This window comes from Labrus bergylta, chromosome 16 (assembly GCF_963930695.1).
Source record: "Labrus bergylta chromosome 16, fLabBer1.1, whole genome shotgun sequence".
In the NCBI taxonomy this organism is placed as follows: domain Eukaryota; kingdom Metazoa; phylum Chordata; class Actinopteri; order Labriformes; family Labridae; genus Labrus; species Labrus bergylta.
Window position 1 is genome coordinate 21,398,406 of NC_089210.1, and position 115,825 is coordinate 21,514,230.

At 40.0% G+C, this 115,825-nt stretch overlaps 8 protein-coding genes and 1 non-coding gene across 10 annotated transcripts; 4 read left to right on the top strand and 5 right to left on the bottom strand.

Annotated features, from left to right (window-relative positions):
• The first annotated feature begins 8,309 nt into the window (after positions 1-8,309).
• Positions 8,310-30,308, top strand: sdr42e2 (short chain dehydrogenase/reductase family 42E, member 2). Its single transcript, XM_065964243.1, has 13 exons — positions 8,310-8,572; positions 17,711-17,767; positions 19,818-20,262; positions 21,795-21,890; positions 22,531-22,588; positions 22,967-23,085; positions 23,319-23,394; positions 23,755-23,837; positions 26,716-26,853; positions 27,015-27,080; positions 27,725-27,788; positions 27,896-27,969; positions 29,641-30,308. The coding sequence occupies exons 3-13, from the start codon at positions 19,825-19,827 to the stop codon at positions 29,878-29,880; spliced, it is 1,452 nt and encodes a 483-aa protein (XP_065820315.1). The 5' UTR covers positions 8,310-8,572; positions 17,711-17,767; positions 19,818-19,824; the 3' UTR covers positions 29,881-30,308.
• A 305-nt stretch (positions 30,309-30,613) lies between these two features.
• On the bottom strand, positions 30,614-30,695 carry trnal-uag (transfer RNA leucine (anticodon UAG)). Its single transcript has one exon. It is a non-coding gene; the product is annotated as a tRNA-Leu (tRNA).
• A 1,640-nt stretch (positions 30,696-32,335) lies between these two features.
• Positions 32,336-40,027, bottom strand: cdr2a (cerebellar degeneration-related protein 2a). Its single transcript, XM_020636304.3, has 7 exons — positions 39,815-40,027; positions 38,128-38,240; positions 36,092-36,240; positions 35,488-35,664; positions 34,341-34,640; positions 33,796-34,072; positions 32,336-33,698 (listed from the first exon to the last, which is right to left on the bottom strand). Exons 1-7 carry the CDS (start codon positions 39,891-39,893, stop codon positions 33,417-33,419), a joined length of 1,377 nt encoding a protein of 458 aa, XP_020491960.2. The 5' UTR covers positions 39,894-40,027; the 3' UTR covers positions 32,336-33,416.
• Positions 40,028-43,298: 3,271 nt separating this feature from the next.
• Positions 43,299-48,303, top strand: mfsd13al (major facilitator superfamily domain containing 13a-like). Its single transcript, XM_020636230.3, has 7 exons — positions 43,299-43,762; positions 44,109-44,423; positions 44,531-44,959; positions 45,049-45,203; positions 45,304-45,387; positions 45,648-45,791; positions 46,369-48,303. Exons 1-7 carry the CDS (start codon positions 43,550-43,552, stop codon positions 46,508-46,510), a joined length of 1,482 nt encoding a protein of 493 aa, XP_020491886.1. The 5' UTR covers positions 43,299-43,549; the 3' UTR covers positions 46,511-48,303.
• LOC109985879 (uncharacterized) lies at positions 47,592-50,798 on the bottom strand. Its single transcript, XM_020636306.3, has 6 exons — positions 50,665-50,798; positions 50,187-50,501; positions 50,016-50,113; positions 49,851-49,898; positions 49,231-49,314; positions 47,592-49,044 (listed from the first exon to the last, which is right to left on the bottom strand). The coding sequence occupies exons 1-6, from the start codon at positions 50,783-50,785 to the stop codon at positions 49,000-49,002; spliced, it is 711 nt and encodes a 236-aa protein (XP_020491962.2). The 5' UTR covers positions 50,786-50,798; the 3' UTR covers positions 47,592-48,999.
• Positions 50,799-52,263: 1,465 nt separating this feature from the next.
• Positions 52,264-59,201, top strand: LOC109985896 (ER lumen protein-retaining receptor 2). Its single transcript, XM_020636320.3, has 5 exons — positions 52,264-52,523; positions 54,670-54,770; positions 54,884-55,042; positions 55,200-55,452; positions 57,755-59,201. The coding sequence occupies exons 1-5, from the start codon at positions 52,433-52,435 to the stop codon at positions 57,787-57,789; spliced, it is 639 nt and encodes a 212-aa protein (XP_020491976.1). The 5' UTR covers positions 52,264-52,432; the 3' UTR covers positions 57,790-59,201.
• A 1,229-nt stretch (positions 59,202-60,430) lies between these two features.
• On the bottom strand, positions 60,431-63,683 carry LOC109985871 (lipid droplet assembly factor 1-A). Of its 2 annotated transcripts, none has more exons than XM_020636298.3 (5): positions 63,529-63,683; positions 63,170-63,302; positions 62,860-63,028; positions 62,618-62,763; positions 60,431-61,953 (listed from the first exon to the last, which is right to left on the bottom strand). In XM_020636298.3, the coding sequence occupies exons 2-5, from the start codon at positions 63,281-63,283 to the stop codon at positions 61,897-61,899; spliced, it is 486 nt and encodes a 161-aa protein (XP_020491954.1). In that variant the 5' UTR covers positions 63,284-63,302; positions 63,529-63,683; the 3' UTR covers positions 60,431-61,896. The 2 variants fall into 2 exon arrangements, with proteins under 2 accessions (XP_020491954.1, XP_020491953.1); XM_020636297.3 differs by having other exon boundaries at positions 63,170-63,283; positions 63,529-63,681.
• Positions 63,684-76,193: 12,510 nt separating this feature from the next.
• Positions 76,194-92,625, bottom strand: gpr139 (G protein-coupled receptor 139). Its single transcript, XM_020636231.2, has 2 exons — positions 92,086-92,625; positions 76,194-80,288 (listed from the first exon to the last, which is right to left on the bottom strand). Exons 1-2 carry the CDS (start codon positions 92,231-92,233, stop codon positions 79,309-79,311), a joined length of 1,128 nt encoding a protein of 375 aa, XP_020491887.1. The 5' UTR covers positions 92,234-92,625; the 3' UTR covers positions 76,194-79,308.
• Positions 92,626-99,501: 6,876 nt separating this feature from the next.
• On the top strand, positions 99,502-107,875 carry proza (protein Z, vitamin K-dependent plasma glycoprotein a). Its single transcript, XM_020636311.3, has 9 exons — positions 99,502-99,660; positions 100,915-101,044; positions 102,326-102,486; positions 102,637-102,661; positions 102,750-102,863; positions 103,141-103,275; positions 105,168-105,283; positions 105,408-105,525; positions 106,887-107,875. Exons 2-9 carry the CDS (start codon positions 100,975-100,977, stop codon positions 107,420-107,422), a joined length of 1,275 nt encoding a protein of 424 aa, XP_020491967.1. The 5' UTR covers positions 99,502-99,660; positions 100,915-100,974; the 3' UTR covers positions 107,423-107,875.
• The last annotated feature ends 7,950 nt before the right edge of the window (positions 107,876-115,825 follow it).

Consider the following 115,825-nt stretch of genomic DNA (forward strand, 5'->3'; position numbering starts at 1 on the left):
TAAATAACACTTCAGCATGTGATCTTTTGTGGGATAGAGACTACATGTTATCTGTGTTTAAAGCATGGGATTTCAATGGCTTTGTAACATAAACAAATGATAAGACAGATAAATGGGACCAGTAGATGAACTAACAGATAAACTAATTCTACAGTTTTGTCATAATGCATAACATGTCAGTAAACTAAGACATGTTAAACCCAAACATAGCTGTTAATGCATGACAAGCTGATATTATGACATACTGTATATGACGAGCTGTTTGTATACTCTGCAATGACTCACACAGAGTCAAAGGCAGATACCTTTAATCATAATTTTTCTCCTACAATGGTTTATCTTTTTACTCAGACAGTATTAGAAATCAAAGCCTAGAGGATGGAATGTGTTATTGCATGGTTAGCAATGACAGAATTGTAAATCTTTAGAAAGATTAGGACTTGTTTTAATTGATCAAATATGCTAAGTATTTACTCTGTTTTGTTTCTGAGTGCTCTAAGCAGGTGGTAGATTCCGTTCCACCAGCTGAGACCACTGTTCATTCCTTCCAACCGGGTGACCACTTCCAAGTTTGCAACTCGAAACCAATAGGAAGCAAACTACACTATGAAACACCTACATAAATGCTTCAAGTAATCAGGACTAGTCAAGGTTAAAGGACAACTGCGATACTGTACAGTACATGCATCCAGAGTCTATGTGGCACCACAAACATTAGACACAACAACATCACATAACCACATTCTGAACGTGTTACAGACTGATCTTCATGAACAAACATGTTAGAAAGCTTCTCATTCTTAATCTTACAAAGATATGTAGAGCTATACAACTGTATTTGATTTGATTTTTCTTTTCTTTTCTGATCCAACAGAAACAATCTGATGGTGAAGGGACACAGCAATACTCAAAAGCCATACTTGAAATGGGCACGTAAGATTATCCCGGTCTACTCAGTATTCGTATTTTTACATTGATAGAATAATTATTTTAGAATAAGTTGATACAACAAATTTTCGTACAGTGGATCGATTGGTAAAAGGTGGAGACGTCCACTTCCTATCATATCGTCCAATAGGAGATCTAAGTACGAGCAACCTTAGACTAAAACATTTTAGGCAAAAAACCCCCCCCCAAAAAAACCCTCCAAATTTCTTTTTTTAATATGATGAACAAGCATACTCAGATTTTCAACCAGTGGTGATATAAGCTACACAAACACAAACAAAATAAAGAAGCTTCTATTAGTTTGTGTGACTTATGGTATCACTCAGTGAAAAGCTGAGACATCATTCTATGCATGTTCTACTTTTTATAGTCAATTCTTCTTACTAAAGTCTAGCTTCTTATCGAAAACATGAAATGTTGCTAATGTTCAAGAGTGAAATTGAATTAAAAACCAAATAATTCAAATTAATTTAACCAGATTTAAAAGGAGGAGTTGGTCTTGTTTCAATCTGCTTACTTCTATTCTAAGGTGATTATTTTTAATCAATTTCAAACAGCAGTAAAGTTTTTTCTAGGACACATATTTGCTATTTGAGATCCATCTGAGCCCTTAACCTACCGGACAACAGCAGGCACGGGTACAAACTCCCGGCAAATACCAAATGCCATAACAAATCTGACGTCGTACTTTCTACTGCACTCATTGCGATGAGTACTTGGGACACCCAGAGACCAAGGCTACGTCTTGCACGACGTGATACAGTATGCTGTTTACATAAACATCAGCAGGGATGTACCCCGCGGAGAAAGTTTCCGAGTCAGAGTCGAACTACATGTTGCCTGTGAGACCACAGCAAATACAGCTGTAACAAATGGTTAATGAGCTCTGTGATCCACATCAATCCAAATTCCATTTTTTTTTAGTTAACAAATGTTTTCAAATTTCTTAGCAGCAAATCATACCACTCTTGATCAGTAACTTCATTCATGATCATAATTAATCCCAGTTACCTTTTTAACGATTTAAATTGTTCATTTATTCATAATTAATCTTTATTTTTGAAACATCTATTAGTAGTTACGGTTAAGCTCCATAACTAATCAAATGTTAATGCATTAAAGTTTATTTTGCGATGCGAGAAATACTGCAGATTATAATACTTTAAAAAATCTTTGGACCATTTTTGGGATTTTCCTGAATTTTGACTAGTGCTGTACCCCTCTTTACTATCTTGATAATAGTTTCCATTATTATGAGTTGTTGTTTTATTTTTGTTTATGCATTGATTCTAAGATCTATCAACTCAGTAACAAATTTTACTGTTCAAAACCTGAGCCTAGATGGTATAAGTACTATCACATTTTTCTATGGAATCTTAAAGCTTTCTCAATTTTTTTGTTTAAATTAAACATTTTTTCTCCTGTTTTTTTGGGTAGACAGGAAGGTCAGATTTCTGTTTATTTTAAACATCATGTGAGATTTCTTTCATTTCTAGTTAGCAGAGATTTTGTTTGTTATTTTGGAGCACCCTGAAGTCATCCTTTCTATTGATTATCTTTCTAAAATACATATCTACTTAAACATTTTATCTATTGTTGTAAAAAAGAAAAAAATCATAAAAATAAGATGAATTAAAAAGTGCAGGATGTGATATAAAGTATTTGATTTTGGTTTGATTTTAATGAATGTTTTAGGTATCATTAAATACATTAAGTTTTGATTATTTAAACATCTTTACATGTTCTGTAAATTCACCACTGACGTTATCTTTAGATTTCATTCTTTGACACTGAACATGATCTGAGTTTCCAAATAGAACATTAAAGGTTTTCTACCTTTTCTGTTAAGTTTTGGTATCTTGTATGTGACCTGTGATCTTTACATATGTTTTCTAACCACTCCTAAAACATTTTGATGTTATGTGGACAGTGTTAAAACAATGTTATTGTCTATCATGGGTGAAACTCAGAGGCCATGTACTTAAAGAAGGTAATTGGTAAACACCTCAAAGAGAAATTAAAATCATGTTCAAACTTTTCTCCCTTTAAAGAAAAATAAAGCTAAATATTAAAAACGGGGGAACTGTTAGTACGTATTTTCATGGATTCATTCATCTTGATAATTTTGTGGACATATCTTTAAATTGTGTCAACTATCTCACAGTAATTCTTCTTTTGGGTCTGTGAAGCTGTAACCTTATATGGGTGAAGCACCTAAGTAGTAGCAGATCTATAAATGGATAGGAGCCAACTATATGTTGTCAGCAACTGTTTGCTAGACAGAGAGTCTACATCTGTTACGTATACAAATCAGTGTCATGTCATCTTTATTGTTTTATAGTGATGTACCCAAATGGAATTTGTGGGCTGTACCTTCTAGCAGAATATAAGCCACACTGTGTGATGAAGACTTGGCCACTTGGCCATGATGGTCACTTTGCCAATGATTGTCAATGATTGTCAATGATTGTCAATGATTGTGAGATCTTGGTCAGCATGGGTCAGCGATGGTCCGCACTTTGTCAGCCATGTGTGTTGCGTTTCTGTGTTGTCTGACCATGGCTGAATAAATGTAAGATGATCCACAGTTTGTTTCACGATCTCATAATTGTCCATCTCATACAGAAATAACCCCCACCTAACAGAGAGAAGCTTAAAAACCCAGCCTCTTTATAGAAGAATTTTCTCCATGCTACAGTAACAGAATCACAGCTGTAAGTAATCCAATTAATGACTGTTTGGTTCCATCTAGCTGCGTCTGTAATGTGATCATTAACAGCTGTGTGTTTCTGCAAAGCGGACTAAAGATGTCTGCTGTGATAAAGGTCTGAGTAAGCAGGAAAAGTGCAGCACACGCACTGTGTTCACTCTGAGATGTGACACACTCTGAGGCCTGCTAACTTTAGCTGCCTTCAGAATCGATCGGTCAGTGGGAAAGAGATAGAGGCCAAGCAGAGGATGCTGAGATGTCTCTCCTCAGACGGATGTCTGTCTGCTGCTCGTCAGCACACATCACAAGGCAGACCTTCTGCTGAGGAAGAAATGGAACAAGCAATGTGGAAGATGTTTGTGTAGGAATAGCTTTTTCTCTGAAAATTAAATGATCACCAGGAAAAGAAATGCAGCCTCATCTCTTCCAATCAGAGCAGAAATATCGGCCATCTTATTACACGAGTCCATTTCCTGTGAACCCAATTTTCAAGCAAAGCCCCAGCAAATAATAATGATGAACATTGGGTACATTTGTGTTTCAGTTGTGTTAAATTGACAACTGTATGCCAATATGTACAGCATCATCTGAGCTTTATAAAATATGACAGATGATGCATTTATTGTTACCTACACTGCCCCTAGTGTGAATATTTAGGGAGACACGGGCAGAAGACTTCCTCCTCAGCAAGCTGTAACTCTAACCGTAACTCCCATCCCCTAACAACTTCCCCGCTGCAGCAGTTTCCAGCATTTCAAATAAATGTATTGTAATAATCAGTCTCCATGATGAGGGTCTAGTTTCATTTTGTACCTCACAAAGAGGCATCAATATTAATTTCAGTCTGTTTCATAACCCATAAAAAAACTTCTCACAGGAGCTTTAAACCCTTACCACAATTATTGCTGATATATTTCTGGCCAATCAGCCAAGTTATCGTTCAGCTGTACTTGTCTGTTGTCTAGTTTTTTTTAATGCAATAATCTCATTTTGTAGCACAAAAAGGAACCAAAGCTGTTAAGTAATGTTGTTGAAAAAAATGAACATGGTTGACAATAGTTAAGAACATGAATCTGAAGGAAATGCTCAAAGTACCTGACATTTGTGCTGTATTAAAGTGAATGTACTTATGTTCACTCCACAATTGATTATCAGATGCCAAAGAGTAATCTTGTCCACACTAACTGAGAGCTCTTGGTTGATTAATGGATTTTTCCCTCTCAATCATGAGCATATTAAATCTACCAAGCTGTTGTGTAGTTTTCTTGGTCAATGTGGGTGCCAGAAAAAAACACACAGAAATGAATCACGATGTTACATCATATTTGGAGTCATGAGCGCTTCAACAGAGTACGAATACCCGAACACTGGACATGAGTCATATTTTTACATTTCAGTTGAGTTTAATACTGCATGTTGTTACAAAAACATGAGCACGTTTTTGGCACTGACATCAGTTGCCATTCATTCCAGCAAACTTTAAAGCTGAACTTTAAGTTTTATCAGGGCATCAACCCAAACCAAGGTTAATGTGTGTAATCAGACTGATAACAACCAAGAAACTTCAAACAGGATCAAATTGCAGGCTGAAAAAAGGGATAGTACTTTAGTTTTCCTTTATTTTGGTGCTCCCTGTGCACAAGCGGTAAGTCTTGTCCTGCAATATGTTCTGTACATGCGTAGCTAGGGCAGTGGTCAAACACAGGATAAGAGACAAGAGGCTTCATCCCATGCACTTTCCAAAAGCATGGTCTTGGGTTCATTCTGACCTTAATGAACTGTACTTGTGAGTAAACACTAACCCTATGTCCCATTTAAGAGGGTGCATCCTTTGGAGTGTGCATTTAAAGTCTGATTAAGTCACAGCCGTTCGTCAAAGGCTTTCCCATTTCGACTGCTCCTTCAAATACAGCTGACAAATTCATCCTCCACTACCCAGACAATGACTGGTGCACGATCCTTCATGGCCCAACATATCTCGAGATTCATTGCACCCTAATTCAAACAAGCTGAACTATCAAGTGTCCGAGTAATGCACTTTTACAAAGGATGCTTGAGATGGCAGGGTCAAAGAGGACCCATTTGTCGATTTGAAGGAGTCTTCAAAATGGGACAGTCTTCAACACGCTGCTATGATATCAATGTCCTTCAAATGTGCTCTCCTAAGGATACAGTTCCTGAAATGGAACAGACGCCATATGTCAGCCCTGTGATTGACTGGTTACTTGCCCAGGGTACCCCACCTTTCATTCCATGAAAACTGGGTCTGACTCAAACTCCCTGCAACCCCGAGTGGCAGTAGACTATGTATAATGAATGGATGGAGCAACCCTCAAGTGGCAAATTGAGGAACTGCAGATTTTGGGTCTTATCTGATTGCTTCATTTTGCACACTTTGTGGCTGCCACTTAGAGGCTCAAACTTGAATCCAACAATTATCTTTCTTAATATTGTTTTGTGGAAGATAATCCAGATAGACTAAACACTTTGAGAAATCCTACTCTCATTCTCTTTATTTTTACACTTTGTAAAGTAGTTAATCTTTAACCCCAAATGAATCCTATCAGACAAATCTGCACATTAGACCACAGTCAGTCGTCATGCCCTGGATATTACTGCTTACACATATCTGATCAAGTGTTAAAAAACACATTATTCATCAACCCATGAAGCATGCTGAAGAGCTGTTAAGCCTTTTCATACTGAGCTCCCCATGGTCGCCCATGTGTGTGGTTTGTTGTTGTAACAGTAGGAGCTAGAGGAGAGGCTGCAGGCGCTAGTCTCACGGCCCACAGACCGAGCCCTCCGACCGGTGTTTATTTCTGCCGGGCCCAAACGTTTATTTTCACGAGGGTATTAGTGTCTATTTTGATGTGCCTCTTGTGTTATTTTAGATGAGTCATTGGGGAGTGTGTGGGTTCATGTGAGAACAGTCTGTGCCTGTGCAAGGGTAAAGAGATGCGTGCACGACGGAGAGGATAGTTTGTGTGTATTTATGTGTATTTGCCAGAATACACACTCTCAGTTGATAATAGGCTTCTGTGTCCAGTTGAGCAAAGAAGCTGGTTTGTTTATCTGTGGTCATCAAGGCTACCAAAAATTGAGAATCGATGAAGAAGGAAAGATTCTTGTGTTAATCATTAGATTTGTCTTGATGTTGGATGGGGTGAATTACAGGGGAGATGAGCAATCTTGTTTTCTGTCCTGAAATGCCCTTTGTGTGCATAAAGCTGAGTACCACCTATAGTTGTGGCTAGGTATGGGGGTTTTCAGTAACTTCAATATTCAAGTTCAAGTACAATACCTATGGAAGAGTGATCGTACTTGCAAAATATACTTATTATTACACGGATCTCTCAATGTTTTCTGCGGGTTGCCACTCATCAGCACTACTGGGTTTCAGGACAGCCATCTTCGAATCCCAGTTATGAATGAAATGACAAGTAATGGCAGATATTTCCAATGTTCTTCTTCTTCAGCTATAAGTTCCTTAAGCTTGTTTATTTGATCCCCCTCCCTTCTTGTGTTTCTCAAGGTCTGAATTAAGGTTAAATTACAAAACTGTTTCACGGACTCAGTTGTTGAAAAGTCCAAACTCGTACGAAAACTTCAAATTGTTTTTGTTTTTTTTACCAAATTTAAGTGATCTTCAGAGAGTCCGGTTGTTGTAATTATGAACTTTAGCCTGAGCAAGGCAACTCGCTTCTAAGCTAGGCTAATAATTTCATTTTTCAACCCAACTCAAATGAATTTCTACTTTATTTATCCCTGAAGGGCGATTGGTTTAAATGCATTAACAGGACAGAAAAAGTAAAAAGAGGTAGTGAGGTCAAATGTAAGCTGTAACTCCTAATTTAACACACAGGTATACATTTGGTATTGATATTCTCATCTGATGCTAATGCTAAACTCAGCAGGTATAACTGAGGATGATGGGTGTATGATTAGCTTCTCAGACTATACTATTGCTACCTTCATTTTATCATGTGTAGATTTGTCCACTGAGTACATCCTCTTTCTCGTTTTACTTCCTTCTTAGGCCCTCAGCATCCACACTCTGTGGCTGATTATAGACTGGTGCCTGCTGAGATTGCAGTAGCATCCCTCCAACCAATGTCCACACTCTTTTTTTCTGGTGGAAATGAATGAATAATGTGTCCATGGATTGAATAGAGAACACTGTCAGCTTTAGCTTTTCTTCGTCCTACAAGAAAAAAACTCAGACACTTGAGATGTTTGAGCTTCTTTTTGTTACATTGTGAGAGGTAGCTTACAATAGAGTTGCCAGTGTTTTATGGAGGCGGTCTAGACTGATGGTTCTTGTTGAGGACGCCTGGAGGACGTTGCAGTCATTGTGATAATAAAAGAGGTGACTGTAATCCTTTTTGTCCTCTCCTTGTCTTTCTGTCTTGCCATCATAAAACATGTGCACATGCATCATATTTCACTCTTAATTATTTCTGATAGTTCAGATTCTATTTCTTCATACTTTTAGCCCCCCCCCCCCCCCCCCCCCCCCCCCCAGACATCAGGTGCAGGAGGACAGCTGCTCGGCTGATTGTGCACTGGAGAGGTGGATTGAGAGGTAACTGCCAAATATTGATTTTCTGCAATCCTCTAACCTTTACTAAAGCGGGCAAAAGCTGTTCATTCATGTAACAATATAATCTGTGCTGCTGTTCAGCCATATCCTGTTTTTTTGTATCAGGCTGATACAAACAGGAGAGTATCCTGACTAAATATTATGCTGCATGCTAGAAGGAAGCTGGAATAATACATTGTGGATAAATTAGGTTATCCTTGTTGCTTTTGGAGACAAAGCAACATTAGTTCTGTCATTATCTTTTCATACAGCTATCCGAGAACAGGTTTGTTCACCTTTTGGACCAGTCTGAACCTCTTCCTGACAAAACAGTAAGTCGATGGAGCTTTACCATCCCTCTGCTCTTTTTTTTTTTTTTTTATCTGTCCTTGAAGCAGCAGCAGCGCCATCATCTTTGTCCCAAGCTTCCAATTTCGTCCTCTAAGGAGTTACGGGCTTGTCTGTCACTTTCTCAGTCGATTTATCCTTTATCTCTCCGAGCGAGACAGGAAGCAAGCGAGCTTTACGCTCTGGCCACATCAGCTGATAGCTTCCAAAAAGTCATCAGCTTTAAGCATTATTTCTTTTTACTTCATTTGTCACAAGAGCTAAACTTAAACTAAGATCTGTTGTATTGTGTTTTCCATGGAGCTGTGGTTGCTTTTTGCAATAAAAAAAAACAACATCAGGGTGTAAATCTTTGACCTACAGCAGTGGTTCTCAAACTATGGTACGCGTACACCGGTGGTGGTAAACAAAGAAATCTCCACAATATATATAAAAAACCTGTTCAGCATAAAACGATTGTTTTTTTGTCATACTCTTATCTTATCTGTTTTGTATCTATTGAGTTGTATTTATATCAAATGTGTTTCCCCCTCTAAATTAATCTAGTTTTTGCAACAAATAACTTTAATCTGCCCAAGATTGTTTGTGCTCAGAAGCACACAAATAATGCACTTTTTTTGATGAAGTTAAATACAACTTACTTTTATCTACAAACCAAATAGACTATCAGCATAAGGCAGGATTGGTAACCTTTTAAATGTCGCATGTCAATTTACAATATCTGTTGGCTTTTTTAGTGCGCCGTTTTTTTCTGCTGCTCCACGTCTCCCGTTTTTAAAACACATTCTACAATAATGAAACATACATAACTTTTAGTCTATTATATTGTTGGATATATTAGGCTATGCATTTTAATAAAAACACTGCAAAAAAAAGAGATAAACACCGATGCTCCTCCGCCTCTCCGCAACTGGGTTTGTTTCCCCGATATAGAGGAAATCATTGACCAACACACGCACGCCAAAAACAACAACAACAACAACAAACACACGGCTATCTATGGGCATGACAAACTAAATAGCATACAGAAATAACTGCAGAAATCCATAACGCAGCGGCGAACAAACAAACAGATGAACAAATGAACGATCTGCACCTTCTGACCTTGGACAGCGCCGTGGCACGTGTTGCACAAACCTGCTGCAAAAGTGTTCAACCTTTACGGTGCACTTCCCACTCACAGGGCGCTTGCACCCCTTGCAGGAGACAACGGTCATATTTTTCTTGCACTGCCTCCTTCTCAGCTCTTGTGGATGCTGTGGGCTCAGTGGGCACCGACGTCAGACTGGCCTTGACACGCAGGTGTTCCTCTCTCTGTTCCTTTGCCGGCTCAAGAATGAGCATGTATCTATCTGTCTATGGTCTCTATCTATCTATTTGTATATCCTATCTATCTGTCGCTCTTTGTTAAATTCCTGCACATATATATGAAGTCTATAAATAGAAACAATAACTAATAAAAAATAAAACGACGCGCGAAAACAATCCAGAGAAATGTATCATTTTCAACTGCCGTCAATATGCAGGCGGCGGTGGTTACAGGTATAAATGCTCAGAAAGCTTGTGTTTTATTTTAGTTACACATGGGCTTCAAAAAGACATACAAGACACATATTTAAGAAAAGTCATGATGAGAGGCTCGTACGTTTTTATTTATAAAGAGTTATTTGTATTATAAAAACCCAAACCGTCCATCACACGGTCTGGGTGGTTCTAGTGTTAACACTCAGGACTGCAGGAGTCGAGAGGGATTTTTTTTTAAAAGACAGTTTTTCTATGTTGAACGCAGAGACTTATAATACAGCGGCTCTGGTTGCACGGAGCCTGCAGAGCGCGCGCCCGCACGCTCTCACGAGCTCTCTCTCTCTCTCTCTCTCTCTCTCCCCCGCTCCCTCTCGCTCTCTCTCTCTCTGTCTCTCGCTCTCTCTCTCCCCCGCTCCCTCTCGCTCTCTCTCTCTCTCTCTCTCTCTCTCTCTCTCCCCCGCTCCCTCTCGCTCTCTCAGGCACACAGCAATTTTATGAATAAATGAAAAAATAAATAAGAACAGGTGGGAAACATACTTGGGCCCAGGTATCGTGTTTGTGTGGGAAACACTGGAGATTAAATATTCTTAAACAGGTTGTTGGTATAAAGTTGTCATTTGTATTGTGCTGCACTTTTTTTTTGATTTGGGTCAATGTCAGTGTTGTGTTAGTTTAAGTGCCAGTTCTAGCGCTAGCCCTTAGTAGTCCTATAGTGTGGCTGCCAACAGTCAGTAATAAATAACCTCCTGCGTAAAATGTGTGTAGAAATAGGCCTACAGTGTATTTTAACATCTACCATAATGGTGGTACTTGGAGAGCCAAATATTTTCGGAGGTGGTACGCAGTCTAAAAAGTTTGAGAACCACTGACCTACAGGATTCATTTTCATCACTTTCAACCACGTTTTTTCTGTAATCTTCTACAGGTGTGGACATTTTATTCAGACTGCAAAACTAAACAAATGAGAAATAATTCAAATCATTTTGATACTTGTTATACCTTCAAACTAGCATTGCACTCCAATAAAATGATAGATAGTTAAAAAAAAAAAAAAGACTCTAAACCAGAGACGTTCCTTTTTTATTCTGTGCATTCTTCTTTCTTAAAATGTATGCCTACATTAACCAGAGTGCAACACTGCCACTCACACATTGGTAAAAATGTAGGTGTTAAGTTAATAGAGGATAATGTTGCCTCATCTCACACAGAAGATCAATTCTTGCACATGAAGATGTTTTTTTCCAAACTTGCATTCTTCAGACCCAGCCGACACTGACTCGAGTGACATCACTTGAGTCAATTCAAATAACTGAAGCCTTAACTATTTTTATACACTCTTCTCTCCCATGACCCCAAAAAAGACGTAGCTTTGTATAATTGATTGAGTTCACATTTAGTATCACTTTTTAATTCTGTGAGGAACTGAATTGAGTCACTGTCATGTAAAATCTAGAGCTCTGGCTGTAAAGATGATGCTGTTATTGAGAATGGTTTCAGTGTGTTTCAGAATATCTGTAAAGATTGGCTTTATGCCAACGGTCGAGCGTTTGTCTGGTGGCTGATTATAATTTCTTTCCCTGTTTAAGGCCGACTGAAGGTCATCAGGGGAGCACTTCCTTTTCTGTTCGTCCTCTTTCCTCTTTCCTCTGCTGTCTCATTTCTGCAGCGTGAACAGCTCGCTGCACTTTTTATGTTCTCAATTCATTAAATGTGCAGGCCTAGGTCAGGTAAAGGAGAAAATCACCAACCTCTTTTTAAAGAGTTGAATTAACTTAACATCAATGAATTGATTGATCAAGTCACAGTACCTCCCATTCACTTTCTCTTTTGGGAGATTCATTGTAAAACCTGACATTTTTATCTTCTGCAAGTTATAACCCCCTTTTTGTCTGATTGAACTGGCCTCTGTTCACACATTTCTCCTCTGTGTTTTTAGCTGTGTGTGTGTGTGTGTGTGTGTGTGTGTGTGTTTGAGCAGGATGTAGCAGAGCACAGGGAACAGTTAATGAGCTGAGTAAAAGTAGATAAACTTCATGACTCCCACAGTTTTTACCACATCGGCCTCTAGTATCCGGATGCTAATTGTAGCGACTTTAAAAAGCTAACGCTGGCTAACTTGGTGTTGTATTTTTAGCCTTGCTTTTGGCATTGCCATTAGCCTATTAGTCCATCGTATTGGCTCAGACTGAAATGTCTCAACAGTTATTTGATGTATTGCCTTGAAAACTGGAGACAGTCATGGTCCCCAGAGGACGAAGATGAAGTAAATTTTCTTTGAGCCTTATCGACTTAAGTGTCTTAGTGACGTCAACCACTGCTTTCTGAGGCCCACCGATGGCAGTCTCCTTATTGGAAATGCTGTCTCAAGCTTATTTTCTGAACCTAACAGATAAAGAGGTGGAGCTGAGGCGGGCTCTAAGTCTTCTGGCAAACTGCTACAATGTGCCGAATGGACTTTTGGAGCCAGCCTCAAGTGGACACTTTGGGAACTGCATTGTTTTGCACTTCTGCATTGGCTTAATTTTTCAAAACCAGAGGTTGTTGCTTGAGCTGAGCATATCTCAAGTGTCCATCAAGCAGCCGAAACTCCATCTTGCTCTCTGATGAGTTAAAAGGAATCCTCTGTCCCGCCTGTCATCTCCTCTCACATAACTTTCTTTCTCTAAGTTTCCCACTTTATCACACAAGCAATTTTGTGGAAGTTTCACATAAAGACAGGCTAATTGATTTAATTCAAAATCCCCCTCAGTGCATTAACTACTCAGGCTGAATCTTTTTCAGGAGTGTGACCTCAGAGCTCCCGCTTCTTAAAATGAACATGAAATGAGATGACTAATCCACTTCGATTACTCATTTCCACAAAAAACTGTGATTTTTTTTTTTAGAATAGAATTTAACTGAAGGATGTGAAAAGCAGGAATATTAGATAATTGCTCTATTTTGTTACAGGACACTTTCACAAGTATGTTATTCCGTGTTGATTGACTTATACGGCATGAATCATGGGATGTTAAATCATGGTGTAATGTAAGTCCCTTTTTCTGCAGTTTTTGGTGTTTATTAATCTTCCACATATACATTTTTTAGTTTCACTTGGTTTCTCTTTGTCAGTAACTTTTTCTGTGTATTTTATGGTGAATCTCTCTTTCTGACATGTTGTGTTTCAGCATTGTGTAAAAAAGGACAGAAAACTTGCAGACACCAAGCCCTGTCATCAAGACTGTGTGCAGGTTTGCATGCAAAGTGTTTTGTGCGTGTGTGTGTGTGTGTGTGTGTGTGTGTGTGTGTGTGTGTGTGTGTGTGTGTGTGTGTGTGTGTGTGTGTGTGTGTGTGTGTGGGTGTTTTAATGCTTTTCACAGCTCTTCATTGCACTCTTGTCTCTCGCTGTATTTCCTCAAGAGCTCCTTCAATTGCTCTCAGCTGTCAGAGTCCTCCTTTACACTCTTAATTCATCACTTTGACTGTTTTCAACTCATCCTTCATGAACCCTCACTGCAAGTTTCATGAGAGTAATTCATATCAATGTAATCCTGTGTCTGTGTTTTTAAAGGATTTTACATTGTCATATTGATTTTTTCTAATATAATGGCTATAGAATAGATATACCTTATTGTCATTGCAGTGCACATGTACTGAACATCAAAATGTAATGACTATCCTTACAGTAGGGTTGTCATGATACATCTTTTTACAGTCTCATAATTGCACATAATTTTTTTAATGCAATTTAGAATTTTGATGAACTCTTTCCTCTCCTAAGTACCTGTGATTTGAAATAAATGGAGTCTTTGGTCCTTTTTGATACTAAGGATCATTGAAATAACAGCGAATGGGGCGCTAAATAGCCCAGCGGTTATGTCACCTGCCCCATGTACAGAGACTGCAGTCCTTATCAAAGTGTGTACATATTGAACATTTCAACAGCCTTTGACTTCTGGTGCAGATGGTATAAAAATAAATAAATATTAATTAATTAATGATATTAATAACTATATTAAAATGAAAACACAATATTGCTCATATTCCACTTTGTTACTTGCACAAACATAATGTGAGTATAATATATTTATATAGGTAGAATTCAATAAGTCAACATTGGCCTTGTAATCTTTGATTCATGCAGAAAATGTTTGTCTGTTGAAGCAATAATTTGTGTATCCAAATGGTTCAGAAACATGTTCAACCTGAGCATGAGAAGCCTCTCCTCCCTCCTCAGATCAACTGATCCGTGTTAAACTGATTGAAATCATGATGACAGTCCGACCTGGAAATAAAGACAATATTACCGTCTTTGACCTTTAAGGTAATCTGCAGAGTTTAAAGGCTTGTGGTGTGTTCAAATGCTGCTATCTGGCTCCCCCTGATGCCTGTTACTAAATCTTTTTTTTTATTCCTCTTTTTGTTTCTCTTACTCTGGAGTCATCTTTTACACTGGTTGGTGTCAATTCAGACTTTTACAGTAATTCAGTATGTTTGGGGATGGATTTGAAAGTCACAAGTGTGGTGTGTTTTATGCTTTTATTTCTGCAGTATTCATCTTTTTCTCTCAAGAGGCAGATTTGTAGCATTGATGCAAATTCTCAGGATGTTTTCTAAAGTGGGAAAAATGTGTATTTGAGATATATCAATATCCTTTAAAGTATGATACAGATACACAACAGATAAGTGGCTTTAAATATGGTAAATGTGTAAAATATTATTATTTTTTCATCACATACTTTTAAGTGCACTCTGATCACACTTAATATAATGTAATATATCAAATATGTTTATTTTATCATTTACTTTAATGTGTTGTTAAAAAACATCAGTAAATTATTTATTTTACTGTATTATTTTTTATAAAACATTTACTGTATAACTTTTCTAACACCTTTATAAAACATTTACTGTACATAACTTTAACACCTTTATAAAACATTAAGATGATTCTGCTCAGTTGACAACTCAAACTACCTCACTCCTCATCTTCCAGTATCATGTCACCTCACAGGTTACATGTGGCAGCACAAATTCTTAGAACTTTGTTAATTTTTGGTGCAAGATTGATTGGCACGACCTGTGAAATGATTCTAAAGTACTTGAGCCTACATATAATGTGCTCCACATGAACTCTTACATAAGCAAGTGTGTGTGAGTGTGTAGGGGTGTGTAGGATTTGCTTGCAACTTTTGATAATTTAAAAACAATACATTTGCCACTATTGTTTAATGTTTTAACAGAATCCTGTTAAAGTTCCAGGTTTAAAAAAAGGTTGATTCAGTGGGTGGAGTAACAACAGTGTTATCTGGTGAATTGTTTAATCTCTAAAATCATTCTTTAAATACAATTTAAAGAAGAGCGTCTGCTTGCAGTAAGAACCCTCCAGCCCCTAATTATGCATTACTCATGTCGTTCATCAAATCAAAATGGGTGTGCAGGTTTGGATGAGCCATTCAGACCAAAATGTTTTTGTTGGGTACTAGGCTGTAATTGTTTATTTCTGCTGTCAAAACAGTGATTTAAATATGTGATGTGTATGGGACTTCCGCGTCTTTTGGAGTCAGCCTAAAGTGGAACTGCAGTTTTTTTTTCACCTGTGCATTGGCTTCATCTTTCAACATTGGAGGTTGCCCCTTGGGTGTAGCCTACTATAGAAACAATCAAAAAGCCTTTGGAAGCTTTGAAGAGAGCTGTGAAATGAAGTAAACTAAATGCAACAGTTGCTGTGAATTGCATTAACTGCTTTAATGTTGTCACAATACCAGATTTTTAATCTTCACTCCTATTCTATTAAAAATCAGATGATATTACCAGTTTCGTTACCATGGTAACAAAAAGAGAATACATAGGCACCCAATACTTGGCAATGCTGTCTTTTATTACAGAAAAAGTAAATAAACATTTAAGAGAGATACTTCTTCCAACGTGTTGTGACCACAAAAGTGATAAACAAGGCTACATAATGACACTCATGTACATTCAAACTCAATTGAATGCTGCTTCAATATAGGAACATTTGTTCACATCTAGTTTACCAAATCATGCAGCTTGTAACATACTGTGGGTGAGTCCCACAGGAAAGACTGCATGTATGCAGACTCAAGGAAAAGTGCTTAATTTGCTGTTGAAATGTCCACATCAGAGCCCTCACGCACTTGATGATGTCACCGTGAGACAGCACTGTGCGCTCACTCAACCTGCCTGAGTCTGTGAGTGTGGAGAATAAGTTTCAGCCTTTCTGAAGCTGCTCTCACCTCCTTAACGAACTGGAGTATATACTTAGTTCCACATAAAACACAGACCTTTGACTTGAAGGGATTTAGATTCAAATATCTATGATTTGGATGTTGGAGCTACCCTCATATAGCCTGGCAGCCTGCTGTCACATGACATGTTTCAATGCTCTGATTGGTTGAAGTTCCTCATGCATTTTGGTACAAGCATGATGATTAAACCAAAATGGGTCTTTAAAAGTTGCAGAATAATATAAAATAGTCCTTCAGGCAAGGAATTACTGTGGCCTTAAGTATACATATACCTTACATTTGATATGACTCTGTTTTCCTATGATAACAACTTTTCGGTTGTTTTCTCAAGATTTTGACTGATTTACGTCTTTAACTCAAGATAGTAAATGCAATTTTGTTGTGATAGCTTGTAGATTTCCAGATATTCCAAGAAAACAACTGACATTAAATTGTTATCATCAGGTGTGCAGATCACCTCGTGGTTAGGTGGCGCCCCATGTACTGAGACTATAGTCCTCTAAGCGAGCAGCCCAGGTTCAAATCTGATGCTGTGGCCCCTTTTCCACAGGTCCCCCCCACCCCCCACCCCCCACCCCCCCTCTCTCTCTCTCTCTGATTTCCTACTCTACTGACTGAAGGGCTTCAGTCATTACTGAAGGGCTTCAGTCATTTGGCAGCTGCTTCAAACTTATTTCACCCTCTTTAATTACGCGCGGTGCATTTAACTGTCAGATCAGGTTTGGCAGTATATCTGCTGTCTGCTGAATAAAAGATGAAGCGTCTATTTCAGTCCACTCCAAACACGCGGTGCAGGAAGTCACTTCAGCTGCTTTCTACCTGCTACCTGATGTAAAAGAAATAAAGAAATCAGCTCTAGCATTGCATGCCTGAGCTTTGATAATGACTGAGTGATTTAGTTCATATGTGAAGTGGGAGCATCATTTTGATGTGTCAATTTGTAAAAGGAAATTCTTACTTAATATTCTGATTAATTATCTTAAATATGGTATAGTCATTGAGGGACGTTTTATAGATTGTATTGACTTATTGATGGACTTTTTTTTATTTTTTATCTCAAAATCCCTCCAGAAGGCTTCTGTTTGGATTTTGAGGTACTGGTATCTCGTTTATCCGGAAAAACAGGCCATGACTTTATTGTTTTGTCAAAACACAACTGTTACAGATGATCATTAATTCAGAAATACAGAGCAGATTTGTATTTTCTTATGTGAATAAAGTACGCTTCTGTTAAGCAGAGATGTACTTCCAAAGAAGATTAATAAAAACCAACATGTTGAAAATTAACTAGAACAAGGATGAGTCATTATGCCATGCCTATATAATTAACGATTCAGTGTGATATTGCAGATTCTCTGGTTGAAGAAACGAGAGACTAACTCTACAATGATGACCATCAAGTTCCAGGTAGGCTTCCTCTCATATATCATCATATCAATCCAAGGTTTATGCACTTCGGCCTCTGTTTGAACACTTTGCACGGACAGGATTTTCAGTTGACGTAAAAAAAAAAAAAAAAAAAAAAAAAAAAGCGCATAATGTAAAAGTTCAAATGATGGTGAGAATATCAATACGCCCTTTAACTTCAGTTCCTGCTGCAGCATGTTTCAGGCCGCAGGAAAAGCAGTTGCTTCCTTGAAACGTTACCCTTTACTGCTGCGCGCTTCTTCTAGACATTACGGTAGGAGAGTCTCCAGGTAGAAGGATGCAGGGGACCGACAGGTGAGAGCTGTGAGGCGATGTGAGTGAAGGACCGCGAGAGCAAAGGGAAAGTACTAACGGGATTATTTCACGAGCGTACCGGCACGGGTCTGGATGTTAGGGGTCGAAGGGAATTTTAAGGTAAAACAATGAGCTGATATATGATTATTAATTTGATCAAAAGGTATGGCAGCATTTAAAATGAGCGCAGTAATGGTAATTCAATCCGTGAATCGTTTATTAGACACTTAATGTTAAATGTTATCAGAGCTGATTCGTTGTGGATAAAAATACAGCAGATTCTTTAACTACGGAAACGCAATGTATTCACCAATTAAAAAAAAACTATATTATCTCATTTCGTTTCTCTATAATGATATTCATTATATTATATTATAATGAATATCATTATAATATAATATATAATATAATATAATGATATTCATTATATTATATTATAATGTGTCTATTTTCTTTTTCTTTGGTGAATGCAATGCCCTTCCGTATTTAATATTATAAAGCTGTGACGTTTATTAATGGAAACATGACTAATGAATGACTGATGTCAACCTGAGAAACTTGCTGGGTAGTTTGGGTAATGTTTCTTGGATTATTTTGTTCCGAGTCCCGACTACATATTAGTCTCCTTATGAGGAAGTGATCAACTTTGAGCTTACTTTTTTAATACTTTGACTTCTTTACGTTTTGATTTCTCCACAATAATGTCGTGAACTGTAACTCAAAGTGGTTTCTAAGACCACCAGGTGGTCATAAGGACTTACTAGAAAGCCTAAGAATCAATACTGCCCCTTCATTGAGGTGTTTCACTTCCACATGACCAAAATCCCTTTAAATTGTTGTAGCAGACAATGAATACCGCGGCATTACAATCATTCATTTTTTTGGGGTGTATAATGTTAGTTATGTGTCAGTTCAAACTCGTGCCATGCATCCAAGCAATGCATTAAGTCACAAAAGTTAATTTGAATTGGACAACCTAAAGTTTCCAAATGTATGGAAGCCCTAAGCGGACATGCATCGTTACATTTCTATTTAACTCGGGATTAAAACCTTGGTTTCAGTGGTAATTAATTAAATCTCGAGAAATGTATAGATAGTCACGGTAAAACTAGAGTTGTTACCCCGAAATAACGACATATATAAGTCAAGGTCTTAAGAAAACAGCCAACATTTACTATTAACACTGGAAAACCAGCATGCTCACGACTAAGAGATTAATAAATCGAGATCTCAAGAAAACAGACTAAATGTACCAATTATTATGCAGAGCTAAATAAAATGTATGGATGTATGTATGCTCAGGGCCTCCATAAAATGCACCAAACTTAATGTTTGTGAAATGTTCATTAAATTACATTTTTTAAATCGGTTTGTTTAAAGGAACCAAACCTGGCAAAATTAAATTGCGCCTTAGCTCTGGCAGGTTTTCAGGTCAATTCTCTCAAATACTCAACTGTTTATTTGAACACACTTTACACAATACTTTCATTCAGCAGTTTAAGTCTGCACATTTTTTAAAGCATGTTACAATTTCAGCAACAAGCCAAACTCATGCTTTGCAGCCAACATGCTTCAGGTCCACAGAAGTTGATTTAAAAAAAGTTTCTCCCAAAGTTTTTCAAAAAGGAAAAATATAATTCATAAAAATATGTAGAGTTAAAAGTCATCAGAAAGTGTGAGATTATTGTTTAAAAATCAAATGTCAACATTCAATGAAAAACTTTTATTCCTCCAGGCCGTATATGAAGCTGTGCAGTCCCAACATGAGTGAGGTTGGAGGCTCTCTGTGCCAGGTGAAGCAGATTTCCTGCCACACCGCTCCTCTCTGTAGGCTGCAGGCCGTGGGGCACCACCTGCACAGCTCCTCTCACCTCACCCAACAGTCCTGGGTCAACCAGTCGGCCCCATCCATCGCCTCCAGCCCCCCCGTATCCACCCGTCACCGGGTGAACGGTGTCATGCTGTCCAGCTGCAGCAGCCTGGATTGTGCTGTCTCCAGACTGGCAGAGGAGGCCGCTCTGGCCCGAGGCGTATCTTCGGGGAAGGTGGTGGTGACGGGAGGAGGGGGGTACTTTGGTTTCAGGCTGGGGAAGGAACTGGCCAGTCAGGGGATGACAGTGATCCTTCTGGACATGAGGAGGCCTCCTTGTGAAATCCCTGATGGAGTCATCTTCTTTGAGGTATGGAGACGAGCGATGGAGGGAAAATACTTGTTCTAAATCCAATCTAAAAAATATTTTCCTCTGAATGTAACCCCCAGACTTTGCTTTGAATAGCTCACTTTGGTAATGCACAATAACACTGTACCTTAGAAGATCATGACATGAAAGGCATTGTGCTTTCATCAGAATCAGAATGAACTTTACTGTCACTATACCATGATTGGTGCAGCACCTGTCTGTGTAGTAAATAAATAATGATAAAATACACAAGTACAATAAATTAAAAGATTAAAAATAGAGCTTAAAGTGACATTCAAAGTTATAATAAAAGTGACATCTGTGCAGATATGTAACATAAAAGAATCAAGCTGCTTGAAAAGGCAGTTTAAGGTAGACAGGAAATGTGGAGAGAGTTGGGGATGACATGCACCATATAGCATCAGGATCAGGGGAGTTGAATCTGCGACCAGTGCGACTAAGACTGAAGCCTCTATATATTTAAAAAAAGTTTCTATAGTGTATTAATCCCTGAGGGGAAATTCAAACTCTGTTATTGTCACACAGAGGCCCAAAATACACACATGCAGCAACAGGACTTATGGATATGTTTTAATGGAGAGATGTCAGAGAGGGGCTGTTCCACAGGGAGTCCTCATGAGCCGTTGGAGGGTTTGGTGCCTTGCTCAAGGGCACCTCGACGGTTCTCAGGAAGTGACCTTACCCCTCTCTGCCAATCACACCAAATTCCATACTTCCATGACTTTTGTCCCTACAGACTGAGCTGTCGCCCCAAAGTCATGGGGCGCCTGCTCTACCATCTGAGCTAAACCAGCAGCAAAGGACACTGAATATTGAAAATGAAAGGACTTGCAAAATGCTTTAAACCCTTTTTAGTATTTTGAGAAAGCTTTGAGCCAGCAACCAGGTTATAATACCACTGCAGTTCATCATTTTGTTTAGTTTTTATTTTATTGATGTCACCAACAGGGCTCCGTAGTTATATTTTAGCCTCTGTTAGTCAGCTATGTTACATTTTCAGTGGTGTCTTGATGGATTTGTTCCCTTGCAGGGACAAAAAGGACATAATATTAATTATCTGAATACTATGTCCTCTGCTATACAATATTTCTAAGTGTTTAGTCTGCCCTTTGGCAGTGAAAAGGTGGGGAAATCCTGGTTGCAGCAGCCGTCCTTTTCAATCTAAAAATCTAAGTTATAACTGACTAAAAACACACGGTCAGCGTTCTTCCTACACTGCTGCCTTGAAAGTGGACTCTAGTATTTCCGTGCCTCAGGGTTACAGACACAGCTGAGTGATCCATGTCTGAGTACCAGCTGCTGACTGGGTCACTGAGGGTGGACACATGATTCAGGTTTCACCTGCAGGCCTCATGTCACACTTACCTTAATTATAAGTGTCTTTTAATGGAATCATTATGGACTCACTCTGCAGCGTGTACCCTGCTCAGGACTTGTCCAATCTGTTTAGTGGAGAAGACACTCAAGACACTTCCTGCTCTCGCTTTCATTTTCTTTTTGCTTTCTTACAGAGTGACATCCGGGACTATGCTTCCCTCCATAAGGTGTGTGAAGGGGTCGACTGTATATTCCACACAGCGTCTTACGGCATGTCCGGACCAGAACAGGTGACCCCTCTACATTTTCAACCAAACCAAGAAAGTGAGGAAGAGCTGCCATGGTCATTTTAGAAACTATACTTTAATCTCTTAAAGTCTATAATTGGCTGCTGTTTGGTAGCTTTCAAACAAACTGAGGTTCAAACTGCTGCAGAAACAGACTGTTTAGACATCTTTCACAGTAAGTGAGGGATATGATTGGTTGTTAAAAGTCTAGAGGAGATTTTTGTACTTATACATACAGGATAAGGTCAGCAAAGACATAAGAGGTGCCGTCTTGTCCATAGGGGGTGCCAAAATCAACATAAGGCAAAAGTTCCTCACACTAGCTTTAAATGCTTTAAGTTTAAATTAAACATTTGATATAACAGTTAAGAGGGCTCTGACGTTCCTAAATCATCAAATCACTGAATTAAATTTTAAAAAAAAAGATTCCTAAATCAAGTTCTCCGTCATGAGTTAATGGGCTGATCTGAAAGAGCAACAAGTCTTGATTTAAGATGAAGTGAATGCTGACATACGTCTTGAGAATTCTGCCAGGAGCTGCACAATGACATAATGTCAGACAATGTTGTCGTCCAAAAGATTAAAAATATTGTGGTGAAAAAGTGATGTATTTTCTTCTTCTCTTTTTTTTTCTGTGTGACAGCTGAATAAAGACCAGGTGGAGTCCGTCAATGTCGGGGGGACCAACAACGTCATCAACGGTAAGGGTCAAACTAAACAAGCAGCATCCCTGTGGTAATCATTTCAATGTAGAATATATAGAGTTTTATTAGAACGTTTACCTTAAAATATCTAAATTAAATAAAGTTGCCTTTAACATTTTTCAATACTTTAAAATGATGGTTAGAAGGCAGATTCAAATTGTGTATTTTAAAATTATTTTTTTACATATCCCCTCATGATAAGATAATTATAGAAGCCCTGAGTTTTCATTAACCCTAATGATATATTTTATAAAATTTTAGCTTAATTGTATTTTAAGCGAGATGAAAAAATGAACAATCCCAGAAATGAACCTTGTTGTGATTGATGTGAATTTTCCAGACATGACTCCACTGTGTGGTCTTCTTCTTCTTCAGTGTGTAAGGAGAGGAACATCCCCAGACTGGTCTACACCAGCACCGTAAACGTGGTGTTTTCTGGGAATCCAATCGACGAGGGTGACGAGGCCTCTGTGCCGTACGTCCCCTTTGATGCAGTGAGTAAAAAAACAGTTGAAATAAACCTTTGGCCAACCTAAACTAACAAACTTAATCGACTGAAAAACTACCCATCCATTTCAACTAATGTCCCATCCACCTGTCCAAAAAGTTGGAATGAAGAACTCAACCAAAGCTCAAAAATTGTAATTATTTCATTAATTTGCCAACAATAACACATTTCAGTTCTGCGCAGAGTAATTCAATTCAACCGTGTTCCTCTCTGTCGCAGCACATCGACCACTACTCCAGAACCAAATCGCTTGCGGAGCAGATGGTCCTCTCTGCAAACAGCTTCATCCTTAAAAGTGAGAAACTCTGGGTGTTGTTATAGCGACAAAATCACAGGATGACATAAAAAATGTTTGTATGTAAAAAAACAACAACAACATCTACACTGGAGCAGTAGTTTCCATGGAAACTACAGCGGTAGAAATGATGGCTTGAATTAAGAGCTAAACAGTTTGTAGTGCAGCACTTGTGCACTTTGGTACATACATAGAAGCATACCTGTCATTTTGTATGATTAAGCTTTTTTATGCCATGTCATTTTCACAACTTCCTTTAAACAACAAAAATCAATGTCAATGACACTGAAAAACATTCTGCTCCAATTTGTGTCTTCTTCTTTTTCTGTGTAAATATGAATTGAATCTGTTCTTACGAAGGTGGAGGTCAGCTTCGAACCTGCGTCCTCCGGCCGTGTGGGATCTACGGACCAGAGGAGAGGAGACACCTTCAAAGAGTGATGGTGAGACATAAACACACACACACACATTAATAAATATACAAAGAGAGATAGAGAGAGCAACAGATGGTTCTATTTACAGATGAATGTCTTTTGTGTCGGCACTGGAAAAAGAAAAAGTATACATCTTGCAGTGTGTGACGCGCACAATAGTTTACATTATTGATAAAGCTCTTCAGGTATCCAGTTTCAGGCACCAGTTCACCCAGTCTGCCCTTTACAGGCAGCAGCGCAGACTGCTGAACGGCTGCATGTTACAGTATGTTCTGGGTTTAATGTCGGCCGAGTGGCAACATGATTCTCTTTTTTCTATACCTGATAATGTAGTCTGCTCTTAATCTAAACCACCAGCCTGGAGATTATCGTAGAAATTTATTTTTTTGTCTAAAAACACATAGACAAGACTTTTCTTAAGATCTTAAGTTTGTTACAGTGCAGTATAAAACAATAGCCTTCGATCAGACCAAGACCAAGGCCTTCCCTTTCGCACCATGAGACCGTGCATCAGAGAGCTCTAATGAAAATATATCTAACAGCAGGCGCCTCCAGTGATTTAATGACAGCGTTTGTGGAGGTTTCCACCTCACAACCAGGATTTTCTTTGCAGAAGTTCGGCCAGAGAGCCAAATTCTGTTCTCATGTGCAGACGTAGGGACCTGGGAATGATCATTTAGTAGGCTCAGTAAAGTAAAGAGCAACATGGAATCTCCTCACTGAGTATTGCTGACAGTGATTACCTCACCTAAGTTCAGATACTTTTAGGTGGGGGTTATTTCTGTAGTAGATGGACAATTTAGAAAATGTGAAACAGACTGTGGATCATCTTACATTTATTCAGCCATGGTCAGACAACACAGAAACACAACACACATGGCTGACAAAGTGCAGACCATCGCTGACCCATGCTGACCAAGATCTCACAATCATTGGCAATCATTGACAATCATTGACAATCATTGGCAAAATGGCAAAATGGCAAAGTTTTCATCACACAGTGTGGCTTATATTCAGCTAGAAGGTACAGCCCACAAATTCCATTTGGGTACATCACTATAAAACAATAAAGATGACATGACACTGATTTGTATACGTAACAGATATAGACTCTCTGTCTAGCAAACAGTTGTTGACAACATATAGTTGGCTCCTATCCAAACGTAGATGTGCTACAATTTACATGTTTCACCATATAAGGTTACAGCTTCACAGACCCAAAAGAAGAATTACCCTAAGATGGTTGACACAATTTAAAGAGATGTCCACAAAATTATCAAGATGAATGAATCCATGAAAATACGTACTAACAGTTCCCCCGTTTTTAATATTTAGCTTTATTTTTCTTTAAAGGGAGAAAAGTTTGAACATGATTTTAATTTCTCTTTGAGGTATTTACCAATTACCTTCTTTAAGTACATGGCCTCTGAGTTTCACCCATGATAGACAATAACATCGTTTTAACACTGTCCACATAACATCAAAATGTTTTAGGAGTGGTTAGAAAGCATATGTAAAGATCACAGGTCACATACAAGATACCAAAACTTAACAGAAAAGGTAGAAAACCTTTAATGTTCTATTTGGAAACTCAGATCATGTTCAGTGTCAAAGAATGAAATCTAAAGATAACGTCAGTGGTGAATTTACAGAACATGTAAAGATGTTTAAATAATCAAAACTTAATGTATTTAATGATATCTAAAACATTCTTTAAAATCAAACCAAAATCAAATACTTTATATCACATCCTGCACTTTTTAATTCATCTTATTTTTATGTTATTTATTTCTTTCTTTCTTTTTTGCAATTTTTTTTTACAACAATAGATAAAATGTTTAAGTAGATATGCATTTTAGAAAGATAATCAATAGAAAGGAAGACTTCAGGGTGCTCCAAAATAACAAACAAAATCTCTGCTAACTAGAAATGAAAGAAATCTCACATGATGTTTCAAATAAACACAAATCTGACCTTCCTGTCTACCCAAAAAAACAGGAGGAAACATTTTTAAGTCAAACAAAAGAATTGAGAAAGCTTTAAGATTCCATGGAAAAATGTGATAGTACTTATACCGTCTAGGATCAAGTCTTGAACAGTAAAATTAGTTACTGAGTTGATAGATCTTAGAATCAATGCATAAACAAAAATAAAACAACAACTCATAATAATAGAAACTATTATCAAGATAGTAAAGAGGGGTACAGCACTAGTCAAAATTCAGGAAAATCCCAAAAATGGTCCAAAGATTTAGTATTATAATCTGCAGTATTTCTCGCATCACGAAATAAACTTTAATGCATTAACATTTGATTAGTTATGGAGCTTAACCGTAACTACTAATAGATGTTTCAAAAATAAAGATTAATTATGAATAAATGAAAAATTGAAATCGTATAAAAGGTAACTGGGATTAATTATGATCATGAATGAAGTTACTGATCAAGAGTGGTATGATTTGCTGCGATAAAATCAATATAATCAACTCTAAGAAATTTGAAAACTTTTGTTAACTAGAAAAAAATGGAATTTGGATTTATTAACTTTTTCTTTTACGAGGAACATAATGGTGACACAGGTTACAAGCTGTTCTCAGTTTATAGTGCACATGTTTCTGTGTTGCCACCAACTGACACCCGTCATTCCCATCCTGCCTTGAAGTAGCCCTTAGTTTTGCATTTGCCAGGCTGTTTAATATCTGTCTTATCAGTTCTGTGACCTCGTGACTGATTACCTGTTGCCAGACTGCCTACTACTACTCAGACTTGGCATATGCCTCTGAGTGCTGTATCTAAATCTCTGTTTGTATAATTATTACGGTCCGTTCTTGCTTATCAGGAGTCTAAAAGCAGATAAAATATCTGTCTATTCATTGACCCTCATGTAGGTGAACGTGGAGCGGCGGTTTTTCATGTTCAGGTTTGGTGACCCCCGGGCCATGATGAACTGGGTGCATGTTGATAACCTGGTGATGGCTCACATGCAGGCGGCCGAGGCTCTCACACTGAAGAGGAGCTGTATCGCTGTGAGTCAGGACAAAACAAAACACAGTTTGATCAACTACTATACATCTAGTTTAACCTTTTTGTTCTGCACATTCAGAATATGTATAGGTCTAGCTCCTATGATCACTTTTCTTGTTTCAACAAAATAAAAATACGGTGTCCCCTTTGTTTCCTCTTGCAGAGCGGACAGGCTTATTTCATTAATGATGGTGTGTCGGTCAATCTCTTTGACTGGTTGACACCATTGGTGAGTGAAACGATGATGCCTGTTATATTCTAAACTATAGTCTTACTGTCAACTATTTATGAAGGGATGTTTTTTGAAAGCCAAATTCTGGTATGTCTTATTCCTGTGTGCCTTAAAGCAATGTTGAAAACTAAGAAAATAAGTCACATTGTTGCATTCAGTGACATGTTAGTTTGACATATACGATGTAATTTTAATTCCATTTTAAAGACTTCATCTTGCTGATACAAATACTCAGAGGTGCCAAATTATAATGTATTAATCCGCAGATGGAAATAGTTCCCCATAAATGCACTATTTCATCTCTTTTAGTTACGTTTTCCAAAAAGGCCCGGCTTTTACATATGCCTACTAAACAACAGTAAAAATGTACATTTGTTGCCTTTTCTTTAATATAAATACCTTCAGGAGGAGAGCTTAGACTTGACTTTGAGCACTACAGACAATTTAAGGAAACAAAAATGAACAAATATATTGTTAGTTTTGTCTTTGGGATTTATTGAGAGCAAAAAAAATACATAATAACGTTTGCTTTATCCATTAAAATGTAGTAAGTATTTAAAGTTAGATTCATTACCTTACTGTTTAAAAATAAATTTATTATAAGGAAATTTACTATTTTCTGTTTCATGTGACCTCTGCAGTTTGAGAAGTTGGGCTACAGCAGACCGTTGATAAACCTGCCCGTATCACTTGTCTTTTATGCAGGTACATTATCTCTCTCTCTTTAGTCAATTTATAGCACATTTGATTTTCCTATGTGTTAGAAAATAGCAAATTGAAACTAAGTTTGCATGTTTTCCTTCTATGTTCAGCTATCCTGGTGGAACACTTGCACACATTTCTGAGTCCTGTAATAGAAGTCCCTCTCCTCTTTACCAGAAATGAGGTAATTCTTCTTCTTCTTTAATTTACTCTGACAAGTCGAATTCATTCTGAAAAACCCAAAGTGTCTGCTCTTGAGTATGTTCTTTATTCACCTTTTAAATATCAGAGCCTCGGCTCGTGTTTGACCAGACTGTACTAAGTGTGAGATGCATTATGGATTACTCATCTATAGTGAGGAGCTGTGTGTGAACGACTGCATGCACATGTACCCGCCTAATTGAAAGAACGTGTGTTGTGTGTTGGGGATAAATTACCTCTCGCTCTGAGATGAGCGGATTCTTGTTTAAGTCTCGTCACTGGAGACAGACTTCATTAGGGCGGGTATTTTCCTATCAGCCCCCCTCTGCTCTCCCCCTCCCTCGTATGATGTTATATCTCATGCATTAATTATGGAAAACAAAAGTGAGACTTTAAAAAACGAGGTAGCCACAAAGTCAGTGGATGCATTTTTAAGATTGTCCGTAGAAATGTAAGACACAGAACATGTCTGGTGTACCAGGATGAGAGGGCGGTTGACTGTAAGCCTGCCCCAGGGGAGGCCTTCATGATGCATCTTAAGGAGCCCCCGTAGCGGCTGCTGAGGTCCTCATGAATGTGTGATGAGGCAGAAACCAAAGCTGAGCCTGTGGGCCTGCATGTGCAGCTCATTCTGTCAGACAGCTGCTGGTCGAGGGATCGATGAATGTCCCGTGAATAAAACATAAAAAGACTGTGGGTCAGAGAAGGAGATTCAGAATGATGTTTTGCAGGAAGTGACCTTAGTACAATGGCTGTAGTTGCCATGGTGATTGTGGTCGGTCAGCATCTCTTAACCTGGAGTCAAATGACCCTTCCAACTCTCAGGTAAAGGCATTGCGTGATGTACCAGAGAGATGTTGTCTTCTTGTTTGTAAATGTCAGTGACACTTCAGATGTAAAATCAGCTGCATTGAAAACATCGCACATATGACACATTCATTAAACGCTAAGAGTAGACATATTTGTAGATATATAAAGCTCCAGGGGCGTGACCAAAGGGGTTGCCTTTGCTCCCATTGGAATCTCATGTTCAACCCCTAGTGCCCCATAGTTTTTGGTGTCACATGTTAGAAAAAAATTAGATCTGTATTATAAGAAAGGTGCCATCAAAATTTGCAGGAAAGTTCCTGCACGATGTGTAAATTGCACAGAAAATTAAAAATTAAACTGTGCCAATGTTTTGGTGCATTTTGGACAGTGTGCAGGAGATTTCCTGCAGTTTATGATGATTGAAAACAAGAAATTACCCAATATTTGGTGCTTAGGAATCCTGTTTTTTTGTCATATTGTTTGATTTTTACTCTTATCATATTGAAGATTAGTGCTATTAAAGATTAGGTTTAGCGCTGTTGCCTTACACCGAGAAGGTTCCTGGTTCAAATCCCCGTCGCACAGGGGCCTTCTGTGTGGAGTTTTCCCTGCATGTGTGGGTTCCCTCCGGGTACTCCGGCTTCCTCCCACAGTCCAAAGACATGCTCGTTGGGTTAATTGGTGACTCTAAATTGTTTGTAGGTGTGAATGTGAGTGTGGCCGTCTCTTTATATCGGCCCTGTGATTGACTGGCAAATCCTCTAGGGTGTAAAGATGAATTTACACTGTGCATTTTGGTTTAACCTGAACTTTACTGAATACTAATGCCCAGCTTCCATTGCAGGTGAGGAACATTGCAGTGAATCACACCTTCAAGATCGACAAGGCCCGTCGAGACCTGGGTTACTCTCCGAAGCCCTACAGCCTGGCGGACTCTGTGGAGGAGTACCTGAAGTCCAGACAGCTTGGCACTAGATCGACCCGATCTAAAGTCTCCTGGATCTCCCAGCTTCCCCGGGACATGGCCCTGCTGCTGCTAATGTTTCTCATCCTGGGTCTACTGATTCTTTCCTACATACTATAATAAGAGTAGAGCCCCACTCTTTTTCTTCTATTTCAATTTTTTTCAGGAAATTATATGTTTGGCATAGATGTAACCACTCAAGTTATTGTGGATCATCAACAAATGTGTCTTGTTTAAAATGCAATACATTGTTGAGAATGTAATTACTGTTAAGTCTTTGATGTTTTTCATGGTACGTGTGTGCATGATTTTAGAGTTATGGATGTACAAGGCTGCTGAAAAGTATTACTTTCTAGTTGTGTAAATGTTGTGGAATTATTAGAGTTTGACTAAGGTTTTATTAAGTAAAATAAAGCTAAGTTTGTATTTCAGACATTAAAAATGTGATTTATTGTATGTAAAGTGTGCTTCCAGGTTTTATTTAAAAAAAATGTACAACTGATAAAAGTATCAGTATTTTGTACACTTTTAGAAATAAAAGTAATAGAATGGCATCATCTCTCTAACATCTCATCGTAACTCTTCCTTTACTTATTTTTAATTAAAAGTTTATATGTAAAAATAAATAAATAAATTGTTATCCATCAAAACTTGAGGACAAAACTGGCAATTCTGAAGGTCGCCACAAGAAGGCGCACTTGCACTGTAAACTGTATCCCATGATTATGTTGTATTGTATTCTGTAGCAGAAAAGAAGACAAAGCGCCACAGTGGCATATGAGCTTAGTCTGTCTCTCTGTTCAGTTTATGTGTTTATCAGAAAATAGCAAACGATTGGGAAAACAAAAGGTTTTGGCAGCGGTGGGATTCGAACCCACGCCATCGAAATGACTGGAGCCTAAATCCAGCGCCTTAGACCACTCGGCCACGCTACCTTAGCCTCCACGGGAAATTTACACGAATATAACACTACATTTAGACATACGCTCAAAAAATTATTTAGTTTTGTTGTTGTTTTTTGTAATCGAGTTAAAAAGACATAGTAACTATATTACCAGACCAACGTCACTTCCTGTTGTCTGAATTACAGACGACATGGGATTCACGTTAATACGGAAACACCTCAATGATTAGTCTACAAATTAGTCTAAAACTGGGAGTACTAAGGTGCAGGCCTAAGCATCGGTCGTTTCCTTAAGGTCTGAGTGCAGGTTAACAGGAGAAGTGATGGTTACATCATGCAGTAATATACTGACAACTTACTTTTGCTGGTTATTTGGGTTTTATATGTAGGCCTCTACATATATTGATTGAATGCTAGCCAGTGTAGGTCTCCTTTCTCTCATATAATTCACACTGACAGTGTACCTTTCTGTGTCGGTGTGATCTCGTGGTTGTCTGGCAGACATCCAGGAGCAGATAGATGGAGGAATGTGTGGAGGGTTTGCACTGAAGTTGGAGTGAAATGTTGTGAAGCTGTGACATTACTCCACCACCTCCCCTGTGCACACACCATAAGCAAGTAGCTTACAATTAAAGTTCTTGAGCTACTGGCAAAGCCGCACCTGCTAAACTGGGAGCACTTACTGTAAAGACACAGTGCAGGTCATGAGCACACCCATATTGACACTGTGTCTTTTGTTCAGATTACTCCTCTTGTTGGAGTTTAATATGCTCTATCAACCATGACAGCCAGTGTGGCCTACCAGCTGTTCGAGGCTGCCAGGAGTCAAATACAACATAAAACCTGCAATGTTAATATTTGCAGACTCCCTTTTTTTATGACACTAGCTTTATTGTAGGCTACATGAGGTATCTCCCGGATGGTCAGATCTCAGGTTTTTAATGATTTTCATTCTTTGATTTGTAACATTTGATTACATTCATTGCTGTAACTTTTTTTTAATCTTTTAAATTGAACCAGTAGCTCAGATTTGTGTTCTTGTTTTTTTTCTGCCTGTTCCTATGTGAAGCATGTTGGTGCTGCATGATTGTGTGAAAGGTGCTATCTACATTTAGATAAGTTACATTTGTGAGACCAGTATTAATTTAACTTGTTTAAAAATACATTTTAAGGGTGTGTTAGGGCAAAACATTAAAGCAGACTTCTGATTGCTCCGCTGATGCTTTTGTCAGATTTCTTATTCTGCTCTTGCCAAAACCTGTCCTATTAGGTAAGTGTGGTATGCAATCCCCTTGTTTGGAGATTTAATGGATTTGGAGCAAGTTGAAAGCTGAATGAGGAAATCGGAGTTATGTAAAACCTAATTATGAAAGGAGACAAAGTCCCATTAATTGTTCGCTGGGCCACCGAGTCCACTGGGGGACGGAGGTGCGGCGGAACAAGGTGTCCTGTAGGAGAGATACGGCATATTTACCCTGCTGCAAACATGTCGTTCACATTTTTTCCGTCTGATTAATTTGATGATAATGCCCACAAAGGGAGGAAACAAGTTGAAACATCTCAGCAAACACAAACTATGCAGTGTTGATCTCTCTGTGCCGCGTCTACAATTCATCTTGGAGAACAAGCCCTAACATTAGCACACACAGAAAACACGACAAGATTCTGCAATAACAATTTACATGTTAAACTTTATTCAGACGTCTTTAGGCAAAGAAGGGAACATTTCTTTTGTGCTTTGTGTTTACCTGTTTTCTTTCTTTTTAATCTGTGTCTGACCACGCCCCATCTAGGAGCGATGTTGCTCAATGTGATGTCACAAAGAGAAAATCTAATTTCTCAAAACTGGGGGGGTTTGTAGACGGAATAGGGACACGTATTAGTGTTAGAAAAACATGGTAAAGTGTATTTTGCGAACTATGTGTCCTTTAAACAACAAATACATAAATATAATTTAATCTTCTATTAAATTAATTCCAAAAAATAAATAGGACAGAACATTTGATTCATCCATAAAAAGTGCTGAGATGTTTTGTGTCCCACTGGCATAGACGCACTCGTCTGAAGCTGACCAGGAACATGAAAGACGTAGTAATCAGTTTCCACTATTATTCCTCTGTTGACATGCCAACAACTCCCAACTGTTTCCAACTTACACAAACCAACTCTCAGTAGCTGCTAAGCTAATTATGACAAACTCAGTAAGTTTCTGCATTTCTCATCCTATTACAACATTCCAACACAAGTCGTACATAACAGCTACAACTTTTACCGACACACAGAATTCGACATGTGCATTTCTTTCTAAAGCACCTTACAATCAAGTGATTACAGGATTAACATTACATAAACACTGAATACTGTCGGAGTAACACTTTAGATTTAGACACCGAGCTACACACAGAAATGTTCTTTTCATTATCTGAGGAACTGCTGAGGATAATATAAATACATTAAGTATTTCGTCATACAATTAACCATATACTTTAAATAATTTACCTGCTGATCGAGCATTATAGAACACTTCTGATGAGGAGGACGTAATAAAAGGAACAGTGTTGACTAACAAAAGGTTTGTCAAAAATGACAGGTGGAAGACTGCAGCGTGTCTAAGCAGTACAAGGGCTGAGTGTGCTTATTACATTTGCACCCTGTTGATGTTTTTACAAAAAAAAAAAAAAAAAAAGCAACCTCACGGTTCCTCCTTTGTCAAGACAGACACAAATAAGTCCCAGGGCGTTTAATGACAGGATTATTTGGCAGAGCCCTGGGTTTCAGCGTTCTCTATGGGACGTCTGTTCTCGCTGAGGTCCTCTTTGGTCTTGTTGATGCAGGTGAAGATCTCGTTGAAGAGAGCTTTGTACTCGGGCTGCTGGCCGTCCTCCAGAACCACGCTCACCTCACACATGGCTGAAGAGCTGGACAGGCGGGCGCGACTTCGGCTGCTCACTAAAGGGCTGGTGGACGTCTGGACGGCTTTATGGCTGAGGCCGTCTGTATTATGGCACCGCCGCAGCAGCTCCTCATATTTCACCTCGATATCAAACATAAGCATGTTTTTATTTAACTTCTGAATTGCTTCTTTGAGCACAAGAATACATCCGATACTAAACTAACTTCTTATTTCTTACCTGCAGAGCGCTGTACTGTGCGTCCACCTCATTGAGCAGAGAGATTCCCCTCTGTTTCACCGCCTCCGCTCGTCTTATACACAACTGGTCGTGACCGTTCTCCTCGGGGTTGGGCGCTCTCAAAACGCCATCACTGTTACATCTTTGTCTGTTGTGACTCCTCTGCTCCTCGCTCTCTTCTTCGCTCTCCTCCAGCTCCTCCTGCCACGACCTGGGCCTGTCTTCTGAGGCGAAGAACACCGTATCGGGTAACAGCAGCTGCTCGGGTCCTCTGACACTAGTGAGAGTAGAGGGGAAACCACAACATTTCATTATACCAGCAAGAGCAGGTCATAAAAATGGAGTTAATATAGTACTGTATTGATGATTTTGAATGATTGTTTGACCTCGTTTATGTCTTTTGGGTGTGAGTTTCATACAAACAATTCACAGATTTCTACCAAAGTAAAACAAGATTGGTGTTTTGTATTTATGATTTTTATGTGAAACGTATTATTAATACTAAACTGGAATTTAAAGACTCGTCCATTGGGCATCAGATCTACCTGTTGGCACAGTCAGCCCGCCACAGAAGCCGCAGCTGCTCCACCTCAACCTCCAGCTCCTTCTGTCTGACCCGACAGCCGGCCAGCACGGTCAGCCGCTCCTCCAGGCCCCTGTTCTCCCTGACCGTCAGCTCGCTCTCCCGCTCTGCTTCCTCCCTGCGGTCCCGCTCTGCAGCTATCTGGCCCTGAAGGGTCTGGATGGAGCGCTGGAGAGCCGCGTTCTCCTCCTCTGGGTCTTCGCGTCGGTCTCGGTCGTAGAGAGAGCCCTGAGGTGACCAGAGTCTGTCGCGGGAGAGATGCCTGAGCCAGGAGAGGGTGCAAGATGAGTACATTTATGATCACAAAGATGACTCTGAGATTGACGTATAAGCTGCATTTAGATGTTCATTTAAACAATTGGAGATGACAGAGGAGTCGTTTTGACCCTCCAGTGATGCATATAAATCCACTATAATGTCTACAGAGTCCAGATTAAAGGTGCTCTGAAACTCAGGTCCATTAAGCTTATCAAGCCGTATCAAATAAGAGTTTCTGCCCTAAGTTTCACCTCTTAGGCAACACATTACTTTGTCTTATATAATGGCTTGGAGTTGTTGGGGTCATGCCCCGCCTGAGAGCGAGACTTCTCATCAGTCCATGAATGATCATGAAGATAAGGAGTGCAAAAATAAGATTATTTATCATGAAGTATCAGGGTTGTGTAATGGAAACGACACATGATTAAAGAGGTAATGGATTTATGATGCATTAACTTAATAAGAGCGTTTATACGAGTACACAGCGGACAATGAGAGAGGATTAACTTCCTCCTCTTTGGATTATGTTTAAAGGATCAGGTCTGGTCAGGCTCCGGGTGACCTGTATGTGTCCAGTCAGCATACAACCACGGGCGACCGAGAGTGAGAGAAGCTGGAGGACGTCTTACAGTTCAGAAGATTTAACCAGGCTTCACATGTATGGGCTCATATTACTGTGCAGGAGAGATAAACATCTGAGGAAGCTTCCATAGCAGAGATACTCCAATATGTGTTCTGTAAATCTGTATTCTAATACACAAAGTTAACTCGCAGGGCTGCCACACTTAAAGAAGCTATGTCAAATGGTGTAGTTGTGCTTCCAGCGCCGTGCAGCAGGAGAAGAGCAGTACCTGTCGTGGTGTAAGTCGTACAGCTCTTTGAGGCAGGACATGCTCTGTGCTCCGAGGCTGCGGCGCTGCTCTGCTGCCTCTCTTTTCTTTCTCTCTAACTCGGCCGTCTTTAACTCCTCCACCTGAGTCTGCAGGTCCTCCATGTAGGTCTGCAGCCCTTCAACAGCCTCCGTCAGGCTGAAGGGGAAAGGAGAGAGAGAGAAAATGAATAATGAGAAAGTAAGGTTCTGATCTTAATGAGCTACAAAGTGTCCTGTGGGTCAACGGTAGAGTAGGTCGTTTCTCAACCGGAAGGACAGGGGTTCGATCCCCAGCTCCTGCAGCTACATGTCCGATGTGTCCTTGGACAAGACACTTAACCCTGGATTGCCCTTACTGCTTTGTCGGCGCCTTATGAATGGGATTAGTTAATACTGATGGACACTTTACATAGCAGCCTCCGTCGTGTGAATGTGTAGTCAAAGCGTTGTCAAAGCGCTCTGAGTAGTCAGAAGACTAGAAAAGCGCTACACAAGCACAAGTCCATTCTCCATTTGAATATTATCTTCTTACTCTAAGTCCACGGGCTTTAGAGAGTCTTCATGTAAATGATATTCAAACAGACCTGTGGATCTTCTGCTGGGCCAGTCGGCCGTCCTGCATGAGTCTCTTGTTGTCTTGTTCCAGATCCCTGGCGGCTGTGTCCAGCTGCTCGTACACTTTGGCATGCTGGTCGTTCATCTGTCTCAGCAGGTCCACCTGCTTGGTCAGATACTGGTCGACAGAAAGGGGACATGTCGCACATTTAGCTTCCTCTGTGTTTGTGAGGATACTTAACAATATCTTGATGAGTCTGCAAACGGTTTGGTAAAAATATTGTAGATTATCCATCTTCTCCTACATATGCTTTTCCCTTATAAACATGATTGTACAGTAAGAGGGCTCTTATGACACCTTGACAGACCAAATATGACATCAGAACACATCTGATAAATTCTTTTTTAAATTCCCCTTTACATGACGGTGAAGGTTATTGTGTTTATTTGATTCATTGCCTTCCAGAGCTGAAGTAAGAGATAAATCAGTCGAGTCCTCCAAGTACATGTTTATCAGCCTAATTTGAAGTCTTTTTTTGAACCAACCACCGAGAGGAAACAAAGACGGCAGTCAGTAATTGGTTTATGTCATTAGAGTAGTTTATTTACAGGCAGACACAATTTATTATCGAGGAGACAAAGCAAAGCCAATTAAGGGCCTGAAAAAGGAAATAGAAGTGGTTCTGTGAGTAATATTATATAATGAAGAAGACTGTCCTCGCAGCTATGTCCCTGTTTATTTTTAACTAACCACCTTTACTTTATGTAAGTCATTTCACTTTGGTAAAGATTGTAGTTTTACATTCAGAGTCCACAGTAGTGACTTGGCTTTTAGTAGTGATTCTAAAAATGTACAGTAACAGCTTTGAGACTCTCATGAAGAATGGAAATAGCATCATAGAGATGTATGGGGATTAGCATTTCAACCTTGATAAATCCTCCACAGGCCCTCTCACTACCGTAAACAAATTAAGACTCTTATGTTTGTTGACCTGCTGAATTTCCTCAAGCTCATATGGATCAGCGTTGTCTGTGCATTGAATTGAATTGATTTATTTAATAGGGACAATGCAATTTAACATAATTTCAATACAAAGCATGAAACTGATGTGCTGCATAAAGAGTATATAGCTATTGCTAATTTCCAACTCGTGTCCCCAGTTGGGCCTTTAAATGCTTTAATGCTTTAAATGCATGCTGAAGATAAATGTCAGAGTAATAAAAATAAAAGAGCTAATAACAGTGTTTATAAACAGGTTGGTTTACATCTTAACTTATCAACCACAATCCACACCCTGACATACAAGTCTAAATGTTTCAGAGAGTTTAAAGCTCCTGTGGAAAAACTTTAAGTTTAGGGCGATTTTGGCGCCCCCTGTGGACAAGGCGACACGTCTTTTTTCTTCGCTGATCTTTTCCTGTACTTGCACAGGGTCATTTATTCTGATGAAATATCTCATCACGCTGTTTTTCAACGGCCAAATGAATCGCTCGTTTTTGAATACTTGCAGAGGAAAATGTAAAAGACGTTACAGGCAGTAAAAATCACAATATAAGATTTTTTTTTTTTATCCGGTGGTCTTGTCGTTCATAAAAAGGCATCACTTTTAGTTTGAATCTGTTTCATAACCATTTAATGAACTCCTCACTGGGGCTTTAACAATGTAGTATCAGTTAAGAGGAATATATGAAAGAAAATAAAGTATAGAAGGGATCCACTGAAACACCCTCTCGGTTACTCAAAGTCAAAGTGTAAGAGGGAGAGTGGCCATTAAACTATAGGAGTTTTCCTTTGATTAACTTGATGCACATCTCACCAAGAGGATGCACCGAGCCAAAGTCTCAAAGGACAGACCAGTCAGGATGAGCTCCACATATCCCTTCTAGTGAGAGAAGTACTTGACGTGGACTTCCCTCCCTTTCATGCACAAACAACAATTACGTACCCTATAAACAATGTTATTTTTTTTAAAACGTGGGATGGATAAACCTCAATGACACATCGTCCTGAAAATAGTTCAGTGCTCATAACACTCTCGATTAGTCCCCTCCTGACGTTTATCACCTCTATCTCCTGCAGCTGCTCGTGGTTGGTGGAGTACATCTGCTGCAGGGCCTGCTCCAGCTCATGGTTCCTGTCCAGGAGCGTTTTCCCCAACTCCGCTGCCAAATGGAGGTCTGTCAAAAAATGGAGGCAAACACTTAAACGCTTGATACAAGACCAAAAGCCCAAACAAAGGCAACTGATGGAGCTATGTGTGTGAAGGGGATAAACACACACGCGCGTGCACACACACACACACACACACACACACACACACGCACGCATTGTCTCACTCCATGAGTATCTGGCACTGGTGAATCAGTGAGGAATCTGGGGCATGCCTTAGGATTTCCTTGCGACCCTGTCTCCCACTAATTTATCTCAGAGTCTGGATCTTCTCCACTAACAGGGTTGACAAGCCAACATAACTTAAGGCCCGGCAACAACAAGGCAATGAAACCAAACTAAATCAGTCCTGACACTACAAACTGTTTATCCGGGAGAATGTCTTGAAACCTTTCCTGAATCAACACAGCTGAGCATTTTCAGGATTTTTCAGCTGCTCCTACTTAGGAATGTTACAGGAAGTTGTGCCTGCCATCGCTCCGTGAAAAGGACTGACGCCTCTGTGTGTCAGGGATTTAGACTCCTACTCCCTTCTACAAGTGCACACAGCTCACACAGTCATATACTTGCTCCCTCTGGGATTCAATTATGACATTAATGTGCGAGGGCTGCAATTTGCATGATATTATCTAACTTTCCTGATTGATTGAGTATTTTCTAACGGCTGTGAAGTGTCACAAAAAGAGACAAAATATCATCAAGCATCGTTTGATCCAGAGCAGAAGTATTTGTCCCAGAAGCATGAATAATAATATAGTTTATTCTTTCCTATTATGTCAAACAAATAAGCTGCTTGTGCTGGGAAATGGCTGACATTTAATAAAAAGGAATAACTAAAGTAAACATTCACTAACTTGACTTCTTGTCCTTACAGTGCCCTCTGTTTTCTTTCACCTTTCAGACTGTCAAAGAACCATCACTCTACATTATGTAACTATTATTTATCTGAGAAAACACACAGAGTATAATAAAGTTACACATGTGTTTTTTACAGATACAGTAATCCCAACCCAGGCCTTTGTCAGACAGTATGTCATTATATAAGCTGTATAATTGTACAGTATTTAAATGATTGTTATGTTTTAGCTTTACTTCTTCGATGGCTTCTTTTTGTATCCTGGTTATTGTCATATTCCTTCACTTCTTTTTTTATGATTTATGTGACTAGCGTGTCATTTAACGTGTTCATTTATAAAAGTACTCCTATCTATAAATCTGTCATTGTGTCATCTGTCACACCTTTAATAAGCAGGCTGTAGAACTTACATCATGCATCAGAAAATGATATACACAGTCAGCCATTAAACCCCCTCAAGATCTATCAGTGTGACCACATGAGTACTGTGACTCTGTATCACAAGAGCAGACTATAGACTTTAATCTCATTTCATCTGAGAGACCACTTGTTGTTTGGGCTTTTTTGTGAGTGCAGTAAACAATTTAAAGAAAATGAATATGGCCACACATTTGTCAGACAACAAGTCGCTCACATTAACATGAATCTGCTCCCTGTCTGTGAAGCACTAACAAGTCGGTCCACACAGTTTGACAGGGTGCGACCACGAAGCTGGACAGCTCTTACCGTGTTCAAGGTCCTGCGGTTCGTACCAAGTATCTCCATTTCTGTCAAAGTCTTCCTCTAAAATCATGTCCGTCAACATTTTGAACGGCAGCGGCGGGGCGAGACTCCACCTGACAGAAACTAGACACACAGAGGTGTGTTAGTTCAGCAGCTCGGAGTAGTCCGCCCTGCAGCTGCGTGTGTGTGGAGGATTTGAACTACATTACATCCTCCTTGTGTTGAGCGAGACTTTAAGCCGGTTGTCCACGGCAACGTGGCAAAACGTAAGTAACCCCGAACACCCAGTAGGTGGCAGTAAATAGCAACTACCACAAATTATTATTATTATTTTTTTTACACCGAATGAATTTTATTTTACACTTTAGTCCATACAACTCACTACTTTAACTTTACATGCAATAATTACGAGTTAAATATTTTATTAAATGTTTTCTTAGTCGTGACTTCCTGCTTCGGTTGACAGGCAGTTTTTATGTCGAATCAGAAAAAAGAAAAGTAACCCAAAGAACCCTTCCGGCCAATCAGGGGCTTGTTTACCTTTTTCTAGCCCCGCCCAACGCAGTAGGGACAAAACATTTAACAGGACTCACTTGACTTTTGCCTAGTTGTGGGAAAGATTCTGTTCATATGACACAACTTCTTTGACCAGATCAAACATCGTCATATATGGACCATTTTTACTGGTTTAATGTCACTATTTTTATTATAAGCATTCTGTAACGATATGTGGTTATTTTAGGGTCAATCCTGCAGCTCTGGCTTATGCCATGACTACATTAGGATCTTGTATGATAAAGCATATATTCGGTTTCCACTACGTCAAACTTTTTATTAATAAGTACAAAGTGTCAGAGGGAGCCTTCCACAAATCACAAGTGAGTATACTTTCATGATGTATCATTGTTCTTTGTATGCATATTTTGAAAACACTAGTGCTATCATGAATAGAAGTGACATGTTTATGTCTGAATTTCTTGAGTCATAACTTTCCTTTACGGAGAAGTGCTTTAGATGGATTAAAGAATTGTCTTTATATTACTGGTTTCGTCCAAAGAACTCTTCAAAAGCTAAGATACTTACTTCATGGAACTGGAAAAAACACAAAGAAAACTGATAGGTTTGAGGTACTGAAAGGACCAAATGTTGGTTGTTTTTGCATGATTATTTTAATCATTACCTTCTGATATTCTTTCTATCAATTGAATACATTCTTTAAATCTTAATTAAATGTTATTGTTTGCTAAGCATTGATATCTCTTCAGGTGGTTTACATGGTGTGGAATGCAGTCAATGACCCACTCTTTGGATACCTTCAAGATAACTCCCGTGTGCCCTGCTGCTCTCAGCGTCGTCTCTCCATCCTGTATGGTGCTCCCCTCTACTCGCTCACTTTCCTCCTGGCCTGGTTCCCGTGGCGGACCTACGCCCCCGGTGACTGGTTGAGTGGCCTACACCTGACAGTGACACTATAAAAGCTGTTCCGTATATAAAAGGACTAGATTATCAGGATCCTCAAACACAATATAGAGTTCATAGTAGAGGATCTGTAAGCATTTAACATTTAATTGTAAATTAAATTGTAATTTTTTAATTGTAAATTAAATGTAAATAAAAAAGTTGCCTGACAAATTGGCTGAAAGTCAGGCAGCATCCTAAACCACAAGTGAGACATCGTTGGCAGTGGTAATAAAGATATTAAGTATAAATGGTAACAGCATCATCCAATTAAAAAGATATAAAGCCCATAATACCGTGGAGCTTAAGCAGCTAAATGTAACAGCTCTTGAACCAGGAAAACAAGAGGAGACTGTGTCTAATTATAATGTTGATTTAGTTTTTCTTCAATGAAGGACTTTTATTTTTTCAGGGTTGATCAGTGATGCATCATTTAATGGAATTGTATATTTCATGTAAACACACACAACCTCCAATTTTTAATCTGTCATGTTTTCTTAGGCACTCTGGTAGTCGGTTATGTATAACGATGTGGTGGATGTGGTGAGGCGTGAAGACAGAGATGGCACATGCAGGCAGCATCAAATGATGACAGTTGCTTGTCAACTGAGCTCGGTCATTTTTATATGAAGATAAAGGGTTTGTTTTGTTAGGTAGTTTGTTTTGTTAGTTAGTTTGTTTTGTTTTGCTCATTAAATTGCTTGTTTGCATAATGCAAATATCATGAGACCAGCTTGATTCCTTTTGGAAACCTCCTAATCCATCTTCCTAATGCACTTCTTTGGGGCTGCTTTTTGCCTTTATTTGGACAGGACAGCTGAAGATAGACAGGATATACGGGGAGAGAGGGGAGGGGTTTGAGCACCAGACAGCATCAGGATTGGGAGTTGAACCTGTGATCAGTAGGACAAGGACTGTAGCCTTTGTATATGGGGCGCCTTCTCCACGCACTGAGCTTCTCTTGTGTCTCTGAATATCCACTTTTGATGGTTTATATAGTCGAGATTATTGGAGCGCACGCTCTAAGTTGACACTGTTTGGAAGAAAGAATTAACAAACTTCTACACATTGAAATACACTTTGACTTGAATGTTCAGTAAATTTAAGTTTTTACAGACTTTTACATACTTTACAGAATTTTAAAATAATTGTTTAGGTGTTTATTTGATGTAAATACACTCAAATACCAACAATCCTACCTTTATTCTCTTCCTTGAACATCGTGTTCTGTAAAAAGTAGGCTACTGTATAACATGTAAGATCATCTGTACCTTTCATCTGACTTAAAGACTAATTACATCCGACTGAATTTTTTCACATTGGTTGTCAAAGTTTCTGAATAAAGGTGTATATTAATCCAGCTATGCCTACAGTGATTTATTTTAACATGTTTCAAAGTTTGAGAGTTTCTTATGTGTCAAAAAAGCAATGGTCAATTAAGTAGAGAATCCTAAATCATATTATCTAAAAACAATTGCCTAAACTGCTCCAAGGAGAATTGTTGTGAAACATGATCTGTGTGTCCAGATTTTGTTTAAATTACAGTAATTTTCTGTCTTTCAAATTTCTTTTTCCTGATGTGCAATTTTACACATTTTATTTGTCCATCACATGAAAATTACTGAAGATGCTGTGATGTTAAAAAATATAAACAAAAACTACAAATCTATCACTGGTGAAATTGATAAAGACAAAAAGGTACACAAAAGGTGTAAACTGTTGTCTCTACGGCAACGTGGCAAATTTTATTTTATTAATTTATTTATTTTTACAGTCCATGGGCAAAACGTCCAACATCCGGGAGGTGGCAGTGAATTTTTTTTTCAAAATTAACTTAATTTTACATACAACTTTAGTGCTACCATTATTTATTACCTTTACTATACAAGAAATACGAAACAGTTGAATATAAATGTTTAAAAAGTGTAAATTATCGCATCTTCCTGCTTCCGTTGATAGGCGGTTGTCTTGTCGAATCACGAAGCAGCAAATTCAGGCCAATCAGGTGGTGGTTGTGTTTTAGCCCCACCCAACCCGGTAGAGGCAAAATTCGAGTTGAACAGGATTCCAATTGAGTTTTACTTGTTTGTTAAAAAAAACATTTTGAACAGATAAGAAGTTTTCTTCCGGGAGTTACGTCGTAATGTGGCCGTCATGAAGATGAGGAAGCTTGAACGTTCTCGGTAGTCTTCGCTTTTTGCTCTGAAATATTGAAGCTAGCTGTAATTTTGAGGAATGGTAAACAACTGCTGAGTAGGTCGTGAAATTACCTGAGCAGCCATGACCACGGAGGATAAACCTGCTGCAGGTGTGCGCTCTGGAAGAATGGATGTAGTCCGACGCCTGAGGAACTTCGGGGTCAATCCTGCAGCTCTGGCTTTCGCAATGACCACACTGGGATCTTGCATGATTAACAATATATTCAGCTTCTACTATGTCAAACTGTTTATTAATAAGTATAATGTATCAGAGGCAGCCTTCCACAAATCACAAGTAAGTCTACTTCTTTTCTTGCTCTTCTCTGCTTTCTTTGAAAACACTAATGCAGTCATGATTGAAGTGACATTTTAAGGATGACTTTGCTTCAATTACACCATTTCTTCATGTGGAAGTTTCTCAGGTTGTTCAGGGTGTTGTCTTCTGCAAAATCTAAAGACAGTTGTTCTACAAACTTGAAGAAAAGTATCAAATACAAGCATTTGAGAAAACCAACCGAGAAAATGTTTGGTGTCTTTACAACATCACTCACAGACAATGCCTCTTACAGTCGTTTCAGTCTATTTATGGTTTAAAACATACCTTGATAATTATTGTTTGCTAAGCATTGATATCTCTTCAGGTGGTTTACATGGTGTGGAATGCAGTCAATGACCCACTCTTTGGATACCTTCAAGATAACTCCCGTGTGCCCTGCTGCTCTCAGCGTCGTCTCTCCATCCTGTATGGTGCTCCCCTCTACTCGCTCACTTTCCTCCTGGCCTGGTTCCCGTGGCGGACCTACGCCCCCGGTGACTGGTTGAGTGGCCTACACCTGACAGTGACACTGTGTGCTTTTGATAGCTTATTGACTTTCGTGCTGCTGGCACAATGTGCACTATTTGCAGAGATTTCCAGCCACCATCAGAGCAGACTCAGACTTGTGAAGTACAGCCAGGTGAGAACTTTGTAACCTGACCACTGTCCTCATCTTCCTTGTGCATGCTCATGAGCTAACAGAGTAACTACACATCCCTTTAATACCCCCATCCTTTTCTTTCTCAGGTGGCTTCTCTCGTCGGCTCCTCCAGCATCCTCTTCTGCGGCGTGGTGTCTAAAAACATGGAGGACTTCGGAGCCTTCCAAGCCTACACGGTGCTGATCGCCATACTGAGCTGTGCCTGCATGCTCTATACTGGCTTCCACAGTGAGAGCCGCTTTGACAACAAAGGATCTGAACCAGAAGCACAGCAGTATGAGGACCGGCCTTCCCCTCAATCTGAACCTTCCTTCTCCAATTTAAGAACTCTGGTCTTGCAAATCCTGACCAACAGGGACTTCCTGACTTTTGTCGTAATGAACTTCTGCCAGGTCTTCATGTTGGCCTTCTTTAATAATTTTACCATAATTCTTACTGAGCACCTGATTCCTCCAAATGTGCTTCCATCACTGGCCAAGAGCATCATGTACGGAGCAGGATTCATCTGTCCACAGGTATTTTCTCTCAGTGTTTTACTAAATAAAAGGTCAAATGATGCATAATGTATTTATGTCTTTGTTCTGCTCCCTTGTCTCTATCCCAGCTGTTGGTATTGAGCTGTCAGAGTCTGCTCCACGGTCTTGGCTACTACAGGATCATCCTTTTAACCTTCTACACCGAGGCTGTGATGGCGGCCATCATGCTCGCACTCGGTCCTCAGCATTACTATATTCTGGCATTTTTCCTGACTGCTAACATGTAAGAATATTATATCATTAAAAAAAAAGGTGATAACATGAACAAATCGCTCCTCTTCGATTGAATAATATCTTCACTCTCTCTCATATCGTCTATGCAGGGTCATCATTCAAGCAGCCTTCAGTCTTTTTGGCTTGCCTTTGGCTGACATCATCGACACAGATCTGCAGAAGTACAAACGCAGGTAAAAAGAAAAAATGTTATTATCCCACTTCTACTAATGCAGCTATTCCTCTCATGCAAATAAGTGCTCTACATGTGGTGTGCCAATATGTCACTGCAGCATTGTGTTTTTTGTTTTCATAAAAATTGAAATTCAGCAATAGCATATTTTGTAACAGGCCAAATAACCAAACATTCAGATGTTCTAATGAAGTCATCAGATACATGTATTGCATGTGTGATGACATATTTATTTTTTATTTTTGTTGTGATTTTTAACAGTTCCCCGCTCTCCTCCATGGTGTTTGGGACGAATGCTCTGTTCACAAAACCCGCTCAGTCTCTGGCTCCCATGATCGTGCTTTATATCCTCAACCAGTTTGGATACGAACAGCTGAAGAGCGCAGGAGCTGATTCAAATCAAAGGTACAGAATGTTTTTTTCTTCTTGATTCAACAGTTAAGATTAACCAAAATAATCAAACTTAAAACTGAAATTAAGATCGCGTAGATGGACTGTTTATTCAGTCCTGTGCCACGATTGGCTCCTGTTTTTATCACCCAAATTACACAAATATTTTAAAAGTGAAGTTCCCCATCCAGTAATCTGCATGAATAGATGTCAAGGATGAAGAGATTGCCTTCTAACACTGGCTTTTCTTTCAATAGATGTATTGTATGATACATAATCTACAGCATATTATTGGAAACTTAAATGCACACACCTGACATTTAACAAAAACTGAACATTAAAACAAAAGTTTTTGGTTGAATTCTTTCACAGTTTTCAGTTGAAAATGTTTTTAAATGTTTTTCATGTTTCATCTTAATGTTTGAATAATACACATGAACACAGTCCAAGCTTAAATGTGTTGTTACAGTTTAAAATATGAACGATGACATCATCGGTGCTTACAGTCAGTGACCCCCAAATAACCACGGATATGATGGACTTTGAAAATGCATTCTCTTCATTTCAATGACAAAATGACTCCTTTTTACAGCGACCTGGAGAGCCTCCACTATGTCATGTTTTACTTGGTGTGTCTGGTGCCAATGTGCATCGCTGCTCTGCAGGCCGTGGCCTGGAGGCCGTTCTCCATCCGCAACAGTCACACAGTTGAAACAAAGTACATTGACAACTAACTTTTGTACTTGACAATCAAAGGAAGCCTGGGGATATTTCTTTAGCAGGGATTTGGGAGAGATATAAGGTTTATAATGATGTGTAAATGAATGTATATTTAAGAAATTCCAGATTTAGATAGATGCAGTTTATGATTTAACTGCATATAAAGAATTGTAAATTAACTGTCTCCTCCTACAGGCTATGCAGACCAAACAAAGCCTTAAAATCCTCTTCCCCTGACAAAATCCAATTTCCTGAGGCTTAGTTTGCAATAACCTCTACAACTAATAAGCAGCAACATATCGTAGACCGTTAATTCTCTGCAATAAAAGGATTAGATCATCAGGGTCCTAAAAACATTTGTAGTTCACAGGAGAGGGACTTGAAAGATTGAACATTGAACACACGTATAACCCTAACCCTCAAAAAGATGAATTAGAAGTTGACATAAATGTATTAGCAGAATGCCCAAACAGAAGTGATCAGTCCTCCTTTAAATAAAATGTGGTCATCTCTCATTTCTGATGACAGTGACATCCAATCAGAAAGATATAAAGCCTTTTAATGAAGTGTAAGTTTGAGCAGCAGAGTGTAACAGCTCTTGAACCAACACAGCACACAGTATATATTTAACTAATATTACATTTTTTTGTATCTACATCTTACACATTCCAGGGTTGATCATGGTTGAAAGTAATTGTATTTTTTAAATACAAACACACAACGTTCATTCTTAAATGTGTGATGTTGTCTGAGTGTAGATGATGTGGTTCTAGTAAATCCATCTGTGTGGTGAGTCGTGAAGGAAAGCTAAAGCACTTTATTGACACTGTTTACACTCATCCACACATTTCAGCCTGCTGATTCAGAAGTGATTCACAGCCGCGGCTCTCATGGTTAATGCAGACGTCATTAAAAGCTGCAACTTTCAGAGAAAGCTGCCTGTAAGGCTTCTGTGAAGGTTGCACATATTCGGTTTTGTTTCCATAAGTGAAGGAGGCTAATATGAGTGTTCACCTAAATTAACACTGTAAGACAAAAAATAGGACCACCTTCATTTTACTTCACAGAGGACAAGAACTTCAAAAGCGTCTGAGACTTATTTGACTTGATTTATTTTCACTTTCATGTCAAAATGTTTTCTGATATTATTGTTGCCTTTATCATACAAAAAAGAAAACAAGACGGCTACAAACAAGTGACATCAGGCACCTTTAAGAAGTGGCTGCAGTCATCTTTGCAATACATGTGATACAAATAACAAAGTGTAGCTTTAACTCCATACATGCTCAGCAGTGCAGGAATTCAACATAGTGCTATGAACTGCAATAACATATGTACTGACTTTGAGCTGAAATGTTCAGTGAAACATTGTTTTCAACATTCAAGCTCAGAGAGGATTTCTCTTATTGGAGCGTAACAAAGGAGAAGAGAACAAATACTCAGCTGAGGATGTTTGAGAGCCGGCATAACAAAAACAACATTCTCTTTGACTTTGATTTAAAAAAAAGACAAGTTTACAGATTATTCTTGTGTGCCTTTTAGCAAATAAACATAGAAATCATTTTTTAACAGAATTGAACATCAGGATGCCTCACAAACAAATCAGAGTTTGAAAAAGCCTTACTCTACATATTTTGTAAATAGGTGAGAAAAGACACTCCAACAAAACAAAACTACCTTATCTCTGTAAATGAAACATTGTCCAATGTAAGTAGTTGTACTGTATTAAATGTGAAAACATTTGTACTGTGCCTTTAAGTTTCACATTGGTTACCAAAGTTTTTGATTAAAAATTAATTTGTTCACATCCATGCCCAGGATTCTTTTTTTTTTTTACATGTTTACTGGTTTGTTTCTTTTTTTTTTTTTAAAGGTCTTTTTTTTTTTTTGGAGATAAGACAGTGGAAAGAGTCAGAACGAGAGAGAGAGAGTGGGGAATGACATGCAGGAAAGGAGCCACAGGTGGGATTCAAACCCAGGCTGACCGCTTGGTATTGATCGATAAATTAGATGATCTTGATATAATGTCATGATCTTTTATCAAATGAGGATTTGTGTGTCTGCTAACAGTTTTAAATGCACTTTTATACATTGTCTTACCACTTTCATTTGTTGAAACATGATCAGTGTGTGACTGTTTTCTATAGAACATGTGTACACTTTATTTGTCCATCAAGTGGCTTTCTCTTTGAAATATGGCCTGGTATTAAAAAGAAGGACATTTGTAAAGTTGCTCTCATGTTCAAAATAATCAACAGGACATAGTTAAAACTACAAATCCCATTAGAGACTACTGTCCCTCTATCACTACTTAAACTTGAGAGAAAAGGTTCAGTGAGTCAGGACCTTCAGTCTGTGGTTGTTGTGTCTGGCTTCATGAAGACATAACTCCCTGTGGCCTTGGTTGATGATGTCATTTCCTCCTTTTGGTTCATGACTTTTGTGTAACTTCAGTCAGATGACGGCGGTCCAAATCTATTTTTTAACATCAGTAAATGACAACTCAGACATTTTGATAGATGTCATCAGCTGAGCCGTTGTGATCCGCCTGCCAAACAGAAACCAAAAACAAGATGTCATGTCAGAGATGGTAAAATAGCAGATTTTCCATTCATAATGCAACACAAGCTGTGCAGAAGTTCCATCTTTACTCAATCTGTGTGTTGACTAAATCAAGCGGCGACATGCTGCAACGACCTTCACCTCGCCAACGTTAACAACTGTCACTACTCACGGCTCGTTTGTTCCTCTTCAAGTTGTTCCTGCTGTTTATTTCTTGCAGTACGTCACGGAATTGTCTTTTTTTAGTTGAGTTGTTCTGTTTGGAAAGTTCAGAAGAAATTAATTACAAAACAAAGGCATGTTGAGATTTCCTGTACTTCCATGTAGTGTTGTAAGAGCCTCTTCCTGTGCAGGTTCCTGTTCCTTGTTATGTTTTTTTTGACACATTTTGGCTTTTTCCCATTTAATAAACACATAATTGGAAGAGGATTAAGGCCACGTGTTGGAAATGTATTTACAGTCTCAGTTTCACGTCAGAGTTCTGAGTTTATTTCCAGAATTAGATTGAACTTCCGACTTTTATCTGAGAGTTTAGATTTGAAGATCAGGAAATTAGAAATGTTCATTTTTATTTATTCTCTATAATAAATGCAGAATTCTGAGAAAGTAATAATAAAGTTATTCTACTGTCACAAGATTTAAGTCAGAATTATAATAATATATATATATATATATATATATATATATATAGAGAGAGAGAGAGATAAAATAATATATGTTACATACAGCCTTAAAACTCTTCCAGAACTTATAAAACACATTAAAACACTAAATAGGACACGTATCCACAACCTTCTGAGTTTTGGTAATCCTTCTGCTGACGCCCATTCTGCAGCCGTACTAGAACGAAGAGGAACAGGCCGATTTCACATCATAACATTTTATTTTTCAGTCTTGTTTGTGTGAATTCTGATGGATCATTAAAATGCATAGAATTGAAAATAATGAGTTATTTACCTTCTTGATTATAAGTGTCACTAGTGCCAAGCTGTAGAAGGCCAGGAGGACAAATGATAGCCACAGGGGAATATTCTTAACCATCACTTTATATTTTTCTAAAAAAACAAAAGACAAACGCTCATCTCAATCCTCAAAAACAAACCAGTTTTCTCTTAAAAACACACGTACCTCTCACCACCAGGGTTGTACCCAGTGCCACATACGGTTTGCCCTGCATCCCTGCAGCACAGTGGTAGATCCCGCTGTCATTAGTATGAAGGGACTTGATGTGTAAAGACGCTCCTTCCAGGCTGTACTTCAGAGGAAAGCTCTGCGGGATTAGACGACCATGTGAGTGTTCTCTGAAATAGAACCACTCGTAGCTCTGGCCTCTGATGAAACAGTGTTGTTTTATGTTACACCGGAGAACAACGCTTTGTCCTGTGTTTCGCCAGACCTCATTGATTGGCTTCGATGAGCAGCGTTCATCCTTCTCCATGCTCTCTAGAACAAAAAGAAGGATACAGACAACAGATCACACAGGTCCTATCTCCTAGTCCACAATACTTCAGAGAGTCCCCTGAGTTGTTTTTTGAATGGAAGCTGTGATTTTATACGTAAGTGGATTGTTACCTGAAGTACATAAGACCCAGCAAAGACATCTTACCTGTTACTGGAAGGCTGAATAGAAGGACAGAACACCAGAACAGGCGGACCATGTTTGTAGCTTGAACGCTTGTAAATGATATTTTTTCAGTGCATGAGGCTGTGTTATAGGTTTGCAACATGGGAAGTGGGTATATTGCACTTCCTCAAGACTTAAGTTCCTGTTTCTGCTTAAAAACCACGACTAAGTGTAAAAAGAAAATACAAAAAAAAGAGGGAATTTTTAATTTGGCTATTTGGCAAAACTGAGCCACCATTACTCTAAGGAAAACAGTGGCTCATTTTTCATGCATCATGTTCAGTATTTTGCTTGTAAAAAATGACTGTCTTAAAGGATGTTCAACTTTCTCAAAATAACAATTTACTGTTTTAAAGTGTACAGTTTTGGTATCATTCCACTACAACCACCTAACATAGGATTCGTGAATCTGTGTCTAAAGTGAGCTCCACCCTTGCCTGCTAAGCTTCCTCTCACTATTTTTTTAGATAAATACTGAGACAAATGATGCTGATGCTCGCAGAAACTCTCTGAGAATGAGTCACAGAAGTAAAATATAATCTGAGTCTCAGACATGAACCAGTACAGCAGCTGAAATATAGTAATAGCATATTAAGTATGACATCAAATCAAATGTAATACTTTGTAGAAAGATTTTACAGTAAAAGTTTGAATGTATAAACTTTGATATGAAAAAGTTGTGCAATGTCGCAGATGTACTTATTCAATCAGCTCTGAAGCAGCTTTTAAAAGAAGTTTATGTATGCAGTGATGTGGACAGAAACATATCAGTAATTAATATATAAAACAGGATGTAAACAGGTAGACACAAAGTAAGGTTAGTAAGCATGTTTAGTCAGTGCATGTCTATGTGCATTAACAATAAATACAGCACTGAATATAGTTTCTGTACTTGACTTGTCTTTTAGGGCTGGGTAATTTATCGAGTTTTCATTTCAATTACAATGTTGGCTTCCCACGATCATGAAAACAAGATAATCAAAAAGTGTTCAGAATGTTTTAAGTGTTTTTAGGTTCGATCATTGCATGGGATCCTGATGTTGCAAAAATCACTGAGTAATCATGTTTAAGAATCGTGATCACAATATCAATGAAAAAAAACCTGATTTTGATTTTTCGCCATTATGGAGCAGCCCTACTGTCTTGTACAGCTTCCACATTTAAAAGCATTTAATATGTTAATGCATCCAAAATGATATGTTAAAGCTATCACTTTAAGTTTTTAATCTCTTATTACAAACTCATAATATCCATAATGTAAAAAAAAAAAAGCACAGCCAGTTATTACAAATTTAAGAAATCCTGTTTGAGGTTTAGATGTTAAAGGGTTAATGCACGTGCACTGTTCTGTCAATACCTTTAACTAAATCTCAGCTGGACGTTGGAGTCATGATATCTACCTTTTATTTAAATACAGAAACAAACAGCTTTGTAATTTTCTTCTAGGTAGTGGTCCCCACCCAGAGTAATGTCCTACCTCCACCATGCAGGGCTCTGTGGGCGGGTTCATTTGGTGCTGACGGTCAGGTTTCTGGTCCAATCAGAACCCCGCTTTGTGTTTTCTCACGCCCCCTTCCACGTCGACCTGCACTCTCGCCATATTTTCAACCGTGTGAATCCCGCAGCCCGGTTAGCGACTAAGTCCAGGAGGAGAAAGCATTGACACAAGAAAGCATTACGTGAGAAACTTCAAAGGGGAAAAGGTGACACCTGCGTGATCTTCGTCTCTGCGTCTGTGAATCCTGCAACAATGAACGTGTTCAGACTGACAGGAGACCTCTCTCATCTGGCTGCTATCATCATCCTGCTGCTCAAAATATGGAAGAGCAGGTCATGTGCAGGTGAGCCACTGGTATATTTTAGTATAACAGAAGCTACACTGCTATTTTGTTGACGTTACCGGAGAACTTAGTCATTGTTGACCTCTAAAGTTGTCGCTTTTTATCGGTGTCTCCTGTGGCTAGCTAACGTTAGCATAGCAGGCTACACGCTTACGGTCCACACTCATTCATTTGAGCCAATGGCTAACAGTGTTAGCATTGAATGTGCTTACTACCGATAGGATCCAGAAGCTGCAATCATATCGAGTCGAAGTCATCTGCTAACTAGAAATATATAGTAAGTTTAATAACGAAATGTGAAATAATGATGCTCACATATACGCACATGTTTAAATGATTTCAGCACATAGTTAACTAAACCAAACGCTGTTGGATGGTTGACTTAGTGTGTTGGTTGCCTATTTAATTGCATGACTGATTAAAAAGATGCAGCTCATTTGTTTGTGGAGTTTTATTTCCAGTTGCACCGATTTGTTTGGTTTCACTCGGTTCATTTGTGGGTCGGTGCTCGACTTCTCTGGTCTGACATGTGACGTGGCGGTCTAGAGGGCGCTACGGAAGCTGCTAATCTGATCCAAAAAAACTTCATAATGCATACATGACTAAACAGTAGATGTGCAATTTCCTGCCACGTTTGTTTTCTGACGCTCCCACGAATCTGATGTGTATATAGTAAACAGTGAAACAGTGATTTGTGGATGCACAGTGCAGGATCACACTTTGTTGTGAGGAGAAATGGCTCTCTTGTTTGTGTTACTTATGTCTACATGCTCGAGTTTTTGTTATTTACTTCTCTTTGGTTCTGCATGTTAGGATTAACATTGGAAAGGTCCTGGAAACGATTAATCCAACCCCTTTAAATCAAACACTTTCTGCTGGGCCCCCCTTTGACAGATGAAAATATCATAACCCCCCCACCCCACCTTTCACCTTCCACATCGACATATCTGCATACACTAAACACTCTGTCAGCTGTCAGTCAGAAATGCCTTTATATTTAGAATGCATCTCAAACTTTGGCTGCAAATGACAGAATATCAACTTCAGTGTGACAACAACAAAAAACTAACAACAAACCCATTTTAAAGAGAACGTGATAACAGTGATACCATAACAGGAAACACATTTGTAAACTCTCTGGTGTAGATTCATTTTCAGCCTTACATTCACCTGGAAGCCCTTTCACAAAATGTGCCATGTTTTGCTTGCAGTGAAAAACGATGTGTATTGTTTTTGTTAAGCCTCTCCGCCCCCCCTGTCATAACTCCAGGCCCTCCCAGGGGTCCTGCGCCCCACTTTGGAAATCACTGCTCTAATGGGATATAAAGGACAATCGCGCAAAGTGCAACACGGGAGAGATTTTATTTCTAGGACACCCAATAGACACACAATCCGCAGAAATAACACTAATGAAATACACTACAGAGAAATATAATGACAATATTAATTAACTGAAGGTGTGTATGCGTTCACATATGAATCATCAGAGAAGAGGGCAGAGTGTACTTTACACATCTTTCACATTACAGGAAGGGAAGAGATAGAACAGCAGAGAGGTGGAAGCCATTATTGTTGCAGCCAAGGGTCCTGCTTATCCTATGATGAACTATGGGGGCCTGAAGCCCACCTGAGCATAAATAAGGGGATAAACAATCAGGGGTGTATTTTGGAGAGGATCCCAAGCGTTAATATATGTAATCGACTCCCTCCTATTGGCAGTTAAAAGTTTCCAATTAACTTCACCTGCAAATGTTTTAGGACTGAGGGCACAAAAACCATGTTTGTTCCACCTAATTGAATTTGAACCAACATGAGAGCATCTCAGACACATTCAGAACTTAAGAGTGTAAAGTTTAGGCATTGCTAAGATAAGAGAAATATGCTCGCACTTTATGTAACGTTTTAAAATGTTAATATTTTTATCTATTATTAAAAAAAAAAGAAAAGGAATAAAGTTTTATGTGTTGGCCTATGAGGTGTTTTTTTTTTTTAAATAAAAAAGTCACCCAGTCACCAGTAGAGGTCACTGTTCAATAAGGAAAATCAAATTCATGATTTGTCAGCACTACTCTACAACACTTCTGTGAACTAGCTGGAGACTTTGGCATACCAAACTAAATGGGTGAATTTGTTATTTCTGTCCAAGGTATCTCTGGAAAGAGCCAGATCCTGTTTGCCATAGTGTTCACCACACGCTACTTGGATCTGCTGAGCTCCTTCATCTCCCTCTATAACACATGCATGAAGGTAAGACATCCGTCCTGTCCCAGTTCAGACCATTAGCCTCCTGGTACAGGTCCTGCATTCCTCCACAGTCCCTTCAGCCCTTCAGTACAGAGTGTTTCCGTTCTCTTCCCCAGGTGATCTACATCGGCTGTGCGTACGCCACAGTCTACCTGATCTATGTCAAGTTCAGGGCCACCTATGACGGCAACCATGACAGCTTCAGGGTGGAGTTCCTGGTGGTTCCTGTCGGGGGTCTTGCTGTTCTGATCAACCACGACTTTTCTTTCCTGGAGGTGAGTTCAGCCTCCTGTGTTGTTGCAAACCTGAGAAATAAGTCATTGATAAAGAGCTGAACGCCATACAGTGTAAATATCATGTATATTACTTTAGAATGAACAAAAGTAACTTCATCTTTTAAATCACTGCCAATCATTTCTAATCCGTCATCAGATCCTGTGGACGTTCTCTATCTACCTGGAGTCGGTTGCGATCCTCCCTCAGCTTTTCATGATCAGCAAGACCGGCGAGGCAGAGACGATCACCACCCACTACCTGTTCTGCCTGGGCATGTACCGGACCCTCTATCTCTTCAACTGGATCTGGCGTTTCTACTTTGAGGGCTTCTTTGACATGATTGCCATTGTGGCCGGTGTGGTCCAGACAGTCCTCTACTGTGACTTCTTCTACCTTTATGTCACCAAAGGTGGGTCTCCTTTTGGTATCATCCGTTATTACAAGAACCCAATTAAACAGAAAAAAGAGCTCACTTATCAGGAAGCAGCAGTCAGACGTATCTACTTTAATTAGTTTATTAATTCTTTGAATTTATTACTTTTTATACTTTTGTTAAAATATGATCATAAAGGGACATCTATGTGCTCGAGCTGTGTCGGCAGCTTTTATTTTTTAAATTATATTTGTGGGTCTTTTTGCCTTGATTACATTTGACAGCTGATGAGAGACAGGAAATGTTGGGAGTAGAGAGTGGGGGGGCCGCGGTTGGATTTGAACCCACTACTGCTGCGCTGAGGACTATTGCCTCCGAACGAGTCATGACTGCTGGGCTATTGGCGCCCCCTGGGTCGGTAGCTTTGATAGCATTTTTGGATAGTACATATTGCAAGAAATAACAAAGAAACTTGTCCTGTGCAGGACAGGTAAGAAACTCGAGTGGGCTTGTTTGAGGACCGTCCTTAGACAAAGTTTTAAAAAAAACAAAAAAAAAACAGGAGTTATTGTATGTTGGGCCAAGAAACGCTTATAAGGGTTGTCTTCTCTGGAAGACAAATGTTATTTCTATTTCAAATCGTTCAGTTATTAGCAACGATTTGAGCATATCTTTGTGACTGTTGAAGAGGACGTTGATAATAATTTAAAAAAGCCTCATCAGTTTAAACCGTTTGGCACTACATATCAGTTAAACAATGTTTTTTTTTATGTGAAATTTCAAGCCCAATAACTACATAAACCTGTGGCTTAGACTGAGATATTAATTTAATAAATACAAACTTTTTTCTGAATGCCATCAACACGCCATCATTTTTACATGGTTTATTTGTGTGGTCATCAGTGGTCACCATCTTTGTAGTTTTTGTAAAAGTTGTCGTTTGAGCTCTGACTTTTTTGACCACTTTGGGTTGACAGATTTTCACTTTTTTGAATCAATAAAGTTTATTTTTTTCCTCAGACAGCCACAGTCAAACGTGTAAAGGGCCTTTTCATGCTCCTCAAGGTTATCTTAATGCAGCGCTCACATGTCTATACGTCTTTTCAAAGCGTCATTGACTGGTTTAATTATTCTTAGTATCCCCGTTGGGCCTGAGGCGATCGGTTCTTAGTGAAACTTTGACGTAACGATTCTTTTTCCAGGCAAAACCGCTTTCTAAAGTCCAGCTGTAGCTAATCAGAGTGTGCAGCATTCTTAGATACAGAAACATGGTTTTCATCCACAGTCACAGTCATTGAAGTACAAGCCTCCCTCTATATTTAACTAATAATGACGCTCCATAGTGGCACAGGGAGGAAACATGCTTTTCGCTGGACACACAAAGGAGATTTTGTGCGAGGATGACGGTAAAGTTTAAAGTACGCACTTGATCTGGCTAACGTCGTATTAGCATCGGCTGAACTTCAAAATCCTTTTTTCTCCTAAAAGAAGGACTGTGGTTTAGATCGTATCCTCTTCCGTACAGTTACATTAGAACAAAAAAAAAGGCTTGTGTGTGAATTCAAGACAGTCAGGTCTTTGCTTCTCTAATAATACACTCTTCATTAACGTCATGGTGCTGCTGAAACCTTCGCTTCTTACTCACCTGTACGAGCACGGCTTGTTATGAAACAACAGAGAAGAAGAAAACCTCTCAGTCCTTTGTTTGTAGAGAGCAAAACATCTGTGCATTAATTACAGCTGATACTAGAACGTATATCTTTTTGAGTCGTTATATGTTCTGACATTTTACATAATACAGTAGTTCAACCTTTTCTGCATTTTAACTTAACTTCCTCTTTGAGAGAGTCTGCAGAGGTTACTCTCAAAGACAGGGAAATGTAGTTCTCTTCATCTTTCACAAACATGTGTCAGTAGTATCAATATTCAGAGGAGGAAGGAGCATTTTTTAATATGTTTGATGTTTTGTAGGTTTATTTAGAGAGCTAGAAAACAAAAATGTGCAGGACAGAGATATAAATCAGGGCAAAAACTTAGTTTAGTGATGTTGTCAAGAAGAAAAAGTTAGCTTAAACTCAGCAGAACACCCGTTTTCAGCAATCACTGCAGTCTTCTTTCTTCACTGCGATCATGTAAGCGTCATGAGCATCAAACGTACACTGCATCCCTGAAAAGTTGCTTAAAGTGTTTCATTTTAATGTACGATAAGGGGCGACTTCTAAACCCAAACCCCGGAGTCTGCCTTCAAAGCCCCTCAGTAAAAGGAAACTGGCATTTTGCAGCTATGAAACTAACTGATGTAAATGATCAATTTCTTTCCTTGTTATCTCTCCCTCAGTGCTGAAAGGCAAGAAGCTGAGCCTGCCAGCGTAAAGACGTACAGGAGACGAGGACTCCCAGCAGACTCAGGGGGTGTGGAGATGACTTCATGGAATCTCGTGACCTACAGCAAAAGATGCCTGAGACAGAGAGACAACTATCGGGGGAGGGAAATAACACTAGTCTTCTTCTACTTGATGATTGCAGATTGAACTGGTAAATGCCAACAAACACCAGAGCTGAACAAAGATCATCCCGGGTCAACCTTTGGATTTCTGTGTTCAGCATCTTGCCTTAAACTTCTTTTCATCGCTGTTCAAATAGGAGGAAAGGCTTCTTCTTTTTTTTTTTCTTTTCTTTTTTTTTTTACATGTGAGGTGTACACGCTTTATTTTTTTTATTATTTTTTATAATGTCACAAATAGGGTCGACTGAGACGCACCTTGTTTGGCTTGTTAATGAAATGCACAAATGTACAGTCTTATTACAAAGTGAGAAAAAGAGTAATGTATCTGAGTGCCTGATGAGGATTATGTCCGCTTTCTCACAGTATTTCTCCCCCTTTTTTTTTTTTTTAACTTTGATTTTTTTTATCCTTTAGTTAACTGTATGCATAAACTGTAATCCCTGTACCCAAGAGGCCAACAGCACGAGCTCCTCACTATCCATTTAGTAAACTCTCAACATTTTATCTTCTCTAAATATCTACGCCTATTTGTAAGCAGAACGTATGAGAGGGTTTGTAGGTTTAAAAAAAGAAAAAGAAAAGAATAACCATTTAATAAAATGCTTTAGTTGCCAGCAACCTTGACGGTTTAGATGTCAGTATTTTTAAAATAGTGGCCATCTTACTTGGAGTCAAACATTTCACGTGTTTGTTTATTTTTTTTAATCTTCTTTTTTGCTCAGCTTACTTTGTAAAAAAAAAAAACAACAAAAACTTAAAGGCAGTAATTGTTCTACAGCTTTAATATAGATGTCATACAATCTTCAAACTATGCTACATCACATTTCAGATGTAGACCAGGCACGAGCTGTGTTTCTAGTATTGCACCTCCGTAACCAACAGTGAATAGTGAGTTTTCTTAAAGGTGAAATCAGTGACGTCGGAGTTAAGCAATAATAATAATGAATGACTGAAAAATGATCATGTCTCTCACACACGGGGACGAGAAGTGTGAGGAAGGAGTGCAGGTGTTTGACGGGACGGGAGAATTCCCCCCCTGCACTCCAGTGGTGACATTTCAAAGGTTAACTGTATGTCGAGTTTGAACAATGAAACCGGTTTGACATATAAGCAGGTGTGATGATGATGATGATGATGGTGCATTTCTATTGACTTTAAAGGCCTTGTGTCAACTCCAATTTGTTTTCCAAATTAGTCATTCCTAAAGGAGTATTTCAATTTCTATATTTTCTTTTTTTTTTGCATGATACCACCTCCATTAAAGATTTTATGAGAATCACTTTTCAGTGTTGCTCTTCTTTGATTTAAGTCATGTTGGACCTTCAGCAAGTAGACGAACAATGGATGGGTTAAAAAATGCTGCTTATGTCCTTTTCACACGTGCACTCCTGAAACTTCTCCAACATCTCCCCCCTATTCCTTGAGGGGGCGTGTCTATGTTCAACCACATGTTATGTGCATTAGTAGATAGAAGGGCCAGCCCTGATGATGAGGAATGTGAGCCTGATGAACATAGGGTCTGTTTTTAAGGGGGAGGGGGATTTCATGTTAATGAGGGAACCTAGGGATGACCCCTTCCTTGGATTGCTTGTTCACACATTTCCCTCAGCTTTAAGTTTTCCTTGTGGTTTAGGGGGGAGGCGTCGTAGAAATCCAGTATGGCAGAAAAAGTGACAGAGTCTGACTTTATATGGAGAGTTTTTTGCCTTTATATCCAAACTACATGATACTTAGACAAGTTCACAGTATAATCCATGGAGTGGGGCAGAACATGCTGGTGAGCAGTAAAGGGGATGAAACTTTAGTCCACAAAGATCACACAGGTCGTGTGATATGAACATCATAAGCCCCTCCTACTTGCTCATGGTGAATTTTCCTGAATATTTGTGTATATGTGCTGGCTCACCCTGACCTCAGATCTACATCTATGGGGCTGGCAGGAAAAACTCTGGGTCAAGTCGTGGTAAAACAGAGCCGCGCTTTGGGTTAAGACATGCAGCTTTTTGTGAAATTTTCAGGAGCTTTGTGCATGTGTGGCAACTTTTTTTAATATCGTTTCTGCAAATGTTTTACAACTAAGAAAATACGTTCATTGTGGTGACGGAAGTATAGTAGAACGGCCGTGCATGATGCTGTATTATTTAATTGCATATTTTAAGACCTGTCAAGATCAGCACTGATTGGTTATATTTCCACGTCATTACTGTGAGTAGAAGGGAAAACGCCCCTTTCTAAAAACAATTACTAACGTGTTCATAAAACTAATTCGATTTTTCCCCCTGGTTACAGTCTTAATGACTGACACGCCTGCTGCACACAAGATGAGGATTTTTCAGTGATATTTATTGTCTTGTCTTAGTCTCCATCCCTTAATGCCTTGGTCTGGTCAAAGTGCATATGAAACTCTGACACACATGGGTCGTTCTCAGGTCGTATTTAATCGATGAAGTGGTTCTCGTAGAGGTTTGAAATCATTAGAGTACTTCAAGGTAAACTCCCGCACACAGATTAATGTTCAAACATTTATTGGCAACATGTCGGACCTCCATCAGGCAAAAAGTCTGATAACATAAAAGTCACTGCAGTTTGTTACTTAAAAACATGAATTTATAGAAATGTTGAAAATCTTGATATTTCTGATCACAGAGACGATACATGCAAGTATTTCATTTTTGATCAAAAGCTTGTTTTATGTTTTTGGTTTTCACATTTTATTTATGATGAGACACTAAATACAGAAACATGATTTTATACATTTTAACACTTTTAACAAGAAATCTTGAATCAGTGTCATCTGAGAAGTAACCCTCCAAACACTGAAAACAGATGAACAAGTTGCTCTTTTACAGTAACAGATTCATAAACATGTAACAACTGTTTTGTAGTGCAAATGTTGCCGTTGAGGCGTGTGCATCACAAATCTGCACAGTAAGGTTGTCAGAAGTGTTCAATATTTGGATACGTTTCAACAGCATGTGTTTAACACGATACAAGCTCGGTACATATATTTCATTAGATCGTTGCATAGGAGAGGAATGAATCCATTAAAAATGAGTAATCTCCTGCACACTGTGTGTAAATGAGTTAACTAAAGGAGTCATTGAAAAGGAAGTTACCCAACATTGGGTGACTTGGACTTGTATTTTTTGTTGCCGTGGAATCAGAACAGTTATTATGAGATAGTATGATTTTAATTAGTATCATATCAAAGTTTAAAATGTGAGTAGCCACCGTGACAACCCGACTGCACACACAGCCTGCGTTCATAGGCTGCGTTCACACTGCAAGCATTAATGCTCAATTCTGATTTTTCCTTTGCTCAGATCTGATTCTGATCATTTGGCTGCTCACACTGAATTTTAAATGTGGCCTTCATGAGACTCCTGAAGGAATCCACATTAATCAGATTTGTAAAGATCAGATTCACCATGACTTGTATTGGTCACACTGTCATAAAAAAAAAAAAATCAGATCTGAGTCCCATGGGAGCAAAAAAAAAATCAGATTCAGGACCCTTTTGTCTACAGTGTGAATGCAGCTCAGACTTCAGCAGACTGATCACAGTTATCTACTCTGTAAGGGCATGACATCATTTACTCTTCTCCTCTTCTACTTGAAATAGAAAAATAGAAACACACATACAGATAAGACGAACATGTCTATGAAGGCCTTTGATTGTTTTCTTGCTGTGGTTGTAATTAAAACATATTAAAATCATACTTTCTTTAAAGTATTTGGTAATAAAAGAGGGCTTAGTAACCGTCAGGGTGCCTGTGTTCATACATAGAGATGAGTCTGCAGATCCCAGACTTAAGCCACCATACAGTACAGTACGTTTAGATACTATATCCTCTCCATCCTGGATCCATCAAGCCTCAGAAGTGCTGATTTAAGGCCGCAAGTTCACTCAGAGATTTTCAAGCTTTTCCACATAAAAGATGACCAAAAAAACGAGAGTCGGAGAACGGCAGCTTTTACATCTCCTTCTGTCCTAAAGTCTCCCCTTCACTCTGCTCCTCCTGCATGTCACCCTGAGTGTGGTCGAAGAAAAATCAGACAAGAGAGATTAGAAACAACGTCACAGATTTGAGTTTAAATATGTGCATGGTATATATCTCCGTTTTCAATAAGAGGTCTGCTCAACTCTGATTTTTCATTGTTTCACTGACATTTCAATAACAGCCAAATTGAACTAAAAAGTCACACGAAGCCTTAAATGTTAAAAATACATCCATTTATTTTAATTCATCCTATATCGTAGCAGGGAGGCCCCACTGACACCAAGGTCTCTTTTCCAGGGGTCGCCCTGCAGTTATGCAAGCAAAACCACAACAAGATATACACCTGAACACATTACTCAAACATTCATAAACATAAATACATCCTTGTAAACTGATATGCTTTTTCCAATTACTTTTCCATTACTTACAATATAACCTCTATAATGGCTTCATATGATTCCGGGCGGGAGAGCTTTAAGTGCTCACAGAATGGGTGTAAAAACACTAAATGCAGTCACTCGTGTTCTGTCCTTCACTTAGGTAATATCAAAGCAACACAGCTTTTGATAGAGGTTGATACCAAGGCAACAACACTAGTAGTCCCATATGCTTAATATTGTGTAATGACTTGTAATGAACAAATTTATGTTTACACTCTGAATGAAGCGAGCATGCTGAGTCTACAGAACATTACCTTCCTGAGATGGGGGTAGTAGCGGTTGAGGATGTTGGAGGAGGTGAAATAAAGCACATAGGTGATGAATGAAGCCACAGCAGAGAAGAGGGCAATGCCGATGAGCACGCTCACTAGAGTCAACCCGGCTACACACAGCAGGAACACTGACAGACACAGAAGACAGCACAGTTAGAGTTTGAGTTAAGACTACTTTAAAAAAAAAAGAAGATTTCAGTCAGAAACAACAGATTCACACTTACCTTCAAAGAAAACAAAACCTACAGCTGACATCACAACGGTCACAGCAGCAAAAGTGAGGAATAGTCCAACAGGTAGTGCAGCCAGGGAGCTGAAGAGCAGCGCTGTCAGAGCCAGCATAGGGTGACTGCTGAGGTACAGCCCCAGCCTGGTGTTCATCAGCCTCGTCACCTGTTGCAGACACACACACAGATTACTGGACGGATAGAAACATAATGTGATCCAGAGCAGGGGAGAGAAAATGTCCCACTCTGATCTCCTGATGTAAACAAAGATGTTTGGGGCACACTCAGGCATTCACATTGAAATTACCCTGGGGTCTTCATAAAGCTGGTTGAACTGGGTGGACCAACTCCCCCACAGCTGCTGAAGCTCGGACCCACTGCTGCAGCCGCTGCTGCTTTTGCGCTCCATCTCCTCAGACATCTGATCAACACGAGAACAGCTGGATCACACAATGAGTTCAACTTAATCCAGCATTTTGATTCAAAGCTTTAAGGTCAATTCCTTTATTTTAAATCAAAGATGAGGCCCTGACTTTATTATTCTTTAGTGACTGATAAAGGAGACTAAACTTCAAGTTAAGAAGCTGTATTGAACCTGAGCTGTTGAATATATCACTTAAAAACATTTCTGAATCAAATAATAAAGTCAGGTCAACTTATACGTACCTTGTTTGTTTGTTTATGTCGTGAGTCTGGTTTGATCCTGAGCAGAAGTCAGCTCACAGCGAGTGAAACTGTGTCCTCAAGTTGCCTAAGACACTCCAACTCTAACAACACACCCTTTATAAAGACCCAACCTCTTCTTCTTTGTCTTCCTCCTCCTCCTTCCTCTTCCTGATCAGAGACTAAAGAAAGGCCTGTTGGTGTTGTTGCTGCCATCTGCTGTTATAAATATTTATCTGCATGGCCACTGTTAAGATTTATTTTTGGGATGTTATGCTTTTTAGAGAGAGAGAGAGAGAGAGAGAGAGAGAGAGAGAAAGAGGGGAATGACATGCAGGAAAGGAGACTCAGGTCGTGTTTTAACCTGGGCGGCCCAGGACTACAGCCTCTGTAGGTGCAGGAAATAACCATGTGCAGGAAATAACCACGAGGCCAGCGGCACCCCACTAGGAGAGCTTTAAAACCCCAGGACTTACAGGGGTCCTAAAAATATAAAAAAAAACATTAGTTTTTTAAATATTTTCTTTATCAATATTTTCAAATATATATTTTTATGGGTCCCAAAATCGCATGACAGCACTCCTGTTTATTATCATGTAATCATTTTTCTTATATATTTTCCCTACCAGTTTACTTTACAGTTTACTGAGTTCATCCTTTCTGTCACCTCTGCATACCCGCCTCCAGAATATTATTTAATATTTATTTTATAATAAACTTCTACAATTCCTACAGTCTATCCTAATATGATTTGTACATTTCTTATGTTTCACAATTTGGGATTAACAAGATACTCGACCCATGTGCAGACTCATCAAAATGATTTATTCAACAAGAAAGGCAAAAATAAAATGTGACTTTTTCTTCGTTCTTAATCAAAGACCATCAAAAGTTCAACTTAAAATCTGACAGGAGAAAAAATAAGAGCCACGAGGATCTTAACACAGGGAGGTAAGACGTGTGAACTGATACAGAAGGGAGGGAACACAAAAGACTAAATAGACACAGGGATAATAAGACGAGTGACAATGACACAGGTGAGGACAATCAGGGTGTGGCTAACGATGCTTTTATGTTAATACAGGTTAGAGCTATGCTCACTAATAAATCAAAGGAGCTTCAAACTGGTGAGCAGATATCAAAAAGTGTAAGAGCCTCCTGGACAACAACGAGAAGTACGGTAAGTATGAGACACAGGAATAGGATAGGAATACAGTAAATGCTAAATCAAAAACTCCAAGGACCTTTTTAAAAAAAAATTAAACACTTTATCATCGCTGTATGTTACCTTTTTCTTTTTTTAAAAAGAGAGCACATTGGAGTTTTCTAATAAACCATTACATGTCATATATATATTAACTCAATCAGTTGAAAGTTGATTTGCATCATCATCTTATTTATATTTAAACTAACTGGAGTAGTATGGAATAAATGTCATACAGATAGATGACTGTAGGGTATCCATGGAGTCATGAGTGATCAGCGCCCTCCAGTGGCTGCAGGTAAGAACGACAACATATTGATCAATCTGTCTGTCTGTCTGTCTGTCTGATCGAATTAAATGTTTTAAGAGGTGAAAAGGAGCTCCCTGTTTCTCTCTTATTTTATCTCAGGTGACTCTTATGACCTTAGTTTGGTGTGAGGATTCAATCAGCATAGTCAGGGCTCCATAGACAACCTCAAGAAACCACACAGTTAACTTCTATTTAACATGCTGCACTTTTTGTGTTGAAACATCAGGGAACATGACACCTGCCCAGGTGTAATATACAGTGTTGGCAAAGAGTATACAAACCCTCTTAAACTTGTTGCACTGCTGCCTCAGACTACTTTTTTATGAGGGAAATCACAACAGTATTTCCCCCAGACGTCCCGAGGAGAGGGGTTCCTGGTTTTCTTCCCAGCTGTCACACTGAAACAGCTCTTTAAAAAATAATGACTGCAGTGTCTCCCTTTCTGCTCTGTGCTGCCATTAGACGGTTTACAGCCAGCCGACTGCTCAGACTATTAAATGACTGAACTTTCCCACTATCTCTGATTACTTCTTCAATCAGAGGCAGGAGTTGCTGGCCTCGCCATCGACACACACAAATTAGGTTTATCCCCTTGAGTTTTGGATTGCATTAAAAAAAAGAACACGGCCACATTACTTTGCCGGGGAAATGGCAGTGTGAGCACTTCTAAACTACGAGAGAGCGACATCCCAGGGACCAGAGATGACAACTTATTTGGACCCTCTATAGCTGCGAGCCATACTTATTAATCACACTCTGTTATATCGAGTACAGGAGGAGAGACTTCGTCCACCTCACAGACTGCTAAACAAAATGAACTCAGTGAACCAAAGCTGGAGGAGTCATAGAGGACTGAGCTGCGTGAGAGTGCAGATTGTGCTCACACAAGGGCCATCTACACAAAAGCCATTTTATTCTTGCATTCAGCCCAAGGTGGGAAGTGAAAACCCTGTAATTATGTAGTACTGACATGTGTGAGGTTGTAATATGTCTAACTGTCAAGGATCTGACAATGGTTATAGATTCAAAGTGTGTCCATTAATAAGCAACTGAAGATAGTTGAAAGACTAACTTAAAGTGAAGATAGATAGAAGTTTTTATGTCTGAGTAGTGTTTTTCCCCTTAGAGAAGTTGGATTTCTTTCCATATGCAGTAGGTGTAGTCTATGGCAGTATCCCCCCCCCAATCCATTTGGCGGTAATGCTTGTAACTGTTTGCCAACTGCTATTGAATAACAGACAGGAGAAGAAGCTGACGCAACAAAACCCAAGAAGAAGAAGAAGGAGAAGAGCAATATAGCAAGATGACGAGGTGTGGAGATATTTCATGTTTCCCAGTGCGGTTTGTCATTGGAAACACGTCAAACATGCTAATGAACATTTAATAGCCTCAACCCCGAGGTGCCAATCATGCAAACGAAAACAGGTGTCCAACAACTAATCCCTGCTTAACCTACCCCTGTTCCTTTAAAACGACTCTGGATGTAAAAGCAGAGAAGGTCAAGGTCATTACCAGAGCTATACCTTTCAAGAGGTAGTCGCCCATTTGCAATATTAGAGGACTTCAAGTGCTAAAAGTGCCCCATTCTGTGCTCACTTAAGCCGGCCCGTGTTCCTGCATTTCAAGGTGTACACGATCAGTGATTGAGCATGAATAATCACTGCACCTCTGCTATTTACTAACAACAGATAGATGGTTCTGCCGTGTCTTAAAGCTATCTCACAGTGACTACACAAGCAGCCTGTTGAAATACAGCCCCAATAGTTGATTTTAACACAAATACCAAGCCAATCATGGTTTAGGATTTTTGGTATAAGCACCATGGATGGAGGATCAGACTCCAAGGGGGGCCCCTGCCACCCCTGGCTAGACCTCTGGACGCGCCCCTGATCCTAGTCAGGTGTGCAGACCTCAAACAAACGGATGATTTTGCACAATTTTTTGACAGTAAAGTGCAACTAATGCCCATAAAGATATCACTGGATTTCTTTTTGACAAACAAAAAGTAAATATATAAACTGTGGTTAGTTTTTTGGGGGTTAAATTTCGACAGTAATGTTAATCTATGGCCATTGTGACAAACATCTTGTGACAGGCAGCCTGCACTTCTTTGCTGTTGGTGAAAATTGAATGTTTCTAATGTGTCCTGTCTACCTGTTGAGCTGAGTGTATTCGAGCAAATTGTCTGTATGATATGTCTACTGACAAATCCCAACTCCTTAATTTACACGCTGCAGCCTGAATGTGATTGATGAGCTGTCGGTGATTTCAATCTGCCAGAGCAGGAGTGTAAAATAGTCAGATTTCTCCTGTGGTGCAGTGTGACCTGATGCATGTCCACCTCCTGTGCTGCTTCCAGAATTATATCACGAGCTTGTAAGAGACGTCTGTCCTTTACTGACAAGCTGCAGCCACTAGCCTGCTGTGTCTAATGAGAAAATAAGAGGAACCTGGTGCTTTTGTTTTCTCGTCTAAGCTTGTCACTCTCTATACCCCCATATCTCCATCACACTAGCCGTCTCTTCGACTCTCCCAGCCCTGTTTTGTTCACCTCACTTTGAAGTGGCAGAGGAGCGTTCGGCCCACAGCTGGGCTGCAGGAGAACAAAATGTCTTTGGAGTTGTGTCCTGTGTCAAATGAGATACTCCTCATTGTCAGTGGTTGTCGTTAAGATAGATGAAGGGGGGTCGTTGTCTGTTCCTGTCCTCCTACTGGGGAGTGTGTGAGGATCAAAGAGAGCTCCCTGGAGGGTCATAAAGGGCACTGCAGAGGATGGAGTGAGAGCTGCAAGTCAAAAGTCTCAAAGCCCATTAACAGCCGTAGTAGCATCACTTCACTCACACACCTTTGAGTGTGAAGAACGATGAAAAAAATAAAGAATACAGGGAGATACTGCATAGAGAAAAGGATAAGTTGTACTTCATGGGAAATGCTTTATGCATTAGACACGATTTATACGGAAGCCCTAAGCAGGATGAAACAATATTGTTAAATAGATACAATTATGGACAAGTTCAATCGATTTGAGAAAAATTTATATTGCAATACTCCTTTTTAACCAGCAGAGGGTGTCATCTGCTTCAGGCTTCTCTTGTACGACATCAGTAGTTGAAGAAGAGACCTCAAGATTGAAAAGTATTACTTATATTAATAAAAAATAAAATAAAGAAAAGGGATATTTTACATTTTTATCGTCAGAAAAAAAAAAAAAAGATTTAGATTCTTTCAGGAATGGACTTCAGTCTTTTGTCTTTATGAAAATTAGAAGGAAAAAAAACGTGATTAGGTCCTATATTGTCAATCCAGTATCAAAAACACAGGCCCTAAAAGCTGCTGATAGGCAGATTGTGTTACGTTAGGAATGAGCCGGGCAAACTTTTTACCCTTGTGTTCATTCCACATGCAAAGCTACGTTTAATAAGCACCTGTTGCAAATGTAGCTTAGCTGCATATTTCCATTTCAGACCTTACATTTGAATTCATCGTTGTCTTTCTTGTTAAGGTAATATATTTTCCACTATGGTAAATCATTCCTTTAAGTAATTCAAACTGCACTAACAAGATCCAGTTTTAGGAGTCAGATGTCGCTATTCGCTTCTGTTGGCACATTTTCCGTCTCTGTTGATACAACCAACATCAGGTTTGCTTTATCAACTTTCAAATTATGAGCAGTGATTAAATCTGCAGTATAATTGGTGTATTTAATCAGTGTTCAGTCATAACGAATCAACACTTCTGCTGTAGTCAATCAGAAAACAAACCATGCATTAATTAAATGCCAAATCTACGAGGCGCTGCTGAATAACAAAGTCGTGTGGAAATGTTGAAAACCTGTGTCAATGGGTTTACTGTTTGACAATTTTCATGCTCAGCTCCAGTTTTGTGATTGATTCTCATTGCCGCCATTTCCTCTTGTATTATACAACATTTGGGGGCTGATTAAGGAGCAGGATGGCTTTTATTCAAATAAAAAATAAAGAGGAGGAGGAGAGGTTGGAGAGGTCATTATTAAAGAAAGGTGATGGTGGAGTAATTCACACTCATCCATTATTTGCTGCACCTTTGTGTGAATTTGACCTCGAGGAAGAAGAGTGAAAAGAGAAGATGAACTGAGGGGGCAACATGAGGCTGCAGGAGGAGTCTTTTTTTGTCTCATTAAATCTGTGTATCTTCATCCTTTTGTATTTCCCTTCATCTCACAAAGTCTCCCTGCAGAAGTCAGGGAAAGGTTGTTTTTGATTTTGGTCATTTCAATCCATCCTACTGATTGTGTTGGGTTTTATTGCAGTGCCCCAAAGCCACTGGTTTCATTTGAGCGTTCACCTGACAAATCTTTTATGATGCAAACATTTACCGCAATATATCACAAACACAATTGCACTGTGAAAAAACACTACAACTTCACAGGTAACCCATTTTTTTTTTGTCTGTGGTTGTTTGGACTTGCAGATTATTTTTTGATGCTCCAGCCAACGTGAATAAAGCGCTCCTCCAAACATCAAGGCGGCGGCAGTGTGCTTAGCTGGATGAAAGCAGAGGGGGTCGCACGGCAGGTAATACATTAAACAGGCAGGTATTCACAGCCACAGACGAGGCAGCTGGGGAGAAGGACGAGGTGTGATGAAAGGGGGGGGATTAGCATGGATTCATCATCCCTCTCTATCACAGAATAAAAAAGCACAAGTGCTACATGAAGCCTGCATGTGATTGTCAGGAGAGGAGCTCAGCAGGTTTTGTTGTCTAAAATAAGTGGAAACAAAACATGAGACATGTTCATACCTCAGTACATCTCAAGTAACATCAGCAATTAACTGCTTTGTTTACAACATCAAGGCAGGTTTATTGTCGCTGATTGGCAATATGTCACACTGACTTCTTTATTTATTGGAGGTATATTATGATTAATTTGAGTTCAATGCGTTCAAGCACAAAACCCAGACTCAATGTTTTATTAAAGCTGCATCCGTCTGTCAAGTACAAATGTTTCATACCTTTGGAAACTTTGAGATCGCCTCCAGCAATGACGATTAAACATTGAACAATGTAACCCCGAACAGCAAAAAGTTTTGTACCAAAAGGCTTTTGGAAACAAGTACTGAAGATGCTTTCTACATCAACCCCAGAGTATCATTTTGTCACTCCAAAGGCGCCATTTTCCACCACCTGCAGTCTCAGGCAGACGGAGGATCAGATGTGAAAGAGTTGTGACAGTAGTTTAAATTGTTATTGATGACTTCAGGTGTACGAGTCAATGATCCGTGCACACTCGGGCTTGTTTGGAAAATCAATTTGAGCTCATTTTTCCATACAAAGAACCTGAACCTGAACAGTTACAGCGTGAGACAAAGTGCTGCCGCCCCCCTATTAAAGATGATATTGCACACAGTGATGACGAGTTGTATTCTCTAATGAGCCTGGAGCAGCCATAGACATCGACACATACATCACAGACAGATACAGCACAACTAAACAACATAATGCGATGCAATGTAACAGCCCTGCTATAAACATTTAATGAAGAAACATCAAGAACACCAGCAGGCTGTAACACCTGTGTGAAATACAATGCAGTCCAATATTTCAGCACCACACGCTCTCAAAAGCACACAAAACAGATCATTCATATTTTCACTCTGAGGCCAGTGTGTTATAAAGATTGACTTTATATCAGTTGCAATGATCCCAAGTGCGGAAGAAACCTCTCCTGCATGTGTATTGGACAGCGAACAGTCGCTTTAAATATTTGAGGGCATGAATGTTGGTTGCATTTGCTAGATTTGTTTGCATTGATTAACAAAGTGAATCAGGGAGAGCAGAAGTTTGGAGAGAGTTTGTTGTTGGTCTCAGGCAGCGTTTGGGTATACATATATACAAGGGGACAGGGAAAGCAACAAGTCAACTGCACCTCATATGAGCAAGAACACTGATATTTAACTGATAAGAAATAGTGCTGGTGTGCTTCCCAGACTGTATCCTAACAGCTGACTTACCCCTGTAATACTATCTGCTTCATGCAGCCAATGATTAGGAAGTAAACGGGTGTGTTATCATTTAAAATGGTTTACCTTTTTGTTAACCTTCATGGTCCCTTCATGCAGCTACCCCCCAGATGTTTTCTCTCCCTGTGCTCTGTCATTGCCAGCCCTGCCTCACACAAGTACTGTGGTACCACTTTCCCAGCACCTTTCCCCTAACACTGTGATTTACATACATACAACGACTACGTTCCAAAAAACAGAAGCAGCTAAAAGGAATTCAGACATCATTAATTCTGTTCTGTAAAATTTGACATCCCCTCATTAAGAGCCTTGTGGCTTTGGAATTTGTAGATCATTTATGCACATTATACACATTTGATTAAAGATAAAAGCCCTATTCAGACTACCAGTTCTAGGCGCAATATTTACGTCCCTGTGACTTTTCACTTTCATTGTGAATGTCACAGAGGCGTAATGGGGGGATGAAGCAATCCCACCTTTTTCCACCATCGGAGGAAGTAACAGAAGCCTTACAAAGGGATCAGCAAGGAAAAACAGACCTGTGTGTGTGTGTATGTAGAGCTCCTGCTGTTTCTCATGGACTAGGACACAAATATTATGCTGTTGCTGAATCAATATGAATGTACAGAGTCGTAAAGAAATAAAATACATCCACTGATTTGTGCATAATTGACCAGCAACTATCAGAGCTGAATAAAAACATACATATTCTAACCTGTTTTAGTTTTAAGATACAGTACAAATCTGCAGACTTGTTTCTTTACATTGCATGATTTATAGTCCCTGCTTCAGATATTGACAGACTTATATAGATTTAGAAAGGTTCTTGCAGTGACGCTCAGGGGATGTAATGTTTTTCTCACCTCTTTTTTTTCACTCTTTTACTTTTTTTCAGTTTTCCTCTGACTCCAAAATGTACACACCGGCCTCAGGTAATAAATAATTAATCATTGCATGTACACACACACACACACACACACACACACACACACACACACACACACACACAATCTGCAGCAGCACAATCACAGCAGCAGCAGCAGCAGACAGGCTCATCCATCTTTATCACTGCAGCCTCACACTCGGCAGTGCACACAAACACACAAGTGAACAAGACACACACATTCCTTTTTTTCCAGTGTTTGTCCATCTTTCTGTCTTCATCCTCTCATTTTCTCTGACTCTCCCCGCCTGCTGCACGAGCATCACATGAGAGATGTTTACAGGTGGACAGAACATTTATCAAATGGACCTACTTTATCTCACAGTGACCTCAGCATATACAATGTGGTTTTGATGATTTACTGCAAGGGGACAGATGCAGGTCGTTGCTAACACAGTGAAGCTTTTGTTCAGCTGCAGTGACTTATGTAGGGATATGTCACTTAACAGTCAGCCATATTTGGCAGGAGATTTTCTTTGTGTGTGTGTGTGTGTGTGTGTGTGTGTGTGTGTGTGTGTGTGTGGATGTGTGTGTGTGTGTGTGTGTGTGTGTGTGTGGATGTGTGTGTGTGTGTGTGTGTGTGTGTGTGTGTGTGTGTAAAAGTGAGAGGTGTTAACTGGCTTGTCATGAGCTCTGAGGATTGGTAGACTGTGAATATGAGCAGGGTGCTGATTGGCTGGCTGTGCCTGTGGATGTCACCATGGGGCGTTTGAAAAGGATGACACACATGTGTTGCTTTAACTCCAAGAAGACTCTTGAGTGTTCGTTCTCAAGTTCACTCACTGTTTCTCACTTATCCTGATACTGACAGGGACAAAGTGTCGGCTGAATCATCGCTGCTGTTGTGACTTTAGTTTGACACACACACACAGGAACGCGCACACACACACACACACACACACACACACACACACACCACACACACACACACACACACACACACACACACACACACACAAATGTTCTCTTTTGGATGCCTCATGGTAGAGAAAAAGCGTAAAAAAAAGTGCCCTTTAAAACTACAGTGATGAAGATCCCTCTAGATTGTCAGTGGTCAGATGTTGCCTTGCATGGTACCTTTGCGTTGGAGGAAACATTACACGCCTTGTAGGAGAGGTAAATTATCATTCAAAACTAACGAAATAATAAAAACTTAATCGTCCAAAAACGTTTTTGCTATCTAAAATAAAATAAAAAAGGCTTTCCAAAAAATGTAAAAAAAACTTACTGAAACTGTATTATGTGTTTACAAAACTAACTTAAATTAATGTATCATTTAGACGGCATCATTAGGTTTCACTTTGTCAATTTATTTCATACATATGTCGAGTATTTTGATATTTTGGGTGGTACTTTAATCCAAACACTAACTGAGACATTTAATTTGTGATTTGTATTTTGTGCATGGCTGCATGTGGTTGTATTTGAGTACACACAAAAAAAATAAAAAAAATAGTTGTAGCGGCACATACACAACTCACGTTATTTAAATAATTTGCTTTTTTTCTTTTTCTTTTTTCCAGTAACCTATATTCCAACCTCTAAGGTGCTCTTTCAGTGGAGAAAATATGATCAAGTTAAAATGTTTGTGCCCTTGTGGTGGATTCTGATTCCCGTTAAAGAATTCTTTCAGGTGATAAGATGCTGACAATAGTAGCCTTGCGATTAAGATAACATCAGAAGGTGCCCTTTGTGCCCAACCAGTTGAATAAAACACGATAAGGTCTCCTATTGGGTGCTCTTGCTGCGCAGAAAAATAATACAGCACCCTTAGAATCGAGAGAACACAATGAGGACTGCCTAGGGACGCCCAGTCTGCAACAAAACACAAAGAATAGCCTCCACTGCGTGCCCTTGCAGTGGATATAAAGGTTGTTGTACATGGCATGAAGTTTTTATGCGTGCTGGTGTCACACTCCATACAGCTTGCCCCTTTATTTACTTTGTATGCCCCTGCTCCTGAGACTATCTGAGACCAGCTTTGACTAAATCTCTTTTCTCTGAGCTCAGGATTACCACCCTGGATTGTTTCAGTTGAGCTGGTGCTGTGAAACAACAAATCCCTGTTTGTTGCTGCATTGTTCAGTGAATCCCCCTGACTTATAAGAAAGTGTTGCCACACTAACAGACACACACAGACTGTGACTGGAGGACATGTTGGACACTGTTGATGTGTGTTGGGTCGCTTTGCACGTGTTGATTCTCTGATATCTTCTATTCACTTCTATATTCTGTTGGAAAATGAGCAGATGGTGAGTGTGACTTATGAAAAACCCTGTTGTGTAGCAAGCATAATCTCAATGCTGTACACACAGTCAGAAATTTGGGTTTGGATTTTGGACAGGAGTATTTCTGTCCAAAAGCTTTCTAGCAGTCATAACAGATTATTAAAGACTTTTCTACTTTAGAGCCAATGATTCATTCCAAACTGGAAGATACTTTTTAAAGTCTGGAATTTTCTAATTATGTCATAGGAAGTTTGCCGGCATTAAATAATAATATACTAATAACTGTATGGTAAAAAAATATTTTTTATGGAAGCCATCTTGTTTGTTTACAAAAATGACCTTAACTGTGACTATTGGTGCGTTCCATTTTCCTTGGATGTCGGGTGTCGGAGCTGGGAATCACGTCACATCTGAGTTGACTGTGTTCCTGTTGCGAGTTGGTAACTCGGGGTTACTTGAAGTATCTAAGTGTTTTGGAGCCTGACTTCCGACTTCAAGGGGTTGTCCGGACACAAATTAGACTTGCATTTTGGAATTTCTGACTTGTGATCAAATTGAACACATCATAAACTAGGTGTGTTCCTAAAGCAACCAATTTCCCTATCAGTTAAACAGAATGTAACTTCAGACTAGTCAACCAGTCCATAAGGTAAACAGACAGTGAACTTCCTGTCTGGTGTCAGGCAGGTATACTCAGTGTCCTCTTTGAAATGACTTCTGTCATTGACCCGCTTGGAGAACTATAGCCTCTGTACATGGGGTGTGTGCACTTACCACTATGCTACCGGTGACACTAAACTATATTTTTGTAACTATAAAGCACTTTGGAACCTGTTTTTGAATATTTTCAATGAAGTTATCACCATTATTATGAGTAAACCCCACAAAAAATCAGGCAACCAGTTGTTATTGATTTCCGGGCAAAGTGAGAGAGTGGGAAACATGTTTCTGCTAAATTTAAAAAAGGGAATTGCAGGTAGGAGTGTGGAGCTTTATCTGGTTCCCATGCAAAATCAATCAATCAAAAATAATGAAATAATAATTTTCATAACATAATTCAGAAATCTCTTTTTGTCCATTAATTAAAGCACAACCATTTTTTTTTAACAAGGTCTATATATATATAAAACAAAATTAATAGAGGAACATCAAAAAGCAAACATCTGAAAGTCCTGATTAAAATGTTTGAGACCAATCAGAGGAATTTCCTAAAATCAAATTCCAAACTCAGATCTGTCTGAAATGTTCATGTGTTTATGCTGAAAACAAATGTTTTATACCTACAATGATGTCTAAGTCTTTCTTTGAGTTAAAGTGTGATTATATATGCAGAAAAAAAAGACACAACATCATCAGCACTTTATCTGAATGCTCACAGATTCTGTTCTTTATTTTGTTAATCAAAAATATCGATATCAGCCAATACTTTTCTGCATACTCTGTCACATTACAGTAATAAATACTCTTGATACAATCAATACATTCATTAGGAGGAAAAACTGATTAATGCAAGCCTATAATCACTCCAGATGAGTCCTGTAACACAGTCCTGTAACACTGCTGTGGACCAAGGTCAAAGACTGCTCAAAAAATGTAATCATGTAAAAAATCACAATCAGAAAAATACAGACAAAGATGCTCTAAGCTTCAGTTTTACATTCATGGATATATCTTTATAATACTGTGCTGCATGTAGTTATATTCATCAAGACTGAGTATAAATACATCGTTTAAATCGTACATTACAGGTCCTATGGCACAAATATTACAGCTTCATTCTGTATAGCACAGACATTATGTACACACACACACACACACACACACACACATTTGTACACAAACATGCACACACACATTGTAGAAAGAGAGAGATGGAGAGGAAACACTAGAGCAGCCTGTGTAAGAGAAAAAATACAATTTCACCGTCTGATTGATTTATGCTGGGTTATCTTTTTAATATCTGTTTTTTTTTCATAACGATAGGATATTTCTTCCCACCCCGACCACACACACACACACACACACACACACACACACACACACACACACACACACACACACACACAAATACTCACACATACACACACCTCTTCCACTTGCTCCAGAGTGCGTCACGTGTGGACACAAAGGCACACCTGTGTGCGACACTCTTTAAAACCCCCTCCCCACTCATCCCTTTGCTTAGGTTTCCCAGCATGCATCATTCCCTGGAGGCCTCTAAAATGAGCTGCAGGGTCTCGCGCAAATGTCACATTAACATGGCTGAAAACACTGGACGGTTTTAACACGTGAAGTTATTGCCATGGCAACATTGATCTGGCACGAACTCCTTGGCCTGAAGCCAAAATCATTTTTTCCTGATCTTACTTTCTTATTGATCTGCTCATTAGGCGTATTGATTAGGATTAAAACACATATTTCAGTGCCTTTACACTAAATGAAATGTATCCTCCTGCCGAGCCTGACTATTTCACACACTATGAGCTCACTGAGTGATTATTGGTTATTGACTTTTTGTCTATTTATCTCCATCAAATAGTCTTTAACACCCACCAGCTTTTTGACAGGGTGATTTTCTGGTGGACAAAGATGCACAAAAAGTACTTAAAGGTAATTGTTTCTTTAAGAAAAAAAGGAACCCTTGAGAGAATTAACTCTAAACGAGTGCTTTTGACATAAAGCGGGGGTGGGTTTGGGGTGGGTTTGGATGAGTGGGAGGAACGCAGAGTAAAGGAGTTGAGGAGAATGTGGAAATTGGTCGTCCTCTATTTGTTTTGCAATTTTAAGGAAATCAATTTGTGATAAAAAAAAAAAAGGAAAAAGGAATTGAAAGTCGGCAGGGCCAGTTAGTTTCTGAGTGCAAAACTGAAAAAAGGGGCAGTTTAGATGTGGGAGAATTGGGTTAGGGTTTTTTTAGTTAAAAGAATGAATGCACCTTTACGTAAGCCATGAGTCAGAACCTTATATTCAGCCCTTATTTGCAATGTAGCACTCACTGACTGAAAACTGACTGAAACGTTATTATTTTACAACCTTGATCTGTTCATTTTTCTTTATCTGAATTAAATCTTGGTTTTGAAAACATATAAAGCAGAAGCCTTACAGTTCTGTAAGTAAAATAGAGCTGCATTTCTACCAACTTTAGCTCTACGTCAAAAAATGCAGCCCTTTGATTTATCACTGCTTTTAATACACGCTTACTGATCAAAATAATGAGACAGACAACCTAAGGCCAATTAATCCAAAATCAGAAATCACAATCAGAAATACTCTCATTATCCCTCTCCATGAAAATCTTTAGTTAAGGGCAAAAAGATTGATCTGATCTGAAGAGAAACAAGAGTGATAAATAATGCAAGTTCATATCCCTGCTATACTCCATGACACAGATTTGTACTCTTTGCTCTGATTTTCAGCCGCAGACAGTTTCTGCTCCGATAGTTGATATGGTGAGAAAAAGAGTAACGACACAGCTGCTGTTGCCTTTTTAAGTGCGTCAGATATTTGAGTGTTAAACAAGAGTCTGGAGGTCGTGACATTATCAGCTATGACAGACACACCTAACATCAATCAGATTTAAAGCCTTATCCATTAATACAAAAGGCCAGATGTGTCTGATCCCTCCTGGCAGTTATTAGCAGAAATCTGCCCTTTGGCAAAGCTCCATTCTCTGTAGCTAGATGAACACCGCCGATGCCTCAAGGTGTCTGCAGAATAGTTGTGCACTGATCTTAATGTGTTCTTAATACAGTGCAGAGTGTATGAATGTGTGTGTGTGTGTGTGTGCGTGCTCACATTTATGGTTTGTAACCAGGCAGGTTCCAGATGGAGTTGATGCAGAGGACTATGTTTGGGTGTTAAATGTTACTTGGACAGCAGAACAAACAGCGCTGAAATGCCTCTCTGTGGCCCTGAGATCAAATTCACTGCTGCATGATAGGAAAGAAAATCTCATAAAAGTTGAAACTAAAAGGATGGCCGATTGCTTTATCCTCTCAATCTCTCTCTCTCTGTTTTTTCTCATTATCTTAGAAAGCTAAAGGGTTTAAGAGATACATTCATTGTATTCATCCACATAATGGCTAACAGTAAGTCATCAAGGTCCATTAAAGGTTAATCAAGGATCTATCTACAAAAAGCAGAAAAAATGTCCTCTTCCTAATGTGGAAATGCGATTTCTAGGTTCATGGCACCTTGGAGCTAAACCAACTCCAATTAACTTCTTTTTGTTGTGTTTTTTTGTGCAGCTACAATAACAGTCATGTTTAATAAATATTGAACCAACAGTAAGGAGAGCGTCTACTCATCCTTTGACAATCTTTGAGCTTGGTTGTGGGATAACTTCCATAGCGAGTGCCGACTTGAAGGTGACCTGCACTGCTAGGATGAGGAAAGTCAGGGAGGCCTGTTCATTGAATAAAAGCACAAATTAACAAGCCTTTGAGACTCTTCTGCATATTAAACTGGAAACTACAGCGCTGTTTTGAAGTGCTTGACAGACAGTCATAACCGTGGACAATGGACACGCCGTCGCTGGCTCGGCCTGAGTGAATCACCCCTCTAAGGTGAGCCGTTTAGTGCCAAGACTCTGGCAGGAAACTCTGCGTGATGTCTGGAAATGACTCCCAAAGGAAAAACGACACATCTGCTCGAGGCTCGTCACTGTTGTGCAATGGCGAGCGACCATAAAAAAAATCACTGTCAGCAGACGTTTGATGCTTCACCAAGGACTCATCCAGTCATGGTTTATCACTGATACAAACATCGGCCTATGAAAGTCAGTGATAGATGGTGATGAGACCCCTTTATCAGTCAGTCTCTTACAGTAAGTGGTTTTTTTTTTTGCTGGAGGAAACAATCAACCTTTCTCAGCTGGTCTCAGCTTTATGAATACCTGCTGTTTCTTTATCCGTCCTGCTAGCTTGCCACTTTGTTATCACTGAAAGCTATAGCTAAACCGTCGCCTCTGTGCTCTCCGGGCGTGTTGACATTTTCAAGCCTCAAAGAGTCCCACGTGAGTAATCTGGTCACCAAGTAGACAAAGCCTGAATATATTCCCGTTCTGCTGAGTGTGGCGGTAGCTGCTGGCGGTTGACAGCTCAGGAGGAAATGCAGATTGGCTTCCCGTTTTTGTCGTACTGGTACACCAACATCTTGATGCAGTGGGAGTTGGCCGGTGAGATCCAGGGGCTGCTCGTGATGGAAAAGTTGTGGCTGGCGTAAAACGGAGGCGGCTGCTTCCGGCAGTGCACCATGGCTCGCAGCACGTTGGCCGCCATTCCCCGGAATCGCTTGCTGATGAAGCAGTAGAGGAAGAAGTTGACGCCGGTGTTGAGCAGTGCGAGCATGTTAGCCAGATCTGTGAGCATGTGGAGCAGCACGCCAGCACCTCGTGACGCAGGTGGAGGGGAGTAGAAGTGGTAGAGGATCATGAGGGTACGTGGAGCCCACAGAACGGCGAAGACGGAGGTGATGGCGAGGAGGATGGCGGTGGTCTTGCCGGTGGAGTAGCCGCGCAGACGGAAACAGCTGCGGCGTCTGCGCAGCTTTCGAACGATGGCAGCATTAAGGGAGAAGAAGACGGTGCAGGGGAGGAGGTAGACAGTGGCGCAGTGGGCCCACACAAGGACATGCTGGGCCACGGTTCTCCTGTTACCCTCTCCTCCTCCACCGCTCCTCACCCCGGGCAGGCTGTGCCACAGCTCAGGCCACCAGTAATAAGGAGCTGCAGAGAGCAGGCACCCGATATACACAGCAAATATTACCCTTCGAGTGCGGGCAGGGTAGGAGACTGTGTGGTAGCGCAGCGGGTGACAAACAGCGATGTAGCGGTCGATGGTGAGAGGCACGGTGATCCAGATGGAGGTGTGGATGGAGGAGAACTCCAAAACCTGCACCGCATTGTTGAGCGACAGGGGCAGCGGCGCGGCCATTATGAAATCCTCCAAAATGAAGTCGACAAACACAATGAGGAACAGGACAAGGATGTCGGCGGCTGCCAGAGCCAGGAGATAGTTGTAGGAGGACTTCTGACGACGCAGCACCAGCTGTGACAGGATGACCACCGTCAGGATGTTAGCTGGGGAGGGAGGGATACAGAAAGGTGATTGAAAGAAGAAGAAAGGTGAAGGAAATTGGGAAATGATGGAAAAATAAAAAAAAAGTGTGAGATTGGAAAAGGAATGGGGTGAGGGTTAGGGCAGGAGAAGGAGAGAAAAATGTGTGTTAGTCGGCAGGCAATTGAAAGGGCTGCAGCAGACTTTATAAGTGCAACACAAAGTTACTGTACAACATCCAAGTACAAAGATAAGGACAAAAGAGTTTCACTTCTGTGGAAGAGTTTCACCACCACTGTACAGTAGCTACCAAACATAAGAGCATCCAGGGTGAATTCTTTTCCAAATAATATTTCAGCATTCACAAATTCTGCAGAATAATCCAGAACCAGTTGGCTCAACACCAGGTTACGGCATCAGAAGTGTTTTGATTTCTGCTTGTAGTACAAGTCATAACGCCCTTAATTGTTCTGCTATAGACATTGGCTGTACACAACAGTCCTGTAGGGTTGCCTTGCTTTGCAGTTTCAAAGAAGTCTCTGCTCAAGTGTTTCTAGGATTATTTTTACTGATATGTTAACCCTAATTAGCATGTTTCTGTCTGTTTTACCCATACCTGACTGCATGAAGGCTTATTTCTAATATTTGTAGTGAATTGTGCATTTGAGTCACGGTTGTTTACTTTTCCCTGGAGGTCAGCCACAGCCAAAAATACTATTTCTTTCTGTTGATGGTTTGCGAGCTCATTCGCTTGCTTCAGCCCTATCTTTTTTTCCAAATACTTTTGCCCTCACAAAGCCAACATGGTGACGGCCAAGATGGCAAAAATGAGCTTTAAAGGCAGTGGAAAAACCATAATGGTGGTTACATCCTTAATAAATACTCTATAGTTCCTCCTTAAAATTTTCTTTTGCAATAAGGTAAAAGCTGTTATCACCCCTCCCGCCCCCCATTGCTTCCGTCCCCTCTGCCCTTTCATGTACACCTGCTCTGTAATTCCAGCAGCACCTGTGTCTCCCTCTGGCCAAATTGTTATCTCTAATAAAGAGTAAAGCTACAACAACAACAACAGGAGGGCAATGTGCAGCATCATAGCCTTGGCAATCTGCTGAGCTCACTCCTGCCTGCCTCCGGCAATTTAGTTCCTAAAAGAAAGCACAAAGGCACCCCATCTCCTCCTGTCTTCCTGCCTTTTTCAATCTTAAGTCCATTTCCCCAAAATATATCCTCATACCGTCTCATCCATGTGGCAAAATGAAGCGTTTCTCTTGCTTCCTTTGGTTTGTTTATTCGACCTCTCTAGCTTTCTCCACAGGACAGTTAAAAAGCCCAGGAGGGGGACCACTACTCTGTTGCTTTCTGCTAAAAAACAACGTGGACAAAGAGGTCTGGATGTAATTTATCCCACTGCAAAGCATGACCACTGTGCACCTGCATTAGACAGGAGGAGCACAGCTTTCTGCCTCTCAAGTGGAACTGCGGTACAGAAATGGAATTGAACAGCCTCATAACACGATTTGTTTCCTGTCCCCTGTCCCGTTACCACATAAGTTGTGAGCATGCTCAAGCCTCTCACACACCTGGAGGAGTCAGTGAATCAGAAAGCACTTTCGCACTTGCACAAAGTTCCTGAAAACTTCAAAACATTGGAGAGAGCCGTCTCTCCCCGCCGCCTCAACCTTAGAGTCAATTGCTAACGAGAGTTGCCATGTAGGGGACACTGAAGCTTCAGTGTTTAGCTGGCTCTGAATCAGTCTTTAAACCATGTTTCTGCTTATTGAGAAAATGTTGAGGTGTTTTAGGTTAGGGTTAAGGTTAGGGTTTTTAGGTCGGGTAGAATCAGTATCTGAATCATTATGATTTAATTCAGTAGATATCTTACAGATTGCTCCTTTAACATTATGAAAACATCACCCCTCCATATAGTTTTTAACAAATAAAGAAATAAGCGATAGAGACTATCTGCTGTTAAATTATAATATGGGGCCTAATGGAGATTAATTGGCTTTTGACGCCAGCCTCAAGTGGACACTAAAGGAACTGCAGGTTTTTGCACTTCTGCATTGGCTTCATTTTTCATCACTGCTTGAGTCTCACAAAACATGGACCCAGGATTAAAAACATTTCTGCATGGCACTGCAAGTTGCAAAAACTAAATGGACCAGACGTTTATATATTTAACCCTTTCATGTATATAAAGTGATTTTCTTAATGTCTGAAAAGCTGAATGAGACATTTGAGAAATACATGTTTTTTAGCAGAAAATTATGATGTTTATTTATTTTGTTTCAAGGTGATGTTTGTTTGGTTGCAGGTTCATAATGTCATTTGCCTATTTGGAAAAGCCTATTTTTTCCTAGAAGGAGACTCTTTGTTTGTCAGCAATTGCACATTAAGAACGTTCAATGTCGATTCAATACCAACGTGACATGAAGTGTAACTTATAGAGGCATTATTTGAGAGAATCAATAATTTTCCTATTTCATGCTGTGGAAGTTCAATTACCTAAACAAACAATAATGTATCCATCCTACTCTGTTTCTAACAAACCTCATTTAGTGAAACAGGCTGCTGCAGCATGAATCCACGTCCAATCTGTTTCCTCTGACAGCGATCTGCATCAATGTACTTAGTAGCTGTCACTGTCCATGTATGTTTGTGTGTGTGTGTGTGTGTGTGTGTGTGTGTGTGTGTGTGTGTGTGTGTTTGCTGTGGTTCTTTCAGGAGTAATAGATCTGGGATTGGATTAAATATGGCAGCTTGAAGTCTGGTACATCACACTTCACAGCCTCAGCCACTATCAGCTGATTACAAATTACAAAGCAGGCTCTGCATAATGACTGACAATGTCCTTGCCAGACTGGAGGATGTTCAGCAGGACATACACGCATGCATGCACGCACGCACACACACACACACGCACACACACACACACACACACACACACACACACACACACACACACACACACACACACACACACACACACACACACACACACAGATCATTAGGGATGCACCAATTCATTAGCATACAATCTATCAATAACCATAAATGAGATGTCAGAGCAGTTTACAAGGCTCAACAAGACAATAATATGCTGGATTACATTGCACCCCCCCCCCCCCCCCCCCCCCCCCCCCCCCCCCCCCCCCCCCAATATTGTCACCCCCCCACCCCTTGTATGCCACACAGACCTCTTCACAGGCCAGTTAAATTGCTTTCATGCTGAATCTTGTTGACTTTGTTATTGATTTGTGTGTCTCCTGCGGGTCTTACACTTTCTGTCTATTTCTGCTCTTTTACGGGTCACAGTTTGTTCCTCCAGCAATGTCTTTCTTCACAAAATGTATAACTTGGCTTACTATATGTGGCAACATAATGTGGAGCTTTAGAGGTTTTTTCAGAGCTGTATATGTCTGCCTCCGACTACACCTCCCTCACCTGTTAGATAAGGAGAGAAGTCTAATGATAAGGCAGCGATCAATGAGTAAGGTTTCTAATTCTTTAATCTTGTAAACAGGTTTCACCCAAGTAAATGTTGTGTCACTGCCTTATCTCACGACATACTTTATTATCAAAGTAGGGACAATCTTCTCGGATAATTCTGCTATATCAAGCAAAAAAAAAAAAGGTTACACAAAGACACAACAATAAACTACAACATTGCAAAAAACACTGTCATGTCTTTAATGAAAAGATATGTTACTACAAATCTTTAGACATGTAGAATTGAAAAATAATTCTTAAAGCCACAAAACCATGTGTAATTCTAAATGCATCACTGCCTCCGAGTCCATACTTAAAAGCACATGACAGTCAGAGGTAAAGAAACACCTGCAGCCTCTTGCCTGCTGAAGCTGCGCTGACATTTCCTAAAAGGAGATCTTCTACAGTCCTGCAAAACGTGCCTCACATATGGTCCATTGCCTCGCTCTCTCTTTTGTGTCTCTGCCCCTCAGGTATCTGACTTTCTGTTTGTCTTCATCCACAAACGGCTAAACAGAGAGGAGAGATGTGGAAATGGAAACAGGGAGGTGTTCACTGTCACTGCCATGGGTGTCATTCTGTTTGGGCTCCCCGGTGAGACGGCGGCCTTCTACCAACAAACAAAAGGGATCCGTGGTGAGCTTGACATTTCCATTCAATTCCAGCCAGCCTGCTATGGGTTTCCCATTCATTTCAATTGACTCTTGCTCTTTACTTTGTCTGTGGGGCTGACGAAAAGGAGGGGGGATACAGAGCTGAATGGGCATGCCTCCCATTCTGCAGGAATGAGGTGGCACATTCAGGGACAGACGAGTTTGCAGGATGCACAGAGACACGAGGAATCATACACGCAGATGCATCCCTGCTTGCAAATGGAGATATGTGCATCTCACTGCAAAATACAATGCAAAATCTCCCCCATGTGTTCCTTTTTCTCATTGCAATGACAATTTAGAGCCTCCAGCTGCGAGCAGATCAGAATGACCTGCTGTGGGTTTGTCTGTTTGTCTACATTTACTTGTGTTTGTCGCTGTGTGTGTATTTGCTTGAGTGACCCCTTCTGTCTATTTGTGTGGGAGTGCTTTTTCTCCGCTCCCCCCTGCTGCTCCTCTAATATAACGGGAGACCATTGACGTTGTTTAGCGGGAAAAGAGGAGTCACAGCATGCTCCCTGAGGTGTGTAACGAGGCTGACTCATCCCGCCAATGAAGGGAAGTGTTCAGATAAATGACAGTGTGAAGTTTAACCCCTCGAAACCTGTGGCAAAACACGACCTCCTTGCACGTTCATCAGGCTTTCTCAAGGGCATCATATACCCAACTGACACAGAAAATCATTTACAGAAAAAGAAAGACAGTTGGCAATGCAATTAAGGATTTATTTTTTGTCATTAGGAGGAAATTGAGGTTCAGCTTTGCAGGATTAACCTGAAGATTAATAAATGCTAGAGAAGAGAAGGAATGAGGAAATAGATGATGGATTAGAGACTGTGTGGTCTGAGGAAGGTCACAGGGAGTTAAAAAGAGAGCAGGTTATCGAGAGAGAATGGAGGGGAGGATTAGACGGAATAAAAGAACGAGACAGAGGCAGAAAGAGAGAGAGAGGAGGAGATGTGATGCAGGGAGGCGGTGGGAGAAAGGAAGAGAAGCGAGGGGACACAGAGAGGAGCTCAATATCAAAGCTTGCTTCAAAGGTCACATGCACTTTGTTCTTGATGACAACCATTTCCCTTTTGTCTCCTCAAAGTGTCAGACCGGACATGAAGCACATGATTCCTTAAAACCCCTGAACAAAAAATGTGGAGGACATTTCGGATACTAAGCAACAAAGAAAAAGAGAAAAACTATGATTTTAAAACGGGAGACAAAGCTGTGCATTGAAACTGGATATTTAATTTCTGGAACCATATTAGGACAAAGCAGTTATAGTTTATTATAAATTCCTTACAGTGAGGCTCTGCAGATCACAGAAGCTCATTTACTTAAAGGCTTTGCTAACAATGCTTAAAATAAAAATGAGCTTTTGAATCCCTCCCAGATGTTTTTATGAGGCAGCGCCAGGAAACAAAAAGGTGAAAAGTATAAAGAGTGGAGAGACATTCAGGGAAATTAAATGCAGACGAGAGGGAGATAGGTACAGAAGGAGGAAATTATTATCCCAATTACTGCATTATAATTATCCTCAGTTTGATAATTTACCAAATCTTGCAATGAAAACAGAAACATAATGAGTGGATTTCAAGTGTTCTTGGCTGCAAAGTTTTGTTGTTGTCAGCTAGGCTAACAAATGGTGCTTTCAAACTTGCAAAAAACTTGTCAGTGTGGAAATGGCAAAATTTCCCAAACCCTCATATTCCCTTTTTTTTTTTTTTTTTACAAACTTGCTGTCCTCTTTGTCCAGTTCCATAAATAAGAAACAAATTAGTGTCCCTAATCTCAAAATCCTCCTTAGAAGTGATAGTATCTTTTAACAAGCCCCCGCCCCATCACACATGCCCTGTCACTGCTGCAGATTGACTGATCAATAGCACAAACTGAAAATCAATGGGGCTCATTTCTTCATTAGTGGCTCACTTGGCCTGGACTGTGACGTGAAACACGGGGTCGTTAGCGCCTAACATCTGTGACCTTTTCCCTCTTGGGTGAATGGATAAGTGGGAGTGGGAGGACATGTTTTTCAAACTCTCTCATGTGCTATAGGCACACCGCTGATTGTCAGTAGACAAACCCACCATGACATGCTAAAAGGAAGAGGGTAGGAATGCACTGACACATCTGGAATAAGAGCATAGAAGAGTCTGCATTGCACTCAGAGAGGGGTGAAGTTGTGAACACAAACGGACAGATTAATTCACCCTGACACTTTTCCTACCAGCCCCTTCGGAAAGTCTCACAAAGTCTGTTCAAAGCAAGTTACATCATAAATGCAAAAAATCTTCTGATGAATTATCACATTAAAGACTAAGTTAATGACCTAAACTCTTCTTAGACCACGGTTCAACTGAATTGAATGATTAAGCCGGGTCTTTGTAATAAATCATTAAGTAAGGTCTTTTACCTGTTTTTTGTAAAGTGTCTCGAGATAACACTTATGAGTTGATGCTATACAAATACAAATGTATTGATTGATTGTATTGAATGACCTTCAATATTAATGTAAAGCTTTCCAGTAGTTTTATGAAGAGCTTTGCAGAGCACCCACAAACATACCTGAACACAGCAGTGTGGGGCTTCGAATTCATACATGAAGATGTTATGAATAGAAAAAGTGAAAGAGTAAAAGACGTGATATCAGAGAAAACATGTTGCTGCATCGACATGCATCAACATTTTGCAAGTTGTTGATAATTCTGTTACGAGAGCCTCGGGACTAATTTAATAAAATTTCACAAGTGAATAATTGTTCAATAGAAGAGCACGGAATTAAATGTAATCCTCTCGGAGGCTCTGGGCCCTGCTGAACTATCTTGGAATGCAGACGTTTCATTACCATAAAAAGATTTGCACATCATTCAAATGGAGACATACTCACGCATCAACAGTGACCTCAAGGCTGAGCAGATGGGATTTAAAATGCATGTGTGCAGGTAAAATGTATATACACCTTTAAAGAGAAGTGATGGTGTAAAAATAAATAACTTCAGCTCAAAAACTCCGGAGAGCAGCAGTTTGTTCAGCCTAACCTCACATGAACCAACAGTGATGTCTCATGAAATCGTTCCGTACTGCCTAACAAACCAGACAGAATGTCTTTTTGTGGTTAACGCTTTGGGTAACACTTAAACTGCTGAGCTCATATGCATTTATGAATGCTTAATCAATGTGCAGATCATGAGTGATGTATGACTCATGAAGAATGAAAAAACAGCGACTGATGAAAAGTCTATATGGTTCACAGACGATCATTTTGAGTGCATGTGTGGTTTTTCAATAAAACATATTGTCTCTTAGTTAAAAAAAAAATCACAATCCCAGGATATTTCTGTGAGCCCCATAATGGAAATTTCCATTATGACTCATGGAAATTTCCATTATGTGTTAGCATGAAGCTAACAAAGAAAGTGTTGTTTTTTAAATATGGATGCGACAGTTATGCAAGCTGTGCAATGAGTTGTATGAGCAATATGCTGTTTGAATAAACATTAGTTTAATTAATATTTGAACAGTTTGTGTATTTTTTTTATACTTTTTAGATATAACCTGAAAGACTCTCATTTGAAGAACTGTTGAACTATCATCTGAGAACTTCAGGGATTTGACCTCTGTTGGTTTTTTCTTTGGTGAAAACGTGTTTGAAAACTAAGGAAGCCCTTAGTGGACATACACTCAAGTATTTTATTTTACTCCATTTTTTTAACAACGCAGGTTTTCCCAAGATCTCATTGTTGATCTAAAGAAAACGGCTGAAATTAACTTTTTTGTCACGGGAAGGCTGGCAATGCTATCCCAAGGTAACAATACTACAGTTTATTCATTATCACAAGAAAACAAGGTAAAATAACATAAATGAATGTATGTCCTCTCAGGGCTTCTTGTGGAAACTATTGAAGATCCACTGTTTAATTAATTAAGGACTAATGATGGTTATCAAAGTTATTTTTTGAATTATTTGTATGCAGGCTTCTACCTGATGTGTAACCATTAATGCACAGTTAACTACTCCATTACTGGGCAGTAATTAAGCATTAATAAATGCTTATGAGGGCAACAGTGTTGTAAAGTGTTACCTCTATTTAAAATCATGCAGCCTGCTGCACTGCACAAAGAGCAGGCCTCACATCACAGCATGTCATAGTGACCGACTCCCTTCACTGTGCTGTTTGTTATTCCAGCACACTTCTGTTTCTGTCCGGAGCAACGTGTTGGACTGAAGAGAGAGAGAGAGAGAGAGAGAGAGAGAGAGAGAGAGAGAGAGAGAGAGAGAGAGAGAGAGAGTTTGCGATTAATTAAAAATGTGGCAATTCGTTTCGGCTCTGTCATCTGCGGCTCCCCCACTCTGGGCTCAATAGGTGCTACTTCACTGGCTCTGCCGTTATTAATCTCTCTCTCTCTATTACTGCTCGGATCTCTTTCTTAACTGCAGTCCTCTTCCTCCTCTTCTTTTCTTCTTCTTCTTCTTCGACTTCTACTGCATGTTCTTCTCTTCCATAAACTCTCCGTCTGTTACCTGTTCATCCTGAGCTCTCACTTCATCGTGTCCTTGCAGGTCAACAAGCAATCATTTCCCATCACTTGACCTGCATATTTCCTTTTCTCATTACCTTCCTTCATCTTCGTCTGCTCTTTACCCCCCTCTCTCTCTTTCTTTCTCTGCCTAAAGCTTAAATGTCAGCAAAGGTGAGAAACCTATACAGGCATAAGGACGTCTCTGTGCAGCCCTGTTGCTCTTAACTAACGAAACACAAGCTGGTAATCAAGGTAACACCCTCCAATCCATCTGGGAGCGTTGTGCACCCGTGTCTGTAGGTCACGCCGCTACTATACTCACACATGCTCATGAAACATTCATGATTCAGCGTGAGCCCAACGAGCTGTGTCATAATGATTGAATAAGTCGAACTCGCGCAGCTGCAAAGAATCAGCCGTCTGCAGTCGACTCTGCCATTAACTCAGACAACTATTGTAGGATTGCATTACACCCGTGGGTCATTGTTGCTCACTGATTAAACAAACAGCCTCAGTCACATTTGTAAAGACGCCTCGGCAAGCAGAATCGAATAAAAACTTTAAATGGCAGCGCAGAGGATTGCTTGTGCAAGACTAGATTGGCTTTCTGAGGGAATTAATTAGAGGAGACGGACAGATCTGTACTTTTACTGATACTGCAAATCTACTGCAGCTGAGGCATGCAAACAGCTTTTTGAAAACTCTGCATTGCACATTCGTTTTTTAAACCAGAACAGCTTAGGTTGAGCTCCCAGTCTCTATCAAAGTAAAGGGATACAGAGTGTATGAGTATGTAACTGTAATACAAGGGTCGAATAGTAAACCCATTGAACTATCCTTTATTCTTTTTTTTTTTCCACAGAATGATTTTTGTTGATTTTGGTGACCCATGTGGACAAAGCAGTCTTGCCTCTGCACTGATCTTGTCCTGTACATATGTTTGAAGCTGTATTTACTGTTTAAGAATCTCTCCCTGCTTTCACATCAGTCATCTGATCACTCACGGTGAATCTTTACTGCGGGGAATTTCAACAAAGGCTGTTTAAGCAGGGTGCTGTAACTCACATTGTCTTACACCTTCCCGGTGGCAGTGTTAACAAATGTTAAAAATAACTATGTGGAAATTATAAATCTTGTTGCTGATGCTTTCTTGTTGGCTTTGGAAGCTCATATAGAGGCATTCGTACTGTTAAGTCTTTTTCAAAACCAGATAAAAACTCCTCAGGAGCTTTAAACTCGAGCGTTAACTTCAGAGTTAAGTGTCACATTAGTCCTCACTGGGCTTAAGTGTTGTCTGTTTTTACTAAAACTATCCCTATTTCACATATTTTCTCCTATATTGCTTTAAATACTTTATTTTTTTACTGTTTATTGTATCTTATGTAAGTCCCCTGAAGTTTTTACTATTATGTTTGTTAATTTACCTAAAACTTAAAGTCACTTACCTGTATCTATTAACCTCAGGGGAATGTCCAGAGGGGTAGACACTGGTGGCATAGAACTCAACAGTGACCGCCCACTTTTTCGGTTGGTCTGTTTCCGGAAGTAAATTTCCCCATTAAAATCCTCCCCTGATTTTTCACAAAATCCTTATATCAAGAGATTGCTGGAACCACGACAACCAGCTACCCCAATACTCGTGACTATGGTACATTTAATATAGAATCAAAACGGCATTAAAAAACTGGAAAAAAGGCAAAGGTACAAAACTGTGTATATCATTTTTCATCGGGAGTCAAGGAACTACCCATCCCACAAACATTTCTTCTTAAAAGTAACTGTTGTGGTTGTTATAGTGTTTATACTGTTAACACAAGTGTTGTACTATCTATATAAACTACATTCACAGCCGCATTACAAGGTTATTAGTACATGTCAAGTTAGCTAACTAACTAGCTAGCCTGCTAGCAAAACTTCACTGTTCGCATATGGCGCCAAGGGGCGGTAAATATTGCCATGGTAACAGCAAGCTCAACCAATCAGAGACGTATCTGTGACACTCTATGATCGTGGGTAGATAGTGCCCGGATATCACGAATAAACCTTGTTTTTCTTAAAACGAGGTTGATATAATTCAAACTTGTGTCTCCTACAGGAGCAGATACGATCATTTTATACTCGGGTAGCTCGTGGTAAGTCTGCCTTGGATGGTTATGCTAATAATCAAATCCGCTATGGAGAAAATGAATAGGATTTTTACTTCCGGCACCACACTGTTGAGCCCTATGGGCCCCCCTTGAAATCTTATTGGCCACCCCAAATCCTTTACAATGATTGGCTATTTGCCTTGCATGAGGTGGGACTTATGTGGAAATCCACTATTTAGGCTGTGTCGCAACAGGCAGCTCTTAGTTTTCAGTGAGCAGATGTTTGTCTGCAATCTTTAAAATAAAAGATGCATCTGAATATCTGAAGGAATTGTATTGTTTGCTCCTATATCTCTGTTATTAAGCATCTACAAGTCTCCTCTTTAAGCTGACCTCCAGGTGTTCTGTCCTTGTCGCTCTCTCTCACACACACACTCATATAACTCATGCAAGGTTAGTGTACACACATCGCTTTGCCTCCCTGTATGAGACGAGGTCAGCGCTCATAGATCACGCAGTGGGACAGAGGCTGACAGTGACTGTGAATGGACTCATGGGTCGATGGGTAAAGACACAACCAGGAAGCGTCATTAATTAATTCTGGTCACTGATGTCATTGAAACCCTCACTCAACAGGTCACTCTTGAGTCATCACTTACTTAATCCTTCTTGTACACATACATCAATATCAACCTCAGATTGATTTTTTTTTAATTGTATAATTTTAAGTTATAACAAGATTAAATTATCCACTGGATGTAGGGTCTGTTTTTCCAACTTAAGAGACACATATGGAAGCAAACTCCAACAGACAAATACACACAAAGTACACACACATGTACAAATGACTGCCACAAGGTCAGAATGACAAATCAACAGTGTCTGACATTGAGGAGCAGCTGTGCATGACACACACTCAAGCCTACATACAAGTGCACAACTGATCAACATGCAAAGCGTGACTCCTGCAACCCACCAGTGCAGATTCTAATCTCAAATTTGTGCAAATTAACACGGAAAGAGTTGGCATGTGATCAATGCACACACATAAAACACTCAAACATGTGCAAGTGTCTTACCAGGCAGGCCGAGACAGAGCAGGACGCTGTAGTAGATGACCGGCAGTGGTCCGAGGGGGCATCCCTGGGTAACCTCAGATGGATGCTGCCCTGGGCTCCAGGTGCTCCCATTAGAGGAAAAAGCAGGGAAAATGTGACTGTGCTCCATGGCCTCTTCCTCGTCCTCTTCTTCAGCTGAGCTCAGAGTCAAGAAACCGGCAGGCGGCACAAGCACAGTGCACGGTCGCCGGTTTGGGAGAGAGGGTGCTCTGTCCTTGGGTGCCAATCAGTATGAGTGTGTGTACACGCGTGAGACAGCAAGGTTGAGTGTGTGTGAAAAGAGGGAGGAATTGAAGAGATGGAGGAGGGAGCCGGGGGAGAGATGCCAGAGATGATATGTGTTAGTAGGTGATGGAGGGAAAAAAAAGAAAAGAGGCGAGAGGAGCAGACAGAGGGAGGCGCGAAGAGGTGAGTGTGAAGGTAGAAAAGTGGAGAGGATGGGGAGGATGCTGGCTGAGTGTGTGAGCGAGGGGGAATGAGAACCAGTCGAGAGCGCAGCAGAAGGAAGAGGAGGAGAAGGAGGAGGAGGAAGAGGAGAGGGAGGGAGGCAAGATGAGAGGAGAGAGGAAGGTAGACGGAGAGCAAGCGCAAGCACTGGAGAGCAGAAAGTGAGGGAGAGACTGATGTTGGTGGAGAGGAGGAGGATGAGGGAAGGTGCAGGGATGCTCAGAGGGAGATAAATTGGGGTGACATGTACCTGGGAACATGAAGAGGCAATAAAACTGATGAGAAGAGGTCATGAGACACACAAGGAGAAAGTGTTAAGACGACTGAGGAGAAGTAAAAAGTGTTTTGCCATTTTCCTCAATTTGTCTCCTAATTGTCCCTTTCTGCAAATTCACGGGTGGGTTTTAAACAATTTGCAATTTGCTAATCTGCAGATGAGTGTACATACATGTGAATCAACATGTGCATCCACCTGCTATTTTCATATCGTAAACATTACAGTATAAATACATGTGATTGGACACGTGTTGGTGTAGGTGTGTGTGTGTGTGAGTGTGTGTGTGTGTGTGTGAGTGTGTGTGTGAGAGTGGGGGTTGGGACTCAGTCTAATTTGCCATGCAGTGTGAACTGTCTGAATCTGCAGTGAAAATGTGTTAATGAGCTGAAGGCTGACACAAGATTCATCTTGAGAAAAACACCATACTGGTTTATTAAGCTGCAGCTGACAGTCATTTTTTGAATAGATTAATCTGCCTATTTGAATATAATATATCCTTCACTGTAGTCTGACAACTGTAATTTCTGATTTGAAGAACGCACTGAAATGTGGAGATCCTTGCGAGCAGAAGCATAACTCATGCAAATTAGCAAAAATCTAATTAATAGACTTTTCCACTATGTGATATGTTTATTCCTGGAACATTTGCAGCCACAGTGCATTGCTTTAGCAGCCTAATGAAAGCAACACAGAGTCAAACCTTTGGGGATTACACACACAATAACAGATTGGTGCTATGGGACCAGTGTAATAATTTACTCTTACTTATCAGCAGAATGAAAACAAAGAATGAATGAGCCAGAAGTAATATCCGAAAGTTACTTCTTTAGTCTGTTAAATGCCCAAAAAAGAAGGTATTCAGCTTTTAATGATCCAGTGGGGAGAGGTTAAAACGTGTATTTGGCAAAACACTTTATACAGCCAACTATTCAGAGTGTAATATCTCATATCTTAATGTTTTTTGGTCATATGAGTCAGTAAATGGACAAATACACAACTGTAAGGTGTTTTGGCTACAAAGCTAAACTGTTAACAATAAGGACGTCATACGGTATCTAATACATTATTTAAATGCAGCTTCTTTAACAAATCAAACGTCTGATGAGTAAAGTACAAGACAAATAAAGAATTGTGACAAGCGACAACCTCCAGTGTTGAAAAATGAAGCGAATACAGAAGTGCAAATAAAATAAAAACCTGCAGTTCCACTAGTGTATTTTTACAACAGAAATGAAGCTATGAGTTACCAAAGTGTGCTAACATTAGCCCGCTAACACAACAACACCACAATGCGGCCACAGGCAATTAGACAATTTTGTCCTCCGCTTGCGTATAAAGGTGCTTAATTATGGTGCGTTCTAATTCATAACTCGATTGCGAGTGGAGAGATTTTGGAGGTGTAAGACGGAGGCTTCAGAATAGCAGAGGTTTTGCCAAAAAGCAGTTTGTTTTGGTTTAATGCTGGTGCTCAAGGGCAACATCTACTGGATCAAAAAGGCGCACCTTCACCCTTTAAGGCCGTGGCTAATATGACTGGCAGATGGGTGCGTTGTAACTGTTTGCAGGAGGCTTCATGCCGCCTCAAATCCTCTTCTTTGTGCTTGATAGGTTGACTATATAATTTAACTTAATGGTTTCTTGAATTGTTATCAGAGAAAATGTATCTATTTTTTTTATTTTAACAATCTCAAAAGTAAAAATGCATACTTGTTAGTAGAGTTTAAGAAAATATAGCATGCAAGGTAACAAACAACTGACTGTCAATTTTGATTTGGAAGATATACAGTCGCTCCTTTTTCAATCAACCTCCTTAACTGCAACAGAAACAGGAGGATTGTTAAGTTAAGATTTATCAAAGTGAAATAAATTGAGGCTTCTATTTTTGCAGATTCACCCCAAAGTTTCAGGTCAGTGTTGTTGTTCTTTTATTTCTTAGGGGAGAGCAATTTTTTCCTGCAAAATGAATGGTTCCACTTTTGACACTTGAAGTACAATTTGTGCTTATTTCTGAAACATACTGACATTTTAAGAAGTGGGACATCTCGTGCTCCTGACCTTCTTTTTTTGATCCTTTTATCTTCCTCAGTACAGGAGCTGCTGTGAAGGCAGATATTATTCAGGAGCAACTTTCAAAAACATTAAATGTTTTGTGAATGCACCGTATGTCGCAAGAAGTACGGATGCACACTTTTAATTTATCTTACTTTTAGAGATTAACGAACCCCCTTCTGGCTTTCAGGAGTTGTTTATGTGCAGGGAGAAGACATCAGAGCAGCTTCTCATCATCTCGTCCATTCAGACAGCTGTGAGCTGTGTCTCTGCTCTCTCTGTGCTTCTTCAGCACAATCAGGGCCAATGCCACCTCTCCATAGGTCTGACAAACACAACAAACCTCTGCTGTTGGAGTGAGATGCAATATATCATAAACAGGCAGCACTGTGGCTGTGAGGTTCAAAAAGATTGAAGCGATGTTTTACACAGAGAAACAGAGAAAGAAATGGGATTTTGATTTACTGCTCGTGGAAAGCAAAAGAGGATCACAAAAAGAGGAGCAGTACCATCTTCAAAGATGCTTGGAACTTCAGTTATGACCTCCAATCAGAAAGAGGGCACTGTATGAATGGAAGGATAATTTACACAAACGGTGAAATGATGGCTGACCTGTTTCTGCTGAATGCTTCCTGAATCCGATTCAGAATATGAGTGAGGGAAGGGGAGAGAAGTGGAAATCACGTGCTCTTAATTTCTCCTTCCTTTCTCCAACATGTGAACAAATGAGCTGCAGGGGACGCAGGGAAGGGGAGCACCACCATTAAGTGTTAAATAAAATATGGCCGGCTGACGGGAATTGATCACAGAGAAATGTGGGACAGAGGAAGGCGATTCTTCAAGAGCAGCGGGCGTAACTGTGAGAGACCCCCACAGGGGCAGTGGCTGCCTGCTCTCCAGTACTTAATACAACATCATCATTGGTCCTTGTCACGCAAACTCAATTACACTCAGTCTTTGATACAGGCGTGATTTTGTTGCTGTTTGCAGTCAGATTTAACGCAGGACAAAATGATACTGCTCATGTTGGCGTGTGATGCGACACTTCAACAGAACCAGACCAGAGGATGCAGGTTATGTGTTTGTATGTTTGTGTGTCATTTCAGTGTAGTGGTCCACTTGACCTCCTCACATGCTGCGGTGGTATATGAGTGTGTGGACGTGTGTTATTAACCAATTACATCATCATTTGACACATTGTCAGGGGACCTGGCACTGTCACATCCTCCGTGAACTGCACAATCACATGCAGACCTGCTCAAACGTGCAAAACCCGACACGTGTTATCGCCTCAGAATCCACAGAAGTGTTTGCAGCTTTGTATGACAAGGAGCACACTCGAGTCTTCAGGTGCAGGACACGTTTCAGCACTTCATCAACGCTGAAACGTGCCCGTTGTTGACCTGTAGGCATACGCTGCTGCACAAATGTTACAGGACATTAAGTGTGCTGACTTGTAAGCTTTATTTGTATGCCATGTTGATATTTGTGGGTAGTATCTAAGCAGAACAAATCTGATCTAAGTGGCTTTAAATTGTTTGATCTAGCAGCTTATAGTGATACTAGACATAACCTCTGGAAGTCACACAGTAAAAATAACTACAAACATTTGAAGAAGGCTAATAGCTACGCCACCAGCTAGCAATGAACAAACAATAGAGATATGGGAGGGGGGTGGGGGGCGCTTTTTAGGAGCTGTTATGTGTGGTCAGATTCCGCCATTCTCACCTGCAGTTGACTTTACCCCTCAGTACGCCCTTGCAGTGCTAACTATGAAAATGTTACAGTAACGCAGACGCTAGATGGTTTTGTAGTTTTGGTAGAGAAATTAGAAAATCGGAGAAGTGTAAATATTCTATGGGATATGTCCATAACTCTATACACAAACCGTCCTCAGAGGAAAATCTGGTCCCTGTAACACTGTATGAAGATAAAATGTTACGCGAGAAGTTATGGTAGGGGGTCCGTAACACATGAAACCGTAACTCTCCTGGTAGCTTTTAAGCTCTAAACATTGTTCCAGGGACCCAATTTTTCCTTTGGATAAAGTTTGTGTATTTAGTTCAGATAATATAGCATAGAACTGTTTCACTTCTCCAACCTTCAAAAAACTCCAAAGTGTAGTTTGTAGTTTGACTTACTTTGGCATTTTATCAAGCCAACACTCGCTAACCCAGGCGCACACAAAAACTATTACTGAGCAGAATTTCATGCCAATCCATCTTTGTGGACAAACTTTAAGGACTATCAAAAGGAAACGCATGCGCACAAATCCATCCCTTTAGTGGTCCTGCTACCACTGCCAAGAACTTAGAATAACATTATGTTAGCCTTTATTAAGAGATCAGTTTTTAAGACATGTTAAGTGATTTACATCAGCTGCAAAATAAAACAATAAAAAAGGGTTTTAACAGAGATAAAAGACTGTTAAAAGATCATTTTAACTGACATCAAATCAGGAAATGCTCTCTGATTCAAGGATGCTTTTAGAGATGATTAAAACGACATCACTGTCAGGTGACCTGATTTCCTCAGGCAGATCGTTCAAATCGTTCTCTGACCTCAAACACAAGTGAGTAATGAAAAGCCGATGAGGTACGTTTGAAGGAGAGTAATCAAGTCTCCAATATGGAGGGAGACCCGGGGATTTCGTCTGCAGCCTCTTACACAGTATCCATCACAGATTTGTCAAGTTTCAGGTGGCATTAATTATAGATGCCTTGTGTGATGGCAGGAGCTGTTTGTTTAGTGTGCCTGTAAAATTGGAGCCTGGATTTGAAGAGGAACAGGTCAATGAGGTGACACGCGAGTGCTGCACCTCTCTTTCCATTCTTCTCTCCCTCAGTTTTGGGCCGGCACTCAAAAAATAATGAGATGTGAGGGAAGAAACGGTGCAAGAGAGAGAGAGAGAATATCGGGAGGGAGATGTTGAATAAAACATCACTAAAAGACAGAGATGGATGGATGATTGGTTGAAGGAGAACCACTGCTGTTTGCTAGCGGCATACAGCTAATGAGTGTAAAATCCATATTGCACATGCATGTCCTCAACAACTTTGTATTTCACCTCGGACTACAAGCTCAAGGGAAATTATCACTATCTTTTTCATTTACACGTCTAGCTGCAGCTCTGCAGGTTGGGGCAGGCTCTCCCCACCCAGGGTGAATCCCCCCTGCACTGCACTGGGCTGTCCTGATATACTGCCCCGGTTCAGATCCAAAGACCAGCTGGTCTAGACAGGCTCTTATGATACCTCTGTTATTAGACTTGGGAAATTGAGACATTTAACACGGCTGCAGCTGAGACTAAAGCCCCACGGCCCCGTCTGCAAATTACATTGCTCTCACAAACAATCCCAATGAAACAAGGCCACGAAGGAGTGACTTTGAAAATCCTTTGATGGCCCAGTTTCAGCCGCTCTGTGAAAGTGTTTAATCACAATATACTAGAATCACAAAGTTTTACATAAAATATTCAACAACCCTAAATAGACGCTCATCACTCCTTGTGTGTGAGTTTTAAAATCGTCTAGGGTTTGGTTGTATATGATGTATAAAAACGTTTGTCTTTGTGCAACCTTCACAGCCTCTCTGCTCAGACACTCTCAACTGTTTCTTTTTCTGCTGTCCTCTTTGATTTATTTTTACTTGTCTGCTTTGGCCCATTTGTGTTTGCTGTTGTCTAAACTGTTGAGTGTTTGTTTGCAGTGAGGCCTCTCCCTTATTGATCACAGCAGAAAGCATCGCCTTTTTGTTTGACTCATTAATGAGAGGAGGTCTCAATTCCGATCACACTGCCAAAGGCGATAGAAGTTATACCATAATCTTTTTCTTTGGAATTCAAATCTGTGTATGGCTGGGTTTTCCAGAAACATATATTTCTGCACAAACATGCCGATTTATAAGAATAAATCCAGGCTTAAAAACTGATATTGTACTCATTATCACCTCCCCATTACAGGATACATTTTTTATTCATATTTGGATGTAAGTCATGACAATTTCAAAATAAGAGTGATCTGTTTAACTCTTATTAGTCAGACCTTTAGGGGCCTGAAGAGGATAAATAAAAAAAATCACAAAAAGCAGATACTTTAAAAAAGTAATTAAATTAAATGTTGGATTTCCTTCAATCACTGTTACCCTTCAGAATCTCTGTAGTGATGCTCAGGACAGAAACTATACTGCATGGGGGGATACAATGAGAAAACAGACTTGAAATAGACAATATGTGTAAAAACATGGACACACTGATTGAGTCCTCAATCCGGGTTGCAGCTTTACAGTCTATGGTTGCAGCCCACTTTAAAAATATTAAATATAAGGCATTTTAGAGACCCAAACAGAGAAAAATGAAATAAAATGCCTGTAAAAGGAGTTAAATGCTTCTTCAAATAGCTCGCCTTGTGAGTTTTTTTTTTTAATGCATTACGGTGCGTAAACTTGAGTATTTCACCCATTCGTCTTCTTTTACCACCTGTCTCTTTAAACTCGACTTTTATCTGACCTACAAACTCTTATTCTCCCTTTCTCTACTGGACCTGCAGGGTGACCATAACACACTGCCCAACCCAGTCACAGTCAGCTTTGTGTTACAGCGCCCTCTGGTGGCTCCTCTCTATCATTACACCCACAGTACGCTGTTCAGTCTGTGTGTGCAGTGAGCAGCGCGCTTGGATTTGGTTATCATCTGTTAGTTTGGATTGACAGGCTTGTCTGCGGTGTGTGTCAGGACCAGGACCAGTCCGAATCTGTCCGGAGCGGTAGGTACCGAGCACCATCATGTTGTTGTTGTTGTTGTTGTTGTTGTTGTTGTTGTTGTTGTTGTGTGGGACCGTTACTCGGAGGTGGTCAGATGAAGTGGCCCACCCTGAACACTGTGACGGATTTGTAGATATCTAAATGTAACTGTACTGGTTAAAACAGCAGCAGTGTGTAAAACAGCCTCATGATTATAACTTCAGCACTGAGTGTGTGTTACATTTATGTAGGCTCCTTCTTGTCTTTGTTACGTCATGAGCTAATGCTATCAGCTACACGGGCTCAGTGCGTCACGATAAAACACATTGTACTCTACTGAGGTGACCGTACAACACAGTGATAGTATCATCTTTATTCTGCAGGCTGTGTGTGTGTTTACAATGTTTAAACAGACGTAGAGAAGCGAAACAAGCTGGGAAAACTGCACCATCACTGATGATAAACACTATGACGTCATTTACTGAACCTTAATTCAATAAAGAAGCAGAATCAGCTGTTACACCGTTATGTGTGTCAGGTATAGTCATTTATTTCACTAATATATAAAGGCTATTATTATTTTTCAGTTATTTTGTATTTCAGTTTCACATATTGTATTGTAAAGTCAGTCAAGTCTGTGTTTTAGACAAAAAAAAGACATCTTTCTCTGCAAAAGATTTAGACTAAGTCTACTGTCTTAGACCTTTAAAGTAACCTACATAATACTTAGATCGTATGCAGGAAGGAAGACCCTGAAGAGGCTTAAAGGTCATCGAAAATCAGGGTGCAGATACCCTAGTGGTTGGTGCTTACACCCTATGTACAGAGGCTTGCCTTCCAAGCGGGCGGCTCCTTTCCTGCATGTCATTCCCCTCTCTCTCTCTCTCTCTCTCTCTCTTTTCCTGATTTCTGACTATATCTTCTGTCCTATCTCTAAATAAAGGAATAATAATCCCCAACTTATACCTTTAAAAAAAAGTTGTGATAAAATACATCCTGAAGCGCACTGGTATCCACTCTAAAGAAGCTAAAACAGACGTAATGTGATCTTGTTCTTGGGTCTGGTTAAAAGCCTGACAGCTAAGTTCTGCACAGTCTGTAATCGATCAATACATTTGTGTTTCAGGCGAGTGAGAAGCTTGTTGCAGTAATCCAGGCATGATGAGATGACCTTATAAAACATTGAAGAATATTGATTTTTCTCTCAGCCTCGTATCGGTCGACATCTCATTGTCTTCCCGTGCGTCATGCCTGTAATCTGTTTGTCTTGTTTGCAGGACTTCAGGTTGAGCCCTTCTGCACCGACAGCTTCACTGAGTTCAGACTTCAGCGCCACCATGAGCTCGTCCACCGCTCTGCTGTGTCTGCTGGCCGGGGCTGTAGCCGCCATTCAGAACCCACATCCAGGTGAGAGGAGTAAAGTGTCAGCTGAGGAAAGAGAAAGGTTAAAGGAGGTTAAGATGGCAGCATACTGAGTGTGACATGGAAGAGTTTCTCCTGGGTTTAAGGTGATGGTTTTCTAGATCCTGCATGTGAAAGCATGTTTGTTTATTTCTGTCTGGACCATACCATACCAGACCATTACCCATGTTATTTTATAAGGAACAGTTGGGTTTCAATATGCCTGGCAGTTTTTATCTGTGAGGAGTTTAAACCTGCTTACTTAACAGACCAACATTAATAGCAAAGTAGAAGGAATCACTTGTGCTTCAGCCCCTCTACAGATGGAGGTCAGTTCTCTTAGAGAAGGACCTTAGAGGCTAAAAAGATGATACAATAGATTTCTTCACACAGGTAGAGTATACTGGAGCACACGAACAACTTAAGGCAATTTATAAGGTTTTATTAAAATTAAGAGTTGACGCCCACTGCTTCTTCCTCAAAGTCAAACCACCTGACTCTGAGGTAGACGCAATACACGTCCAAACGTTAGATAATAAATTGTAAAGTGATTCTTGTGCTCCAGTATTTTCTTTGGATTCCACCTGCATGAAGGAATCCATTAAAACATCTTTTCAGGACCAAAGTTAATATTGATGCCCTTTATGACCTTAAACATCAAATAGGACCATCAGTGATGAGACTGAAATATTTGAATGTTATTTTTAATGCTTGTTATCACTGCCATCTGGTGGGTGTCAGACTAAATTAGTTACAGGACGCTGTAAAAAAAAAAAAGCCTTTTACTTTTACCACAGCAAAGATTGGCAGTGAGTGACACGACTGACTGTTAAAAGGCAGCAGGAGGAGATCATTTATTTGAAAACACTACTGATGCATGTTATGGAACAGGATCAGAGGAGATAAGAGGTATGACTTTATCAAGAGGAAGCACCAAAATCAACACAAACCAATTCTTCCTTACAGGAGCTTTAACTTCCTTATTTATTAATTCAACTTCCCGTTTGGGACGTCAACGCAGCATTCATTTCTGAAGCAATAAATCTGCAGATTGTTTTCTTTTTTAATTTCTTTATAAACTTGATGTTAACAGGAATAGGTCTCTTGAGATTTACAATCTATTTTAGACATTGAGAAAAGTAAAAGACGTCTCCTTAACTGGTCAAATACTGAACAAATAACAAATGTGTGTTGACTGTAGTTGCCATTAGCAGGCAGCCTTATCTGTGTTGTCAAAAAGGTTCCTCCGTGTTTCAGCCTAAACTGAGACCTTCACTGTTCCTTCAGTGTTTTTGGACAAGCAGCAGGCGAGCACACTGATCTCCCGTCAGAAGAGGAACGTGGACGGCAGTAAGCCAGCTCAGCCTGCGAGCCTGGAGCAGATGTGCATGGAGAAAGTGTGCACCTACGAGCAGGCCAGGAGTGTGTTCCAGGACTCGTACCGCACGGTGAGCTCCGGGATTCTTACTCTCTCATCCTCACTTCTGTGGTACCTCGAACAGCCTCAGTTTTACCTTCTTTGCTTCCTCTGTTTCATGGATGCACTTTGAATCTAATGCTTCAATTTTTGCACTTACCCTCAACATTTTCTCTTGCAGGATATCTTCTGGTCCGTCTACATCGGTGAGTGCTGTGTTCAAATGATTTCCCATCTCTGCACAGCCATTATAAGTAAATGACATCCTCTCATGGATTTTCTGAATGTGTTTAGACGGAGACCAGTGTGCAGAGAAGCCCTGCAAGAATGGAGCCTTGTGTTCGGACAGCGTTGGAGGCTACGACTGCGTCTGCAAGTCCGGTTTCTCAGGAGTCCACTGTGAAAAAGGTGAGGAAGAGATGTCGGGGTTTCTGCTTTGTCTTTAAGATCACTGGAGTGGTGGTGGTGTCGATGCTGCATATTAAAGCTTAAAGTTTTGTTTTGTTTTTTAGCCGTTAGGGCAGAGGTCACATCTTCTATTTTGAATATAAGAAGAATTATGATTTGAAATATGCTGGAAATGTTTTTATTTTAACTTCCTTATTTATTGATTCAAGTGTGTGTTATTTACTTCTCATTTGGTATATGAGCACTAAAGACTTCCCCTTCTGTTTCCTCGCTGCAGACCAGACTCTGTGCTCCCTGGCAAAGAACGAGGGCTGCTCCCAGTTCTGTAAACCAGGCTACACGTCCTACGAGTGCTCCTGTGCACGAGGATGGAGGCTCAGCTCCTCGGACAGGAACAAGTGTGAGCCTGCAGGTATGTCTGTCATGTCTATGTGTGATCAGATTTCAATTCCAACTAATTTTCTGCCACAGCATACATACCTGCTCTGTAATTCAAGAGAGAGCACAATGGATACATTTAAACATCGAATGTTTGGTCCCTTGAAATGCCCTTTCTTCGCACTCTAGGTAGATAGAGATCTGATTTCAAATCTTTGCATTCAAGGAGCAAAATGCAACTCTGACACATAGTGTTTAAAATGGGTACTGCAGTCCAAATTGAAAACATTGTAGAGATCTGTCTCCCCCGGCCCCCTCCTCTCTAGAGTCCATGCTCACGCAGGTTGCCTTGTCACAGACGCTGAAGCTTCAGTGTTTATCCAGCTCTGCATGGGTCTGTAAACCTTTCTGTGTTCTAACCTCTCTCCATCTTTCAAAAGCATCTCCAGTTTTTATCCTAGTTTTTTTTTCTGCACATGGAGCTTATTAGAAACTTGCCGAGGCTTTTTAGGTCAGGTAGACTCACTTCTATCTGAACCAGTTCTCTCGCCCGCTTCCATCGCTGCATCACCTGTTGGTATGCCATTTTCCAGGCAAACCTAGGGGCGTCCGAAACGTTGGATTGGAGTGCCTTAAGACCGCCTTCCTTCTCTGGTCAAAAGAAATCCAGACCATTCAGGACCAGAATCTAAACTTAGGAGGACATACTGGCTGCTGCATTGTTGTCAGAGAAGCCAACGATTCAACATAGCATGTTTCTTTAATGTCTGATGATGCAATTTTTGTGATTTTATTCAGTAGATATCTTACATATTACTACTTTAAGGAGCTTATATAAGGCCATCCCCTGATGAGGCAACATTTGTATGTTTTTGTGCTGAATGTGTGCAGTGCTAAGTGGGGTCAACCACACATTCTTTGTTATTATATCGGCCAAATAATGTTCATCAAAGTTTAAATCCAGTGAAGTCAAATTAGATTTGCTTTGCCTCTGGAAGCGAATGTTCTATGTTAATGTTTATTTTACATACAGTACATGCATGAATGCCCCAAAGCAATGATGTCAGAATTATACAAAGGCAGAGCAGTCACACTGAGCCATACAGCGGCCTTTTACACCAAACAAACCACATTAGCCTTATCGCTTTGTCTCCATACACACATGAGCAAACTGACTTTCCTGCACTGCTGCTTGTTGAACATTCTTAGCCCCAGCTCTTTTGTGAAATGATAAAAAAGGAGTGTGTGGATAAAATAATATTTCATCCACTCACAAAAAACAAACAAACCTTTTCCATGATGTATCCCTGTTAGCAATAAAAAATGAAGATCACTTACTGGATATGTGGAAAGGGAACAGAAAAGGCAATTTTAGAAATGCTGCTTGGCCTTGTTATTTTTTTTTGTCTACAGGGATGATTAGCTTATTGCGAAAACAAAATAAGTCACTCACATCTTAAGTTGCACACAAGTCTCTGTTTTGTCTCGTTCTTGCTTCAAAGTCTGTTCCTCTTCCAAGTGAAGGTTGTCAAATTATCTGATCCTTTTTGATACCACATGACTTATGCAGCTGTAGGTCTACTCTCATTTGTGCATGTCTAATTTTACAGATGTTTTTAAATTGTACATAGTTTTCAGTACATTGTACATAGGGTTTCTATTCTTATTCCTGCACTGGTTATTTACATTTTCTTGGTATGGGTTTGATCTTTTATTGTACAGGTTTAATTTTGACTGTGTAGGAGTTTCTTTAAATCTCTGTTCGGGTTTATATATACCTATGTAGAGGGAGGACAGTGGGTGTTGGGTGTAACAAATGTATCATGTCATGCTTTATGTTCTTCTGACTGATAAAGGGGTTGACTAACTGTGGTATCAGATGCACTTTAACTAACGAGTGAACATAATCTCACATCGTCCCCTCAGTGAAAAACCCCTGTGGTAAGGTGAAGAGTCTGAGCCGCTGGACTACCAGACAGGAGACCAACATTGGCAGCAACTATGAAGGACTTACCTGTACTTCCACAGAGTGTCCCTGGCAGGTATGCACACACACTCACACTGTGTCTCATTAAAATAAACTTGTTTCGTATCTGAAGTCCTTATAACCAGGATTCAGGGTTTTATTGCTACACTTTAGTGAGGTGCATTGTTTTTTTTTTTTAGGCCCTCCTGAAGAGTACAGAGTCTGCAGGTTTCTGTAGCGGAGTCATTTTGAAGGAGAACCTGGTCCTGACTTCAGCTCAGTGTGCAAATAAATACAGATCTTTCCAGGTGGCTGTAGGTGAGTAGATGAAACACACAATTATTCCTTTTTTAATTGTTAAGAAATTGATTAAAATGAATAGTGTTGCTACATTATGACCTATAAAAGCAGACAAGACCATCAGGGACAAGTCTGTTAACTTGTACATAGTTATTTTTAATCCCTCTAACGACTGCTGTAGGTGTCAGACGCAAACATTTACAGCACGCTGAAGAAACAGCCTTTTTTGACATTTTCCTCAGCAAATAATCACAACCAGTGAAACTCGGACTGTTCAAAGAACTAAAAGGAGACTTTATGTCCTAACTACTGTACCTACACAGGACAAGACCAGTGAAGAAATTAGATGTGCCGTTTGGTCCACAGAGGGCGCCAGAATCACCACAAATCAAAATTTCTCACACAAGCTTTAAATGAACACGGCTACATCTACAGAAAAATAGCCATGAAATTAAATAATGCACATGTGAAATGTTTAAGAGCCAAACACTTTAAAAACAGATGATGTATTTATGAACAAAATGTAAAACTCCACAAGATACAACAACGTAGCTTCACATTGCATGTAAATGTATACGGAAAACGCTTGAGTGACATTCAAATAAGCATTTAGTACAGTATGTTATAGCATACTTTGTTTCTATAATCCCATTCAAACAACTTTTACAAGCAAGGGGATGATCGGGCCGTCCCGTCTATGTAAACACGATGTAAATACGGCTCAGACATCATCACAGACAGCAGGACTCGTGCGGCACACTTGTTGTAGACAGTCATGACTCACAGAGATATTTACAGAGGATATACTTGATTTCTGCTGGATTTATGAGTAAAATGTCGCACATTCTGTCTTTCACACTCAAGTTAATTTTAGATAGAGAAAAAATATTTCTCATTTAATCAAAGAGCCAGGCCAGCACTTATTTGTATTGATCCAAAAAGGTTCACTTTAGAGAAACCGAGCTACGCTTCGATCCAATTTTAGTTGACTTTTTGAAACATATCTAATCTATAAACTGGATTATTTCTAATTGAAAAAGGTGCATTTTATGTATGTGACCACATTATATGAGTTTAAAATGTTGACAAATGATCACAGGTGATGTAGGACTTTTTGGATATCTCTGAATCTAAAAATTATTTTCATTATAAAATTATTTTTCTATTTAATCGATGCAACTTTTTCTTGAAATGTCTGGAAACATTTTTGCTTTAGTACCAAAGGATTATGCAATTATCAAAATAGTTCAATAGTCCTATTCACTTAATCGGCTTATTAATTAATGAACTATTAATTGAAGCTGTGAATGTCACTTTGTGTGCGTGAGCCTGAGAAACATCTTCATCCTGAATGTCCTGTCTTACCTGCACCTCTTTAGGCAAGCGCAGCAGTGACTATGAAAACGGAGAGCAGACGCTGTACGTACACTTGATTCATGTCCACCCACGCTACGTGGAAGGTCGCCCTGAAAATGACCTGGCCTTGATCGAACTGCGTGACCGCATCCAGTTTAAGGATCAGGTGGTGGCAGCATGTCTTCCAGAGAGAGACTTTGCTGAGAGCATCCTAATGGGGAGAGAACACGTGGCCCTGGTCACTGGATGGAGAGAAACCAAGGACACGCCCGCTTTCCAGAGCCCGCTCACCCTAAATCATCTGGATTACAAGCCCCTCCCTCAATGTCTGGAGACTCACGGCAAACTGATGACCAACAAAATGGGCTGCACCATTCCCCGGACCAACGCCGACTGCACCATGAGCTCCGGCAGCCCCCTGCTCACCCTGTACAAGGACGTGTTCTTCCTCACCGGGGTGGTCAGCCAGCCGCCGGGGGCCGACTGCAGCAGAGGCTACATCTTCCAGAAAGTGTCACGCCATCTGGGCTGGCTGCGGCCGCTCATGGGCTCACGTTAGGGGGAGAAGACGGGACGACTTTGTGAGGTTACTGGTTATGGAAAATAAGTGATAATGCGGGGGTATTATAATAACTCACACAGGGAATCAGAACATTTTCATTGTGCACTTTTAGTTCATTCTTTTGTCTTTTAACATCATCCTTCTGATGAAAAGCTATTCTAGCAAACATATAAGTGACTGCTTGTCTGTATCTGTGGACTTCCGCATCAATCCACAAGGTGGCTCTCTATTAACATAAACACAGAGAAGCTCTTCCTGTACGTATTTAGCAGCCTCAGAGTAAGAGTCAGTAATGGATGCAGTGTATTATTTAGCATGTGATTTGTGACGTGGACTTGCCTTTTAATTACCTTTAAGTGATGCTATTTGAAGTGACTGTACTGTTTGACATGCACCTTGTAACACTCAGTTTATCACTGTTCTATAAATGTAATAAAACCTAACACCACACATCGCGCTGAGCTGTCCTTGTTTTAGAACGAGTCAGACTGAAGTCTTTCTGGGAGGCTGGGAGGGAAAACAGTGTGTGAATATAGTTTAAAATAGTATAACATATTATAAACAGAAGTCACGAGGCTCATGTTATTTAAAACTATAACCATAAAGGGTAGAACATTTTTGTCTTGGTATGTTTTCAACTGACACAAAATAACGGATCATACATTGATATGTTGTTACTGCATCAGAGCGCTGTGAAGTCAGGTTAACTTCCCATTTGGACAATCAAGTTCATCTTATACAGATTTATTTGTAGGTGCTTTTCCTTAACTCTACATTTTGCGTACTCAAATTCAAAAGCTTCAGCTGTATAAAACGAACAAGATAAGATGAGTGAACATCTGATAAACTAAGAAAAGTTTATAGTGATTAAAAAATGGAACAATGGGGCTTCAAATGTTCACAAAAACAAGTGTAGCATTCTGCAGCTCTGAGAGACAGAGCAGTGCTTTGAACTGATGCCGAAGTCACAGTGTGTATGTGCTAACTGTGAAAGATGCTGACATGCTAATGTAAGAAGTAGGACTATTACCATGTTCGTATCTTTAGCGTTTAAATCTATCAGTTTTATTTCTATAGCACAGAATTTGTTAATTTACTAATGATTATCATACAGAAGAGGGTGGAGGGAGGGTCATTAGTTAGATGATAGCGCTGTATGAGGAGTTAAGTGATTCTTAAACGTAACTCAAATGAGAGCATAAATTAAACGATTTACACAACAATCCATCAGGTAGAGTTTAAGAAGATATCACGACTGGTTTTGAAAACTGAAGATGTGCAAAAGACCCGGAAGTGTCATCAACACCAAGGTTTAAATGCCTGTTTTGACATTCCATGTTTACAGCCTGGTACAGTTTGGGTCTGAATAGCTCATTTCTGTATGGATTTGAATGTTTTTTATTTTGGCTATGAATGCATAATAAGGGGCCTGGATAGTCCGACATTCATACATTGAAGCATTGAAGCTGTTTGCCAGGAGGCTAAAAGACCGACTCAGCTCCATCACTTTGACTTTGACAAGCAAGGTTTAAGATCTTGAGACAGCTTTACCAATATCACGACCGCCATAATTGGGCTTCAAAACTATACTTTAGAAACCAATGGGTAACGTCACTCAGACTACATCCATATTTGTCTATTAGTGGCTCTTCAGAAAAGTTCATAGGTCTTGAAAGTCTGAAGGCTTTTAACTCGGGGGAAACATTAAACAAACATGCAAATGTTAATGGCAACCTAGGAATAGTAATTCAGTCCAGAGTAAAGTGGCCAACCATCTCATAGACACACACATCGGCAGTGGCATCTCTAGGGCAACATGCTGATAGGAAGTAAATATAGTCATGAAACACAGGGGTAAATACAGTGCAAACAGGAAAAAGTGCTTGAAGTAAGCCTCAAAGTATTGATCACATGAAAAGCAATGAAAGAAGTTCTATATTTGGGAAAAGTTTTTCCATTTCATTTAAGCCCCTCTGAGGAGTTTTTAACTGGTTATGAAACAGACTGAAGTTTATGCTCATGCCGGTTTTATGACCTACAAAAGTAAATTAAACCATCAGGGCAGAAGATTGATTATTTCTATAATGTTATTTTAATGTGTGTAAACTCAGGGTCGGTGTCAGACCGGATCATTTACAGCAGGAAGAAGCAACAGTAACCTTTTTTTTTTTTTCACATTTTCCCCAGCAAAGAATTACAGTGAGTGATACGTTTGTCAGTCAAAAGACAGCAGGAGACGATTTTTCTTAGTGAGAAAAAACCCTATACGCAGGCAGAGGTCAATCCCAGCCAAATGTAAAGACTTGTGGCTTTGTCCACCAGAAATGCAACAAATGTTTGATTTTTGTCTCAACTTTATCGAGGGTTAATACATGCACATCTCGAATTCCTGATGCATCATTGGCATCGAATGACAAGACCAGAGCTCTGAATAACTGCTAGTCGTATATTCCCTTTTTTGTCCCAGGCTGTATTAGCTTGCCCTCTCTGTCACATACCCCTGTGTTGTCTGGCAACATTTTCCCACAGACACTCGCCCTCTGCAGTCTTCTCACAGCCTCCCCTGTGAACAAGGCCAGGACCATGTCATGCGGGGAGAGAAAAGAAGAGGCGAGTAAGAGACGCCGCCTAACAAAAAACCTGGCCTGCCACTTTTGATCGGGCGCTTGAAAAGGACAGCTCGGAAAGCTGGGGCCCATGTTGGCTGTTACCATGGTGCTCACCTAGGAGATGGCTCCTTGCTCCCAAAAATGGCTCTGCTCCTTTTTCTGGGCCATCCAGTGGAGATTAATTTGAGTGGAGCTCCTTCCTTCCTGGGTCTGGACCTGCTCTCGGGGTCCTGCCAGCTCCTTTTATATGCCCAAGCTTACATAAACACAGAGACGCATAAAAAACACACGCACCGAGCCAGGTAGCAGCTAAACTTTATGTGCACTGAGCTGCCTAATTCATGACTTTTTCAAGTCCCGTTCAAAGGAGCACTTAGATATCAAACAGCTACTGCATCTGTGTGATTGTATTCCCTGATTCAAACCTAAAATCTGAGCAAAGAGGACGTGATGTGAATGTTGAGGGGGGGAGGGGTAAAAGGGGGCAGAGTGAGGGATGTTTGACAGGCTGAAAAAGCACAGAGCTGAGATGAAGAGATGGAAAATTGTTTATAGATGAAGAGCAGGGACAGACCAAGAGACATAATGACGCAGGGAAGCCATCAGTCATTGTGTGGACGGATCGATGGTCTTTAAGTATATCAGACATGAATGAAAAGGCTTCAGAGAGAAACATTAGGAAGGATATTACTGATGGAGGGAAGTGAAAGCACTCTAAGCCAAAGGGCTCCACTTTTTATTAAATGTTGATACTCTTGGACAACATCTCTGTGTGTTGAAATGACTGAATTCAAGCACAATGTGTCGGGCATGTGGCTACATCTGGCTAGTGTCCTACTAATTCAATAATCCTTTACTTTCCCCCAAAAACAGTAGCAAGCTGTGAATACAAATCCTCCCCGCCTTGTCTGTATGTGTGTTCGTACACATGCAAAGCATATACATGCTTATTTGTGTCTTGTGATTTGGGGGTCAGAGACATCAAATGACAGACTTTTGGGGGGGATTATCTGTCTGTGTGGTGTCTGATTCCACACAGGGGAGTTAGTAGTAGGTCAAAGGCAGCCTGACTGAGTTAAAGTGAAGTAAAAGCTGCTGCCTGATCTGTGAAGGCATGTCTATGATCTCGTCCAATAATCCCGCTTGTAACAAATAAAATCCGTGCCCCCGGTTTTTCCTCCCTCTAGGACTCCACAAACACAGGAGGGGGGGGGGGAGTCTGCAGTCAGATTGGGTGGCAAATACACTCCCTGCTCCCACCCCACCCCGACTCAAACTCTGCCCCATGCCAGACAGAGGAGCTTCCACTCGGTTGGGTAATTGTGCAGCAGGGTGAAAGTAACACAGGCCCTCCAGAGGTTAGAGGCAGGGCTGTGATGAAGTGACTGAAACAGGGAGGGGGGGGGGGGGGGACAGGCTGTGAATTTTTATATAACTCTGCTATAGTTGCATTATTTACTGTTTTTAGTTGTTTTAAAAGAACAAGGTTGTGTCTAAACTCATTTACTCATTCATTACACGCCCTTCTCGTTACACAGAGGGTTCTGCATACAGGACTGTACAGAGAGCTCAGAGGCTAAATGTACTAATAGCCTTGAAATTCAAAATACACAAATGGCACTGTTATGTTTATTACTGTAGAGATTTTTTTGGGGTCGTACTTTGAAATGTTGTAATTTGTTGAATATTACTTCAGGATGTTGTCGAATATTTCCTAGTCTTATTTTCCCTTTTGGTTTATATTGGTGTGAGGTTTTTCTTAATTTCTCTATTTGAGTATATTTGTCTTTAATTGCTCATTGAGTAGTGTCTTGTTCTTGTCATATCCTTCCACAATATGTCTCCTCCTCTGTGTAGTATACAAGCAAGAAAGGGTTAGAGACAATGGAGGGAAAAAAGAAAAAAAAAACACTTTTGGACCTCATTATTCTAATTTCTATTAAATGTTAGATACGTCAACTCTGTTTCTCCTTTGGCACAAGATGTTACAGTGAATATTACTCCGATAGTGTCCTCTATGTGTTGTGGACAGTGGTGGACAAAGACCTCAATTTCTAAACTAAAATGGCATCCATTCTGCTAAATAACTTAACACTGCTGCAAATATTTTGTATTCGAGGTAACTATAGAAAAGGCATGTCCCCTAATGCCTAATTTGATCTGACTTCAGGGTACTCCTCTCCATGTTTTATGTACTAGGTGACATCCTTTATCCGTCTCTGCCCTTGAGTCTGGCTTTACAAACAATATGTCACTTTCAGCACGCAGACACTGTGATAGAGGAGGAAGGTAAATCCTGGAGCTGCCTTTATTCCACTGACCTCACCCTGACCTTCCAGGGTTTAAATCCTGTCCAGAGCCACGGAGAAACCCGAGGAGCGGACAGAAAGGTCTCCAAGGCTCACTGAACGAATGAAAACAAGTGTGTCACGCTCCATGTGCCGCTCTTTGAAGTGGTCACGTAAGACCTCTCTGTTTTTTGAGCAAGAAATGAACACATGCGAGTTTCTGTGTCCTGTTCTCCAGATACAGAACATGCTAATCCACGTACAGCTCATTTTAAAAGTTGGCCTAACAATGTCACGTTCACATGACCATTAATAACTACCCTCCTTCTGTGCGGCTACTTCAAAAGGTCCTGACCTCTGCAGGCTTCTTTAGTATTTTGAGCGTCCTGTGACAGCCCGAGGGTTTAAACCACCGTGCTGAGGTCAGGATTATATAAACATATTATCTTCAATACGTGAGTGAGCAGGACAGCATGCTTCTCTGAACATTCAAGACATATTAAAGACATTATTATAGCCATGTAGACAACTCAACAGCAATGTTTCTCAGTGTCAAACATTCCTGTTTCCCAGCTCAGTATTTGAATGACTTACAACTGAGAAAAAAGGGACATGAATAATCAATGTTTGTGTTTGAGGAGATGGAAGTAGAGCATTAGGGAAACATGAGAATCGACCAAATCAAAGCAACATAAACCACAACTTAGCTTTTAATCGCCACGGTCTTGAAAATAACACATATTTTCTAAAAGTAATTTTAAAAAATCAACCGTTGTTTTCACAGCAAAAAAATCTAAGCAAGTATATTGTCTAATAATCAAAAATACCTCATTGCCTGACAAGAAGCAATAAAAATCTTATTTCAAGATATTAAACTCAAAAATAAGGATTTCATTGCTTGTAAAGAGTACAAATATCTGCCAGTGGGGCAGGTAAATTAGTAGATGTGTAATGAGATATTTTTGAAAAGAAATTAGACAAATGCAACTGCTTAGATTTGAGTTTTTGCAGCGTAAAGTGTTTAGAAGCCTTCAGTTGCATTTTGGTTGTTGTCAACTTTTTTTTATTGGTGTAATGAGTGACCTTATCTGGATCTGAGGATGCATTTATGTCACTACCCGCACCATGGTACTATCATGTAACAGGCTGAATGTATCATCTTTATCATCTTCTTTTGTCTAAAATAGACTGTAATTAAAAAAACAAGAGTACTGTGTTGGATAAAACTTGAAACTATCGTGAATGAGACCATAAACTTATAAGGAAAACGTTTAAAGATGTAATCAGTCAAATGAGAATTATATTGTGTATATAATGATGTATATATTTGAACTTTTCTCTTAGGTGCAATATCTTAAATGAACATGTGTGTCTTGACTTTATGAGTGAATGTGGCTAACATGAAGGTTTATGAGATATTTACAATAAGAAATGAGACAAATACATTTGGTTTTTTGCACTCTTGGGAAAGAATATTGTCAGAAAAACTGTATTTATGATTATTAAATGAAAATGTCTTGATACATTTCACAATATATATTTTATCCTCCATCAAAACAGCCACACGAGCCCACGCCATCTCTTCTACTCCTGTAGGATACGTTGCAGTCTGTTCAAATTGGGATGTGTGTCTGGAAACAAAGTTGTCTTTAAAATTAGTCTCCCTTCCTGCTCATTTTTAGACACCTGCATCCTGTCATAGTGAACACATCCTGTGAGGTCGTGGGCTCTCATCCTGATGCTTGTCACTGGAAACAGATGCAGCATGTGGTCTGTCACTTCTGTGCTCCATTGTGTGGAGACAAGCAGAGGTCTTCATAAGGTGAAACAACCTCCGGGCAGCGGGCGGGCATGTGATGAGGGGGAAGGATGAGACGGAGGAAGAAAGAACACAAAACGATGTGCTGGTTGCAGATTTTGGAGAGAGAATTTGGAGGTTTTCTCTCAGGGAAAGAGATGAGAAGCATAGAAGACAAATAAAGTGGGATAACCATTTTACTTCTAAACCAACAAGACAAGCTGCAGAAACACAGCAATGTTTCCCACTGAGGGACAGGATATCTATTGAATACAAAAGAGACATTTATATGTGTGTGTTGCAAAGATTCCTTTAAAACAGGACGACGACATCTGAAGGCCTGAATGTGGAGGGAAGGTCATTCCTAAGAATGATATCGGAGAATATCTGTCGCTCGCTTGCTGTTTTTCTCTGTAGACCATGTGACTGTCAGGAGACCTTTTTACAACATCATCAAAAACACTTCACGAGGGGTAAAGCAAGGGGACATTGGTCAAGGGTGATGTTGTAAAAGATGGCATTATAAAAAAAATAAAAATGAACCAGTTGTTGTGAAGTCCCTTAGCATTCCTGAGATGTGAAATTTACAGGAACAGAAAGGACATTCAAACTTTTGAATGTTGACCTTTTTTCCTTTTTGGGCTTGTATTGTAGAGACAGGACAGTGGACAGAGCCGGAAATCAGGGAGAGAGAGATTGTGGAACAACATGCGCAAAAAGAGCCACAGGTCGGATCCAAACCCGGGCCGCCGGCTTGGAGGACTTCAGCCTACGCACCACTACGCCACCGGCCCCCGACTGTTGACCTTCAACCATTAAATCTTTATCAGATCATCTTTCCTTGTGGGATGACTATGGCCAGTGGTTTAAAGACGCTCATCACTGGTTCTAAAGTGAAAGTTTTGTCCAACGACTATTTGAAGACAAATAAATATGAAGCAAGAAGAGTCCTTCAGCCCGCCTCCACCGCCTTTTACCCATATCTAGATAAGCTGAAAGTTGGCTGGATTCAGTATTTCAAAACGATGACATCGTTGGGCTTCATAATGCCTCTTCAGAAACCAATGGGTGACTTCACTGAGACTACGTCCATGTTTGATACACTCTATGGTCTGTACATACACTGAAACATACACACACTAATCCAAGAGGAAACATGACAGACTGACTCTGTTGTTCCTGTAAACATGACACCATGAGAGCATGTGCTCTTCTCATTTAAGGACAATACCTCAGCAGGCAGAGCCAAAGTTAGCCTGCTGCCTGTCTGCAAAGCTATATGAGTCAGAGACTGAGCTCCACACATGATCATACGGATACACAGTCACCTCCTCACCTTCTATTAATAAACAGGAGTTCTCCACAGATAACAGCACAACATTTGTCCATACAACGTTTCAGTCTAAAAGATATACCTGATTAAGGTCGGTTAGACCGAAACGTTGTGTGATCTAACAAATATGTCCGCATAAAGTGAGACAGTTTGCGGGAGTATTACTCATTATCCAAAAATAATCGTTACAAATTCCAGTCACTGCAAGTCGCAATAATACATCTTATCGCTCTTTCTTTTTATTGATCAGAGTTTACAGGGGTGTCTGTTAAATAGAGTGAAAATAACTAAAAAATAATGGTACGTAATAGGTTTGGGAGGTGATGGTAGGCAGATATTCTATTTGGACTTCCCCTCTGCTTCCAGGCTTTG

Coding starts and splice junctions, on each gene's coding strand:
- LOC109985896 (XM_020636320.3), top strand. CDS start 52,433: ATGAACGTGTTCAGACTGACAGGAGACCTCTCTCATCTGGCTGCTATC. Junction 55,043..55,199: donor ACGACTTTTCTTTCCTGGAG/GTGAGTTCAGCC, acceptor ATCCGTCATCAG/ATCCTGTGGACGTTCTCTAT. Junction 55,453..57,754: donor CTACCTTTATGTCACCAAAG/GTGGGTCTCCTT, acceptor TCTCTCCCTCAG/TGCTGAAAGGCAAGAAGCTG.
- LOC109985879 (XM_020636306.3), bottom strand. CDS start 50,785: ATGTTGCAAACCTATAACACAGCCTCATGCACTGAAAAAATATCATTT. Junction 49,899..50,015: donor TGACACTTATAATCAAGAAG/GTAAATAACTCA, acceptor TCTTCGTTCTAG/TACGGCTGCAGAATGGGCGT. Junction 49,045..49,230: donor TGAAGAGGAACAAACGAGCC/GTGAGTAGTGAC, acceptor TCTGTTTGGCAG/GCGGATCACAACGGCTCAGC.
- sdr42e2 (XM_065964243.1), top strand. CDS start 19,825: ATGAAGCTGTGCAGTCCCAACATGAGTGAGGTTGGAGGCTCTCTGTGC. Junction 20,263..21,794: donor ATGGAGTCATCTTCTTTGAG/GTATGGAGACGA, acceptor GCTTTCTTACAG/AGTGACATCCGGGACTATGC. Junction 23,395..23,754: donor AAACAGCTTCATCCTTAAAA/GTGAGAAACTCT, acceptor GTTCTTACGAAG/GTGGAGGTCAGCTTCGAACC.
- LOC109985871 (XM_020636298.3), bottom strand. CDS start 63,283: ATGTCTGAGGAGATGGAGCGCAAAAGCAGCAGCGGCTGCAGCAGTGGG. Junction 63,029..63,169: donor AGCTTTATGAAGACCCCAGG/GTAATTTCAATG, acceptor TGTCTGCAACAG/GTGACGAGGCTGATGAACAC. Junction 61,954..62,617: donor ACTACCCCCATCTCAGGAAG/GTAATGTTCTGT, acceptor GACCACACTCAG/GGTGACATGCAGGAGGAGCA.
- gpr139 (XM_020636231.2), bottom strand. CDS start 92,233: ATGGAGCACAGTCACATTTTCCCTGCTTTTTCCTCTAATGGGAGCACC. Junction 80,289..92,085: donor GCTCTGTCTCGGCCTGCCTG/GTAAGACACTTG, acceptor CTCCCTCCCCAG/CTAACATCCTGACGGTGGTC.
- mfsd13al (XM_020636230.3), top strand. CDS start 43,550: ATGACCACGGAGGATAAACCTGCTGCAGGTGTGCGCTCTGGAAGAATG. Junction 45,388..45,647: donor CTGCAGAAGTACAAACGCAG/GTAAAAAGAAAA, acceptor GATTTTTAACAG/TTCCCCGCTCTCCTCCATGG. Junction 45,792..46,368: donor GGAGCTGATTCAAATCAAAG/GTACAGAATGTT, acceptor TCCTTTTTACAG/CGACCTGGAGAGCCTCCACT.
- proza (XM_020636311.3), top strand. CDS start 100,975: ATGAGCTCGTCCACCGCTCTGCTGTGTCTGCTGGCCGGGGCTGTAGCC. Junction 101,045..102,325: donor CATTCAGAACCCACATCCAG/GTGAGAGGAGTA, acceptor CTGTTCCTTCAG/TGTTTTTGGACAAGCAGCAG. Junction 102,487..102,636: donor TCCAGGACTCGTACCGCACG/GTGAGCTCCGGG, acceptor TTTCTCTTGCAG/GATATCTTCTGGTCCGTCTA.
- cdr2a (XM_020636304.3), bottom strand. CDS start 39,893: ATGTTGACGGACATGATTTTAGAGGAAGACTTTGACAGAAATGGAGAT. Junction 34,641..35,487: donor TACGACTTACACCACGACAG/GTACTGCTCTTC, acceptor CTCCTGGCTCAG/GCATCTCTCCCGCGACAGAC. Junction 34,073..34,340: donor CGGGCTGACTGTGCCAACAG/GTAGATCTGATG, acceptor TACTCTCACTAG/TGTCAGAGGACCCGAGCAGC.